Consider the following 144,179-nt stretch of genomic DNA (forward strand, 5'->3'; position numbering starts at 1 on the left):
ACGCTGCTTCAGGAGTGCACTCTGCCCTCTGCTGCAAGACCATGCTCATTCCAGAGGCTGAGAGGTCAATTGTGGGTTCCTCATCTGCTCCCCAGGACAGGATAGATGTGTGTGGGATTCTGTATGTTTATCCTGCTGCTGTACAGACTGGTGTCCTACTTGGCCACAGGAATTCTGTCCAGCTGCCCCCTGGCAGGGTTGATTAGTGAGGCAAGCCTTTGGGCATGGTACGTGCTACATCTGCTAGAGGGCAGTGATGGGCTGGAAGGGGCCAATAGACTATTACTAGAACTTACTAACAGCTTGTAGGAGCTCCTTTCCTCAAAGAGGAGGACGGTGAATCTTATGAAGCTGTTCAGTCTAAACAGTGTCTGGCCTTAGACCTAACCTCAAGATGAGACATGTTTCCCTTCAGGAAGCCTGGGCCTCTAGGCCCTCTGACTAGAACCAACTGAGAATACTCCGTGGGGCCATGCCACCCTCTGCTAAACCTTGCTTTGGGGCTGAGATACCTAAACTCCTCTAAAACAGTGAGATGCTCCATCTCCTGTATCTCTTTTATTAATTAATTTATTTGTTTATTTTTGGCTGCCGTGAGTCTTCATTGCATGGTTTGGGTTCTGGGGCAAACAGGCTCAGTAGTTGCAGCACACAGGCTTAGTTGCCCCATAGCACATGTGATCTTAGTTCCCCGACCAAATATTGAACCTGCATCCCCTGCATTGGAAGACAGATTCTCAACTACTGGGCCACGAGGGAAGTCTCTTCCTGTATCTCTTTACATGTATATTTTATACTTTCCAAAGTGAAAGCCTTTTTTTCTGAGAAAATAAGACAAAAGAAAAATTTTACCTTCACCTTTTTCTTTCTGACAAAAGAAAAAGATGAAGATAAAATTAGAGGTCTAAATCAGAGAGAACTGTTGCTAAAAAACACAGGCTTAAAGCCTTTTTATGAATAGTTTTCACAAAGCTTGCTTTTATTTTGACCATTAGCCTTCCTGACCCTTTGAAGTCTCTGGCAATGGTATTTTATCTTTCATAGGTTTCTGGAACTCTCTCCAGTTAACTAATTCCACCTCTTCCCATCTTATCAGGTTGGAAACCCTATATTGGATGAACTACTCTATTTCACTTCTGATATTTAGTAGGTAAAATTTTTTAATTATATTATGGTTTTCGTGTGTGTTTATTTCCTGCCACAAGTCTTCACTGAGCACTTATGAGTTCCTGTTCCAGTCATCTGGGGATGCATCAGTGAGCAAAACCAGTGAAATCATGGCCTGTACCAATTTCTCCACTGAAGGGTGGGGTGGTAGATAAATGCTTTTTTTATGACCAATAGTTGAACACAGGTCAGTTTTGTAAACTGATTTCCAGTTCTCAAGTTCAAATATGATCCTGAGAAAAAAAGTGAGCCCTTCTGTTAACTATTTTCCTTTTTTTCTTTCTCCTCCTTCAATTTTCCCAGACATCTCTTTGATTTTCCCCCAATACACACACACACACACACACACACACACACACACACACACCTATTTTTTAAAATCTCCTGCCTGAAAACTCATGCAATTAAGTGATTAATTAAGGTTTTGTATTGTGACAATATTTATACATTTCAGTTATCTATTGCTGTCTAATAAACAGCCCCATGATATAGTCACTTAAAATAACAGCCATTTTATTTGCTCAGGATTCTGTGGATCAGGAATTAGGGCTGGACTTAGCTGGTAGTCCTGCTTGTCCGGCTCACTCATGAGGTTATGTTCAGCTGGCCGTTTGGTCGGGGCTGGAGTGGTCAAAGTGTCTTCAGGCTTCTCTCCACTGGTCTCTCTCCAACAGAACAGAGGGTTTCTTACATGGCAGCTGGCTTCCAAGAGGGAAGACCAGCCTTGAAAATTACATATCACTTCTGTCACATTTTATTGGTCAAAAGACATCTCAGAGGCAGCACAGATTCAAAGAGAGAGGAAACATATGCCACTCACTTCTTGTTGGGGAAATAGCAAATTCATGATGCAAAAGAGCATGTGGGAGGGAAGATGTCATTACAGCCATCTTTGGAACATGAAGTACTGTATGGACCTATTTTATGTTAGCTGGTAATCCACCAGAAACAACAGTTATAGTCAGTAGTAATGAATCAAGTATTAGTTTTCTCTCTGTGTGTCTGTCTGCTTTTTACTAACAGTATCTGAGCTATAAAGAATGACTTGAACAATAATCCTGAGTTTCATGAATATCCATCAGTATTTTTATTAATAGCTCCGTTAGTTCCAAGGAAGCAATTCTGGCTAGCTTTGTTAGTCACTAAGTCGTGTCCAACTCTTTTGCAACCCCACGGACTATGGCCCACAAGGCTTCTCTGTCCATGGAATTCTCCAGCCAACAATATTGGAGTGGGTTGCCATTTACTTCTCCAGGGGATCTTCCCAACCCAGGGATCGAACCTACGCCTCCTGCATTGGCAGGCGGATTCTTTACTGCTGAGCCACCAGATGGGAGTTTTCATTGGTTTACCAGTTAGTTTACAGACAATAGGAAGGTTGGAGAACTAGACACAGAACATGGTTAGAACCGAAGGACGGCTAGGTGGAAGACCCCACCCTGATGCTCCAGGTGAGACACTACTGCTGGCGCTGCGCATACCACGCAGTGAACACGGCTGCCACGGGGTCTCCCTGCAACCACGCCTGTGCCAGAGGCTTTCTTATGGCCCCAAGTCCTGAGTAAGAAAAATCAGTTGTCCAGTCTACCTGCTCCCTTATTGACCAGGAGGTGAGGAGAGGGTCCTTTCCCCTTCAAAGGTTGGGGTTTAAAGTCAATAAAGCATCCTGATCTGGCCTTCGCTACCTCTCTGACCTCAATTCCTATTCACTCTGCTGCAGCCTCAATGCAGAACACCAAGTATGCTCCTGCCTCAGGACCTTTGTACATGCCGTTTTCACATCTAAAGTGCTCTTACCTAAGTATCTGCATGACTCTCTCTCACCTTATTCAAATCTTTACACAAACATCACCTTTTCACAAGGCCTTCCAACAGCCGTTCTATCTAGAATTGTGAGACTTTTCCCCATACTTCCTATCCTCTATCACTACTTTTTTTTTAACCTCTTAAAATTATCTAACAAAGCATATGTATATATTCGCTTCCCCCTCGGATGTAAGCTTCACAGAGGCAAGAATTTTAGTCTGTTTTATTCAATATTATGTCCTCGGCATCTAGAATAGAGCCTGGAAAACATTAAGTGTTCAATAAACATGTCTTGCTTAAAAGGAATGTAGAGCCAGTATCTACATAATCCCTTTGAAATTCCTTTAAAACACATTTGTTGTAAGGTTGACAATGATGATTCTTAGAGTTTAATCCTTTTACCAGTATATCTGCCTAGAATATGTTTTTCTCATTTTAATTTGTTAAAATGAAAATTTTTCTTAGGTTGAAAAATTGTTTAATTTATTGTTTCTTTACCTTCAGCCAGGCTTATCCCTCTGCCTAAAAGGAAATTAGATGAGTCGGACAAGGATCATTTATTATAAAACCATACCTTATGCTTTGTTCACTTCTCAGCGCTTCCAAAGTGATATTTGGCTGATTTATTGCACCACTTTTCAGGATATTGCCTCAGGCCTAATACTTTTCAAAGTCGTCTCCTTCATCCCTCATTCAGAAAGACATGAAGTTGGCCTTTTTCCCATTTTCAGAAATGTATTAGTCCTCAGGAGCTGCCTCAAGCAAAGCAGCCCCACTGTGACCTTAACTAATTCATGATGCATCCCAAGAGACAAAAGACCCCGCCCAGAGACTAGAATCCATTGATAGCATCCAAGTGGTCATCAGTGAGTCAAAAATATGTACTGATTGCAAAGCCGTGCTAGCTCTTCCCTTTTCTGTGGTTTAATGTCCAGCCTTCTCATCAGTGGAGAAGTTCATCAAGCTCTGCCTCGTGCACACTTGTGCAAACTGGAAGCAGAAGGGAGAGGATTCAGCTGGCTTTAACAAATGTTTTGTGACATCTCACATTTGTGTCCCTGGCACAGGGCCCAATTTCAATAGCCCTGTATCAGATGATAGCGTATTTCCCTCTTTGTATAATAATTGATGAAGATGCACTCTCATTCATTCATTCACAGAACATGTTCAAATAAATGAAATGTTTCAATAAGTAGAATGGTCTCTATATCCACAAGGAGAAATCAATTTAAACAGATGAGTTTTGGGTGTTAGAAATGTTAATTTTTAAAACTACAGAAAATGACAACCATTACAACGAAACCCATATTCATTCCCATCAGCCAGAATTAGTGACCATTACCATTTTGTCTTTCCTTTTTTTTTTTTGTTTCCAGCCTTTAAAAAAAAAAGGTCATGCAGTGCATGATAGTTAGAATAATATGACAGGGTTTAAAGTAAGTCAGTCCTCTACCCCTCGACCCCTGATCTTCTGTTTCAAAGCAACCTCTACTATAAATTTTTTGTATTTCCTTACAAAGATATTCTATGCACATAGAAGCTTATATGTAAATGTATTCTCCTTTTTTCTTTTTTTCACAAATGGAAGCGCATGATATACAATATTCTGCCTCTTAATTTTTTCAAGCAATACATCTTGGAGACCTTTGAAACAGGAGAGTTGTAAGTCTAACATGAGAAAGTACTTTTTAACTTCCATGATGATAAAATTTTGAAATAAGTCACTAAAACTGATAATATTAGTTTCAACTCTCTCAAACCACTTCCAGCACCTCTCTGGTTGAGGTTCCTGAGAAGCCGACTCTGAAACAGATTAATGTGCAGGAATTTCATTGGGAAGTGCTCTTGGAATCAATACCTATGTAAGAGAACAGAAGAGAGAACAAAGCAGAAATGAGCAGAGAGGAAGTTTGGGTTGCAATGCAGTTTCAGCTACAGCCTCGTGACCGCTTGGGGAGCTGAAGCTGGAATGATCCTTCCAAGTTGTCCTCAGTCAGGAAGGAGTCCAGGCCTTTAAACCTCTACTTCAATCAGTCATGGGATGCAGATGGCGCCTGAAAGGTTGTGACCTTGGGCTACATGGTCCTCCCAGCCAAGACAACTTCCAGGGAAGGCCAACAGCTAAGGGCTAACCTGCCAGAGGCACTCCCAAAATGGGGGGGGGGGGGGGGGGGAATAGGTTCTTCATCCCTGAAGGGGAATCCAGGGAAAGCATCATAGCATCTACTCTGCTTTTTAAAAGTTCTCTTTTTAAATATTCATTTATTTATTTTTGACTGTGCTGGGTCTTCACTGCAGCACACAGGCTTTCTCTACTTGTGTAAACGGGGACTATTGTAGTTGTGGTGTGCCCACTTCTCATTACTGTGGCTTCTCTTGTGAAGAGCACGTGTTCTAGGGCACACGTGCTCAGTAGGCTGTGCACAGCCTGCTGTGGGATCTTCCCAGACTAGGGATTGAACCTGTGTCCCTTGCACTGGCAGGTGGATTCTTAACCACTGGACCACCAAGGAAGTCCAAACCTTCCTATTTTAAGATTACATGTCACAGTATTTAGGCGTGAAATTTCATAATAAATATAATTAACTTTCAAATGGCTCCAGAAAATATACTTGTGGGAATTGGAGAAAGAGATAAAGCAAATTTACAAAAAGCTAACAATTAGTGAATCTAAGCAGAAGATATGTGGGTATTCATAGTATTAATTCTTGCAATTTTCCTGTGGCATTGGTGACACAGTATAAAAGGTTGTATCTGGAACGCAAATGCTAGAACCAGGTGACATAACTTGTTAAAGGTGGATAACTATCTAAGGTCATTATGCTAGACTTTCATGGTGACCCTCTCAGGTCTTCTCCCAACTTTCAGACCTCATTTTGAACAGGAAGGATTTTCCACCAACACAAACATGCCTTTAGTAAGGATAGTGGGGAGATTTGAGAACACACGCTCTCTGCACATCACTGTAAAGAAAGGTACCCCAAATTTAACAAATAAAACAGGAAGTACTGTGTGCCTTTTCAATATTCTCCTAGAGCATTATCTCGAACAAGACTGCCTAACAAGCCTGATGGTCTAGGAAATGTAATTTTGTTTGGTTTGCCATTTACTGTTGATTTGAGCCTAGACTCTGTGAAGTTAAATATTACCATAGAAAATTGGTAATGATTTTTGCCCAGTCAGTATGATAATCTCAAAGATTATGGTTTTACTCTTAGGACATCTACCAGTTTTGTATCTAATTTTGCCATCTTATTCTAGCATTCTTTTTTTCAACAATCCTATATATCAGTTTCCTAGATCCTCTTTGGATCAATTTCACCATCCTCCTGTTTCTTCACTAATAATTAAATAAATCTTTGACATATTGTATATTTCAATAAAAGTCATGTTTTGAAAATTATATTGCTACCTCCTCCAGACTGCTATCTCCTAGTTTCTTTTGGGAAAAAATGTGTTTCTTTTGCTTATCACCATAAATTCTCTTAATAGAATTTATAGATCAGAAGGCTCTTTTACACCAAGCCTTCAACTCTGTCCTGCATGGGACGACTCCAGTGGAGTTTTCTTACCCATCATTCTCCTTGAGACATGTAACTTATTTCTCTCCCTTGAGTATTTTAAAGGATTAAAACTCCATTAGTCCTGCAAAAAAAAAAAAAAAAAAAACAAAACTACAAAGCCAATAAAATCAATTGCACAATTATATTACATGAAAATAAAATACCTAAAAATATAATACAAACAGCGACATTAGAAGAGTGAATTATATGAGCAACAAAGAGTTGCCATGGAGCTGTAGGAACAGGCTAGACTGTGCTGTTCTTTACATCCATCATCCACTCTGCCTGGGCTGAGCTTTGTTCTCATTGCCCAGTGTCACTGCCATGCCAGTTGCTAGTATTAGTCACTCAATTGTGTTCAACTCTTTGCAGCTCCATGGACCGTAGCCCGTCAGGATCCTCTGTCCCTGGAATGCCAGTTGTTAACTATTTGACTACCACTCTCGAATTAATACAACTGTAATAAGGTTATTTTTATTTTTGTTATCATTTAAAATCATGGTTTGTTAGAGTTTAGAGGTCAGTCAGTCAGTTCAGTCGCTCAGTCGTATCTGACTCTTTGCGACCCCATGAATCGTAGCACGCCAGGCCTCCCTGTCCATCACCAACTACCGGAGTCTACTCAAACTCATGCCCATCGAGTCGGTGATGCCATCCAGCCATCTCATCCTCTGTCATCCCCTTCTCCTCCTGCTCCCAATCCCTCCCAGCATCAGGGTCTTTTCCAATGAGTCAGTTCTTGGCATGAGGTGGCAAAGTACTTGAGTTTCAGCTTCAGCATCAGTCCTTCCAATGAATACCCAGGACTAATCTCCTTTAGGATGGACTGGTTGGATCTCCTTGCAGCCCAAGAGACTCTCAAGTCTTCTCCAACACCACAGTTCAAAAACATCAATTTTTTGGCACTCAGCTTTCTTCACAGTCCAACTCTCACATCCATACATGACTACTGAAAAAACCATAGCCTTGACCAGATGGACCTTTGTTGGCAAAGTAATGTCTCTCCTTTTTAAATATGCTATCTAGGTTGGTCATAACTTTCCTTCCAAGGAGTAAGCGTCTTTTAATTTCATGGCTGCAGTCACCATCTGCAGTGATTCTGGAGCCCCCCAAAATAAAGTCTGTCATTGTTTCCACTGTCTCCCCATGTATTTCCCATGAGATGATGGGACCAGAAGCCATGATCTTAGTTTTCTGAATGTTAAGCTTTAAGCCAACTTTTTCATCTCCTCTTTCACTTTCATCAAGAGGTTTTTTAGTTCCTCTTCACTCTGCCATCAGGGTGGTGTCATCTGCATATCTGAGGTTATTGATATTTCTCCTGGCAATCTTGATTCCAGCTTGTGCGTCTTCCAGTCCAGAGTTTCTCATGATGTACTCTGCACATAAGTTAAATAAGCAGGGTGACAATACACAGCCTTGACGTACTCCTTTTCCTATTTGGAACCAGTCTGTTGTTCCATGTCCAGTTCTAACTGTGGCTTCCTGACCTGCATACAGGTTTCTCAAGAGGCAGGTCAGGTGGTCTGGTATCCCCATCTCTTCCAGAATTTTCCACAGTTTATTGTGATCCACACAGTAGAAGGCTTTGGCGTAGTCAATAAAGCAGAAATAGATGTTTTTCTGGAACTCTCTTGCTTTTTCGATGATCTAGCGGATGTTGGCAATTTGATCTCTGGTTCCTCTGCCTTTTCTAAAACCAGCTTGAACATCTGGAAGTTCACAGTTCACGTATTGCTGAAGCTTGGCTTGGAGAATTTTGAGCATTACTTTACTAGTGTGTGAGATGAGTGCAATTGTGCAGTAGTTTGAGCATTCTTTGGGATTGCCTTTCTTAGGGATTGGAATGAAAACTGACCTTTTCCAGTCCTGTGGCCACTGCTGAGTTTTCCAAATTTGCTGGCATATTGAGTGCAGCACTTTCACAGCATCATCTTTCAGGATTTGAAATAGCTCAACTGGAATGCCATCACACCCACTAGCTTTGTTCCTAGTGATGCTTTCTAAGGCCCACTTGACTTCACATTCCAGGATGTCTGGCTCTAGGTGAGTGATCACACCATTGTGATTATCTGGCTCACGAAGATCTTTTTTGTACAGTTCTTCTGTGTATTCTTGCCACTTCTTAATATCTTCTGCTTCTGTTAGGTCCATACCATTTCTGTCCCTTATCGAACCCATCTTTGCCTGAAATGTTCCCTTGGTATCTCTAATTTTCTTGAAGAGATCTCTAGTCTTTGCCAATCTGTTGTTTTCCTCTATTTCTTTGCATTGATCGCTGAGGAAGGCTTTCTTATCTCTCCTTGCTATTCTTTGGAACGCTGCATTCAAATGGGAATATCTTTCCTTTTCTCCTTTGCTTTTCGCTTCTCTTCTTTTCACAGCTATTTGTAAGGCCTCCTCAGACAACCATTTTGCTTTTTTGCATTTCTTTTCCATGGGGATGGTCTTTAGAGGTGTTAGTCCCTTTAAGAAATAAAAATGAACTTACATGAGTGACTATAATAGTCAAATTCATAAAGGTAGAAAGTAAAACAGCTAGGGGATGTTGAGGGGATGGCAAGTTAGTGCTTCATAGGTACAGAGTTTCAGTTTAAGAAGATGAAAAAGCTCTGGAAACAGATGGTGGTGCTGGTTGCAGAACAATGTGTATGTAGTTAATGCTACTAAACTGTACACTGAAAAATGGCTAAAATGGTATATTTTATCTTATGCTATTTTACTACCAAAAAGTCACTACTAAAAATAGTTAATTTAAAAAAAAGAATCAGGGACTTACCTGGTGGTTCAGTGACTAAGACTCTGCATTTCCAATGCAGGGGGCCCAGATTTGATCCCAGGTCAGGGAACTAGATCCCATGGGTTGCAGCTAAGACCCAGTACAGCTAAATAAATAGATACTTTAAAAACAAACAAACAGAAAGTCTTGACTATTTGTATCATTTTTTTAAAAATTTAAAGAAAATAATGAGACTACAAGTAGCGAATAAGTTCATATAGATGTGAAAAGAATAAAAAAAATGATAGGTGTTCAGAAAAAACAATAAAAACAAATAATTAAGGGTATTAATTTCATTGAAGAATCTAAAGAAATATATTGCCTACTGAAAAATTGTTGGTACCCTTATACCATATATAAAAATTGTATCTTCTCCCAGAGAGGAAATAACCTGCAAGAGAACAAGAAGAAATTTAGAAATTTGGGTTGATTACTGGAAACACTCCCTGTCTAAGAGATAAATATTGAATTATGAAATGGTATCCTCAGGGAAATTGTGAAAGTCATCATCCAAAATATTAAAAATTAAATCAGATAAAACATCAGACAGGCCTAATGTAGGAAATGATCCTGTCCTGGTTTTGGGGAGACAGACTGGAAGACTTGTTGGGGCTTTTCTATTATTTATCTGAAAGATTCTGCCAAGCAGCAAAATCCATATGTTTTACTTAGGCATAAGCTCTGAAACTGCTATTCAGAGTTCCTGGAAAAAAAAAACAGTAGGTTAATAGAGACTTGAGACAGGGTTGTTGTTCATTGGCAAAATCATGTCCGACTCTTTGCAACCCCACAGACTACAGCACACCAGACCTCCCTGTCCTCCACTATCTTTCTGGAATTTGCTCAGATTCACATCCATTGAGTCGGTGATGCTATCTAACCATCTCATCTTCTGCTGCCCGCTTCTCCTTTTGCCCTTCAATCTTTCCCAGCATCAGGGTCTTTTCCAATGAGTTGGCTCTTTGCATCAGATGGCCAAAATATTGGAGCTTCAGCTTCAGCATCAATTGGAGTCCTATTTTGAATGTATTAAACTAGGGACTCAGGCATGCCCAGATCCTGCACTGTCAAGCATCCTTCATGCTCAGATGGTTCAACCACAGGAAAACAAAGAGCCAAATTCAAAGCGAAGTTCCCTTTCATTAACATCGGAGCCAGCACTTCATACTCCCACAGAGGGAGGGAGTCTCTGGCTGGACTGGAGAATGTGGCTTCTGCTTAAGGTTTCATTTCTTTCTTCCAAATAGGAGGGAGCCTGCACCTCTGGAGGGTGTATAGAATGGAAGAAAGGAGGCACTGGGTCTGCCCCAGGTGGAGAAAGGCTACCACACAAAAGATGCTGGAGATAGGTTCCGACTTGAACAAATAGTAAACCTGCCTGTTAACAAACCTCCCCAACTAATAATATGGGCTCTAATCTACATATTAACAACTCTTCCCTTGTGGGCAAAGACCTAGGAGTTGTGGGGAGAAGGGAGATGTGTCCTTTCCCCATTTTCTCACACTCAAAAATAAATTATGTATGAGGGCCAATTCTCAGGAATGCAAAATTATTTAATATTGGAAGGACTGATGCTGAAGCTGAGGCTCCAATATTTTGGCCATCTGATGCAAAGAGCCAACTCATTAGAAAAGACCCTGATGCTGGGAAAGATTGAAGGCAAAAGGAGAAGGGGACGACAGAGGATTAGATGATTGGATGGCATCACTGACTCAATGGACATGAGTTTGAGCAAACTCCAAGAGATAATGAAGGACTGGCAAGCCTGGCATGCTGTAGTCCATGGGGTTGTAAAGAGTCAGACACGACTTAGTGCCTGAACAACAACAAATTCACATGTTCACCTCCTGTAGAATTGTGAATGCGAATAGTGTGTTAGTTGCTCAGTCATGTCTGACTCTTTGCAATCCGACGGACTATAGTCTGCCAGGCTCCTCTGTCCATGGGATGCTCCAGGCAAGTATACTGGAGTGGAACGCCAATAGAAGCCTGCAATTAAAAGCCTTTATACTCTGATTCATGTTGAGGTTTGACAGAAAACAACAAAATTCTGTAAAGAAATTATCCTTCAATAAAAAAATGTTTTAAAAAAGAGCTTTTATAGGCTTTGAGGATGGATGTCCAGAAATACTGTGACTTGAAATTTAAAGTCCTATCACAGAAGGAGTTGTTTCTATAGTTAGGAGGACAAATATTTTGGTTGGAAAGGAGATAAGATAAATTTGGATCAAATTAAGGGAGAGTCCTAGTATTATGTGGAGAATGTTATTGTCCTAAACATAACATGAAAAGATTGAAATTTATTAAAGGAAAGAGAAGGAGACTAGAAGGAATGTAAAAGAAAAATATGTTAAAATGTAATGACAGAAAACCTGAGAATTTCTCAGCTAGACCTTCAGCAAGTTATGGGTGAAAACATACTATCCATTGGCTGTCATTCATTCAACAAATATTAATTGAGTATCTATTTTTGTGCCAGGTACTGGCAGGTGTTAAGGATAGGGTGGGATAGACACTGTTCCTTCAAGGTAGGGTTGGCATACATTAACCAAAGAATCATACAAATATCTAATTGTAAACTGTGAGCAGTGCTGTGATATGAAAGACGAGGGCTTAAAAACAGCCTGTAGCAGAGTAAACCAGTTTAGTCTGGGAGTGAGGGAAAGCTTCCCTTACGTGGGGTATTTGCACTGGGTATCTTAGTCTGCATTTTCCCAAACGCAGACCTTAAGATAAGAGTTTGGGCACAAGTGACTTATTTAAGAGTGAATGAAAATTTCATGGACAGGAGCCTGGCAGGCTACAGTCATGGGGTTCACAAAGAGTCGGACATGACTTAGCGACCGAGCACGCACACACAACTTACTTAAGAGTGAATGAGTAGGTTAAGGAAGGAAAACTTTTCCATTATAAAGGAAGGAAGGGCCAGGAACATATGGTGTGACAGGAGGCAAGGGAAATGTGGCAAGGAGAGAGTGATCACCAATGTTAAGAACTGCCAATAAATCAAGATGAGGGTAAAAAATGCCTGTTGAGTTTAGTGACATGGAGGCAATTCTGACAACATGAGCCACTTCAGTGAAGTAAGGAGGCAGAAACAAGAATGAGGTGGGTTCCGTAGTAAGAGAGTAATAAAGAAAGGAAGACAAAATGTTCTCTGACTGGAGACAGTGAGCAGAGGTCAGCCATTTAAGCCATTGTAAGGAGTTCAATTTTATTCTGAGCACAATGGAAAGCTGTTGATGTTTCTAAAAGAAGAGTAAATCTTGTGATTTACATATTTAGAGGATCACTCTAGGTACTCTGTAGGAAATAGACTGGAGAGGGAAGAGTGGAGAGACCACTTAGGAGGCTCTTGAATAAATAACCCAACTGATAAGCTGGTGGCAGCCCCAGGATGGTGATGGTAAGTTGTAGAGAAGTGGATGAATTCAGGATCTATTTTACAAATGGACTTAGCATGTACTTAAGTCACTGGAGGGGTGGTGGTGAAGGAATGGGAAACCCAGCTTTTAAGCTCAGCAAATGGATGAATGATGGTGTCATTTAAAAGATGGGAAACAATGGAGCAGGAATAGATATTGAAGGAAAGTCAGTGTCACATTGCACACATTAATGTGAAATGTTTTCTACACATGAATCTCCAAGTCTGAAGCTCCAAGGACAGATCTGGGCTAGAGACATGGAATCATCAGCATAGAGACAACATTTTAAGTCTCAAAGTAGAAGAAGGTAGGCCAGAGAGAGAATGCATATAGAAAAGAAAAGAGGTCCCAGGTTGAATTTAGGGCTTGGCTAGAGGCTAAGGAGCCAGGAAAGGAAAGTGAAAAAAGAAGACAAAGATAGAACAAAAATAAGGAGATGGTGATTTCCAGAGTCCAAGAGGAGCAAGAAATTAGAAAGAGAGCAGGCAGCATGTAATGCTGCTGAAAGTTTGAGTGAGAAGAAGATGGAAAAGGCATTGCATGTTTTGCAACAGGGAAATCATGAATGTCAGTGGAGAGGTGAACACAGAGACTAATTTGAGGGTGAATTCAAAAGTAATTGAGACTCGAGAAAATAGATATGTTGCACATAAGTATCTCATATAAATGGTTTTGTGTTCAAGGGGACCATAGCAATATGGGTAGTGGAGGGATATATGTCATCAAGAAAGACCTTCTTCTTTCTTTAAATGCGAAATGGTAGAGGCATCCCAGGTGGCACAAGTGGTAAAGAACCTACCTGCCAGTGCAGGAGACGCATGAGACAGGGGTTCAATCCCTGGGTGGGGAAGATCCCCTGGAGTAGGAAATGGCAGCCCACTCCAGTATTCTTGCCTGGAGAATCCTACGGACAGAGGAGCCTGGCGGACTACAGTCCATAAGGTCTGTAAGGTCGAAAAGAGCCCGACAAGACTGAGCAACCAAGCACAAAGCACAGCAAAGTCTGTCTATATGGTGACGGCAGTGATTTGCAGCAAGCGGAGAATTAGATGAAGCAGGAAAAATTGCTGATGCGGAAATAGTGTGGATATCTCCAAGAGAAAAGTCCTAAAAAAATAATGGGATCCCAAAGTAAAGAGTTTATATTTTCATAGATGCATTTTTTTCTCCATTTGCTCACTAATTTCATAATGAAATTTAAGTTGAATTTAATTCAACGGGGAGAAAAGATTTGCAGTGACACCTCCCAGGCACCAGGTGGTGATGTTCAGCTGTGGTCAATTCTCTGTCACCTGAGCACCTGTTTAGGAGCAAGTGGATAAAAACACTTTTGTCCTTCCAAGTTGAACTGAGTTGGCCTCAGGGCAACTGGAATTGTGGGTGACTTTCTGGTTTGGCTCTTTCAGTGGAATTGCAACTCCTAACTTGGGAAGAATAGAGGGTTTATGCATTTGAAGAGGGCATTGTGATACAAAGCACAAAGGGGAGGGATCCTTTCTCCCAATGGGGGTTGGGAGTCAGTAATTTACCTGCCACTAAAAACAGGGAGGAACTGGCTAGAGAGTAAATAATACTGAAAATCAGGGAGGAGCCTAGTGTGTTCATTAACAGGGAAACACTTATCAAGTGGGAGTTTTTGCTGTGTTGCAGGAATTGACGGCAGAAGGCAGCTGTGGGGGTTGACCTCTTGACCTGTAGCCTTCCAGTGACTTACACGTGACGGCTATACTGTCCCCAGGCCAGCTGACCCCCTGCAGCATCTCTGGGGCAGGAAAGTTGGCATCTGTGCTGCTACCACTGGTTTTCTATTACAGGCCTCTGAATTTCTGTCCTTCTCATACTGAAATAATCTCTTAATCACATCCTTCCTTTCTTACATCCTGGCCCCAATCTGACCTCCTGGGAGGGCGTCCATCTGAGCAGCACAATAACTCAGCCAGCTCCACCCTCTTCTTGACTAATATAGACAGTATTTATTTAAATAAGTTTTTGCACCAAAATTTGTGTATCCTACCATGTGTTTCCCCTCTTTTAAGATGGTTAGAACAGAACTTCCAGTAACCCAGTTCTATCCCTGCAAGCTTGTGAGTCTATAGTCTGTCTTGGCAAGGGCTGCTCCTATTCCCCCTGAAGCTTTGATACAATCCCAGATAATCCCAGAGGTAATTTGGTTTCAGTGTTAAGCAACCATGTCTTCCACAGTGTTTACGCATGCTCAGGTCCCCTTTTGAAAAAGCATTTCTGCTCCTGTGGCACCTCCAATGTACCACCCTATTTCTTGCTTTCCTTTTATTGATAAATTTCCCTTTCTTTAGCTGTTTGAATCCTGTCTTCAGTGGGTTGGCTGTAAAGTGATCTCTCCAAGGTGAGCAATGATTCTCACCAGCCTCGTCTTCTTTTGGCATTCTATTCTCCTGGACTTCTCAGCATCATTTGATAGTGCTGACCACCTTTCCTTCTTGGAATGGCTTCTTTCTTTCTTTGTTTTGGTTGCCATGACAGTGGACTAACTTGATTCTTTTCCCTACTCCGATCCTTTCTTCTCTGTTGCTTTAGATATCTCTTCTTCTTGCTTCCACCCTTGGAGAGCAGTTCCCCAAGGGTCAGTCTCATTTGGGAAGTTGAGACACCCATGAAGGCTTGCCTCAATGTAAATGATTTTTCTCTGTGTGATCTTATTCTCTCACAAGATTACTAGGCTTGTTTACCTAATTGTCCTCCAAGTGTTTCCACTGGGATGTACAGCTTTCACCTCAAGTTCAACATTTCTTTAAAAAAAAAAGAAAAGCTTCACATTTCCCTTGGTCCCTGAAATCAGCAACTCCCAATTTTTCTTTTCCAGTTCAGTAACTCCACTGTTTTTTCTGGTCACCCAATGGTAAAAACTTTGAAGCATTTATGATCTTCTGTTTTTAAACCTGTTTTAAACCCACTTCTTCCAAGTACCAACCATGTGATTTAGAACAAATTAGACAACCAGATAATCAGTTTGGCTATCAGTTAACTCACATTAAATAAGGATAATAATAAAAACTCAAGGTTATCATGAGGTACATGTAAAGTGTCCTGCACAGCACTTAGAACATCAAAAATGCACAAAAACTTTGACACATTGAATTCCCTCCATCTCTCACCCCCTATTACTTACCTTACCAGCCAAAGACTTTCTCTTGCATCTAAGTAATAAGCAAGCAAACTTCTGGACTTTAGTCTCTTGTTCTTCCACCATGCATATTTTTCTTGGATTAATCTCATTTGAACATTGCCTTCATGATGTTACTATTGTGAGCCAGTTTTTTAATGGCTCCCCATTCTCTTTCTCAGACTCTAAACTCACTTATCAGCCTCACTGCATGCTCCCTCTTCCCCAGTGTGGCATTTCTTTCTTCTCTCTGGCTGGTGATCATGCCAGACTCACTTCTGCCTCATGATTTCACATACCACACCTCTGGGGAGGCCTGGCGTGCTGCGATTCACGGGGTCGCAAAGAGTCGGACACGACTGAACGACTGAACTACCACTACTACTACTACCTCTGGACAGGCCTAACTCCATCTACTATTTCAGATCTGCTTAGATTCATCTTCAGAACACGTCCCATGACTCTCCTGATGACTTTCTTTCACAGGCTAGGTTATCACAATCTTCAAAGTGGGTCTGCACTTCACAATTTAGTCATTACAGTAATAGAAATTTTATTGCTTCTGATTTTTTAATGTCATTTTAAAACAATTTATTTTATTTTTGACTGTGCTGGGCCTTCCTTGCCGCGCGGACTTTTCTCTAGTTATGGCAAGCACGAGTTACTCTCTAGCTGTGGTGCAGGGGCTTATTGTGCGGGCTCTCAGGGACGCAGGCTTCAGTAGTTGTGGCTCATGGGCTCAGTAGGTGCAGTTCCTGGGCTCTAGAGCACAAGCTCAAAAGTTGCAGCTTCCTTAGTTGCTCTAAGGCATGAGGGATCTTCCCTGATCAGGGATTGAACCTTTGTCTCCTGCACTGGTGGGCGGATTCTTTACCACTGAGCCACCAGAGAAGCCCCTCCCCTTTAATTTTTTAATGAATCACTAAGAAATACTTCTATATGAATATTAATAATAGTCAAAAGGTGGAAATAACCCAAATGTCTTTCATTAATCACTTGAAAGACATTTGGTTGTTTCTATCTTTTGGCTATTATTAATGTAGCAGGACCTTAAAGAAGGCAGAGCACCGAAGAATTGATGCCTTCAAACTATGGCGCTGGAGAAGACTCCTGAGAGTCCCTTGGACAGCAAGGAGATCAAACCAATCTTAAGGGAAATCAAACCTGGATGCTCGTTGAAAGGACTGATACTGAAGCTGAAACTCCAGTATTATGTTCATCTGATGCAAACAGCTGACTCACTGGAAAAGTCCCTGATGCTGGGAAAGATTGAGGACAGAAGGAGAAGAGGTCATCAGAGGATGAGATGGCTGGATGGCATCACTGATGCAATGGACATGAGCTTGGGCAAACTTCTCAGGAAATGGTGGCGAACAGAGAGAACTGGCATGCTGCACAGTCCATGGGGTCACAAAGAGTCGGACACGACTGGGCGACTGAACAAAAACAACAACAATCTTTGTATACAAGTATTTGTGTGGACATATGTTTCCAATTCTCCTGGGAGAACATCTAGGAGCAGAATTGCTAGGTTATATGGGAATTCTATATTTAACATTCTAAGGAACTGCCAAATCATTTTTCAAAACAGCTGACCATTTTGCACTCACACCAGCAATGTGTGAGGGTTATAATTTCTCCACATCTTAGCCAATACTTGTTACTGTCATCTTTTTTACTATATCATTTTAGTGGATGGAAAGTGTTATCACATTGCAGTTTTGATTAGCATTTCCCTGATGCCTAATAACGTTGAGCATGTCATTACATGCTTTTCGCCTATTTGTACATCTTCTTTGAAGAACTGTCTACTCAGATCATTTGCCCATTCTAAACTTAATTACTTGGCTGCGCCAGGTCTTAGTTGTCACCCTCAGGATCTTTGTGGTGTCACATGGGATCTCTCGTTGCATCTTTTGCTGTGGCACACAGGCTCTAGCTGTGGCTCGTGGGCTCAGTAGTAGGAGCATATGGGCTAAGTTGCTCTGCAGCACATGAGACCTTAGTTTCCCAACCAAGGATGAACTCAGGCACCCCCTGCAGTGGAAGCACAGAGTCCTAACCACTGGACCACCAGAGAATTCTCTCTTTTCACATTTTTTTTTCTTTTCACATTTTTTAAGAGATTTAAAAAAAAAAAAAACTTTTTATTTTATATTGGAGTATACCTGATTAGTTTCAGGGGGGCAGAAAAGGGACTCAGTCATAGATATACATATATCCATCCTCCCCGAAACTCCCCTCCCATCTAGACTGCCACAAAACATTGAGCAGAGTTCCCTGTGTTATACAGTAGGTCCTTGCTGGTTTTCTATTTTAAATAAAGCAGTGTGTGCATGTTGATGACGGACTCCCTACCTAACCCTTCCCCGCCTCTTTTCACATTTTTGTTACTGTCCTTTGAAATACTGGCATTTTTGATTTTGATAAAACCCAACTTAGTTTTTCTTTCATTGTTTTTGTTTTGATGTCCTGTTTAAGAAGGCATTATTTAATCTATGGTGAAAAAGGTTTACTCCTACGTTTTCTTCTAAGAATTTTACAGTTTAAATATTATATTTAGGTCTATGATCCGTTTTGAGTTAATTTTTGTAAATGGTATTAAGGTCTTATTTAACTCTTTATGCATATGGATAGCCTTTCTGGTGTTTTAAATATTCCAATATTAGAAACATGTTCCTTAAGAGCTTGTGACGTGTGTTATACATCTCCATCATGTATAACATGACATATCTCTGTCACGGAGATATGTCTCCGTGCCCTGCACTGTGCTAAGCACACAGTTAGCCACCTTGTTTGTATGAGTGTGTGTGTGAACAGTTCATATTTCTGTCAGAGGCAAAACATTTCACAAGATGACATGATGTTCAAAAAACTGTCTTCTAACGATAAACTAGCATGATTTTCTACCAAACAGCTTTCTGTAATCTAGAGCAGTAAATACAAGAGTGTATTTCTTTCCCCTTGAAGTAGAGATTTCAATGCTATCTCAGAGGCTTTCTTTAGGTCTGTGTCAAAACAGCCCCACCCTAAAGCAAGTCTTCCTTGTTGCTCATTTTGCCAGACTTTTCCTTACTCTCCACCTTGAATACCACTTCTATCAAAAAAGTGGCCCCTGCAACCTTCCTTCCCATTCTTAGTTCACACTCCATGCCCCTTGATTTCTACCTCCTTGGTAGCTTTCACAAGGAGCTCCATTTTTGGTAATCCCTGAGACAAACAGAGAATTCTGCTCACCTGGTATTTGATAGGAACAATTCATCACATTTCATCTTGCTGGCCTCAAATGGCATTTTTAAACGCATTTTAAAATACTTCTACACATTCATACTCACACAAACCTTCCCTTATGTTCTCCTATCCCCCAACCTCTCTGTATCTCAAACTCAGTGGTTATATTTGCTACGAACCTTTAAAGACTGTAAAGCACAGTTTAAGTGCGCTCAGAGAAAAAGCTGAAGTCAACCTGAGGACTACCAAGCCAGAGGGCTGCATCTGACGGCAGATCTGTGAGGTATCATTTGGTCTAAACCTAAGCCCAGTGCTCGGTACCTTATTTGGATATTGCTGCTTTCAATGCTTGAGCTGTTCTTCCAAACACTGGAGTTCTCGGCTACTTTTCAGTATGATGTAAGTACCACAAGTATTGCTTTGTCTTAGAGGTTCTAGTAGGGGATTTCAGATAAGATTCCACATCCGAACACACTGGGAAATATTAGGTGGAAGTAAACATTTAAGAAATGTTATTTGAAGGTCTCACTCAATAATCGAGAAAAAAAATCCCCAGTTTCAGAGATTCAAGTCTGACTCCTCTTTAATCTTCAAAGCAAGCAACAGCTTGAAACACTCACAAAGAGGACCTACAGGGACCAGCTGCACCCAACTCAGCCTAACTATTCCTCTAATAGTTCTTGTAGGGGGTTACTGCCTACCCTCTGCTTCCAGTTGGCTCGAACACCAACTGCTGATTATCTGAAGCTAGTAAAGTCGCTTGTAAAGCTATAATTAAGCTGTTTCAAATGTTAAGAAACGGGACTGATATTTGCAATATTAACACCCCGCTCCCAGCTCCCCATCCTAATGTAGGAAACATTCACAGAAGTCAGAAGCAGTCAGAGTAGTAGGCATTGTAGTGGGAGGTTGTTCAGAAAGTAACTCACTGGAGAGTTAGAAAAGGAGAACTAGAATGTGAGCATTGACAGAGTTTTTGAGACACAACAGTTGGCTCAGACAAATTTGTCTGAAGGAAAGGGAATATTCAGAAAGGAGGTGGATATTTTTGGTTCTACAAAGGCATGTTTAAGAAGTCATAGTCATTCAGAGCCTGCTGGAGCACTTGCAAAAGTTGTTGAGGTACAATTCTCAGCCTCATTTCTGGCTCTATTTTAAGTCTCTAATCCTCCACTTCCCACATTTTTTCCTTGTTGTTTTGTGCCCTTTATAATGTATGCTATCTCATAGTTTGCACATCATTATATAATGCCGTAAATCTTTGGAGGATAAGGTGTAGAAATAAGAACATACATTTCAAAGCCAGGATTTCCCCCAAAAATGAAATATCTCCATGGGGCAAGACATAGTGTTTCCTAGCCTTTTGAGTTGATTTGATCCTAGCATGGCTTTCATTTTCTTTGTGCCAAGGTATTTGTAAATTTGTGGGCAAGACAAAGAACTTGAAGTCCCTGCTCTCAAAGAACTCATGTCTTATTTGGGGATATTTGAAAACACAAAACGAAACCCCTGAAGGTCCTGTCCAGGTGTCCAGCAGCTGCTCTATCAGCTGTGTCTATCACTGTGAAGGTAATGGCATGCCCAGAGAAATTGAGAAGCTGGATGTAATTAAAGGTGGTGACAGACAAGTCCTGAATGCAAAGCTTTGGAATTTTTAGAAAATAAAAAATAGAGAGGCAAAAAAACCTCCCTTGATTTTAACACCCAGATAGCTTGTTAACAATTTGGTGTATTTCCTTTCACTCTTTTTTATCTTAATAATTAGAACGAGACACGCTTGATTTTTTTACAGCTGCACGTACAGTTCTGTACAGTTTTTTTTTTACCCTAACAAGTTACTATTTTATTAAAAACATTTTCCTATTATATTTGCAACACCATAATTTACATAAACATCACCTCCTCTCTGGACGTTCATACTGCTTCCAAGTGAACTATTTAGAACCTCCATGAAAAGAAATGATTGGAGACTGAAGCGCCTACAGACTCCGAGGCATCAATTTCTCCATGATGACTAGCTGAAAATACTGTAGTGGTTTTCCCTATTTTTGGTGCCAAACCTCTGGCATCTGACTAAACTTCGCTGCTTTTCTTTTACTTTTTTATGGGTCCCACCCCTTTCTTGAGGCCTCTAACCTCGTTTCCCAATAGTGTTGCTGAACACAGGATTATTTGCCTAGGGTGGGGGTGCGGGTGTCCTCTTTGAAGAGTCTGACAGAGTTCAAGAAGACTTGGAGGCTTTTAAAACTAAGGGTCTTTTATGGGATCTGGGATATCTGCGCCTTCCTGACCTAAATTCGTCGAGCCCTGTATTTGCCAGCGAGGCAGTTTTCCAACAGCCGTTTTTGACTGGAGCCCTCTCGGTTGAGTGCGATAGTAAAAGGGGGAAGTGGAAGTGAAGTGGGAAGCTGGAGGACCGTTCTCCATCACTGGTCAGTCTCAACAGGTAACATTCTTTAGTTCTTCCCGTACCTGCTGGCACCGGTTCAGAGCTTTTAAAATTCCTTCAAGGTGTGGCTGAGGGTGGGGTAGAGGATGTCCAGCAATCTAAATAACTTAGTAGACTGGGATTGTTAAAATGCAAATAAAAATACCCAAATACGTACACAGAGTCGAAAAGGCTGGAGAAAAGAGTTTCCGAATAAACCTCACTGCCTTGCTTCCTCCCCCCTCTAACTACAGCATCGTGGACCTAAATGACTCACTTCTGGTTGGAGTTTCCGAATGGGTTAAGAGCGCAAGTAAACTCTTGAGAGTCCGGTAGGAGTTGCTGATTGTGCCGGACATTGCTTGCAAGGCAATTTTGCGGTTCCCCTCTCTCCGCTTTTTCTCATTCTTTTGTTGGATGTTCGCGAAGTTGGCTTGGGCATTTACTTTAAAAAAAAAAAAGCTTTTACGTCCCCAGCCCCCGGAGTGCGGCACTTCTCACCGCCCCGAGACTTTTGGGCTCGCTCCAGCCGTGGGGAGGGGGCGAGGGCACTTTGTTCACCGAAAACGACCTTGCCCTGGGAATTTCCTGCGGCCATTTCTCACGGACGAGCCCCCTCCTCCGGCTGGAAGCACCGACGCCCACCGCCGCATGCCCTCCCGGAGCCAGAGACGCGAGCGTGGAAGGGAGCGCCCGGCGCCCTCCCGCACCCGGGTGGGAGGCAGCCGCGCTCCCCGGGCTCCCCCTCCTCAGGTCCCGCCGCCGAGAGCCCGGATGTTGGATTCACTCCCTACGCCGGGTCCTTCATTTCCATAAAAGGGCAGCGACTCGGCGGGGCCGAGATTGCTGCCGCCGCGGGCGCCCCCGCCTCCCCCGCAGAGCTCGCCTCCCCGCCGCGCGCCACCCCTCCCCAGCCCGGGAGTTCGCGCGGCCCCGGCCCCGAGAGCGGCGGCGGGGGACGGCGCGGGAGGGGCGAGGCGGCCGGACCCGCGGAGGGCGGCTCGGCGGGGCAGGGAGGAGGGAACTGGTCTGGGACTGAGGGGGCGGGGAGAGAGGGGTGGAGCGCGGAGGGAGAGGCGAGGGGCAGCGACGGCCGGACTCCATTAGTCGCTCGGGCCGGGACGCCGCGTTTCGCCGGCAGAGGAGAGGACCCGACACCACCACCGCTGCCGCTCCAGCCCGGGCCCGGAGCGCAAGAAGCGCGCGGTGAGGGGCCGGGCCCGGCAGGGATTGAGGGGAAGCGCGGGCGGGGAGGAGGACCGTGGAGCCCGCAGACGGCCTCTCCCGGGCCTGGGTGCGGCCGGCCGGCGGGCAGGTGAAGCCCGCCGCGGTCCGCTAGGCGAGGGCCGCTAGGCTGGGGCCGCGCGGGGCGGGCGGTGCCGTGTCCGCCGAGGGCCGCCGCGGGGCGGGTGCCGGGGTGGCCGCGGGAAGGGGCGGGGGCGCCGAGTCCTGCCGGCAGCTGGCCTCGCCGCCGGCTCTCCCGAGTTCGTGCGGAAACCCTCGCCTTCTCCACCTTCTCTCACCCGCGGCTGACTCTGCGAGTTCGGTGGGATTTGCTTTCCTTTGGGGGAGTGACGCTGACGAGAGCCATTTCCTCCGTGCTCGCAGGAAGGAGCCATGGCTCTGGACGGGATAAGGATGCCAGATGGCTGCTATGCGGATGGGACGTGGGAACTGAGCGTTCATGTGACGGACCTGAACCGCGATGTCACCCTAAGAGTGACTGGGGAGGTGCACATTGGAGGGGTGATGCTCAAATTGGTGGAAAAACTCGGTGAGTAGCATCCCGGCCGCGTCAAAGTAAAGACTTCCCAGACTGGGCGCGCGAGTAGGGAGCGGGGGACTTAAGGCGGGAGGAAGGGTGAATTTTGGAAGTCTTGCTTGGCATCCTGTAAATGCCTTTTTTTTTTTTTTTCTTCTTAATGTAAGATCCCTTAATATTTAAACAAATAGGCTTTTCCCCCTTTGCCTCTTTTTTGTATTGTTACTCTTTGAAATTTTAATAATTTGGTTTTTCCAGTCTCCTAACTAGTACTCTTAATTGCGTAGGAAATAGAGAAAACGCCTTAATTCTTAAAGGAAGTGAGAAGAGTGCGCAGGTGAAGGTTGAGAGGGTTATATTACAGGGATTGTGGTTATCAGTTCCTTACCTTCAGTGTACCTGAATATTGGTGACGTTTGATATTGAAGATGATGCAAAATCTATTTAAAATTAAATTCTGTTGGAAAATGTTCGACTTCTGGCGTTAATATGAAAGTTTTGTAGCTGTGCTACTTCGTGATGGAGTATATTAAAATGTTCCAGTCATCCACTCTTAGAAGGGGTGGGGCAGTGTTTGACTGTCTATAATAGTCCGTGCTTTTATTTCGAGCGTTGGATTTTATGTGAATAACAAGCTAATGAAAGAATTTTGTTTTAAAAAGCAGATATTATGGACTGGAGATTGGCAATATTTGCTTAGATACAAATAATATTGATTTAATACTGTTAAGTTGATTGATTTTAAAACTGACTCAGTCTTACTAGCATATCCAACAATGTGAAGTGTAAGAAAATTTGTGATGGATGAAACCATTTTCAGCTGGGAGAATCAACTAAAACGATTTAATAGGTGCTTTTGTTACAAGAGAAATGCTTGGAGGACTGTTCCTGAGTTTTAATGTGTCGTTTGTTTGTAATACAAGTTCTGATAAGTGTGTAGCATTATCTTTTTAGGCTTTGTGTGTGTGTCTTTTTAAAACACAGCATTCCTTCTTCAGGCCACTCTGGAAAAGTAGAAAAATGGTTATTTATCAGGAAATGTATTTTTTACCAAGGATTAGTGTATACCTACTGTATAAACTTACCGAAATTGTGCCCCAATGTAATTGCGGTATAAGACAGCATTCATTTAGGTGGGCCTTTTTTGGTTCAGTGCAGGGAGTTTAATTATTGAAAGACCATAAAGAAGCTCCTTAGAGGGTAGCCTCCTTAGGAATGTGCATTGTTTGGCTCTCTGAGACTTAGCCTGGGAGGGAGCCCCCCTGCTTTGTAGCCCTTTCAAAATGAGATTCTGCTGTGTGTTTACCTACATAACTGTTAGTTATCATTGTTCTTATCTGATTTGACTAAGTCAGTCACTGTGCAAAATATTTCTGAGTCTGTTTTGCCCAATAAGGGATTGTTTAAGGAAGAAAATATCAAATTGTGTTTTCTTTGTCTTCAAAGGGAGTAAGCATTTTCTTCAGAGATTGCTTTATATATGACAAATGGACCTTATTAATACACTGGTTTCAATAAGAGATTATTGTGAAAAAGGAGCTGTTGAAGGTGACTGAGACAACTTGTAGTTCTTGAAAGCCAGGCTTTATCTAATGAATAAATAATGACTGTGTTGCATTGATTGGAGCTGTTTATTATAGAATCACAGGCATAAATAGAAATACAGAGAATAAACTATTTGCAGACAGAACTGATGTTAATTTGCAGTGACTATAATGTTAATCTTTTAATGTTGATATATTTTAAATTTTTTTATGCAGTGAAAAGAAACCCAGTAAGGTAGGAAATGTGTACATGAAAGCCTTACATCTTTCTTGAACTGAACAATATTGATCCTCTTAGATTTTGCTTTTCAAATAGAAATTGTTCTTTAGCATAATTCTGACTTTCCCCTTTGGTAAAAGTAGGGCTTAATGAATTTTTGCTCCTGGTTTTAGGATTAGATACTTTGAATGGCAAGCTAATTTGTTACATATTGGGAAGTAAATAGAGGAGAAATTCTGGAGGGCATTTGGACTTACAAATCAGGCTCCTCAGATTAGAAAAGAACTTTTTAGTTCTTCAGAGTTGCCTAAAACTGGAATGGCCTACCTTCTGAAGCCCTAAGTTGTGTTACTAAAGGTATTGGGCAGACTGGATGGTTACTTGTCAACAGCTGAAGTGGATCAAAGAAGCTTGCAGAGAGTCTAGATGAAAAGAGGTGGAGGTCATGGCACAGATCAGATGGTACAGGGTCTCATGTCTGAGGGGCTTGTAGAGCAGGGATGGAGAATTAGCAGAACCAGGCTGCTCTGCACTCAACAGTTGTGGTACCGCAGAGTAGCCTTCACCTATGTCTTCAAACTCCACATGCCTGTTTGATACCCTTCTTATTTCCATCATAGTGTGTATGAATGAATACCAGAGCATTAGGTTTTAAGGCTGTTTTCCATATAATTAGGGATAGCAGTTATTTCTCTGGGATTGGTAGATTTTATGATGACTCCTTCCTTCAACATTGTGTTAAAATTTTGTGTGTATGTACACGTATGAAATTTTCTGCGAAGAGTCTTCTTAGCTTTCATTAGGTTTTTGAAGAGATCTATGATCAAAGATTTGGCCCTTGAAGGTCAGCCTTATTTTGAAGCTACAGTGTTCATCCCAGACTCAGGCACTTTACTGAAGCAAGCTGAAAAAGTAAATAATGCTTCCAGCAACATCTTTATATTTAGAATTTTATAAAGAACGTGTGTGCTTCAGGTAAGATCATTCAACCATGATTCTTAGATTTATGACTTTAATTCAAAGATATACACGATCCCTTTTAAATTTTAGTACACAAGATATTTGTTATTCTGTGCAGATCTTTTAAAAGAAAATAGAGTATACACTATGAAAAAGTGGGCTTTAGGGAATTATATCCTGATGTCATAGAAGCTTCTTGCATCTGTGACTTTAGGTTGATACTAGACAAGTAATCTCCGTATCAATCTTCCCAATGTTTATACCCCATTCTGAAAATGAAAAGTTATTACACTTGATTTTTTTAATAGATTGAAAGCTTTAAAAAGAATTTTTAAAACTTACTGTAATTTTTGTTGAAAATAATTTTCAAAGCTAATAGTTTTTTTTTTTTTTTTTAAGAAAAGAGTTATAAAATATCAAGGTTAAGGATTATAAAAATAAGACACCAGATAATAAAATTATAAAAATATTTGTATTTAAAAATACATGTTTCAGGTAAGGAGGAGGCTCGGTTTTATGGGATTACCTGATGTTGCTTTGGCGATCACCAAGAAGTATTAAAACTGTTCTACTCTATAGGATTCAGAGCTTAGTAAGTATTGAGGATTCAAAAATGCCGAAAGATGCTTTGTTTCATTGCATAGCAAAAGGCTTCTGTTTCTGGATGTAGCCTTTGGAAACAAGTCATCCTCACTTTATCATGTATCGTGTTCTTGCTATAATAATGAAATAGAATATATTTATGTTGGAGCTGTGTGTTAGGATTAAGTTAAACTGTGAATGTAGCACACACGATGCCCCACCCCCCAAAGATTTTGGTTCAGATTACCTTAAAAATCCCTTAAAGTGATAGGTAAGTGATCATGAAGTATGGTTTCCATTCATTCATTCCATCTCATAGAAGTATAAAATAGCTAGTTTTTCCTTCAGAAATTCCAAAAATAAATTTTAGCTAGAGCACAGATGAAGAAATTGGCTTGCGTTCGGGGCTTTGTTACACAAAAATACTTTAAATACTAGGATCAGAGCTTGGCAAGATGCACACAGGGAGAAATGCTTGTTACTGGACAGCTCCCTTATATTGCTTAGTGCTTCTTGGGTAGGGCGTGCTTATTTAGTGAAATGGTGTCTATGTTGTTGAAATCCTCAGTTTTTTTCCTCCGAGGGCTTATGATTGGATTCATGGAAGTGAAATGTCTTCATGATGCAGCGTCACTGCATTCATGGTGGACTATATCAAGATAAAAATTTCTGAAAATCTTTTGAAGTGGGGTGGGAGAAGCACTTAATGGTGAAATCATATATATTAGAATGAGTTGAATTTTAGTTAAATATGTACTATCTTAGAGCAAGTTTACTCAGTATTTAGAGTACTCTTAATAATCCATAGGAACTGGACATTGAATTTTATCTGTTTCTCAGCACATCTGAAGCTCTTTAAAAATAAAGGACAGTATGTGAATTTTACTAAAATTCTCATAGCACGTAATAAAGTTCAAGCTATTCCTTGGATACATTATGGGTTGTTTTCTGCTGTGTTTTATACCCCGTTTTTAGAAAGTCAACAAATACTGTTTGATTCCAAGTAGAGTTAACTTATATTTATGGGCTTCCCTGGTGGCTTAGAGGTTAAAGCGTCTGCCTCCAATGCGGGAGACCCGGGTTCGATCCCTGGGTCGGGAAGATACCCTGGAGAAGGAAATGGCAGCCCACTCCAGTATTCTTGCCTGGAGAATCCCATGGACGGAGGAGCCTGGTAGGCTACAATCCATGGGGTTGCAAAGAGTCGGACACGACTGAGCGACTTCACTTCTTACAGAGGCATTAAAAAGAATATATCTTTTTTATTCAATTTGTTAGAAAAGATAGTGTTGGAAATGTCTATTAGCTATTAAAAACAGAAAATTTGAAGTTTTGTCTTTTATCTTCAACTCTCCTTTTTGTAATTTCAAACTTACAAGTTCAAGAATGGTAACTGAATACTATAATCTTCATTTAGATCATCTGTTAGCATTTTTCATTTGATTTCTCTGTGCAGATACACACACACTTTTGGGAACCATTTTAGGAAGTTACACACATCATAACCCTTCATCTCTAAGTACTTAAAACATGTATCACCTAAGAACAAGCACTTTCTCTTTCATAGTACATTACAGTTATCAAGTTCAGGAAATTAAACATTGATTCAATACTGTTGTCTAACATGCATCCAGATTCATATTTGGCAGTTGTTCCAGTATTGGCCTTTGTTTTTTCCACCCAAGATCTCATTCTACATTTAGCTGTCAGTAAATTGCCTTCTTTACTTAGTCTCCTTTATTATACACAATGGCTACCAAGGTTAGAACCATAAGAGATTATGTAATATGTGGCTTATTAATATTACATTGAGATATATGTAAAGTAATAATACCTGTGGAATAATAACTATGGAATAGTTCCTTAGCATTTGTCTTTTCAAGACATTGTTTTACCTTTTTTTCAACAATAAAGCTCTTTATCAGTGTGAATTTCACTTCAGAATGATTGTAGGGTCTTCATACACCTTTATCTTTAAAGTTCAGTTTTCTTCTTAGCTTACTAATGGATAAGGTATAGACAATATTTTTATACATCATTGGGTATAGGTTTCCATAGTGTTAGTTGTCTTTAGACTATAGTAGATGCTAATAGATACACAGAATAATAAGTAATATTCTGGCTCTGCCACGTATTGGCTGTGTGATCTTTGATAACTAATCTTCTGAGTGAGTTTTGACATCTGTAAAATTCCAATTTAAAAAAACTTTCTCGTAGGTCTCGGTGAGAAAAGAGATAATACATGTGAAAATGCATTATGTGGACTATTTGTGCTGTACAGATAAGAGTGGCTGTTTTCTCAGTGGCTTTGAGAGTCCCTGAATATCCTGAAGTGGAGGCAGGGGTCAGGGAGGAACTCGTTTTAAAAGGAGTTCAGATGTAATCTAGACTGTTGAAAAGGTTCCAGCTTTAATCGTGGAGAATTACACCCCTCAGAAGGAGCCTAGTTTGGGACTGCTTTGTGCTCCCAACTCCCAACAGCAAGGAAAATAGCTATCATTCCACCCTTTTGCTCACTTCCAAGCATACGTGCCTCTGTAATGTAGCAAAGAGCTGTTTAACTACTGTTTTCATGAGGTTTCTGCAATGGAGTGGACCAGTAAGTGGACAATGGTATTCCAGAGATTAGAAAAATTTATAACCATGAAGGCCTCAGTAGTATGTTTTTTATTCAGTTGTAACAAAGGAATGATATACCATTGTGTCTTGGCATGTGAAAACATTGAGCCCATTTAGAAACTCATGGAAATGGTTTAAGAAAAAAGCTAATAAGTGCAATATTTTTATTTAGATAATTATCTTACTGAAATAATTTAAAAATTATGCTGATGCCATAGTACATTACAAAATGATATATATGCCCAGTGTGAGGTAAACAGATACTCTAAAAGAATATTGTAAGATAACTTTTTAATTGAGATATAATATTCTGCACTCATGTTTGTGGTTATGAAGTCATATTTACTATAATTCTTTTGTAACAGATTTTTGCATAATTACTGCATTTTTTGCTTGTTAATTTTTCTTAAAATCAGGCTTACTGAGGTATAATTTACATGCAGTAAAATTCATACTTTTTAGTATACTGTGCTGAGTTTTAGCAAATGCATGCAGTCATAAAACAACCACAATCAAGACATAGAACTTTTCCAACACTCCAAAAACTTATCTTTGTGTTTTTTTATAATGAGCTCACCCCTTCAACTCCAGCTCCTGAAAAACCAGTGGATGTCTTTTCCAGAATGTCATATAAATGGAACCATGTAGCTATGAGGGTGGTTTCTTTCACTCAGGTGGCTCGGCTATAAAGAATCCCCCTGCAATGCAGGAGACATGGGTTTGATCCCTGGGTTGGGAAGATCTCCTGGAGAAGAAAATGGCAATTCACTCCAGTATTCTTGCCTGGTAAATCATGGATTGAGGAGGCTGGCCGGCTACATACAGTCCATGAGGTCGCAAAAGAATTGGACACAACTTAGCGAGTAGTACACTTTGTTTAAAAATAGTTATTAGCGTAATACATTTTAGATTCTTGTGTATCAGTAGTTGTTTTGATTGTTCGGTTGTAGTTCATTGCATGATTGTGTACCACAGTTTATCTGTCTACCAGTTGTTTCCAGAGTTTTCAGACTACCGCTGTTGTTTCTCGTTTGCAGAGATTTTATGAGAGTTAACAATTGTTCTGAGTCCTCCAGTAGCATTTGGTATTGTCAGGTGTTTTTTGTTTTATTTTTGTTTAATTTTATTCAGTCTAATAAAGTATGTAGTGATATCTTACTATGATTTTAAGTCACACTTCCCTAATGGCTATGATGGGAAGCTTTTTACAGGCTTATATGCCATCTGTATATCTTAGTAAACTGTCTTCATATCGTTTGCTTATTTTTTTAATTGTTTTATTTGTTTTCTTGAGTTTTAAGATTTCTTAATATATTCCAGATACAAGTACTTTATCAGATAGGTGTTTTGTAGTATTTTCTCCCAGTCTGTGGCTTGTCTTTTTATTTTCTTAATAGTATCTTTCAAAGAGCAAAATTTTTAAATTTTGAGGAAGTGCAATTTTATCAAGTTTTTTCTTTTCTGGATTGAACTTTTAAAAAATTGTCCTCCACAAGGGAATTGGCTTAGTCGAAGTTTGAAAGATTTTGCCATATAAGTTTTTTAGCTTCTGTTTATTTTTATATGTTGAAAGGAGGAATATATGAAGTATAGTAGTGATAATGTATCAGAAAGGAAATAATTGCATCATATCAGTTTGAAATAATGTAATTACAACTTTTATTTGGTAAAATCTGAGCTATAAAATAATAAGCCAGTGGAAACTGATTTATCATCAATCCATTAGAAAACCTAGATATTTTAGAACTTTAGTCATAAAAATAGATCTGCAATACAGGCATCATTGAATAATTAAAATTTTAGGGTTTAATGTTATAAAAAGAATTAAGTCTAAATTATAATCCTGACCATGCTACTTAATAGCTTTGTGATTTTTTAAAAAATTTTTAAGTCAGTTTTCATGTTAAGGGTCTGTTTTCTTATCTGTACCATATAGATAAAGACAGAATAAGCCTTCATTTATGTTTGTTCCCTTACCTTTGTAGTGTTACTGGAAGTCTTTGAAAATTGTTTTTCAAATATAATATCCTCTAAACAGTATCGTTGTATATAAAGGGTCATTATTTGAATCCTTCATTCTTGGTATTTGTCTACCTTCCTTCATTGAGAATATTACACTGTTTATTCATAGTGACTCAGAGTTACGTGTAAAATGTTGAAATTTTTATTTTCTGATATTTTTTCTCAGTTTCAATAATTCTGCTTCTAAGTGAATTAGTGTTCTTAAGAGAAGAAAAGCAATAAATGGTTGAAATGTGAAGTTTACATTTAGATTTCCCTTCCTTTTATGATTCAGTCTGCAGACTCGGTTATTTATTATTTAGTAATAAGGACCATCCAGTTTCAGTGGGTAGCCCTTAATCAGAATTCAAGGTAACAGAGCCGGTAACCTTCAGCCCAAAGGAGGTGACGTTTGCTTTGGAATCTGTAGTGAATCTTTTCTCAGCTATTTCCCTATCTTATTTTTATATTATCCTGTAAATAAAAGCTACATGAGGTATCTTAAAGATCAGTTTTAAAGCATCAGTGTAATGATGGTTTTGATATCTTTTCTTAATGGAGCCTTCAAGGTTATGAATAAAACACCAGTGACGTGCTAGCATTATTGATTGCAGGTGACGATGTCTGTTGGATAAGTGCCTCCCAGTTTATTGTTCCTTAATGTAGTTCCTGAATTTCATAACCTTTGAAATTAAAAATAACTTGAAAAATGTGGACAGTTGCTGTATCAGTTTAAGCTTTTATGCAAGGTGTTGATGCAGTCTGTTGCTGGGATAGAATGCCCTTGTTGTGGAGCATAGACTGTGGGAGGACCTCCTGTCATACTCCTGATTTTGCAGCCCTGTGCTGTGTGACCTAACCTGTCTGTGCCTCTGGTTGCTCATCTGTGAAATGGGAATAGTAACAATGTCTTTATCCTAGGATTATTATAAGGACTCAGTTAATATATGTGAAGTGTTTTAGAATAGCATCTGTAAATGGAGTTATGTTGATGATGAAGTGTAGCTATGTAAAATGTTCCCTTTTACTGAACTCGAGAAATAATATTTTATAAAAGATTGGGAATGTGTCATTTATAAAGGTAAGCCAAAAAGTACTGATTTATTCTCTACCATATTAGCAATGTATTTTAACTTTATTGTGCTTAGCTTTATCACTATGGGGTTTCCCTGGTGGCTAAGACGGTAAAGGATCTGCCTGTAATGCGGGAGATCTGTGTTCCATCCCTGGGTCAGGAGGATCCCCTGGAGAAGGGTGTACTGACTGCCCACTTCAGTATTCTTGCCTGGGTATGACAAAGATGGTTTAGAAGCAGTAGATTTTATACTCCAATATATACAAAATTATGGATAAACCATGCTTAAATGGAGGATATTCCAATAAATTTAATATTCTGGTTTAAGCAAATGCCTTTTTTAAAAGGTAAACTTTGTCAGTGTTTAAGAGCTTAAGTCCAAGACATGGCCACTTAGAGTTATTTGTGACCTTGGCATATTGTTTTAACCTCTCCTGATTATTAATCTCACTTAACCTTTGTTTACTTCCCTGCTTCTTAGAGCTAATGTAAGAACTAACTATGATGTAAAAAGTATTGGGATGACCAAAAAGTTTGTTCAGGTCTTTTTCATGAGATGGTATGGAAAAACCTGAATGAACCTTTTGGCCGCCCCCAATATTAACAGAATCTCTGGTAATGAGTAGAATGCCTATATTAAGAGCTCAAAAAACATGTTATCCTCAGTTATCCTTCAAATATTATGTAAACCTAAAACAACTATTTGAATTGTGGATTGAAGTAGCCTGGTTTATTTTCATTGTATTTGTGTAGTACTTAGCCAGAACCCCTCCTTAATTTCTTGCTCTTGTAAGTTTTGTTTAATGGTTCTGAACTTTGGTTCCCTGAGCCAAACTGCCTGGGTGGGAATACTGGCTTCACTCCCTATAAGCTTGGTGACCCTGGGTCAAGTTATTTAGCTTTGCGATGGCTTAGTCTCCTATAAAACGAGGGTAATAGTATACTTACCTCATAGAGTTGTGAGGATTAAATGAGTACATATGTGTAAAGTACACAGTGGTATGTAGTGAGTACTGTTAGAGGGGTGGTGGTTGTTCAGTTGCTCAGTCTTGTCCAACTCTTTGTGACCCCATGGACTGCAGCATGCCAGGCTTCTCTGTCCTTCAGAGTGACTGTGGTTATTTTATTGCGGATCCTAATGGACAGCTACGATATCTCACTACTAAATATTTTCCCTGATGAGTTTGGGGAATAAATGCCTTAAAAGAACTTAAACTAGGAAAGAGGGACTTTAGAGCAAGAGGAGACAGTCACATGTAAGTATTCCTACCCAAAGATAAGTCTGTACATTCATTTTTTGTTTCAGTAGGTTAGAGAGGCTTATAACATGTGGCATTTGTGAGGATCAAAGAGGTGGTGAACTTGACCCATCAGTTGTAGCAGCAAGCAAACATTTATGGAGGGCCAAGCATTATATTAGGTAATGGGACGTAGTCCCCACATAAAATCTGAACGACTTTCTATTAACAGTGAAAAACGGAAGATTGCTTTGAATTGACAGCCTCGATGTGAGGCACCAAATACGTGGTTCAGGAAAATGGTGGAGATTTAGAAGCATGAGCAAATACTTACTGTCTTTATTTGAAGAGAGCCTGGGTGAAAAGTTCGGAAGAAAGGTATTCTGGACTGAAAGTTGTGAGGTTTATGATGTATTAGAGACTAAGAGAAGTAGAAAATATGATTATAGAGAGGAAAGATATCATTAAGTGGGGAAATGATAATCTCTTTTCTTCTGTTATTCCTTCATTCACCTACTTGCTTTAAATGAGAACCTACTAGACTAGGTGCCAGATACCATACTACAAATAGCAGAGACGAGAAGTGTACAAAATTAGTTTAATCCTTAGAGTCATTCAACCTGCAATCTTAGGGGCAAGACAGTCTTTAAATAAGTACTTGCTATTATGTGATGAGTGTTATGATAATTGAAATAGTTATCAGAGAGTGTATATACTGGGGAACCCAACCTAGTATATGGGGAAAGGTTTCTGGAGGAAATTATATTTAAATCGAGGGCTGATGGTAGAGTAGGAAAGAGTCAGATGAGTGAGTGGCACAGGATCTTAGGAAGGGGGTGTAGGATAAAAGAACAGCAGGTTGGGAGAACATGAGAAGTCCAGCGTGAGAGCATGGGAATGAGGGAGGGCAGCCATTTGAGGAACTGAGAGTCTGTGTTGATGGAAGAATGGTCCTGGGGAATCAGTGGCTTTACAGGCTTAAGAAATAAGCTTAAAGTTCATTGTAAACCAAATTTAAAAGATTTAGTGTTGTGTTAAGAGCTGTGAGATACCAATAACAGATTTTAAACTGGAAAGAGACATCAGATCTTTACGAATTTGAAGTACATCTTGTTCATATATGTCAGTAACATATGATATATGCAGTAGTAAGCCTCTTGGATTCCAAGAAATATTTTTTTCCATAGCTTGTGCTCCAGTCCTGTATTAGAATTTGTTTCCATACTTCATTTTTGAAATATAGAATAGCTAGTGCCTTTGACTAACTTCAAAAAACAAATCCAGTTTTAATACTCCATGAGTCAAACACTAACTGATAAAGTCAGCCTTGATGTTACTCTTAGAATTTGTCAGATGTTGACATTGCATGGACTCTGAGTCCAGTCTTCTAGGAACTAAGCCAAATTGAACCAAATTTGTAGTAAGCCTTTAGGATTGGATAGAAAGTTACCCACCCTCTGGAAATGAATAATTGACATGCCTTCTATTTGTGTTCACTCCGTAATTGCATGCATGATTTATGTCATCTGGTAAAACTTCTTAACTACCTGAATTAGTGTATTTTGTAATAGCAAATACTAATGCTATTTGAAATAGTATTCAGTTGATGCTGAAATTGATAAACATTATTTTGTGTTTGTGAGTAACTTCAGAAAGCGATTTGTAAACTTACTTGATTGTGTTTTGCTTTGATGGGTGAATTCCTGAATTTTCAATCAAGTTAGCTATGTCAGAGAAATGTCAATTAGTCACTTTGTATCAGAAGTTTAGTTTCTAAGTGTTTTTAATCACTGGTTGATGCATCTGTTTTAGTCACTTATTGAAATCTTAATGTAAAACAATAATTTTCTTATGCTAAAATTGAATGGAGTACTTTAATTGAAATATTTTGGCAGTGTGAATGATATGTAAACTTTGAAATGGTTTACTGCTTCTGCTAACAGATAACAAACATTTTATTAAGAATGGGACATATCAGGATTTTAGGACATATCAGAAACCATCAGTATTTTGCACAGTTTCAACATACACGTTTTAGTTATGGTTTAGTTAACACCAGTTATCTAACAACATGGTTCATGTTTTAGTTACCACCATACTTTTGTTTAATTGCATAAAATACCAACTTTGCTTCTGACTCTTCAGTCTGCAATTCACTATGTCAATAACAGATGAATACATTTAAGAATTTTCATGTTACTTGCATATTACAAATATTTATTGGTTTAATTCCATGTACAAGGCCCTGGGCTTTGCCTTTGAGGTACAAGACAAATAAGACCAAAGACCCTTAATTGAGTGGAGGAAGAGAGTTACATAAAATCAGTTACAATTGATTGGGATACATTATTCAGAATGCTAAGATGTACCTAACTGCTTTGGCAAGAGGGTTAGTGAAGACATAGAGATGGTAATATTTGGTTTTTATGTAGGCTTTTGTCAGCCTGATGAGAAGGAAAGAGAAAGGTATACAACCAAGGAGGCAGAAAACATCAGGTTGTTTCACAAACTAAGCCAGAACGTGAGTTGTAGAACCTGGGGACAACTAAGCATCGAGGTGCACAGAAGGTTAGGATTTATATAACCTACTGAGAGGTTATAAAACACTTCAGCAACAGAGGGACTTGGAAAGTTAAGTAGACAAGTAAAATGATCAAATTTGCATTTTAAAAAGTAACTCAGATAATTTTGTAAAAAAAGATATTATAGTTCAGACAAGAGATGTTGAGGACTTGAACTAAAGCAATGTAATAAAAGAAAAGAAAGGGACACCTTTAACAGCCATTTGAGAGGTAAATTCTATAGTATTTGGATAGAAAGAAAAATAGGGAGAAGTTGTAAGTTCAGCCTTAGAGAAATATATTCAACTTTTTTTGTGTGAGGGGAGGCTCCAAAATCACTGCAGATGGTGATTCCAGCCATGAAATTAAAATCACTGCAGCTTCTTGGAAGAGAAGTTATGACCAACCTAGACAGCATATTAAAAAGCAGAGACATTACTTTGCCAACAGAAGTCTGTATAGTCAATGCTATGGTTTTTCCAGTAGTCATGTATGGATGTGAGAGTTGAACTATAAAGAAAGCTGAGCGCCAAAAAATTGATGCTTTTGAACTGTGGTGTTGGAGAAGATTCTTGAGAGTCCCTCGGACTGCAAGGAGATCACACCAGTCCATTCTAAAGGAAATCAGTCCTGAATATTCATTGGAAAGACTGATGCTGAAGCTGAAACTCCAATATTTTGGCCACCTGATGCAAAGAACTGGCTCCTTAGAAAAGACCCTGATGCTGGGAAATAGTGAAGGCAGGAGGATAAGGGGACGACAGAGGATGAGATGGTTGGATGGTACCACCGACTCAACAGACATGAGTTTGAGTCAACTCCAGGAGTTGGTGATGGACAGGGAAGCCTGGCGTGCTACAGTCCATGGGGTCACAGAGTCGGACATGACTAAGCAACTGAACTGAACTTAAAGATTTTAAAGGTTAGGTTAATATGATTACTATTTGTATCATCTTGGAGGGGCTTCCCAGGTGGCACTAGTAGGAAAGAACCCACTTGCCAGTGTAGGAGACATAAGAGACACGGGTTTGATCCCTGGGTCAGGACGATCCCCTGGAGAAGGAAATGGCAGCCACTCCAGTATTCTTGTCTGGAGAAGCCCATGGACAGAGGAGCCTGTCGGGCTACAGTCCACGGGGTTGCAAAGAGTTCGACATGACTGAGTGGCTTAGCAAACACACATAATCTTGGTATGAAGGGAAAGTGTTAGTTGCTTAGTTGTGTCCAACTCTTTGCGAACCCATGGACTGTAGCCAGCCAGGCTCCTCTGTCTGTGGAATTTCCCAGGTAAGAACGCTGGAGCGGGTTGCCATTTCCTCTTCCGTGATCTTGGTAGTCTTCGCTTAATTTGTTGAATGGATGAGGTGAGTGGGCAACAGTTACTAAGTTTTGGAATATTTACATGTGTCATTGCCAGTGTTTGCTGTTTTCATTTTATTGATTACTAAAAGTGTATGTCAGCTGAGTTAGCTCTGGGACATTTTTAAAAAGCAGTTTTTTTCTGCTTTTCATAGCTGTGGAAAATCAGGAATATACTTATTTCTAGTGTATTAATAATCCTATTATAGTTGCTTGAATTAAGTCATAGATAGTGTTCTAGTGGTGTAGTATAGAATGCACTGCTGAGAATCTCTTGGATTATTCTTCTAGAGGAAAGGATAATTCTGGAAGGAGGGTTGCTCTTCTAGAATAAGATTTAAAATAATTGAGGAACTTACTTTTGATCTCTCTAGAACAGTCTTAAGAAAGAGAAGAAGGATTTAGAAGTTGTTTCAGTTATTCTTATGTGATACAGAATATTCATTTTATAATATCAGTTCAGTTCAGTTCAATTGCTCAGTCGTGTCCAACTCTTTGCAACCCCATGAACCACAGCATGCCAGGTGTCCCTGTCCATCACCAACTCCCGGAGTCTACCCAAACCCATCCATTGTGTCAATTATGCCATCCAACCATCTCATCCTCTGTCGTCCCTTTCTCCTCCTGCCCTCAATCTTCCCCAGCATCAGGGTCTTTTCAAATGAGTCAGCTCTCTGCATCAGGTGGCCAAAGTATTGGAGTTTCAGCTTCAACATCAGTCCCTTCAGTGAACACCCAGGACTGATCTCCTTTAGGATGGACTGGTTGGATCTCCTTGCAGTCCAAGGGACTCTCAAGAGTCTTCTCCGACACCACAGTTCAAAAGCATCAATTCTTCAGTGCTTAGCTTTCTTTATAGTCCAACTCAGATCCATACATGACCACTGGAAAAACCATAGCCTTGACTAGACGGACGTTTGTTGGCAAAGTAATGTATCTGCTTTTTAGTATGCTGTCTAGGTTAGTCATAACTTGCCCTCCAACGAGCAAGCGTCTTTTAATTTCATGGCTGCAATCACCATCCGCAGTGATTTGGAGCCCAGAAAAATAAAGTCAGCCACTGTTTCCACTGTTTCCCCATCTGTTTGTTATGAAGTGATGGGACCGGATGCCATGATCTTAGTTTTCTGAATGTTGAGCTTTAAGCCAACTTTCTCACTCTCTTCTTTCACTTTCATCAAGAGGCTCTTTAGTTCTTCTTCACTTTCTGCCATAATAATTTTATTTAATCTCTAATATAAAATAAGAAGTGGTTAGTTAAATTATTTTTCTGGATTGCCTCTTTGCTGTTGATAATCTATGTTCTTCACTTGTTTTAAACTCAGTTTAATTTTGTTTAGTAGTATATGTATTCTTCAAATAATTAAATAGCTGCCAGCCATAACCTTTTTGAATTTTATTGTCTATAGCTATCATTATTAAATCAGTTGAACATGTGCATAATATAGATATTCCTTCACATTTGGTGTTTGAAAGTGAACTGATGAGTGACTTTGCAGTGTTGGCTGGTTCTAGGTACGACCTCCTGAAACCAGTCTTACTTGAATCACAATTTCCATGGTCCAGTTCTTATTATCTGGTGAAATGCCATATATATATATACATATATATATATATATACACACACACACACATCTTAGGATATATCTTGAATTGATTAGCTCCTTGGTGCCTGTGAGGACTGGAGTCCATTATATACAAATTGACATTTCCAGTGTATGGATAGTATTGGAACAGAGAAATGGAGTAGTTTGAGTGACTATTTCCCCATAGTTCTTTGAGACTCTAATGAAAGAGCCGTCTCTGATGACAAGGTTTCTCTGCCTGGAGTTTGTTTCCCTTGGGCAGAGCTGAGTGAACATAAATTTAGTCTGTGAACCCATTTCTTCATGCCGACTCCTCAGTTGAGATTTCAGTTAGGTGCCTGTTAGAACTGGAATCTGATCTCTCTGCCCCTGAGGATCTGTAGAGCCTCAAGCAAGAACCTAACCCCACTGAACCTGGTTTCCTTATCTATAGGAAGAATTTAGATTGGGTTGATTCCTAAGGACCTTTTCAGTTCCCAGTTTATGTGGGTCTTTGTAAGCCCCCCTGTGATACTGGCAGGGAAAGACACAAACTAATAAGCAAGTTGTGGAAAGATCCATGATGTCAGACTTACGGAAAGTTTGTTGAAACTCCCACCAGAATTTTACTCAGCTCTTTGCCTTCAAGATAGCTTGAAGTCTACCCCACAATAGTCCTGCTGCCAGTGCAGGCCACTTAGCTCTGAGTTAGGAATGGCAGGTACCATGTTAAGGAAGGGCAGGAACAAAATACAGCCTCCATATTTCACTTCTCACCACTCTCCAGTCCCTCTGGCAAGACCTGGGGTATTTCCACTTCATCTAATAATCCCTTTACCTCCCTATAAGTGTGAGTGTGTGTGAAGTTGCTCAGTCGTGTCCAACTCTTTGCGACCCCATGGACTGTAGCCCACCAGGCTCCTCTGTCCATGGGATTCTCCAGGTAAGAATACTGGAGTGGGTTGCCATTTCCTGCTCCAGGGGATCTTCCCAACCCAGGGATTGAACCCAGGTCTCCCGCATTGCGGGCGGACGCTTATCCTCTGAGCCACCAGGGAAGCTCAGTCCCTAACCTCCCGATACTCCCTCTCAGTTATCCTGCTTTCCTGGTGGCTCATTCAGGAAAGAATCTGCCCGCAATGCAGGAGACCTGGGTTCAATTCTTGGGTCAGGAAGATCCTCTGGAGAAGGGATAAAATTTACGATTCCTCTGTCCTTTGATTGTCTCATCTCTTGAAACAGGAATTGTGATAGCATTTACCACTTAGCATTTTTGTGAGGATTAAATGAGAGTATGTTAAGTGCTACTGGTACATGCTAAATAAATGTTCAGAAACAAATCTTGGTGCTGTTGGTATCATCCATTTGATTTTCAAGCCAGGAACTTTCTAGCATTCCTCTTCACCTTCCAGCTGTCCTCTCTCATCTATAATCAATATCAGTGAGACCTGTGAATGTAATTTAGACATATCTCTCACATTTGGCTCCTTTTTGGCTTCTGCCTTAGATAAGGTCCTACTCCCAGAATATTGCAGTAAATTTCTTGTGCCAGCTTCTTTTTCTGATTCACTCTCTGTAATCCCATCATAATTACCTTCATAAAACCATCTGATTTAGAGCCACTATTGTCTATAGAACAGTTACTCTTGGTACATGTTAGAACTCCCACATTAAGACCCAGGTAAAACATCCCCTTTTCTTCAGAGCCTAGTCAGTCTTCCACATTTAAAGTTGTTTGCTCCTGTTGCATTTTTCTCTTTTATCTTTGTAGCTTATTGTATTTGTCTGTGTCCCTCACTTGAACAGCAAGAACCTCTAGGATGGGAATTCTGAGATAAGTGTAACTTAAGTGTATATTCCCATGGCCTAGCTTAGTGTCTGGCAGGTAGGTCCTTAGAAAATGTTTATCGATTCATTTATTGATTGTGTTTCCAAAGAGCAACAGTTTGTCTAGTTTGCCTATTTCCTGTTCTGGAAATCTGAGTGATTAAAAAGACAAGAACTTGAGAATAGTTTTATGTTTCAGGAATTGGTAAGGAAAGCGGAAGGTAAAGCTCTTCTGTTGTGAGGAACTTTTTTTTAGAAGAGGAAAGAAACCTTGGCCTAAGGCAACAAATCGTAGCTGGGAAAGAGGAAGGAGGCCAGTTAATTCCTACAGTATATTAAGGATGAGGAGAGGGAGTAGCCAAGTGTCCTGCTTTTAGGAGGAAAAGCTTCTCTCCCTCACCACTTAACACCTCCATTGTTTTTAACCTTCTCTTCCCTCCAGCCCACACTGCAGGTGGCCCTTAGCAGTTTTCTGTACATCTCTAGTTGAACATCAACCATATATTCTGCAAAAAACCTTATGATATCAGTTTAGTGGAATATTTCTCGTAGTATACTTTGGACTATTTTAGATTTGGGTAATAGTCTGATTTGGAATCTATTTATAGTGTTTCTTTGTGGCAAATCTAAATTCTAAGACTCAAAAGAATTTTTTGAACATAATCATTTCATACTGTAAGGATTGTCTTGAGCAAAAGATGATGTAAGAAAGAAGAGGACGTTGATAGGATTTGATTCCCCATGTCTAGGGGAATCTGTGCCACACTTAGTGTAGATATGTTTTAATTCTGAATTTGAAGAAGAAAAAATGAATTTTTAAACATAAAACTAAATAAATCTTGCATATTATTTTTCATGTTGGTTTAAGAGGAACTTCCTTGTTATTTTCTTTTTTAGTTTCCCAAACTTTAAACTTTTTATTTTGTATTAGGGTATAGTCAGTGAACAATGTTGTGGTAGTTTCAGTGAACAGCAAAGGGACTCAGGCATAGATATACATGTATCCATTCTCTCCCAAACCTGCCTCGCATCTAGGCTGGCACATAACACTGAGCATGTGCTGTACAATAGGTTCTTGTTGATTATACCTTTTAAATATAGCGGTGTGTACGTGACGATCCCCCACAAGTCCCTAATTATACCTTCCCCCTGCAACCATAAGTTCATTTTCTAAGTCTGTGAGTCTCTTTCTGTTTTGTAAGTAAGTTCATTTGATCATTTCTTTTTAGTTTCCACATGTAAAGGATGTCATATGATATTTCCCCTTCTCTTTCTGACTGACTTCACTCTCTAGGTCTCTCCATGTTGTGGCAAATGGCATTATTTCATTCTTTTTAATGGCTGAGTAATATTCCATTGTATGTATGTACCACATTTTCTTTATCCATTCCTCTGTCGATGGACATTTAGGCTGCTTCCGTGTCTTGGCTATTGTGAACAGTCCTGCAGTGAACATTGGGGTTTTTCTCTGGATATATGCCCAGGAGTGGGATTGCAGGGTCATGTGTAGCTCTATTTTTCGTTGTTGTTTTTTTTTTTTTAAGGAACTTCCATACTGTTCTCCATGGTGATTGTACCAATTTATATTCCCACCAACAGTGTAGAAGGACTCCCTTCTCTACAGATCCTCTCGAGCATTTGTTGTTTGTGGGTTTTTTGATGATAGCTATTCTGACCTGTGTGAGGTGATATCTCAATGTAGTTTTGATTTGCATTTTTCTAATAACGAGTGATGTTGAACATCTTTTCATGTGCCTATTGGCCATCTGTGTGTCCTCTTTGGAGGAATGTCATTCAGGTCTTCTGCCCATTTTTTGAGTGGGTTGTTTGTTTTGATGCTATTAAGTGTCATGAGCTGTTTCTCAATTTTGGAGACTAATCCCCTATTGGTCACATCGTCTGCAAATATTTTCTCCCAATCTGTAGGTTGTCTTTTCATTTTGTTTATTGTTTCCTTTGCTGTACAAAAGCTTTTGAGTTTAGGTCTCATTTGTTTATTTTTGCTTTTATTTTCATTATTTTGGGAGATGAATCGAAAAAGATGTTGCTGTGATTTATGTTAGAGAGTTTTCTGCCTATGTTTTTCTCTGAGAGTTTTATAGTATCCAGTCTCACATTTAGGTCTTTAATCCATTTTGAGCTTATTTTTGTGTCTGGAGTTAAGGAATGGTCTAATGTCATTTTTTTTTTTTTTTGCATGTGGCTGTCCAGTTTTCCCAGCACCATTTGATGAAGAGCCTGTCTTTCCAATATTGTGTAGTTTTGCCTTTGTCATAGATTAATTGACCATAGGTGAATGGGCTTATTTCTGGGTCCTCTGTACTGTTCCATTGATCTGTATTTCTGTTGTTGGCCAGTACCATACTGTTTTGATGACTGTAGCTTTATGGTATAGTCTGAAGTCAGGGAGCCAGATTCCTCCTGCTCTGGTTTTCTTTTTCAAGATTGCTTTGGCTATTTGGGGTCTTTTGTGTCTCCATACAAATTTTGAGATTTTTTTTTTTCTAGTTCTGTGAAAAATGCCATTGGTACTTTGATAGGGATTGCATTGACTCTGTAGATTGCCTTGGTAGTATAGTCATTTTGACTATTGATTCTTCCAGTCCACGAACATGGTGTATCTTTCCATCTGTTTGTGTCTTCTTCAGTTTCTTTCATCAGCATCTTATAGTTTTCAGAGTACAGGTCTTGTGTCTTCTTAGGTAGGTTTATTCTGGGATTAATGTTTTCTTTTTTTTTTTTTCCCAGAGCATTACCCTATATTTGATGTTCAGGGTGCATGTACAGGGTTCATGTCTAGGTATTCCTTAACCTAGACAGACAGATACAAGTCGCCATTCTCCTCTAATTTTTGAAATAACTTTAAACTGCATAATCCAAAAATATGGAACTCTTCACGAATTTGCATGTCATCCTTGTGCAGGGGCCATGCTAATCTTCTCTGTATCGTTCCAATTTTAGTATGTGTGTTGCTGAAGTGAGCACGATTAATGTTTTCTTGATGTAATGAAGGATCTTTGAAATTTTCAATATGAGGGTTCATTTATCAAACGTGTGCCAGTCACCTGTGCAATGTGCTAGAAATATAATGGTGATCAAAATAGGCATTGTCCTTGTCTTCTCAGTGTTTAGTAGGAAATTAAGATACCTCCCCATCCCAGGAACAACAAACGAAATGAATGCACATTTTGATAAGTGATATTACAGTATACTGAATTAGAGAATAAAGGAGGGACATAGGACACTGGAAGTCTTAGAGTGGTTAAGAAAAACTTCTCTGAGACTATGGAATTTCAAATTTAGAAGACAAGAGAAAACTAGACATTCAGAGAGTGTAGTGACACTTGCAAAGCCACCAAGGCAAAAAAAGCTTACTTACTAGACAGTTCTTGGAATAAAAAGAAGGTAGGTGTGACTTAGCAGCAGCAGGTGTGGCCTAGGCAGAAGAAGAGTAGCACAAGATAAATATGTGGGCAGTTTTATGGGCTGTACTGTGTGGAAGTTTATAGACTAAAAGTCATTTGGATTTCATTCTCAGTGCAGTTGCAAGCTGTTAAAAGATTTTCAGCAGGGGTATTGACATGAAAGTGTTAAATAGATCACTTTGGCTGTCGTGTAGAAAGTGCTGGATGAAATCAAGGAGACTAGACAGGAGGCTCTTGGCAGTAGTTGGTATAAGAGATAATAATGATGACCTGAAATAGGATGGTGCCACTGGAGACCAAAGTGGAGATTTTAGGAAGTGGAACTGAGGGGCTTGATGAATGTGCAGACTAGGGAAAGAGAATTCACTACTTTTAGCTTTCTAGCATGAGCAGCTTGGGTTGATTCTTAGGGCTACTTAATGACAGTAGAACTAGGAGAAAATTGGATTACGTTTTGCATATATTTGACCTTCCTGAGTAGTTTAGATGATAAAGAATCTGCCTACATTGCGGGAGACCTAGGTTCGATCCCTGGGTTGGGACGTGGCAACCCACTCCAATATCCTTGCCTGGAGAATTCCATGGACAAAGGAGCCTGGTGGGCTACAGTCCATGGAGTCGCAAAGAGCTGAACATGACTGAGTAGCCAACACATTTTGCATATATTAAGTTTGACATTCTTCTGAGACATATCCTGGTGGAGATGTGGGGTAGTCAGTAGGATGTATAAACTGATGCTCTAAGTAGAAGGGTAGTTTGTTAGTTAGTGAAGTCGCTCAGTCGTGTCCAACTCTTTGCAACCCCATGAACTGTAGCCTACCAGGCTTCTCAGTCCATGGAATTTTCCAGGCAAGAGTACTGGAGTGGGTTGCCATTTCCTTTTCCAATAGCAGAAGGGTAGGCTGGAGATAAAAACTAGGAAGGTAAGTGCATAGAGGCCATGTAAACTCTCAAGAATGGATGAGATACCTAGGAGCCAGAGTGAGAAGTGCATGGTTTCTAGAAGGTGGGAATGGCAACAGAGCATAGGTAGCTGGATTGGTTTCAGATAATTAGGAGGAGAGACATTTTCATCATAACTCAACGGCAGTAGACCCATACTGGTACAGATGCAAGGAGCTTTGTACATTTGGTTGGCTCTTAGGTGAAATAGTTTCAATCTGATGGCTTCTCTATTTGCTGAAGTAGAATCCATGGTTGTGTACTGAGGAGAAGGAGGGTACACAGGCATGTGAGCAGGGTTGGCAGGTTTGAGATACAGAAGAAACATGGTAGGATTTCCCAGCGCTATCTTGGATCCTGTTGGCCTTAAATTTGTAATGTTTCAGTCTGCCTGGGTTGAAATGAATGAGCTATTACATTAAGATACACAGCTTTACACACACACACACACACAATTTGTATAGTTAAGTATTTTTAAGGTGCAGTTAGCTCTACGTTTGCCTTGGTGAATGATTCTCAATTGGTTTATCATCATCTTTCTCAGGATTTTCATCAAAGTGTAAAGCTGTTTTTGCTACTTCTGAATAGATTAAATATATTCTTGTGATATCTGTAGTGGAGCCAGTTGTGGGACATGACGTATAGATATTAGCTTCAAAATAAGATACACAGTGTAACAGAGCCAAAACTAAAGAAAGATTTTCTAGTAAGTAGGAAAATGTTGCCTTGCATATTTAAGAGAGCTCAGTCAAGCCTCTAACAAGTTTTGAAATGACACTGTGACACAAAGACTCTCTCTCTCGAGGGGCAAATTAAAGAATAATTGGAAATGTGTTTAAGTTTTACAGGATTATCACTATTTAAGTAATGTTGAAATACCTTTTGTTCTCAAAAAAAGACTGAAAGTACTTCTTGGACTTGCCATCCCTTTTCTGTTCACCTACCATCCATGATTCTGCTCCCCAGTATAACAAAATGATCAGGAAAAATTGTCTATATTCCTTATTTCTACTTCCTCATTGCCCAGTCATTGTAATTCAGACTTTCATCCTGTCCACTCCCATGCTGACTTCTTGCATGGCCTCTGAATTTCACTCATGCACACCCCTGCCCCTGCATTCTTCAAAATTATTTGATGACTTTGAAATAAAAAATCACTCCCCTGCTTAAAATCAAGTTTTAGACCCACACCCAAAGTGGTCTGGGCTGAGTCCAAGCATTGCTCTATTTGAAAAGTTGCTCAGATCATTCTAATGCCAAACAGGCTGAAAAACTCTGCTCTAGTGGCTTCTCTCATACTCAGAAAGAGTAAAAGCTGAACAGCCTTATGGTTTACAGGGCTTCTGCCAAGCTCTCTGGTGTTTCACCTTTTCATTTCGAGTCATATTGGCTTTCTTCAAAGATGTGGGAACTTTGTTCTTCTCATCACTGTATTTCTAGCACTAGAATAGTGCTTTCTGGTAAATGTTCAGTAGATATTTGTGTAATTAATGAATGTTTTACAGATGCTGTTTGTTTCTTCTGTAGTAGTGATTATCTTGTGATTAGTGCTGATTAGGTTGCTGGCATTTTGAGTCTTCAAGAATGCTACCACAATTATACTATTGGAACAAACATCACAGGCTAATCATTCCATCTTATTTATCAGTGGCTGCTTTGGGTCTTGGCTGCGGCATGCAGGGTCTTCATTGCATCACACAGATTTCTCTCTAGTTGCAGCCTGCGTCCCTTGCACTGGTACCAGATTCTTAACCACTGGACTATAGTCCCTTCAACTATTCCATCTTCTAACACTGACTCCTTTTTTACTGTCAGAATGCCCGCTTTTCTCTTTTTGTTTGCTGGTGTGTGCTGTATTGACACTTCAGATCTTTCCTGGTGTCCTGTTTCTGTTTTTATTTGGGGTAATTTTTTTTTCCTATATTGATACTTACCCACTGTTTTCTGTGGGTAAAAAAGACTGATCTTACCCGTGTTTCCAGTCAGTAAGAGAATCTTTCTCTTTCTGTGGGTAAACAGACTGTGACTGTTCATGGTGTTTCTAGTACATAATCTTTAGATTACATGTCCTTCTCCCCTATGTTTATTCTTAATAGATGCAGGGGGGCTGTTCCTTTGGTGTAAAAAACCAAGGTGGAATTGATGGGGAGGGTTAGATTCTAAAGAGGAAGATCATAGGAAGTACTTGTTTCTGAGGTCAGCATTTGAAGCCTAATTGATGCAAGGTTGAGATTTTCCTGAATCTGGGCCTATAAAGTCTTTCTGTAGAAATCCATGTAGTAAATATTTAGGGTTTGGTGAGTTAAGTGCTTGAGTGCAGGGTGGTCAGCCCCATGCATGGCAGCTGGGGAAATGCTGGGAATTTAATGGCCCTAAGAGCAACCCTCAGCCAACTGGATAGATCCCCCAGCTTTCTCTTGCCTTAGGAGGAGGATTCTAAGTCATGTTTTATGTGATTCCTCAGAGGGGCTCTTGGAGGACTGAACTCCAGTTATCCACAGAAGTTAATGAGTTCTTAATAGACTTTTCTCCCGTGTCTCACTTTTCCTAATCCCCTCAGGTATGCTTCCTGGGATCTCCGCCTTCCCCCATCCCACCTCAATAAGCTACTTGCCCCAGAGTTCTTATTTCAGGGTTGTCTTTTGAGTTAAGACAAAGGAAATCCAAATGACTTAAGTCAGTATTAACAAAACTATTATTATTAGCAGCATACAGCTTTTTCCTCTCTCTCCCTGCACTGGAAATATATGTTGTGGCTGCCTTAATGATTGACATTGGTAGCAGAAGTGAATGGGTTGAAGAAGGAAGTATTAGATACCAATCTAATTCCTTCAATTCAGCTCAGCCTTACTCTGCAGTGGTTACTGTCATTCTTTACAAATGATCCTTTTCTGCCTTCTGCTCTTTGTTCCTAAAGAAAACAGTAAACCATCTGCAACATGTGAGACATTTACCTCATAGTATACAAAAAGGTCCCAGCCTTGGTTATCTGCTTGTGAGCCATATTGGATTTACTGTTTTCTAAAAGTTGATAAATTCTGTGCTGGAAAGTAATTTAAGAGGCCGGGTACTATATATTGAATACACTGTGTCACAAGTAAGTAGTTGTAAAATATGTATTTCTGTAACCAAACTTCAAATAACTTAATTGACAGGGCTTTCCCAAAACAAACACTGAAATTTCAAAATGCAGTAAAATCACAAGTAACAGTTTTCCCATTAAAATACTTACTCTTTAAAATATTTTTTTTTTTACTGTCTGGGGGAATTGAAGGTCTTTTTCCCTCTTGTGACCTGTTTCTTCCGTAATGAGGAGAATTATATCAGTTACCTTTCACCATTATAGAAGGTGTTTCTGGCTCATAGTGTGGTAATTTGATGTTTTACTCTCTGAGGCTTTCAGGGGACAAGTTGTGCTAAAAAAAGTTTCAGGTTTAGTATATACTTTTAAACTTATCTCCTTAAAATAGACCGGTTCTTTTTAAAACTGTATTAAAATGAACTTTATATCAGAAGCATGATGATAGTTTTCATTTTTATTTTTTTCCTCTGGAAAGCTTCGTTTTTCTATGTTGTTGTTGGTTTAATATCCTGTTCCCCCTTTTTGGTTCTTAGTTCATCATATAATTGATCCCCACTTTCTTTACTTGTATTGCTACTTTAATAACCAGCTGAAATTGGATTTTATTTGTAAATTTATTGCTGTGATCTGCTGTAATCCGGGGGTAGCCAAATCTTGTGTAAGTTACACTTTTCTTTATTTCAGTTCAGTTCAGTCGCTCAGTCATGTCCAACTCTTTGCGACCCCATGGATTGCAGCACGCCAGGCCTCCCTGTCCATCACCAAGTCCCGGAGTTTACTCAGACTCATGTCCATTGAGTCAGTGACACCATCCAACCATCTCATCCTCTGTTGTCCCCTTCTCCTGCCTTCAGTTTTTCCCAGCTTCAGTCTTTTCAGATGAGTCAGCTCTTCACCTCAGGTGACCAAAGTATTGGAGTTTCAGCTTCAACATCAGTCCTTCCAATGAATATTCAGGACTGATCTCCTTTAGGATGGACTTATTGGATCTCCTTGCTGTCCAAGGGACTCTCAAGAGTCTTCTCCAACACCACAGTTCAAAAGCATCAATTCTTCAGCACTTAGCTCTCTTTATAGTCCAACTCTTTCTTTATTTAGTTTCTTTTAATTTAATTGTATATGAGTGTTAAATAGTTTAACAGGTATTAATGTTTTTTCTTGTGCCAAAATATATTGGGGGGGAAAATGTTACTTTTCTTGGAATATATTTGGGTGTGTGGTTGGGATGTAGTTTTTTTGTTTTCTCTCAAGTTAAGTGTTACTCGTGGATGTTTTCTTTTCCAGGCTCTTCTTTACCTAGGATAGTGGTTTTGTTCATTTTCGTCCCATCTTACTTTTCACCACCTCTCAGCCTCCACATGCTTCTGCAGCCTCATACACCTCAGCTTTCTCACCAGCTTTATCATCAGAATATTGTCCATTGCTCAAAGCTGGGCTAAGAATCCACCAACTCCATCTCATTATTTATTCATCCTTTTGACTCCAATCCCCAGCGTCCTCGTTGTTCTCTGAATGCTTACAGAGAGTACTTACTCTGTCGTGTGTGTGTCTGCTTTAACCGTTATTAGTTACCGTGAGTATTATGCCTCTGCTGTCTTCTATATTAGCTTTCAAGGGCAGAGTGTTTTCTCAGCTGTTTGCTATTTCTTTTAGTATTTCTTCAGTGTTACATATCACATAACGGGCACTTAGTATTTAACTAATTGTTCATATTAAATACCTAGTTACTTAGTTTTCTGCTTGTAATTTCTCTCAAGGCAGTCCTGCAGATTTTTAAGTGTTTTTTTTTTTTTTAATAGATGTAAAAAAAGATTGGTCTGACCATGCTCTGTGGTGGGAAAAGAAGAGAACTTGGCTTCTCAAGACGCATTGGACCTTGGATAAGTATGGCATTCAGGCAGATGCTAAGCTTCAGTTCACCCCCCAGCACAAGCTGCTCCGCCTGCAACTTCCCAACATGAAGTATGTGAAGGTGAAAGTGAATTTCTCTGATAGAGTCTTCAAAGCTGTTTCTGACATCTGTAAGACATTTAGTAAGTACTGTATCAATTCTTCATGAAATTATGAGTTGTGTGATATGTATATGACTGACATTGAGTTTATCTCAAGGAGTAGGGATTGGGGTGAGCAATCTGTGCTTGTGTGTATGTGAAATTATTACTTTATTCTTTAACGTTTTTATATTTAAGATAAATACTGAGTTAAACTAGAACAGGAGTCTAGTAGAGCTCTTTCCTTTCTAGAAGTATATCATATTATTATTGAATATCTCCTTCTGATGACCTTATTTTTATGGAAAGGAGAAGGGAACAGGCTTTATTTTCAGAGGAATGTAGCTTCTGTAGTGTTCCCTTCAGTGCAAATCAGTATTTGCACTGATTCAGGCAGATTGTGTCACTTCTTTCACTGAAGGGCTGACACAGTTCCTAAGGAAATGACCACGCATGTTGGCATCCTTAACCAGTCTACAGTTTGACCACTCTTGTAGCAGTTCTGTTTATGTTTTCTGAAATGAGATGTGGATTACGTTTGGTTGACCCAGTTCTATCATATGCCAGGAAGTATTTAACCATCAGAGAAAATCTGAATCATTCTCATCATTAATACATAATTCTGTCATACCATAGATTTGGGGGAAATACAGGATATTACTGTTTTGGTCTAATAACTCAGATTACAAGTTTTTTTTATGTTTAATGGAATTTCTAAGAAGAAAAATAAAAATACAGAAAAATACTAAGACTTACGTAGCATTTACCTAAATGTCATCTAGAATTAATAGTTGATGTTTTGTCATTTTGCTAAACTTTTAAAGTCAAATAATATAGGTAAGTTTTGATTCGTATTCTTGTCTAATTTCCCTTTACAAAGCAGCTACTGTCATAAGGTTAGTGTGTATCTTTCCAGTACTTTTGAAAATACATAAATACACATACATGCACATACACATATTCATATCTGTGAGTGTATATACTCAAAAAATATGTTACTGTAGTTGTTGTACAGTATCTTACTTTATTTTGTACATGTGTGGTGGAATCTCTCTTTTGTGTTTGTGTAGAAGTAGAAGGTAGAATTGTTTTAAGTGTATACATAATTCATTTTGGGTACTGTCAAATTGCTCTCCCAAGTGGTTATACCAGTTTACATTCCAGCTCGCAGTGTGTGAAAACCCATTGCCCGAAGCCATCACTAACAGTTGAATGTTGTCAGTTTTTAGTGTTTGTTTCTCTGAGTGAAAAAAATACAGTATTACATTTTAGTTTATAAAGATAACTATATTTTTATGTCTTAGCTGGCCATTTCAGTTTCTTTTTTGAATTGCTTGTTTCTATCACTTATCAATTATTTTTAATTAATAAACTTTTTTAGAATAGTTTTAGGTTCACAGCAAGATGGAGCAGAAGGTATAGCGTTCCTATTTACTCTCATTTCCGCACATACAACCTCCCCACTGTCAACACTCCACACCAGCGTGGGACATTTGTTATAATGGTAAACCTTCATTAACACATCATTATGACCCAGACTCCATGGTTTACATTAGGGTTTACTCTTGATATTGTATAGTCCACAGTTTGGACAAATGTATAACCGTTATTATAATACCATACAGAATAGTTTTACTGTCCTGAAATCGGTGCTCTGCCTTTTCATCCCTCCACTACCAACCCATGGCAACTGTTCGTTTCTTTACTGTCTCTGTAATTCTGCTTTTTACAGAATGTCATACAGTTGGAATCATACAATATGTAGCTTTTTCTGGTTATCTTTTGCTTAGTATACAGATTTAAGTTTCCTTCATGTCCTTTGATGGCTTGATAACTCATTTTTTTAAAGTGCTGAATAACATCCCATTGTCTGGATGTGCCAGTTTATTTTCCACACCTACTGACAGATATCTTAGTTATTTCCAAGTTTTGCAATTATAATAAAGGTGCTATAAACATTTATGTGCAGGTTTTTTTGTGAACATGTGTCTTTTACTCCCTTGGGTAGATTCTGAGGAGAATGATTGTTGGATCATATGGTAGGAAGATACTTAGTTTTGTGGAAAGCTGCTAAACTGTCTTCCAAAGTAGCCATGTCATGTTGTGTTCACCTTCAGTAGTGAGTGAGAGTTTTCATTGCTCTAAATCCTCACCAGCATTTGGTGGTGTCAGTGTTCTCGATTGTGGACATTCTGATAGATGTGTAGTGGCTTAGCAGTCTTATAATTTTGCATTTTAATGATAACATAAAATGTCGGACATATTTTTACATGTTTTGGTGAGGTGTCTGTTTAAAAGTCTGTGACCTATTTTTTAGTCAAGCTTTTTGTTTTTTTTACTGTTAAATTTTAATAGTTCTTTGTATGCTTTGGGTAACAATCCTTTGTCAGATATGACTTGCAAATATTTTATCCTGGTCAGTGGCTTATCTTTTCTTTTTTTTGGCAGTTTCTTTCACAGAGCAGAAATTTTTGATTTTTATAAAGTCTAGTTTATCAGTTATTTCTTTTCATGGTATGGTGTGTAATTATTTTTTATAAATACATTTTTGAATTTGATTTGCTAATAGTTTATTAAATGTTTTTGCATTTATGTTCACTAGAGATATTGTTCTATAGTTTTCTTGCAGTGTCTTTGTTTGATTTTAGTATTAAAAGTAATGCTAGCCTCATAGAATGAATTAGGAAATATTTCCTCTGCTTCTGTCTTCTGAAAGAGATTATAGAGCATTATTATAATTTCTTCCTCAAAGATCAAGGAGGAAAGCTCCTTGACATGGGTTTTGGCAATGATTTTTTGGATATAGCATCTAAAGCACAGGCAAAAATAAACAGATGGGATTACATCAAACAACAAAATTTCTATGCAGCAAAAGAAATGATCGGCAAAATGAAATATAATCTATGGAATGGGAAAAATATCTGCAATCCATGTATTTTATAAGGAGTTAATATCCAAAATATATAAAGAGCTCAATCAAAATCCCCCAAATAACCCAATTTAAAAAATGGGCAAAAGACCTGAATAGACATTTTCCAAAGGAGTTTTACAAATAGGCAATGAGGTAAGTGACATGAACATGTGCACATCACCACTGATCATTAGGGAAATACAAATTAAAACCACAGTGAGATATAGCTTACATTTGTTATAATTCAGTTCAGTTTAGTCACTCAGTCATGTCCGACTCTGCGACCCCATGGACTACAGCATACCAGGCTTCCCTGTCCATCACCAACTCCTGGAGCTTGCTCAGACTCATGTCCATCAAGTCAGTGATGTTAGTCTTGGTAGAATGCCTATCATCAAAAAGACAAGTGATAAAATGCTGGCAAGGATGTAGAGAAAAGAGAACCCTTGTGCACTCTTGGTGGGACTGTAAATTGGTGTAGCCACTATGGAAAACAGTGTGGAGGTTCCTCAAAAGACTAAAAGTAGACTACCATATGACCCAACAATTCCACTTCGGGGAATATATCCAAAGGAAATTAAAACACCATGTCAAAGAGGTAACTGCACCCCCATCTTCATAGCAGCATTATTTATAATAGCCAAGACACGTAAACAACTTAAGGGGAGGAATTGGATTAAGGTGGTCAAAAGGTGTAAGGTAAGTACTTGGGGATGTGGTATATGCATGTTGACTAGAGTTAACACTACTGTATGGTTTATTTGGAAGTTGTTAAGAGAGTAGATCGTAAGAGTTCTTAACACAAGGAAAATACTGTGGTGACGAGTATATGTAAGTTCACAGTATGTGTAAGTCAAGTCATTATGCCATACACCTTAAACTTCCACCGTGTTGTCTGACATACCTGAGGTATGTCAGGCACACCTCAGTATAACTAGAAAAAATGTTTGGTGGAATTTAAGTGAACCTGTCTGGCCCTAGTGCTTTCTGCTTTGGAAGGTTATTATTGATTCAATTTCTTTAATAGGTATAGGCTTACTCAGATTGTCTGTTTCTTTTCTTGTGTGACTTTTGGCAGACTACTTTCTTAGTTTTTTATTTGGTAAAAATTATCTTGGTTTTCTTTTGTTATATTAGAAAATGCTCCTGTGTAGTGATTAAATGAGGTTCTTTGTTATATTTTCCTTTCCTTTTTGAAAGAAACACTTCTGGCAAAAGCATGCCAAGTTCTTTTATATAAGGTGAGTTCTGACATGCAGGCTTTACAAGTGAAGAGCCTTATTAAGAGTAAGAAGAGCCTTATTAAGAGTTCATTTTTGTCATTTTTTTAGATTCCACATATAAGTGACATATGAATATTTCTCCTTGTCTGACTTCACTTCATATTCCGATGTGTCCTGGCATAGTTTTAAGTTTATTCTGTTTTTATTGTAATTCTTAGATTTATGGATTTATAGTTATCAAATTTGTGTAAGTTTCAACCATTAGTTCTTCAGCTAATTTTTGGTGTCCCTTCCCACACTTGCTGTCATTTGCTGGACTTGTTTCATATATGCTAGAGCAATTGTTATTCTTCCGTAAGTTGCTGATATTCTCTTCCCTTTTTTGGTCTTTATTCTCTGTTTCATCTTGGATAGTGTTCACTGCTATCTTCAAATTCCTTGATCTTTTGTTAATCCCATCCATTGTTCATTTCAGATGTATTTTTCATCACTAGAAGTTTGGTTTTGGCCTTTTAAAAATACATAAATTTTAATTTTTTTCTTCATTATTTTTATGCCTTTCCTTTCTTAAACATGTGGAGTGTGCTTATAACAGCCGTTTTCATATCTTTGATTACTGATTCTATAATTGTAGTTATTTCTGCATCTGTTACACTGCCCCCCCCCCCCACCCCTTTACTCCTGATAATGGGTTGTATTTTCCTGCCTCTTTTTTGTCTGGTAATTTCTGTTTGAATGTTAAGAGTCTGTTAATTTTACACTGTTGGCTGGATTTCTTTGTGTATTCCTTTAAGTAATGTTGGGGTTTTGTTTTTTTTCTGCCAGATTTTTCAGTCACATTACTTGGAATCAGTTGGATTCTTTTGATACTTGCTTTTAAACGTTATTCAGGGCAAGTCCATTAGTCTGGAGCTAATTTTCTTCTGGGGATTCTTCTCAATGTCCAGTGTATTAGGAAGACTTTCCCTCACAGGTGTACAGATCTGTATTCACCCAGATCCCAGAGAATAACTGCAGATCTCCAGAACTCTCTTATCTCTGGTACTCTGGCCCACAAATTCTAGTCATCTTGGCCTCCCTAGGTTCCATCTCAGATGTCTCAACTCAGCAAGACCTGACTCTGTTTGCCCCCTCCCCACCCTGAACTACTTTTAGACAGTAAGCTGATATACTCAAAGAGCTCATTGGTTTTTTCTCTCCTCTCCTGTGCTCCTTGTTGTCTAATATCTGAAAAACTTTCTTTCCTCTTCCTTTATTGTTTAAATAAAGCAGGAGGGTAAATCACATTCTTGTTACTCTGTCTTGTTGTCAGTTGCTAAGTTGTGTCTGACTCTTTGCAACCCCATGGACTGCAGCACACCACACACCAGGCTTCCCTGTCCTCCAGTGTCCCCTGGAGTTTGCTCAGATTCATGTCCATTGAGTTGATGATGCCATCCAACCATCTCATCCTCTCAGTTGCCCCCTTCTCCTCCTACCTTCAGTCTTACCCAGCATCAGGGTCTTTTCTAATGAGTCAGCTGTTTGCATCAGATGGCTGAAGTAGTGGAGCTTCACCTTCAGCATCAGTCCTTCCAGTGAATATTCAGGGTTGATTTCCTTTAGGATTGACTGGTTTGATCTCCTTGTTAGCTTCTAGAGGCCTCCTGAATTCCTTGACTTGTGACCATCCTCCTATTTCAAAGTCAGCAACAGCAAGTCCACCTCTTCTTACTTCTCAAGTCTATATGACCTCTCCTGTCTTCTCTCTCCTCTGCTTCCCTCTGCCTTTCTTTTCTGTTAGGCAGGCTTCTTGTGATTGCTTTGGACCCACTGAAAGAATTCAGGATAATCTCCCTAAAATCTGTTGATCAGTAACCTTAATTCCATTTACAAAGTCTTTTCACAGCAATTGCTAGATTAGTGTATGATTGTATAACCAGGAGCAAGAATTTTAAGGAGCTATCTCTAGAATTCTGCCTGCTACAGATTCCTTTCTGTCTGTCAGTCACTGATTGTCCATGCATACAGATATCTGATAGGAAGCTCTAGTTGAATGGGGTTTAGCTTGTTTAGTTTGTCCCTCTAAGGGGTATTTAGACATTGAGCAAGCCTTTTCAAATGTCAGTATCTAAATGATCTTTTCTCTAGGGCTTTTCAGATTTCCCTCTAAGGAATCCTAAAGGGTGTGTATCTAAGGGGTAGGTGTAATTCAGTATGGGACAGGATTCATTTTTCTTGTCTCTTTTTTGAACACATGATCATGCTTGATGTTTAGCATAGTGAGTCCATGTGTTTCCCATTGGTGTCTCCTGCAGACACCTTGATTTTCTGTTTGTCCACTTTACTAAGTATTTGCTTCTCTCCCATCTGGCTTTTGTCTCAGCATTTTTCTGATGTTGCTTATCTGATGTTTTTCTCCTGTTTTGTCCTTTTAGGTTCATGTTTAATTTCTTTACATTTTGCTGTGATATTTTGAAAAGACTGAGAGTAAATGCAAAAACTCAACCTACATGTTTAATTGAAAACTCTTAAGAAAATTCTGTTTTTAAACAAAATCTGTTTTATTATTTTACCTGAGTACCCTTTTCCACTCCTTCATTTCCCATTTCCTCAGCCCCATAATTTTTGAGATACATGTGCTCTATGTATATTACATAATTATATAGGTAATTTATGTTACCTCTCTTCCACTAGACTTGTACTCTACTTGATAACATTGATTTTGAACATTGGATTTTATTGCTGTATAGTTTATCATTTTGTTGTAAATAGATCCTGGATCACTGCTTTGTGTAGTGACTCATAAATGCTACTATCTCTTTATATAATTTAGCATAAAGGAAAGACAGCTTTGTATTTTGGTATGCCCATTTTAAAGTTTTTACATCTCATTGTCCTGTAAGTGTATTTTATTTTAAATAAACGTTATTTAATTATTTATGTTCTTCACCAAGCCCACTCTTACCCATGTGATTTAGATTCCTAAATTCACTAGTTTAATTTCTTCCTGATGTAAGACACAGAGTAAATACATAAGTCCTAAGTTCCTGTATCAGCAAAATAGTATCGCATATGGATTTACTTTTTTTGGTTATTGCTGTAATGAAATGAAAACCACTTACAGACTTCATGTGTAGCCAACAGCTACCTTGCTGCATATAGAACTGCCTATCATTAGAGAAATAAGATGATGTTCTCCTCTTCCTACCCTTTCCCTTAGCTGCAAGTTCTCAAGAAAAAGTTGGAATCAAAATTACCTATAGAGATTTAAAATTGAGATATAATTGACACATAAATATAAACATCAGGTGTACAACATAATGATTCCGTATTTATATATATTGTGACATGATCACCACAGTAAGTTTAGTTAACATCCATCACTAGAACTTTTATAAAACAAGCTGTTGGAGCCCCTGAGTCACTAAGAGTATTATCTGGGGGTGTGACCTAAACATATGTTTTTAATATAGTTACTTTTACATCACAAGCAGTTCTCACGGGCACATATAGTTAGGAGCTGCTTCATCTGCCTATGAGCAAAAAGCTAGTTAACAGTTAACAGTACTCATTTTTCTAAAAATGTTCATAGCTGGTTTGTGAGCTGACAGGAAATGGCCCATGAACAAAAATCTCAAAGGATGAATCATGTAGTGCAGTGATTCTCAAGAAGAAAGGACGTACCAGAAATATAGGAGGCGTTTTCCAATTATACATGCTTGCTTTCCTCACTCCCACCAAACTTAGTAATGGTAAACTGTGGTAGAAGCAGGTCATATCTCTCAGGCGTGATTAGTTTTATGTCCTATGTACTTTTTAGATTTTTCACCCTGCACCAGTTTATGATTTGCTTTGGAGAAATGAATGGGTGGAGAGAGAGATTACCACCACCACCCTGCCCCCACTTAATGCTGACGTAGAGGAGACAAGTGATTATTCAGAAGCTTGGAATTTTCTAATGTCTTTATTTACTCCCAGCATGGCAGTGGTGGCATTTAGAGCTGAGGGTACACTGAGAATTGAAAGTACAATCTATAAATCATTAGATCTCTTAGCATGCTAAATCTTGTTTCTTTTAAAAGTAGTCTAGGAAATGATGATTCAGTTCTGTTAATTAGATAAATATGGCTCAAAAGACATACTTGAAATATCTTCTGAATTTCTGAATCTGCATAAACACAACTTAGCACTACTGATTCAGATCCCCAGAATTACTTTCAAGGATAAATGGGTTACCTTTGTTATGGAATTGTGTCCTTGGGCTCTTTAATCAATAGAAATTGAAAAGAGGTGAGGAATTCAGGCCCGGCTTTATTGGGACTCATGCTGTCCCAGGGCAAAAACAAGTAACAGGTCCCCTCGCTCATTCTCTGAGGGAGGGTGGACTGGTTCCTTAAGTCGGGATGTGGTGGGAGCAGATCTGTGGGTTGGGCTGGAGGGGTGGTTAGATGATCTGCCCACCCCTTGGTGCTGTGCACAGGGATCATGCTCGGTACCCTACTTCAGCACCTGCAAAATGAAAGTTGGTTTGAGGCCTTTTTGTATCTTATTGTTCATAATTGCCCTGATTGCACATGCATGCAGTTGTTTTTAGTTCCTTATAATTTATTTGTTGCTTGAGGAGACATTTGTCCAGGTGCAAGCACTCTGGTAAAGGGTCCCAGGTCCCAGCCTTATCTCAACTTGTATGTACAAGACTGAAGAAAATATTTTATTTTTAATTTTGTGACTTTAGCTAAAGAAGTCACTGTACTACTTTTAACTTTAAAAAGACCTGCCTGGAAGCTTAAGTGACAGAATTTAAGGAACAAACATTTATTTTTAATGTCATCTCTGCTGCTTACTACCTAAGATGTTCACCTACTCTTTGGTAAAGTATTTGTTCAGGACAGTTTTACTGCTAATTCCATGTTCATGTTTCAGAAAAGTATTCACCCGAAGTAGCATGTAAGTACAAAACAAAAACCTAATGTATACCAGTGTTCCTAATAGTAAACTTCAAATAACCAACAGAGAAACAAACAAACAAAATTCCATTTAGTTATTGAAAGATTTGGATTTCTTTTTTAAACATGGTTCAAGGTATAAATAAGTGAAAAAGAAAGTTCAGTGTGGTTTGCAGTGGTATCTACCATGTTAACTTTTATATGCAAATTAACTGATCTGAAGAAAGTGAAAGTCACTCAGCTGTGTCCGACTTTTTGCAACCCCATGGACTCTACAGTCCGTGGAATTCTCCAGGCCAGAATGCTGGAGTGGGTGGCTGTTCCCTTCTCCAGGGAATCTTCCCAACCCAGGGATAGGACCCAGGTCTACCTCATTGCAGGCGGATTCTTTACCAGCTGAGCTGCCAGGGAAGCACTGATTTGAAGAAATCTAGTAGGAAAAATGAGCAAAGGAAGGAATAATATATATAGCCAAAAACCCATGAGGAAGTGTAGTTCATCACTAATAATCAAAGAAATGTAAATTAAAACAAGGAGATAAACATACTGTTTTAAAAATAAAGCTTTAAAAAAATAATACATGTACCCATGTTGCTACATTTTGGCCTTAAAATTTGTTTAACCTTTGATCCAGTAATTCTATTCCAGTGAATTTCTAAAGAAATAAAACATGGAAAAGTAGGTATATATAGATGTTTGTAGAACCATTATTTATAATGGGCACAGTAATGGAAGAATGGGCAGTTTTATACATCTGTTAAAATGATCACTGATTCACATAGTCATATTCCGTTTGTCACAAACAGGTTTTAAATGTTTTAATACTGTCGTGTAATTTCCAAATGTATACCATGATTGTATATTTTTTTTTAATTAGAAAAAAACATTAACACGTAATACTTAAGAAGTATTTATTGTGTGTCAGGCCCTGTGCAGTCATTGAATTTTCATAAACACCTCCTGTGGTGGTAGTTTCATTTCACATATGAGGAAACTTGGATGCTAGTAGGCTAATTAGTAGCTTTCCCAAGTCATGCAGCTAATAGTGCAGCTGAGATGTGAATCCAGGTAGTTTGGCTGTGTGCTTCTGCCTCAAATTGTGCGTCATCACCTCTGCAGCAGTGTGGCCCATCCTAGTTCTAATTTCCTCCAGATAAAAAGCTTCCTAATACTGGGTTGAGTCTAGTGGAGACTGTGGGTTTCTCAAAGTACAGATTACCCGCTGTCAAACTCTGACCCATTGACTTAGCAGTCTCCAGCATTACAAGTTAGGCAGGGACTTGGATTTCATGGTCTGTTCTCCTCATACTGACAGATGGTGTAGATGCCACCAAACTGCAAGAACACAACTGCACTTCTCCTTTCTGCTGCTTTTTTCCCTTGGCTTTCCCTCTCTTTACATTCTATTTTTTAATTAACTTTATTTTTATATAATTGATGTATAATAAACTGTACTCATTTAAAGTGTACAGTTGAATGAGTTTGACAAATGTTTCCGTCTCTGAAACTATTAATACCACAATCAGGATATAGAACATTTCCATTAACTATCAAACTCTAGCTTAACAGTCACTGATCTGCTCTGTCACTGTAGATTTGCTGTCATTTTCTGGAATGTTGTGAATGAAATCATGCAGTATATACCCTTTACTAATTGGCTTCTTCTATTTAGATAATAATTTTGAGATGCATTCATGTTATTGAATATATCAATAGTTTTGTGGGTTTTTGTTTTTTTTACTGATGACTTGTATTGCATTCTAAGAGTAGTGTTCCACTGATAGGAAAATATAACATGTTCTTCCACCTGTGTTATTTCTAGTTTTGAGTTCTGTGAGTAAAGCTGTTATAAATATGCTTTTCCTTTTCTTAAATAAGAGTGGAGTGTCTAACTTTATAAAGAACATGTTTAACTTTATAAAAAACTGCCAAGCTGTTTTCAAAATTTTTTTATTTTGCATTCCCAGCAACAGAGTATGAGAGTTTCGCTTTCTCTCCATCCTTTTAGCAACACTGGGTATTATCAGTCTTATTCATGTTGACCCCTCTGATGGGTGTATTTGTGTCTTGTGGTTTTAATTTGCACTTCGTGACCATTAATGTTGAGCATCTTTGCGTATGCCCCTTGGCTATTCTTATGTATTCTGTGGTGAAATGCTTATCCAAATCTTTAGCCCACTGATCTGCTTATTATTAAATTGTATGGGTTCCTTATATATTTTGGATACAAGTCTTTTGTCATATATACATACTATATTATGTGAATATTTTGTCCCAGTATACAGCTTGACTTTTTGTTATCGCAACAGTTTTTTTTCTTGTAGTAAAGGGCAGTTTTTTGTGTGTGTGTGTTTTTTAGGAGTGTGGTTATCCTATCTAAGAAATATTTGTCTACTTAAATTTTCTTTAGGTCTATGATGTGCTCAGTTGCTCAGTCGTGTCCAACTCTCTGCAACCCCATGGACTGTAGCCCACCAGGCTCCTCTGTCTGTGGGATTTTTTAGGCAAGAATGCTGGAGTGGGTTGCCATTTACTCCTCCAGGGGATCTTCTGAATCCAGGAATCAGACCCTTGTCTCCTACACTGGCAGGCAGATTGTTTACCACTGTGCCACCTGGGAAGCCCAGGCCTATGATACATGAAATTAATTTTTGCATATTACATTAGATGAGGGCTAATGTTCTTTTGCAGGAGGAGAAGGGGGCGACAGAGGATGAGATGGCTGGATGGCATCATCGACTCAATGGGCATGAGTTTGAGTAAACTCCGGGAGTTGGTGATGGACAGGGAGGCCTGGCGTGCTGCGATTCATGGGGTCACAAAGAGTCGGACACGACTGAGTGACTGAACTGAACTGAACTGAATGTTCTTTTTGAAAAATACATGAATCTCTCATTTAGCACTGTTTATTGAAGAGATTAAAAAAAAGCAAGAGAGTTCCAGAAAAACATCTACTTCTGATTTATTGACTACACCAAAGCTTTTGACTGTGGGTCACAACAACTGTGGAAAATTCTTAAATCTATGGGATTGCCAGACCACCTTATCTGTCTTCTGAGAAATCTTTATACAGGTCAAGAAGCAGCAGTTAGAACTGGGCATGGAACAACAGACTGGTTACAACAGGGAAAGGAGTACGTCAAGGCTGTGTACTGTCACCCTGCTTATTTAACTTCTGTGCAGAGTGTATCATGAGAAATGCCAGGCTGGATGAAGCACAAGCTGGAATCAAGATTGCTGGGAGAAATATCAATAGCCTCAGAACGCAGGTGATACCACCCTTATGGCAGAAAGCGAAGAACTGAAGAAACTGATGAAAATGAAAGAGAAGAGTGAAAACGTTGGCTTAAAACCCAACATTCAGAAAACTAGGATCGTGGCATCTGGTCCCATCACTTCATGGCAAATAGATGGGGAAACAGTGACAGACTTTATTTCAGGGGGCTCCAAAATCACTGCAGATGGTGACTGCAGCCGTGAAATTAAAAGATGCTTGCACCTTGGAAGAAAAGCTATGACCAACCTAGACAGCATATTAAAAAGCAGAGAGATTACTTTGCCAACAGAAGTCCATCTAGTCAAAGCTATGGTTTTTCCAGTAGTCATGTATGGATGTGAGTTGGACTATAAAAAAAAGCTGAGCACCGAAGAATTGATGTTTTTGAACTGTGGTGTTGGAGAAGAGTCTTTTGAGAGTCCCTTGGACTGCAAGGAGATCAAACCAGTCCATCCTAAAGGAAATCAGTGCTGAATAATCATTGGAAGGACTGATGCAGAAGACACTTAAGTCATGTCCAACTCTTTTGCAACCCCACGAACTGTAGTCTGCGAGGCTGTACAGTGGCCACCTGATGCAAAGAATGGACTCATTGGAAAAGATCCTGACGTTGGGAAAGATTGAAGGCAGGAGGAGAACAGGGATGACAGAGGATGAGATGGTTGGATGGCATCACCAACTCATGGACATGAGTTTGAGCAAGCCTTGGGAGTTGGTGATGGACAGAGAAGCCTGGCATGCTGCAGTCCATGGGTCGCAAAGAGTAGGACATTATTGAGCGACTGAACTGAACTAAATTAAGAGATTTCCCTTTTCCTTTGAATTGCCATAGCACCTTTGTCCAAAATAATTGGCTGTGTCTGGATTTGTTTCTGGGTCCTCTCTTCTAATCCATTCGTTTATATGTCTTATCATTTATCCAGTAATTGCATAGTTTTAATTGCTGTGGATTTATGATGTCTTAAAATCAGGTAGTTTAAGTCTTCCAACTTTATTCTTTTTCAAAATTGCTTTCACTATTATAAAATTTATAAGGAAATGAGAACAATTCTACAATCAAATTGTTCAGAAGAGTAAGCTGGAATTTGGATTAGAATTTCATCGAATCTTTAGCTCAATATGGGAGGAACTGACTTCTTAACTTGGACTTCCCTGGTGGCTCAGTGGTAAAGAATCTGCCTGCCAATGCAGGAGAGGCAGGTTTGATCCCTGGGTCTGGAAGATCCTTTGGGGAAAAAATGGCAACCTACTCCAGTATTCTTGCCTGGGAAACCCCATGGACAGAGAAGCCTTGCAGACTACAGTCCATGGGGTCGCAAAAGAGTTGGACATGACTTACTGTCTAAATAACATCACCAACTTCTTAGTCATTCCTGCTGTTTATGGACATGGTGTATATATGTAATGTAATATATAAACTTATTTGGGTCATTTTTAATTCTTTTTGTGTAGCCATATTGCTTCTTATATATTTTTTGGTTTTTTTAAGACCCACTTGGTGATTTTCTTTTTTTTTTTTGATGGGCGACTTTATACTCCCAGCTATCATTAACTGTACAATTAGAGACATGGAATTGTAGAACAGCAGACATTAGAAAATATTCATTATTTTGCCCATTTTTCATTATGTGTACACATCAGGTTCTTTGCATGAAAATGAATAAACTCAGAAATCTGTAGACATTTGGTATCAAGGTAGAAAAGTTTGAGTTGATTAAAATTTTGAGATTTGGTAATGGTGTGAAAATATTTTCTTTACATGTATTTTATATATCTAGTATAACTTATATACAGAATGAAGCAACCATATAATATAAACCTTAATTCCATAGAGTTTTGGTTTAAAATATATATAAATAAGAGCTCTTATTATTTTCTTTCTGTACCATAGTATTATCTTTCTACTTTTAAGTAACTACATTTATTGGATAGTTATGAATTAAGTGTGCTTTGGTATATTGTTTTTTATTTTTTTATTTTTTATTTTTTTTTGTGTAATAAAGTTTTATTAAAGTATAAAGGAGATAGAGAAAGCTTCTGACATAGGCATCAGAAGGGGGCAAAAGAGTACCCCCTTACTACTGTTAGCAATGGAGTTATATACTCTCCAATGAATCCAAAGAATGTCTGGAGGTTGTAAAGACCTCACCAGACCTACTCCCATAATTTATGTTTTAAGATAACAGAATTAGCCAGAGGGTTTAATCCAAAGACTGTCCTCAGGCAGGATACATTATTGTTATATAATCCTAAGGAATGTAGAGGAAAGAAAGTAAAAATGTTTGTCTTTTCTTCCTCCTTGAATATCCCAGACCTCTCTCTCCTTGGGGACCCGTAGACTTCTTATCAACCTGCCTAGGAAATGACTCTCTCATTCCCCCCTTTTCTTTTAGGAGAATTATGTTGCCTAGGGAAAAGGGGCGTCGTTCTCTTTCCATAACTGCTTCTGAGCTGACAAGGGGCGTTGTCCCTAAATTGGTGAGGCAACGTATTCTCCTAATCCTCATAGTGAGGATGTCTGATCCAGCGGCTCCAAGTAATAGTTGGAGGAGGCTGTGGCACTCATAGGAGCTTGGACAACTATTTGTAAATTAAAAGCTTTTAGACGGTTAGAAAACCCCATTATACAGTTACAGATGTAAGGCAAAATAGTCATTAAACCAAGTTAAAATCAAAATGAAAAGTCACATTATGTCCATAGTTACATCAGTCCATCTTAAGGTTGTTAGATGTCATTAGTTTAAGAAGAGGCATCACATGCGATTGTTGAAGGTATTTGCAGACTTGGAGAAAGTCTTTTCCTTGAACTGGAGATGTCCACCACAGGAAGCCTTCCGCTGATGAAGAGGGGAGTGCTCCGCAGACCCAGCAGTTAGACCAATTGTGGAATGCAGCATAGGAGTGAGCCCAGGACAGGAAGGCATTGTCTTGAGGATCAAACGGCAGACTCAGGATTTCTGGAGTCAGCAGAAGTAGGCTCACATAGATTATCAGGCCCATCTTGTCCTGAAGGATCCCGGACGAGCCCCCAAGATGAAAGTTTGTTACTGAACGATGAGACGCGGGATTCTTGGCCTCCGGAGGAGATGAATTCAATCCGGGGCCAGAGACGAGGCTGGATCGCTCAGAGCTTTTGTGTAATAAAGTTTTATTAATGTATAAAAGAGATAGAGAAAGCTTCTGACATAGGCATCAGAAGGGGGCAAAAGAGTACCCCGGTATATTGTTTTTTAAAGTGTCATATTCTAGTGTTTTGCATGGCATTAGTATCTGGCAAAATACAAACATGCACAGAAGGAAATTCAACTTCTTTTTTTGAAATGGATTCATAGATTTACCAAGTGTAATGTGTTTAAACTTTCATTATCCTAGTAAAATAATGTTTTTTTCTTAATTGTAACAGACATCAGACACCCTGAAGAGCTTTCTCTATTGAAAAAACCCAGAGATCCAACAAAGAAAAAAAAGAAAAAGCTAGATGACCAATCTGAAGATGAGGCACTTGAACTAGAGGGGCCTCTTATCACTCCTGGATCAGGTGAGTCTTTGACTTAAGCATGGGTTCAGTGTGAGAACCATGAGAGCTGTATGCCTCTGTGTGTGTGTATGTATTTGAAATATAGTTGATTTACAATATTGTGTTAGTTTCAGGTATTGCAGCACAATGATTCATTTATACACACATGTGTAGAAAAAAAAAATATATATATATATGTTCTTTTTCAGGTTCTTTTCCCCTATAGGTTATTAAAAAAATATTGAGTACAATTCCCTGTGCTGTACAGTAGGTCTTCCTGTCTGTTTTTTATATCAATATAAATGGACTAAATAGTCTGGAGAGTGGTCAGGTTAAAGAACACTCTCCTTCTGCATGTTTTTCCTCAATCATCACCAGAGTCTGTCACGTGTGATCATCATGTCCGGTGTTAGTAGTTGAATCACTAATAAGAAAAGCTGGTTCTGTGCTCAGGAAAAGTCAAAAGGAGACAGTACCTTAACTTATCTCAGTTCTTGGCATTGTGGAAATTGGAGGGTTTTTTTAGCATTTAGTTCCATTTTGGGACTATTTTGTGGAAGCCACCTCTATTTAGTTAAGACATTATTACTTTTATCAGGTTACTTAAAACGTCTGTGCTTTGCATACGCTAGTCTCTTAGTGCCTCTGTTTTCTCTTGAAGAAGCTTTCTCATATTTCCTTCCATTACTTCCCCAACCTGAACCTTACTGAACCCCTACTTCCCCAACCTTATGGCTTCCCCTGCTGTCATAAGTCACCAGGCTTTCTGTGTTTGGTATTATATTATGTGTTCTCCCCTAACAACTGTAAGGTCCTGCATGAAGAGACTGTTTCTTACCTTTTTGTTACTAGGACCTAACTCAGCATATAGCATACAGTAGGAACATGGGCAGTGTCTGTTGAGAAGTTAGATGACTAATCAGTTAGATTACATGGTTCTTTGGTTCCTGAAAATTAGTTTCCCATGTTTCCATTGGCTGCACATTTATAAATCCATTTCTTAGGATAGATCTCAGAAGCAAATAAATACACTAATTTTACTAATTCAGTTCATTCCTGTTTTTTAAAATTCTGGGGTGATAATGATGGTAATGAAAGTAAACAGGGAATAAATGCAGACTTATGTATGCCCAGAACTATTTCACACACTTTACCCATGGAAACTCATTTAATTCTCACTACAACCCATCAAAGTGGATTATGTTATTATTCACATATAAAGATGAAAATATGGCACAGTAAGTTCAGTCGCTCAATCATGTCCGACTCTTTGCTAACAGTAAGGTTAAGAGCCATAAAAAAGGCTAAGCACCAAAGAATTGATGCTTTCCAATTGTGGTGCTGGGGAAAACTCTTGAGAGTCCCTTGGACTGCAAGGAGAGCAAACCAGTTGATCCTAAAGGAAATCAACCCTGAATGTTCATTAGAAGGACTAATGCTGAACCTCCAATACTTTGGCCTCGTGATGTGAAGAACCGACTCACTGGAAAAGACCCTGATTCTGGGAAAGACTGAGGGCAGGAGAAGAGGGAGGCCGAGGATGAGATGGATAGATAGCATCATCAACTCAGTGGACATGAATTTGAGCAAACTCTGGGAGATAGTGAAGGACAGGGAAACCTGGTGTGCTACAGTCTATGGGGTCTCAAAGAGTCAGACAGAGCAACTGAACAACAAAATTAGGAACATCTAAGGTCACGTACCTTGTGACCTTTATATCTCTACTCATGTACTGATTACATCTGGGAGCTACCAAGAAATAAGATAGTCTTTACTCTTAAGTAATTTATAGGCCAGTGGGAAACTATAGTTACTGTATTTAAGGAGGTAATACATAAACGTTAAATGAATATTATAGAAATAATGTAATAAGAATTTAGAAGACAAAACAATTCCAAGTAGGGTGTATTCAGTTTTCAGGTTGGGGAATTAAGTTTGTGAATTGGCTAGGATTCCAGTGGCTAGGATTTTGATTGGAAGAATAGGTGATCCACGTAGAAAGAATGATATTAACAAAGAACATCCTGGCAAAAGAAAAGTACAAGATGTGTAAATAAACCATTTGAGCCAGTTCATAGGGGAGAGACCTCTAAGGAACTTCTGGATCACACTAGAGGGTATTTAATGTCAGGCTGAGGAATATAGGCTAGTGCATTATAGAGTCACTGGTTTCTGAATATGGTACAAAATGAACAAATCATTACTTAGAAAGAATATCAAATTTAATTCCAGTAAAAGGTGGAGGAGGGAATGAGGGGAAAGAATAGTGGTAGAGCCTACAGATTAAGGAGGTCAAAGAGAGTAAAGAGTGTGTCTGTCATTAGAATACGATTAAAATCTGACTTAGACTTGGTGGTTTATATAGATGAAGCCATGTGACAGTAGACAGAATCTCTGCTTTCAGTTTTTTGTTTCTTTTTTTTTAGTTTAAATGAAAACTCACTTAATTCTTAAGATGAAGAACTACATAGAAAGGTATATTTATGGGATGATTTTAGAGTGGTTGAAATCAGGCAGGATTGGTCTTAGAGCTGCAAGGAAGAGCTTTTATATAGTGCTTTAAGAAAAGACAGAAGACAAAAGATAATGAATTAAGACGAGGGAAAGCTACAAATATTTTAGAGTAAGTAACTGTGGGTTTCTTTTCTTTCTTGTTTTAAATTGAGGTGTTACATATAGTAAAATGAACAGATTTTAAATTATGGATGAATATTTGCCAATGCATACAACTTGTCACCACCCAGAACTAGGTATAGCATGTAACATGATGCCAAGACCCCAGAAGGCCTCTTGCATGCCTTTTCCTGTGCCTCTCACCACAGAATAGTGTTGGGCTGGTTCTTGAACCTCGTGTGAATGGAGTCAGACACTGTGTGTGCTCTCTTGTGTCTGTGAAGTGACTGTTTTCAGTTGAAGGAGCTTTTTTTTAACAGGCTTTAGTTGTCTACATCCAAGCAGTTTAAAAACATTTGAGGAGTTGATGTGAGATGCTAAGAAAGTACATAAAGATAGTGATATGTAGAGGACTGATTATCTATCAAGAAGTCCCATACACACATGAGAAGTAATAAGAGATTAATTTTTAAAAGAAATACTAAATATCAAGTTTGCCTGCTTTTATCATTTGTCAGTCATATTAGTCAATGTTTGGACCATATGCTGGCAGATTTGATCAGTTGCATTTTATGTTCATGTAAATAGCAAGAGGTCTATACATCTCAGCTTGTGACGTCTTCTGGGGATCAGACACTGCTCAGTGCTACACAGAGGTTCCTGTACCGCAGGGGGTGGTCAGGAATACGTGTAATTTTCATTCTACTGAGGCAGAAACAGGCTGAGTTTCCTTTAGTGCCTGTGTGCTTCCTGAATTATGAGCATCTGTGTGAGCATGGTTAACAATTATGTATTTATGTGTTTGTGTATCTTCATTTCATCCTTATAGAACATCTGTGAATTTGGTGGCATTATCTGCACCTTACTTACAAGGAAAGACCATTACAAGGGTTAAGTAATTTGCCCAAGGTCACAAAGCTAATCAGGGACACAGCTAGGATTCAGATCCAGATTGGTCTGGGTCTAGCACTCATGTGTCGAACCATTATGTAACATCATCTCTCCAGTTTTTAATATTTAAAGGTGAATACTTTGTGAATTCTAATAGGAATATTTGATAAAATATTGGTGTGTAAATTTTACTTCAACAAAGCTTTTTTTATTTAATATTTCAAAAGGTAAAGGATCATGAGTGAATCAGTGATTCTCAGACTTTAGTCAGATTCTTACCCAGAAATATGATAAAATTCTGAGTGTTTACATACCTTGTTTGCAGGCTATGCTCAGGTGACACTCTCTAGTGCTTTGCCACTTGCTGGCTGTAACTAGGTAAATATCTAATCTCCAAGTACCTGTGAGGAGGGACCACTGGAAGTAGCCTGATCCCATGTCTGGGGGAAACTATTTTTCCATGTAAGAATTAACTTTACTGTTTAGTGCTGATTTACAGATTACTAAATCAAGATTTACTATGGAAGTAGAAAATTACTTCATTAGGAACTTTTCTAGGAAATCTTAAAGGCAGCTCAACAAAGGAAAAGTCTGGGTCCTAAGGTATTCGAGGAAGTCAGGAAAATCACCATGCAGGATGCCATTGTTCCTAACTAGAATTTGCCAATTTAAACATCAAAGCATTTTTAAAAAACTATTCTTTAATTATAAAAGTAATGAGTTTTTAATATTTATAGTAGGTGGCCCATACTGTAGTGCTTGTTAAAGTCTTTGTTTCTCATCCTTATAGTTTTTAAGTTATCATTCTGTGGTGTTCAGCAAACTCATCTATTTTGTTGCTGAGTACATATGCTACCTCATCTTACCCTTTATTAGTTTTCTGCTTCAACTATGGCTTAAATTGGGCAATCAGGAATACAGGCTGGTTGAGATTGTCCCTGAACTGCGACTTAAAAGGAATTTAAAATGCACATACCCTCTGACCTAGCAGTGCTGCTAGAATTGGGAAATAAGTACAAAAATGTTTATTGGAATGCACTGTCTGCAGTAGCAATGGCGACGTCAGTAATAAAACTGTAAAATGAATAAATGCACACCGATTGGGAATGGCATAAATAAGTTATGGTACCTGGGAGGCAGTGTGTTTAGCTGCAGTCGAGTCGGACTGCTGATTTATAGCTTGGCTCTGCAACTTAATAGTTCTTGACATTGGACACATGTATGAACTTCTCTGTGCCTCAGCTTGCTCCTCTCAGATGACGACAATAAGGCTGTTGAGAACACCTGCATGAGCTATTTATTACTGCAGGCTGCCTAACAGCAAATGGGAAAATGAAGTGAAAGTATGGAATGTAGATTATACAAAGTATAGGTAAATAAGAAGGAAGAGAATCGATTGAATGGCTGATTCTATTAGGTGTTGTGTAACGTAGGGGAATATATTTTGTTTTAGAAACTTCATAAATAAGTTTCATTTCAAAAAAAAGTTTCATTTCCACACCTTATTTACATGTATGGTCTCTATAGCAGAATTATCCTTTGCCCAATTGAGCTGGATTATTGTCCTCAGCCCTTTTATAAACAACTCTTTCACAAAATGCCCTTGTATTTTAAGGTTCTTTGCTTTACAGCTAAATATTCCAGTATTCTTCCTCAAAGGCTAAAAGGGAACATTGCAGCCTCCTTTGTTTCTTCATATTCTACAAATTGTTTTAGTATTCATTGGTAGAACACATTTAGAGGTATCAAATCAGATAACCCTGCAGTTAGTAAAAGTTTTTGTTTTTTTTTTTTTACTTTATGTTCTCTTCCTAGACTCTGTCTTAACAACTTTAAACATCTCTAGCCTTACCATCACTTTTTCATGGATAGTTGTTTCTATCATTCTGTGTTTGTGGGTGGTGTATAGTTAGAGATGACAGGAAAGAATTCCTAAGCATATTCCTAAATTAGGTAAGGAAAACAGCTATTTCATTAACAGCATCCATTTAACAATGTGACACCCATTTACACATTTTCTTTTTAAAAATTATTACTACAGGATAAAATATATTAACAGAGTTGGAACTTTGAAGGGGATGTGCTTTTGCTTAATGTCATTCTGAATTTTTTTTAAAAGTCTTAATCAAATCTCAATTTTTGCAGTTTAGATGACAGAGAATAGATCATCAGTGGACTAATTCAACAAATTTTTTTTTTAATGTAGTCTTTTTTTTTTTTTTTTAAGTGTTTAAAAAAATGTATGCCTAGCCCTTTAACACTGAGGAAGCTGAAGATTAAAAAGATAATATCTCTGTAACTTCAGGGAATTAAACATAAAATGCCCCTTTGTTAGCCTCTTTCTAGGGCAAAATTTATATATCCTTTTGCTTTAATATTTTATTTGTAACTGTTGGAGCCAGTTCAACTATTAATTGAGAAAACAACAACATAAAATTATTATCTTAATTTATGTGAATGTATTCAGTTACATTGAGTTGTCTTAAAACAGGGTATGGTGATTTCAGAGGGTGATAAATGTACATGTTTGTCACTAAACACATGCCAAGAGCACAACCTCATTGTTTTGAGTTGAACAAAAGCTCATTTTAGGTTATAGCTTCTAAGGTTCTTTACTTACTCACTTAAAATATTTATTTCAGTTTATGATTCGCAGTTAGGAAAATCTGTTTTCCTTTTCCCATTTTCTTTTCATTTTCATTCTTTGTTTCTGTCTTCTATTGTTGCCTTTCCTTTACCTTCTGAACTCCTTTCTTTCCTTTTCTATAGGCACCGATGTTCTTTACATTGGCCCTCTGAAAGGTGAGCCTTGGCACAGTCGAAACACAAAAGTGTTGGTCTGTCTGCTTCAGCAATATCCTTAACTTACTCTAACTCTCTTGAACTGTTTTCCCTAGAATTTCTACCAGCTTAATTATATTTTTGACCTTATTGTTACATGTTCTTAATGCTATTCAAGTGAAGTTAATTTCACATGTTTCTAAGACAGGTAAAATAATGTACTAAAGCCTTCCCTTCCAGAACGAAGTTTGTGTCTCACAGTGTGTTTTACATCATTATAGCATGTGTTACTGAAAAGTGAGATAACTGTACTTCATACTTACTACCTGTTTTTCACATTGTTTATTAGGAAGTATATATTCAAGCCCAGGACTTTATAGTAAAACAATGACCCCTACTTATGATGCTCATGATGGAAGCCCCTTGTCGCCAACTTCTGCTTGGTTTGGTGACAGTGCTTTGTCAGAAGGCAACCCTGGTATACTTGCTGTCAGTCAGCCGATAACATCACCAGAAATCTTGGCAAAAATGTTCAAACCTCAAGCCCTTCTTGACAAAGCAAAAATCAACCAAGGGTAAGTTTTTGTTTTATTTTTGTCGTTTTTTTGCTATTACAAATTATAAGGTTTTTTTAATTGAAGCATAGTTGCTTTACAATATCGCGTTTCAGTTGTACAGTGCCGCAGTTCAGTTTCATATATATGTGTGTGTCTGTCTGTCTGTATGTATAATTGAATACAGTTATACGATAGGTCCTTGTTGGTTGTCTTATTTTATAAATAGTAGTGTGTATATGTTAATCCTAGCCTCCTAATTTATCCCTCCCAACCAAGGGTAAGTTTTAAAATATAGATACAATTTAAGAATTTCTTTGTCTACATAGAGGTAGAATTAATTCTGTCTTGCTCTGTTCCACTGTGTTAATTTGTCCAGGTGGCTTGATTCCTCAAGATCTCTCATGGAACAAGATGTGAAGGAAAATGAGGCCTTGCTGCTCCGATTCAAGTATTACAGCTTTTTTGATTTGAATCCAAAGGTATCGAGGGTTTAGAGGGATCTCTTTTTGTTTCTCTTTGTTTCTTGGAAGTTGGTGGGGTAAGGAATTGCTTGGATATGGATAGCAAGTCTTGAATATAATATTAGAAACTCAAAACTTTGGACACTATTGCTGGTATTTTAAAGAAGTCTATTGTTTTAGTAGGTTGGAAGCATAACTAAACCGTTTTCTTTTTGTTAAGATGATTGAATTTTTGGTTGATTTGTATTTTTTAACTTTCTTTTATATTGAAATATAGTTGGTTAACAATGTTGTGGTAGTTTCAAGTATATAAGGAAGTCATTCAGTTATACATGTATCTATTCTTTTTCAAATTCTTTTCCCATTTAGGTTGTTAGGTAATACTGAGCAGAGTTCTTTGTGCTGTATAGTAGGTCCTTCTTGGTTATAACTTCTAAATACAGCAGTGTGTACATGTCAACCCTGAACTCCCTAACCATTCTTTCTGCCACTCCTCCCCGCTGGTAACCATAAGTATGTTCTGTAAGGCTGTCTGTTTCTGTTTTGTAAGGTCTTTGTATCATTTCCTTTTAGAATCTGCTTATAAGGGATATCATACCATACTTTTCTTTCTCTGTCTGACTTATTTCACTCAGTAAGACAATCTTGGTTTCCTCCATGTTGCTGCAGATAGCATTATTTCGTTCTTTTTTTAAAAAAGATTTATATATTTTATTTTAGCTTTGGCTGCGCTGGGTCTGTGTTGCTGTGTGTGGGCTCTCCCTAGTTGTGGCACGCAGAGGCTAGTCTCTAGTTGTGGCGCACAGGCTTCTCTCGTTGCAGAGCACAGGCTCTAGAGCGCGTGAACACAGTAGTTGTGGCGCACAGGCTTTGTTGCTCTGCAGTATGTGGGATCTTCTGGACCAGGGATTGAACTGGTGTCCCCAGCATTACAAGGCATATTCTTAACCACTGGATCACTGGGGAAACCCTGTTTTGTTCTTTTTAATGACTTCGTAATATTCCCTTGTATTTATGTGCCACATCCTCTTTATCTATTCCTCTCTTGATGGATATTAGGTTGCTTCCATGTCTTGGCTATTGTAAGCAGCGCTGCAGTGAATATAGGGTTGTGTGTATCCTTTTGGACCATGTTTTTCTCTGGATATATAGTGGGATTGCAGCATCATATGGTAGCTCTATCTTTAGTTTTTTAAGGAAACTCCATACTGTGTTCCATGGTTTCTATTTACTACAGAGTTGGTAAAGTTAGTTTATGTTTTTTAATATCTCTCTTCAACTCTACTTAGGTAGAAGAAAAGTTTTCTGAAAGATTACCTATTCAATTACTTTCAAATTTCTAATTACATATCCCAGATGCTGCTTCAAAAAAATTCTTTTTAAGTCTACATTTCTCTCAGTTTCATAGCCAAACATTATAATATGTTTTTGCTGTCAAGTGGTTTTCATCATCTCTGCTACTGAAATACTGTGCTGTTCTGATAAGATGTAAATTTGCCATGAAATCTGGAGTGTTTCCCCCAGAAAACACATGACACAGAGATTTGGATCTTTTGCTTTCGTATCATCCTTGTGGGTGGGAAGACTTCTCTTGTCTGCCTCTGATACTTTTCATGTCTAGATTGTAGCCTAGATTTTAATGTATGTATTTATCATCTTAAATTATGTGCTTAAATAATACTTTGTACAACACTAAAATGTATATAGAATTACAGAAAATCATTTTAATTCTTTTTTAGGCTATATCATACCTAATTTTGGTAAAGCCAAAGGTTTCTGGGAACACAGTTACATTTGCATGGGGTAGGAAGCGGCTATGCATTTTGTTACTATTCTAAGCTATATAACTACTGGTTTTTATTAATATAACTGGGTAATTCAGTAACACTTAAGTAACACATTTCCACAAATGTGTGTGTGCCCTTTATTTTGAATTTTTAAAATAATTACTGTTTCCAAGGACCTGCTACTTTGTCTGGGTATGCATTTCCACAGTAAGCAAGATGTTCCCTGAAATAATTAATTTACTCTGTGATTATGACATGTTAGTGTAAGTTGCAAAACAATACTAAAAAGCAGTCAGTTCTGTCTTACTTTAATGTCTTCAAGTTAAATTCCTTTTGTTAAGGGCTAGTAAACCTAATGGTTATTACCCTGGAAAATAACGTACAGAATCTACTTCTAATACTAAATATGTAAAAATCTTTTGGCATATTTTAATGCCATTTTTAATGAAAAAATTAAAGATGGTATATATAGATATGTATAACCCTAAGGGTAGCTTTTTTCCTTATTGCTAATGTTAAAGGTAACATATTACAAAATTGTGTCTCTTTTTGCTGCAGTATGATGCAATCAGAATCAATCAGCTTTATGAGCAGGCCAAATGGGCTATTCTTTTGGAAGAAATTGAATGCACCGAAGAAGAAATGATGATGTTTGCAGCCTTGCAGGTAGTGAAGAGTATTGGTAAATTGGACTTTAAAGGGGAATGGGTAGGGGATTATTTACATGGTAAAGTGGCATAGTAATTCCAGTAGTATTTTGATATAATGTTTTTTTTGGTTTTGTTTTTTTTTTTTTAATTTTTTGATATAATGTTTTATTTTTTGCTATGTAGAAAGTGAATGGACACTTAGAAGGCAAAATATGTGAATTTAATTTTTTTGTCTTATGTATGAGTTTAGTGGTATACTTAAGTAGTTACTTTTCTATATCCTCTGACCCCCAGATCTATATTAGCTTAAAACTATCCAGTTTTCCCCTGGAAATAAAATCCACATTAAAAATCAGATTTCTGAAATGAAGCCTTGCATAACTTCATAAATATCTGGGAATGGTAATATTTGTAAAATGGGCTACGGCAGAAATTAATACCTTTTAAGATGATAAAATTTTAATAGACTAGTAAAACTAAACATAAATAAGTCCTAGAATGACGTTTCCTTAATAAGCAAGTAACTAACATTAAGCTAGTATTTTTCCAAATGTGGATCTTGCATATTTCAGAATTATAGTAGGGCTTACTAAGAAATTAATGTCCACTGATCTCCCCTCTGGTAAAGTAATATTAGGATGGCACCCACAGTTTCATTTTTAGAGACACTGAGGTCTGACTGACCACTAGATTAATCTTTCTAGATGAATCATTTCAGATATCTAAGTGTTCTCAGATTATGGTGGAATTCCATTTTCACGTAAAGTTCTGATTAAGTTGATGTTCTTTGAGTACAATAAGCAAAAAGAACATTTAGTTTTGAATGTCTTTTACTTTAACAGTGATTTAATTCTTCATTAGAACACAAATAAAAATGTTCTCCATCTTCCAAATGCTTTTATGTACCCAGAAAAGTATCTCAGTTAAGACTCACAACATTGTTTTTTTGAGAGGAAGAACAGCTCATTTCTTCTTCGTTTACATTCTAAAAGAGGGAAATCAAAATGAACTCCAGATGGTAAATGAATGAAATAGTTTAATTATTTATTTTCTAGAGACTTGCTTAATCAGATAAGACTCTTTTATGTTTCTGGATCATTCAGGCTACCTGAAGAATTTCTTGAATTAAACTCTGGAACAGTTTTTGGAAAATATCTCACTTGGTTACAGCATTCTGTCTACATTTTTCCCACTTAGAGTAAGGGCTAGTGAAAATTTTGCTGATGACAAAGTAAATAAGAAAACTTGTAAAATGTATATGGAGAAAACCACAGCTTTTCTTACATACTATTTCTTATCTTTTTTATTATAAAAATAACGCATTTTTTAAAAAAGGCAACAGTTATATGCAGTGCCCAGCACATAGTAGGTGTTCAAAAAATAGTTATTGAATGAGTGTACACATAGTCGTATTGTCACAGAAATGGGACTAGTCTGCGGCTTTCCCCAACTCCCACCCCATCCAGTAAACATTAGATATTCCATTTCGATTTAGTAGAAAAACACCTCAGAATGCTGGATTTTAATTCATGGAGACTGAATGCCCCAAAGCATAGCTTTCCCTGGACCATTTTAGAATCTAGATTCAGTGAGAGAAATTTGGACTACAAATACCCTGAGTTGCTAGAAGCCTTCCCAGAAACTGACCCAAAGCCTCTTGGAAGCCATCCAGCCCAAGAAGGGGAAAACTCAGAAAATATGGCAAGGAGATGCCTAGTATTTTTTATTTTAGACATAGGCTGCACCCTGAACTATTCTTTTATTAGAACTTCTGGTTCCTTGTGTAAAATAAATCTACAATAGTAAAAGGAAACAAAGTACTTCAAAGTAAGAAGCTGTGGATTTTGAAAAGTTAGAAAAGTGAGTAACACTGTTTTTTAAGCATTTAGGTCCAATCATGTATTGTAACATTTAACAGATGCCCCACCCATGCACATTTGAAAGCAAAGCTGGATTTTATGACCAGTCCCATTCACAGCCAGGATTTCTCCAGTATAACTCATAAGGACCTTCTGCATCAGATTCATCTAAGGCACTTAGCAGCCTGGGGCCCAGGCTAGACTCCAGATTTGCTGAGTCAAAATCTCTGAGGGTGAACCTAAGCATCTCTATGTTTAACCAGCTCTCCATATGCTTCTTACTATACTCTGATATTTGAGACCACTGCCTGAGAGCCTCAACCTACCTCCTTCTCCATGGTTTGTGAATATGAAAGTTTTCTACCATTATAAGGATCTCATTTCAACACAACTGAAGATATAGCCAGAGAGTAGTAGTTGTTAGTCGCTAGGTTTGTGACCCCATGGACTGTAGCCTAACTGTAATCCATAGACTATAGCCCAGCTGTAGTCGTCTGTCCATGGGATTTCTCAGGCAAGAATACAGGAGTGGGTTGCCATTTCCTTCTCCAGGGGATGTTCCCGACTCAGGGGTTGAACCTGTCTCTTGCATTGGCAGGCAGGTTCTTTACTACTGAGCCACGAGGGAAGCCATAGCTAGAGACTAGTCATTATTAATTCACTAAATCTTAAAAGAGAGGAAGCTATTGGCCTCTATTAGTTAATTAGATAATTGGCCTCAGCATTAGTTTACTGATTGTTCCCATGAACAGATTGTATTTGGTGAATGAATCCTTAAGAAATAAGGATTGCTACTTATTTAGTGCTCTGAAAGATAACTGATTAAGTGATTTAAAAGTTTTGCTTAACTTTGTATAAAACCTCTTAAGTTTAGCATGAGAATCTCATCATTAAAATTTGTTCTAAACCATTTATCTAAGTGTGTTTAAATCATGACTAGTTCTACACCCAAAGGTTTTTATATATATATATAGGAGGACTTATCACTACTCATTATGTATATACATATATGTATATGTGAGTATTCATATGTGTCAGGGGTGGTGTATGTATTCACATATAAACATGTTTATTCTTAGGTGTAAATGACAATGTAAATTAGGTTTTTAGCATTGAATTGAAGATGGGGGTGGGGCAGTGAAACTTTAGTTTTCAACATAATAGCAATAACTAACTTCCCACTGCAGGGTAATAGTACCCAGCAGTAGTAAGTAGTAATAGTAGTAAGTAAGATAAGGTAACCAGTGTTAATGCATTTATTCAGAAGACCTTATGCATTTTCTGTTCATTCATCCAGTACCTGTCGCTTCTAGCTTTCGTGCTAAATGTGGAATACTGCAGGGGAGGTGGGACACTTAAAAGTCACTGCTTAAAAAAAAAAAAAAAAAAAAAAGTCACTGCTTGTGTAGAGTTCAGTGGAAGAGGTGTTAACTTTTAAATCCTAGGGATTCCTCAACTGAATTAATTTGTGTTTGTCAAAAAAATCCTCCTTTTTTGAGTAAAGATTTATTAGCAGGTTTAGGACACTGATTTCAGGTGCCATGCCCATCATTTTTCTATCCTTCTAATTCTTGGGAGACTTTTAGCCTTTCGGATTAGGTGACAAAAGGCATTCAATATAGATACAGATAATAATCTCACTTTAAAATTCATAGTTAGAAAAATCATTTAAATAAAATGTCACTTCTGGTTTTAGTATCATATCAATAAGCTGTCGATCATGACATCAGAGAATCATCTGAACAACAGCGACAAAGAAGTTGATGAAGTTGATGCTGCCCTTTCAGACCTGGAGATTACTTTGGAAGGGGGAAAAACATCAACAATTTTGGTAGGGTGACTCTTTTACCTATTAATTTAGTCTGATGCTTATACCATTTTATGGAATTAGGTTTTCATGAAGTGTTTTGAGATATATAGAGAAATATTAAATGCTTTAGAGAATACAGACATAGATTTTCCAGAAATTTTCAGGGAAGTTTTTTACATTAATACTGTTTAGTCTCTAGTGCTTCCGACACAGTAGAGAGAGATCTTCTGCCAGTACAGTCTGCATATTCTCTTACAAGTAGTGGGAGAACATTTCTGCAGAGGAAAAGTTAACTTCAAGCCATGGTAAAATCTGTTTATTGATCTCCAAATTTGAAGTATTACAAAAAGAAGAGGAAATAGATCTCAGTAAAATTTTTAAATGCTTAGATATTAGCTATTACAGAAGAAACACTATTCTCAGGACTGTTATGATTCAGAAAATTTCTGTATGCAGCTATAAACAGTTTTAGCCATATTAGAATCAACACTGCATTCTTGTGGGTTGTCTAAATTGCTGTATTGATCAAATTTTTAATAGCTTTTTATGCCATTTGAAAATGCCTTTGTACTATATGACCATGTATATAGTACCTTTAAAATCTTTATAATCTGTAATTTATGTAATTTTCCTTGTTTATTGAACAAGCTGGTTCTTAATATCAGATGCTAAACAGAGTTTCAAAATTTTTTAAAGTGAGAAAAAAATGTTTTCATTCTTCTCCTAGGGTGACATCACTTCCATCCCTGAACTTGCTGACTATATTAAAGTTTTCAAGTAAGTACAAAAGAGGAGGAATTCCAAATATTAATAAATAAATGTCAGTTTTATAGTCACGTTCACATTCTTGAAATTTATGTGACTGGCAAATGCATCTCTAAAAGCATTTGCCAGTTATATGAACACTAAATTATAATGTGGAAAAATTTCACCTTTACAAAATTAAAATTCCTGCTTATTAAGTTGTTTTATCTGATAAACATTTTACTTAAGGCGGGGAGGAGATTGTGTTACTTAGATGGATTGTATCATGCAAATTCTAAAACATACGGTTCATATAAAGCATCCTGTCTAGGTGAAAGCAGTACATAGTGAACTGCTATTTTCAGTGGTTATTTCCTTGTTCAGAGCCCCAGAATTTATTGGATTCTACTCATTTGTTCATGGGATATTTTACAACACGATTCCAGAGTATCTTATCTAGATTTTTAAATGGTTGGTCTAGTCATACTCCACAGAATCAAGAGAACTAGGCATTAAGGCAGAAAGAGGAAAGGAGGTGATGTGGAATATAAGCTCTGAAATCATTTATTGTAGCTGAACATAAAACAGCTCCACATAGTAACGTTTCTAAGGTACTGACCTGATTTCAGATGCTGCTCCCTACCTCCACTTTGTTTTCCTTTTACCCGCCTTTTTCATCTACCTACACTTTTCCTTATCCTCTCCTCCCCATGCTTCATGTTTGGCATTGGAGTGGCAAGTGAAAGCCACCACTGCAGTACATCCCTAGAGATAATCACTTTGCGCACTTTAGACTTGCCAGACAAACTTGCCTGTTTAGGGAGGCTCTGGAGGCAGCCCTGCAGACACCACGAACCTGCAGGTACTTCCAGGACCCAGGAACCTTCCAGTTACTGACATTTCCTTCACTTTTACTTTCCTGTCCTTTCCATGTGACCTGCTAGTGATGGGGACAGCTACAACTGACAGAAATACTGGAATGTTATCTTAGAGTCTTTCTCTGCCCACTCACTGTAATATCTCCTGAGCAGGTTGAGAAGAAGGGGAAATTCCAGTAACAATAACACTGAATAGAACACACTAGATGAAAGGGAACTGAACTCGGCATATATAAAACTTGGCCTCAGACTTTTAATATTGTGAGATTTTGCTGCTAAAACATAGCATTGATAAAGTTGTTTCAAAAGTTTTTTTTTTCTCCCTTCTAATTCTGTTCGACACATAGGCCAAAAAAGCTGACTCTAAAAGGTTATAAGCAGTATTGGTGTACCTTTAAAGATACATCTATTTCTTGTTATAAGAGCAAAGAAGAATCCAGTGGCACACCAGCTCATCAGATGAACCTAAGAGGTAAGGAAAGCCTTGGAATGACTGTATTGATGGTAGAATATCTATTAGCTAATATTCACTAAACTTCATTTTGCTGGGGGATAAAGCTTTTAGCAGTTCCTTTTGCTCCTTTAGGTACTTTTTTTAAGTTCAGTATTCAGTTTCCCGTGAATATTTTGTTCTAATCTCTGTGCAGGCGTCGCTTGAAGGGTATGCTTCCACTTTTATCCCAAATACATCTGTGGCATCCCTTTTCTGTTCTTCAGCATGAGGACATGTGGGTTTTCTCATTCTGCGGGAGCTGCCCGCATATCTGCTTCAGATTATGCCTCATTCTCATCTCTGCTGTAGTCCTCGCCCAGTTTTCGGGGCTGTCTCTATCAGCCTCCTACTCCTTTTCCTCACCTTAACAGGTAACCAGCTGGTTCAGCTCAAGTCCCCAGTCTCTTGGCTTTCTGACTCACCAGTGGGTTAGCCACCGCAGGGTTTTACTGAGTTCTTCCCCTTTCCCAGCACCTCTCGCCTGCACAATTTTGTTGTCTTCGACACTGCTCTCATCCTGGCTCCCGGGGCAGCCCCAGGAGCCCTCTGAGGCTCCCTCCTAGCTGACGGCCTAAATCTCGTTGGTTTCCTCTTACCTCTGTAGATCCGCAGCTGTCTCAGAACAGGGGCTAGTATTTGAGCACGCGTTGCTGCGCCTGTTCCCACGGTCCAGTGACCTAGACTGAGTCCGGCCGAGGGCTCAGAGGTGCTGGCTTCGGTCTTTTTTCCCCCATTCAGGTCTGTGGAGGTACAGCTTCATTGGGTTCTAGTGACTTCCGTTTGTTCTTCACACTGCTTCTTCACCTCTTTGAAAAACCTGTTGGATGCATTGGTTCACGGGGGAGGAGCATTTCCTCTCCTGGCTGGCCTGGTTCTTCTGCAGCTGGAGGACGTCCTGCTGCCCCTTGCTCTGATTTCTCTCTACACAGCCTTCAGCTGCACTTGCAGATTGCCCATGAGCCTCTCACTTGCAGTGATGTTACTTAAAGCTGCCAGCTCACTTCTGGTTTAGACACCACTTCCTCTGGGCAGCCGTGCCCCTGAGAACTGCTCTCCGGCACGCTCACACAGCACTCACCACGCCCTTGGTCCCTAGCATGTGTGCTGGAGGATGCAGGACACACTGGCTTCTCACTCTTCACACTCCTTCTACTGGCCTTCCCTTATAGCAGAGGCTGGAAGACGAAAGGACATTTTCCAGATTCATTTCCAGTGAGACTGAGATTCCAATCAGATGCATTCTTGCATTCCAGTCAGATGAATTCCCAACTGAGTTAAGGGGTTGTAGAGGCAATTAGGAAAGGATTTAAGTGTTTCCGGGCTCTGGAGTTATATCTGTAGATCTGTAATCTTTATTTTTTTTGGTACATTGTGTATTAGAATACTTTTAGTATATTTCAGCAAAATGTCCAAATCTCTACCCTGTCTCTATTCTGCCTAGTAGTCATCTGTGAACTATTGCTTTATAATTACATGTGTGTGTGCTAAGTTGTGTCCAATTCTTTGCAACCTTATGGAGTGTAGCCCGCCAGGCTCCTCTGTTGATGGGCTTCTCCAGGCACAAATACTGGAGTGGGTTGCCCTGCCCTCCTCCAGGGGATCTTCCCTACCCAGGGATCAAACCCACGTCTCTTTGATCTCCTATATTGGCAGGCAGGTTCTTTACCATTAGTGCCACCTGTGAAGCCCATTTATAGTTATATACATTTTATTAAGGGGCTTCCCTCATAGCTCAGTTGGTAAATCATCCACCTGCAATGCAGGAGACCCGGGTTCGGTTCCTGGGTGGGGAAGATCCCCTAGAGAAGGAAATGGCAACCCGCTCCAGTATTCTTGCTTGGGGAATCCCATGGACAGAGGAGCCTGCCAGGCTACAGTCCACGGGATCTCAAGAGTCAGACACAACTTAGCAACTAAACCACCACCACAACCACCGCATTTTAATAAATAGAAAAACCTCTGCTCTGGGGTAGAAGATTGCTATGTCCACGTGTTGAAATTCTGTAATTTTCCTAAAACTTCTAGTTAGACTCACTGCCTTTCTTCCTAGGTCATGAGTTTTTAACTTTTGGATCTTTACCATTATTTGTTACTCTCAGAATACATTGCAGCTGTCCTCTTGCTTCCCTTCCAAGCTGCCCAGGATCCACTCCGATTATCCACTCTCAATTTAGAGGTTTAATCTGTCTTCTGGACCCCATCTTCTCTGTCCCTGTTACGTCCTTAGTCTTCTCTCTATGTGACTGAGAAGTTAAGTCCTGGATGGAGAACAGTTTACAGGGTGTCCTAATCCCACTTCTCCCACGTCTTTCCAAAGGAGTACTTTTCTAGCACATCACACTGGTGAGGGTAACACTAGCCTAAGAATCAAATGGCCTAGGTTCTGCTCTGCCACAAAACAAGCCCTGTGATTTTGGAAAAATAACTATCACGACCTTAGTATCTTCCTCTGAGTAATGAGAGTGCTGGACTGGATGCTCTCTAAGGCCCCTAAGATATCTCAAACGCACAGTTCCAAAAAATGCAGGTCAGCAGATGCTGACTGGTCACCCATGCCGCACACTGTGCCAGGTACCAGAGTGATGAGCGAGAACAGATTACAGTCACATCCCTAAGATGTCAGAGAATGCCAGGAAATAAACAGCTACAATTTGGGCAATAGTAGGACTTTAAAAAGTAAGCAGTAGGTCAAAGGAACAAAGAGGTAAGGATGCTGTATCAATCTTCAGTGATTTTGGAGAGAATTAGGGGAAGCTTAATAGGAAATAACATTGGAGTTAAGATCCCAAAAAGAAAATTGCGATCCATGAAAGGAAGGAGGAGAGTTGGTAAAAGAGACTGATGTGCAAAATTGTGTGGGGAAAAGCATCAGCAGTCACGTGGTGGGTGGATGAGGGGGCATGCTTCTGGAGTGTGGAGTTGAAGCTGAGAGGATGCATCCTTCCCTAATAGCTGCTGAATCCATTCCTTTTAACAAGAAAGGTGACAGCAGGAGTTAAACTTGTTAAGGAGATTGTTTTCTAAACTGGCAGCAATGAAGTGACACTGAAGGATTATGAATACGATAAGATTCATCATCCTTACATTGGCTGCAATGTAGAAGAGTAATTATAGAATAGTGATACTGATCCAGGTTACACTTATCAGCATGGGTGAGAAAAGGACACAACTTTGTTAGATTCTCAGGACGTTCAGTCAACAGACTGGATGATTGACCTGGGAGAGGCTGGGGGAGTGACTTGATCCTGGCTTGTACAGTTGGGTGGATAGGGTAATTCTGAGATTGAGAATATATAAGAGCAGAGTTTGGGGAGGAAGATGAGCTAAATTTAATTGGGTTATTTTAAATTTGAGGTGCCGGTGGTGTATCTGTTTGGAGCATGGGTAAGATCCATGCTGCAGATACTGATGGGGTAGCAGTGAGTATTAATAGTAGATGCAGCCTTTGTAGTAGTTGTTTATAATATGAAAAGGCTGAGAGCAGAACCCTGCAGGACACCCTTGTTTAAGGGACAGGGCAGATTAGAGGGGGTGGAACTTGCAAGGGAAATAAACAACAAAAAAAATATCTAGGAAGACCATAGAAATCAGGTATGATAGAAGTTAAAGGACAGAATAGTCAATAGTATCAAATGCTACAGAAAAGTTAGATTAAGCTTCCATAAGATTTAGCCACATGGAGGTGGTTCATGGCCTCTATTAAGAACAGATTCATCAGATTTCAGTGGGCTTTTATGCATGGGAACCAAAGTACAGTCACTGAGATGGGAAACAAAGATAGCTTTTTGATGAACCTTTGTGACAGGCAAGGCGGAAAAAGGGCAGTAATAGAAGAGAGAGGCCTAAAATGGAGAGGTGTTTTATGGTTTAAGATGGGAGACTCAAGGAAATTAAATGCTGATGGAACTGTCATGTAGAGAGGAAGGGAGGTGGGAGGACAGGATCTCTGTGATGGAACAAGGTACCTGACAGATGGTAGAAAACTCTGCCTGCTCGGATAGGAGAGATACCTTTTCCTCTCTGTGGACGTGAGGGTGGTCAGGTTTATCTGCTTTGGCGGCAGGAAGTTGGGGGACCTCATTTCTGGTGGCTTTCATGTTCTTGGAAAAATAACAGGTGAGGTTGTTCTCTAAGAGTACCATAGGAGGCCTGAGAAGATGTGAAATAAGCATCGTTGAGGATGTTAACGCAGAATGGTTGCAAGTGTTACGGGGCAGATTGATGTTGGGAATCTACATGTTTCTAGTGCAACTTACCTGCTCAGTTTTGTGATCCCCCCACCCCTGCCCATCTTGAGAGTGCTCAGCAGCCAGAGCATAGGCAAGTAAGAGGTAGGTGGTTGGGTTGAGCCAGGATTAAGGTTTTGCGAAGTGTGTATAATGGAAAGACAGTGAGTCTGGTGAGTTGGAGGTGACAACTAGTGAAGCAGGGTCCAGGCTGGACTGCAGAGAAAAGGTGGAAACATGGAGCCAATGGGGAGAGAGTTGTGGGGTCACAGGATTGGGTCTCCCAAAGATTTTGAGGGGATTTAGGATTGAAGATTGTGCTCAGAATGAGCTGTTTGCCCATTTCAGAGGATTAGTAATTGGGTTGCAGTAAGGTCCAGCATGTTACGTGGAAGTAAGTAGCCAAGGAGGTGTGGAGTGAATATTGTCTGAAATGTGGCTTCTGAGTGCCTCTGCCTGCACTGGTGCCTGAGTTACCACCCTCTTTGTCTCTCTCCATGTAGTTTTCTTGATATTTTACTTTAAAAAGAGGTCTAATTATTATGGAGTTGCATACTTGAAATATATTTGAATGATTAATGAAATTTGTGGAAAAGATTGTATATCTTCAGACTTCTCTTTGTTTTAACTTTGCAGGTTAAACACATTGCTGCACAACTTGCTGAGTGTTTGTAATGATTGTATAGGAGTTACACGTGGTAGCTATGTGAAGTAAATACTCTAAAAAGAAAGCAAAGAGGGAGGGAACGTTCATCAAATTCGAGACTGAAGTTAATTCTGGAGAGGAGAGGATCTCTCCTTTATCTAAAATGTTTTGTTTCCTTTATTTGCTACTTAAAACATTTATTTGATGAGGTAAAAAATGATAGTTTAAACATTTGTTCAGATACATAGAAGTTTACTCTCTTGTTGCTTGTACTTTATTTGTCAGGAGAAGTTGCTCCAGTTCAGGGACAAAGGCAACAGCAGGCTCTGCTAACAGTTTACATTCTTCCCCACAGAGTCTGCACTATGGTCTTAACACGCATTGAGGGCAACATGAACTAAGTACTAACAATTGGAATACTCTTTGGGGAGCTTTGATATAATCTTTATCTTACTGATCCTGTGAGATCACTGGGAGATAGAGCTTAAGGTCAGGGAATTTGGGCATAAGTAAATATGATATACTTACTAAGTGGTCAAGAAAGGTCTGGAACCCAAATCTGTCTGCTTACAGAGCTCTTCTTCACTATTTTATACTGGTTACTAGTTTAGGCTGACCATTGCCCCATTATCTATCTGGGTATACATTCAGTAAATCTGTTTTCTCTCCTATAAAGCCATAAACTAATGGTTAACAGAGTTGATTACAGGGATTTTTTTACAGTCTGTAAATGTACGTATTCCTGAAAACTTGCCAGTAAAGTGAAATTCTGCATGCCCTTATTTTCATGCTGACTTCCCATGTATGTAAGTTTATGTTACCTTCTGTGTCAGATGGACTCCCAGAATTTTGTGCAAGTCAGGAGAGCCTGTGCCTTAGTCTTCCTCGCACGCAGCCATAGGAGGGCAGAGCAGCGAGTGAGGAGCAGTGGGGCCCTGAGGGGCCCTCATATCGGACCCCAGCTCAAACTGGCTGGTTCCCCACGCATGTGCCTTTCTTAAAACGCATCATAAAGTCATTTATTCTGATGAGAACACACTTTAGAATTTTATTATGGTAAGATATTTTAAAATCCCTGTACATTTAGAAACTTAGCAAAATAAAAAAACCCTAATAAGATTCAAAGAACTGAATGATATTAAAATAATAATGTGTGAAACTTGTGGGAATGGAGTGCAAGTTTTCTCTGTATGATATCCTTTTAATAGAACTCTTTCCTTCTCTTCTCAATCAAGTTTTGTGAATTGTGAGGGCCACAAACTGTGCAGTTACATCTCTTGTATATATTAGGTCTGAGTTGAGTCTTTGCTCCACCCCCAACAAAATTACTGAACATAAAGAATTGCCTGATTTGTAGATTCCATTACAGGAAAATCAGCATGTTAAGATGCCATAAAATGGGAACTGCCTGTATTGGCTTGGGATTTCTTAAGTGTAAATTTAACCATTTTAATAATTTTTTTTTTTTTTAACTACAGGGTGTGAAGTTACCCCAGATGTGAATATTTCAGGCCAAAAATTTAACATTAAACTCCTCATTCCGGTTGCAGAGGGCATGAATGAAATCTGGCTTCGTTGTGACAATGTAAGTTTTCTGATTAAAAATAAACCTCAATTTGGGGGATGTCCCTGGTGGGTCCAGTGGTTAAGACTCTGCACTCCCAGTGCAGGGGTCATGGGTTCAATCACTGGTCAGGGAACTAAGATTTCACATGCACAGTGCAGCCAAAAAAAAAAACGTAAACCTCGGTTTTCTTTGCTTCCTTAGTGAGTTGACCATTCATTTTTTTTTTTTTTTTTTTGACCATTCATTCTTATATTTTATACTCAAAGGACCTATCATGTGGTAGATTCCAAACCTCAGTATTTCTTTTCACAGGAAAAACAGTATGCACACTGGATGGCAGCCTGCAGATTGGCCTCCAAAGGCAAGACCATGGCAGATAGTTCTTACAACTTAGAAGTTCAAAATATTCTTTCCTTTCTGAAGATGCAGCATTTAAATCCAGATCCTCAGTTAATACCAGAACAGATCACAACTGATATAAACCCTGAATGTCTGGTGTCCCCTCGCTATCTAAAAAAGTACAAGAACAAGCAGGTAAACAGTTTTTTACATATACTTTAGTTTCTCCTCTTAAACACAACTTTTTTAGTCTTAATTGGTAGTCTTAATTTTTTATCAGGTGGTTAAGTTATAAGGAAAAAATAGCTTGCAGTCAGTTTAAATTGGTCATTTAAGAAAAGTCTTATTATTTTAATAGGATGGATAATGAGGTAGAATAGTTGGGAGCATATTTATTCTAAACCACCTGAGGAAATTACTCTGCTAACTGGATATTCTTTTCAGGGAATTGAATATGGTCTTACTTACTGCTTTGTGTTCCACAGTTCATGCCATTTTATTTCTTAAATAAAGTAAATGTGATCCAGAGCACAGCCAGCATTTCCCAGCCAAATCTCTGATGACTCTTCTTGCTGTCGAAATGGACCTTTCCAGCTTTGGAAATAAACTTTACGTGGTTTATAGTCCACATTTAACATTGTATTTTCTTAACATTAACAGTCAAAACCTAAGCTAGATTTGTATAATATGACAGCGTTTGGTAAATTTTCGTTGAAATTCACTGCTTTTGTTCCCTCTGTTTAGAATTCCTTTTCTGGAAATGAGTACCGTAAAAGGATTGCTATTTAGAAAAATGGTTCTTCGGTCCAACACAAAAGGTTCTTTGCCAGGGGAGTTTCACTTGGGATAGCCCCCAGTATTCTCAATACCCAGCATCATGCCATAAAAGGGAAAAGGCTCCAATTTAGGAAGGGGGTGAAGAAGAACTTTGAAATAAATACTTCATTTTTAATCTAGTTTCATTTTTATCTTTGTTTAAGGAGTGATTTTAAAATGTTATGGGAAAGGCCCAATGACATACCCAGAACACTTGTTAATTCTTAACTTTAAGTACAGTGTTTATCGTATGGGTCTGAAATCCCTTAGCTGGAAATGTTCAAAAGTTTTAATCACCAAGTATTTGTCTTTTAAGTTGCAGAAGTTGTGTAAGCTACATAGAAATTGTTTATCCCATAGTCATATGATGTGGGAGTAGTGAGGAATGGAGGAAATGCCCTCGGAGCTGTGTGGAATGTACATTGTAAGTTAACAAGGGAAAGTGAATCGAGTACTGATTTCACTTTTTAATTCTTAGGTTAATTCATTTTAAAGTTACTTATAAAGAGACTTGTTTCTAAAAGTGATGCCTTCAAAATCAGTGACTAGTTTCAAATCTTAACAGTTTTACCATTTCACTATCAGGTAAAAGATCTTAAACTATAATTGTGAAGATTGCCAAATGTTACTTTAGCTGTCAGACAGGTACTGAATTGTTTTCCCAGAAGCCTTTATAATGATAGATTTTAAATAAATAAATAAAACGATAGATTTAGCTGTAAAAAGGTAAATTTTCTGTTGGTGAGTTCTTGACTACAAGTCAACTGAAGATTGTCTTGAGGACAAAGAACGTGTGGCTGTCTTTAACTGGCAGGATGGTAGTATGTATGTGGTCTGAGGTTAAGGAGCTTTCTAGCCTTGTCTTCCACACGGTCATCTTATCAAATGCACATTCATTTTGAATTTTCCTTTCCCTAACCAGGAGGTTGAGTCAAATATTGCCCTGACACCTAGTAAGTGCGGATAAGCAGGAGTTCGGTTGCTCTTGCACGGCATGTGCTGTGCTGGTTGTTGGACTTGGTGGCTCAGTAATTGGGTTTGTTAAACTGTATAATCCAGTGGCACTCAGGAGGCAGATAGGTCTGAGCTGTGCAGGCCATGGGGTCAGTCAGCCCTGCCAGGGCATAAAGTCTTCAGTCGCATACAGCCTTTGTTACAATCTATTTTAATTCCCCAAGATTATCTATTAGACTTGCTATGGATATTTTTCACATAACTATGACTCCCAAACTAGATTTTTACATTTTAGAGGGAAGAATTGTTCTTCGTTTTATCCATATTAATCCAAATTGAAATGAACTTGATGTATTTGTAGCCACCACTCCTAGTGTAGTGTATGGCATATTTTTATTTTCCCTTCCAGGAAAAAGGATGCAAAAAAAAGATGGTAATTGAGGGGTTTGCTTTTCTTCTGTAAATAAAGAAACAGTATGGTCACTGCACTTATTTAATGCCTTCAACTTTTTTCTGAAAAGCTGTGCATGGATCATATTATTTGACTCAATATAAGACGAGATTAAAGGCTTTTGAATATTAATTTTTTATCTTGCTACTAAAATAATTAGCTTTACCCTAATCAGTAAGAACTGGTACATGAAGGGGAAAAGGTTATTTGCATTTTAAATTTTCTCCCTACAAATTTCTACCCTTAATTTTAGTAACACTTAACAATCTAAAATAATGTGGAGTGTTTCTCAGTATTCTAAATGGAAAGTAATCACTGCTTTCTCATTTTCATTTTCATGCTTGCATTTACTTTGCTTGGTTTCCACCTAGAGTAATTTTTTTGCATGGTTTTTGGCTGGAATTTTGGTTTGCAGGTTACCGCAACTTTTTCTTTGCTTCATTGCCATTTTTTCTGATTGCCTTTTTTTCTTTCTGCTTCTTTTTTCTTTTCCTCGCATTGCCATCTACAGCCAGGCTATATAAGAGATTTGGTAAGTTCTCCATATTTAAAAAAAGAAAGAATTAAAAATATTTATAGCCCTAGCTACAATCTCCCCTCATGAATTAATTTCCCTCTACTCTTTGAGCAAATAGGCATCCCAAAGTGAGTAAATTTTAAACCTAACCTTTCTAATTACTCCTTTAGAAAAATTTTAAAATCATTGCAGTGATTTCTAGTGCTAGAAACCTTTATGGCAGGCACTCATTCTGCTCAGGTATCTTGATACTGAACTTAAAACCCATCTTGTATATGAGGATTAGAACTTGTGCTATCATATGTGTGTGTACTTGAATAAGTCTCAACAATTATATATACCTACTAGTACTTATTGTTTCTTGACATATGGAACTAAAATTAAGAAAAGCTATATATTGAAGTTTAGTTTTGAAAGTCATTATTTTACTAAAATTCCCAAATGTAGCTTCAGTTATTTTCTAATTTCATCTTTCGCAATACATAATTTGGGGACATGGGGTACATAATTCAAAGTTTTAATCCTTTTTTGTCTTGATTCTACCATGAAAGAATAATATCTAATAGTAAATATGATGTTTACTCATGTCTAGATAACAGCAAGAATCTTGGAGGCCCATCAGAATGTAGCTCAGATGAGTTTAATTGAAGCCAAGATGAGGTTTATTCAAGCTTGGCAATCATTACCAGAATTCGGCATCACACACTTTATTGCAAGGTCAGTGGTTCTACTAAGCACCAATGTGTAAACCTTAGTCTGTGCCTTCTTACTTAATCGACTTCATGTAATTAGAAGTTAAACATTTAAAGCTACCTACTGAGACCCATTAACCTATTACACAATAAAATTTAAAGAATGTTGGAATGTATTTTCTGTGCTTATAATTTTTTCATCAGAAATTTAAAGTGATTTCATTTCTCTTTTTACTCAGGCAAGAATAGCACTTTAAGAGTTAAAAAGTACATATCTTCAAGAAAAACAGACCGACATGTCCCCCTACCACCCCTGTTTTAAAACATGTATTTATGTTTTTAATTCTGTAGGTTCCAAGGGGGCAAAAAAGAAGAACTTATTGGAATTGCATACAACAGACTGATTAGGATGGACGCCAGCACAGGAGATGCAATTAAAACCTGGCGTTTCAGTAACATGAAACAGTGGAATGTAAACTGGGAAATAAAAATGGTAAGCTGTAACCATGCTGCTTGAACACACACACATAGTCGATATGCTAAAAATGAATTAATTAAGAAGAAAAGGCCCTATAAATGTTTAAGGTTCTTTGTGCCATTTCCTCTTAAAGTATAAAACATGCTTGGTTGTTCATTTCCTACTTAAACTTGCCTGTTTTATAAGTGCCCAGATACTTCTAAGAGCATAATATGTTACACTGTTGCCTAATCTTTAAGATTGTCTTTCTCTAATGAATAAATCCTTTCCACTCACAAATAGCAGCTACTCTTTAGTGAATGCCTACTTTATGCCAAGCATGATACTAGATGTTTACATTTGTACCCTATTTCTAAACGTTACCCCAGCCCTGCAAGGTAAATGGATTATCCCCACTATACAAATGAAGGCCATTGTTGTCCATGACCGCACACTGAGAATTAGGATTCAGACTGGGATACTTGGGGCTTTAAAGCTTGGCACACCATGCTACCCCTAGCCTTGGAGTACATGACTCTCACTTAAACAGAATATTTCCCTAGTAAGTCCTTTGTTTTAGGGTCATTGGATTTATTGTACTGATTTCAATTACTTCATAGAATCTTGTATTTCTGAAATATTCAAACATGAAACCTAAAGGTTAAATAGCTAAACACAGGAAATAGGTTTTCTCCCAGGACTTGAAGGAGCCACTCATTAATTGAATCACCAGAGATCTTTTGGGAACTTAATGACCTAAGCCCCTTGCATTCAGCCTTCCTTTTCAGAACAAGAAAACTAAAAAAGAGGAGGGGAGGGGCCAATAAACTTCTACTTATGCTTTTGGACTTGAAGGCATTATTAGTTTAGGATTGAAAAAAAATAATTTGAGGACCGGCGAGTGTTTTGTGCTCAGGGCAGACCTTAAGTGTAGTGGCCTCACTTGGACCCAGCCATCTGGACTTCCGCAGGGACTGACGGTTCTCTGTCTCTGTTCCAGGTCACTGTAGAGTTTGCAGATGAAGTACGGTTGTCCTTCATTTGCACTGAAGTAGATTGCAAAGTGGTTCATGAATTCATTGGTGGCTACATATTTCTCTCAACACGTGCAAAAGACCAAAATGAGAGTTTAGATGAAGAGATGTTCTACAAACTTACCAGTGGTTGGGTGTGAACAGAAATGCTGTGTAATGAAACTCCATGGCCATAACAGTTATTTAACTTTAAAAGCTGTTGTTTGTTATATGCTGCTTAATAAAGTAAGCTTGAAATTCATTATTTTATCATGAAAACTTTTTTGCCTTACCAGACCAGTTAATATGTGCACTAACAAGCACGACTATTAATCTGCTCTCATGATACAATGTATGGACTTGAATATGGCATATGTTCCTTAGAGCCAGGAATTGAAACTGAAGTAGTGGGTAAGTTAGGAACAAAACATCACTGATTCAAGTTAGCCAAACTGTAAGAAATTCAAGCCATCTACTTTAAAGCTATCCAGGGCTTAAACTATATGAAGTCTATTTATCATGTTAAATGCATGTGTTTTAATGTATGTTTAATTTGACCTCATAATTTTTCAAATATCCTACTTTGGTTAGCCATCTGTCATCCGTCCCCCCCACCCCACCCCCAAAATAAATCAGGCCTACAAAAGGTGCCTGGTATTTAATAATGTTATTGTTTGATCTTGAAGGAAAATGCTATTAGTCATTATGCCTGGTTTGTTTTTGTCCTTGAATAAGCATGTATGTATATTGTCTTGTGTTTTTATTTTTACACCATATTGTATTACAACACTTTTAGTATTCACCAGCATATTCACTGTCTGCCTAAAATATGCAACTTTTGCATTACAATATGAAGTAAAGGTCTATGAAGTATGCATTTTGTGTAACTAATGTACAAACACAAATTTTATAAAATTGTACAGTTTTTTAAAAATCTACTCACAACTAGCAAATGGCTTAGATGTAGCATCTTTGCATTAATTAAATGCTCTTTAAAATATAATTAATGTGCAGTTTTAATATCTGCTAAATTAAGGATGACTTCATTATAGTCATGATTTGCCACAATGTCCTTAACTCTAATGCCTGGACTGGCCGTGTTCTAGTCTGTTGCGCTGTTACAACCTGCATTGGTGCTAGTCAGAAAATTCCTAGCTCACATAGCCCAAAAGGGTGCCAGGGAGGGGTAGATTACCAATATTGTTCAATAATCCATGGTTTAAAGACTGTATAAATGCATTTTATTTTAAATAAAAGCAAAATCTTTTATTTAATGTTTCTTTTGTACTTCTTGTTTTTACTGTTCACGTGACATGAACTGTGTAGACGTAAACTTTCGCTTTTGTAAGTGCTGCACCTGCAGCTTGTGAGAGCAGCGTGCTTAGTGTTCTGCAGTGTCAGCAGACAGGCGCACTTAATCTCTAAGAGGGAGTCTTCCACTTCAGTTGGAACCCCTCATTTTTCCTACTACTTAAGGATGAACTATAAAATATTTATGTTAGAAATGTAGCTATAAATAGAAATATGACAGATGAACCGACACTGCTGGCTTGAGCAGAACTGATTTTAAACAGAAAAATGACTCCGTTTAAGAAAACACATTTTTTTTAATGAATTTACTCTGTATTGTTACTGCTATCACATCATCACTCAGACTCAAAACTTCAGTTCTGGACTTTCTCCTTTACCCCTTGCAATTAATAAGGCCAAGCCCTGGTGATATTTCGCTCATGCAGCCCAGTGTCTTTCTTCTGTCCCTGCTCTCACCGTCCCCTGAATTCAGATCTTTGGCCTATGTCACATTCCCATGGCTTTTCTTTGTACTCTAAGGCAGGTCTTAACAAGGCCTTGCTCAAAAATTTAAGAGCTCCTTCCCATTTAAAAAAAAAAAAATTAATAATATGTTCCCATTCCTCATCTTAAGTACAGGTCATCAACTTATACAGTCACTTGCTAAAAGCCCCAAAATATATTTAGTCTGTGGCACACACTGGTGTCCTTGCTGGTCCCACGGCCTCCCCACAAGGGAGAATAGCCTCTGTGCTGATTGTTCGGCCTCTGGTGGCCCTTCTGCCCTCCCAGGGATTTTGAGATCAGTTTAGCCCCAACACAGCACTGGGCTGTATTTCAGCTCCAGTAACTCCTGGTTGCTCACAGCATAAAAGCTAATGGTCCCCAGTCAAACGCTTAGAGATCTCTTGTGGCCTGTTCCCCAGCTCAAACTGGGCCACTCCAAACACACGGCACTCCCATCTCCATTCATTCCCCAAACCTAGTCGCCACCTGTTCACATCTGAGCTTTCCAGCATTTTAGAAATTTTAGAAAGAGGTCGAATGTTCTTTCATCCATGAATACTTCCAAGTTTCCTTGTAGCCAAACATTGTCTCTTATTCCTCTGAACTGCCACTGAATTTGGTCCTTTTTGGAACTTAAGAGCAGTCATCCTTATTAGGATTGAGTATATCCTATTGCCCCTAATAAATTACTTAAATTATTACTTCTTTGAGGACTGGATCTGAGTGTCATGGTTTCTACCTAGGATCCATTAACATATATTTGTTTATTGATTATAGTGATGGTTATTTTGGAAGTCAAGAGGTTGTTACAACTTGGAACTTTTCAGCATCAGCATAGTTTAATATGGAGGAAACACTTTTTGGATACTGTCTGCACTAAGAGGCATGCTAAGTGTTTCCACATACATTTTCTCTTCTGTAAGTGTCAGTTACTGGGTCGTGTCCGACTCATTGCAACCCCATGGACTGTAGCCTTCCAGGCTCATCTGTCCGTGGAATTCTCCAAGCAAGAATACTGGAGTGGGTTGCGATGACTCCGCCAGGGGATCTTCCTGACCCAGGGATAGAACCTAGGTCTCTTAGATTGCAAGCGGATTCTTCACCACCTGAGCCATCAGGAATGCCCTGTCTTTTTTAAAGATTCATGCAACTCTACCTCCTCATTTTATAGATCAAGCTCAGTGAGGCCGAGTAACCTGTTTGAAGTCACATGGCTATAACTGACAAATGCCAAGGCAGAGCTAGAAGTGGAACCCTGATTTCCATCTCCCTATCCAGTGGTACTTAATCCTGGGGAGCCCTATTGATGGTGGTCTCTACAGAGATGACACCAGTCAACGAAAAGAACACTGACAGAGCCTCCAGAAACAGCTTCTGGTTTCTGCTCAATAACTCATTTTCAGGTAGACACAAAGGCACAGGGGACAAGAGACTAAGCTCTCTTGCAACTCGTTCTCTTACGACAGCAGTTTAAAGACCAGCTGGAAGCCCCTGATGCAGTTGGTCACTAATCTTCGCTTGGTACAAATTATTTTTTAATGCAACCTCGAACTTCAAAAGTCAAGGACTTAGAGACATGGACTTATTTTTCCCCAGGCATTACTGAGGGATAATTGACAAAACTGTAAGATATTTACAGTGTACACTGTGGTGATTTGATCTACATCTAGAAGAATGTAGATCACACACTCCACACACCACCACCTGGCTAATTAACACACTCGCCCCCTCAGAGACATGAACTTTGTGGAAGGAAAGCCACTTGGCAGTTCTTGGCCAGCATAGAGATAGTGCTCATTTCATTTTGTATTCCATAGTTCTGTTCTTTTTTATGAAAAAAGTCATATTGAGGTGCTTTTAATCATTTATTAGTTAGTGATGTAGTGGGATCAGACCAATCTGGGTTCCTGGCCTTTAATTTATCTGGGAGATAACTGCACAGAGTTAAAATGTTTCAAGTACACAACAGTTTACCTGTATTAAATGTAGTAGTTTCCCAGTAAAATACTGTTTTTTTTTTAACTCAAAACTTCTTTGATACTCTGGAATGCATCCTTATCTTAGACTTTTCTTAATTGTTTCTGCCCCTATAATTGTTTGACAAGGGCTGCTGCTGTGTTTGACCATCAGTCAAAGCATAGTAACATCCTCACTGCTCTGATAATTCAGAAAATAAGAACAGGACTTTCTGAGATCCATCCCTTTGTGACATAGTATCATCACTGATAGTTCTTGAATGCCCTCTCCTCCACCCATGACCTTGCACAGCTGCCGCCTATTGTCTATGCTCCGCTTTATTCTAAAAATGCAGATGCTGGTTCCAAATAATCCCGCCACCCCATCTCCCAAAATGTTTTTGTGGCTACTGTAGCTGTTCCCTCTTTTAGTGGCTATAAAGTTGCAACGGAAAGGCAGGGATGAACTGACTCGCTATGTGGGGAATGTAGGCCTAATAGACATATACAATAATAAGTGGATTCAATTCTTACTCTGCTGATAAAGTTCGTGTCATCTCCACACAGAACTGCCCAGGAAGAAGTTGTTTACTGAAAACTCTGTGTTCTTCAGCAAATTAACTGTGTCATTATCTGTTTGAACTGCTTTGGCCTGGCAGGTCAAGAATGGGGGAGGGAGGAGGCAGAGAGAGTGACAGGAAATGGGAAATTGTCTATCTGGGTAAGAGGAATGAATCTCTCCCAGTGGATGGCAGAGCCAACCAGAACAGGAAACAGAGGAGCAAAAAAGCCTTATCTGGTGACCTGATTTCCCATTGTGCTGATTCCTCTCTTGCTGTCTCTGCTTTATTTAATAAACAGTACTAAGTTTCCCAGGCCGAATGTATACATTAAAATTCTCTATTTATTCTCATAATAAACAGTTATCAGCACGCGCGCACACACACACACACACACACACACACACACTCACCTAGTTGAGTTTTTCTTTTGATGTCTGTGCCTGGGCCTGCATATTACTAAAAATTACAAGCACTTAAAATAATTTGAGACCATTATTTCATGAGATCTAATTATAATCTCATGTGGCTTCACTGGTCAAGCATTATCTCTTACTATTCAGGGAAATGGTCCAAGTTCAATGTTAATTAAATTTGTGATAAAAACACGACAACCAACCAGACAGGTTGAACATACCTGTATTAGTGTGGTTTTCAGATATTGGACAATTTTTTTAAAAAAACACTTTTTTGAGCATAAATTCTCATCTCAAATCCAAATTTCATGAACTTAATTTTTATGATCAAGTAAAATTCAAGTAAACACATTAACTATCAGGTTTACTGATTGGAACATCTAAACCTTGTTTCTATTTTCCTTGCCTAATTGTAAATTCAGTTAGCACTTAGAAGGAATATTTAGAAAACAGCATATTTTCTATTCCAGGAGCACAAAGGGCCAAGAATAGCCAAGACACTCCTAGAGAACAACAGGTATGGCCTTTCAGACAACAAGAAGTCCTATAACTATAGTCCTAGGTAACACTAGACAGAAAGTGTCACGTTGGCACAGAGATCCCAAAAAGCCCCAGAAGCAAACATGCCCACATAGGGAAACAATTTCCAAGAGCCAGTCTTGCAGATCAGCGTGAAACAGGACTTCCCACCAAGCGTTGCTGGTGTTTATCTTTAGGGAAGGAATTTGGACCACTGACCTCATCTGTGGATGTCATAGTCCAGGTCAATTCCAAATGCATTAAATATTTAAATAGGGAATGGGAAAGCATATAACTGTTAAAAGATAACATAAGAGGTCATTCAGTGAGGAAAGATTTTGTGTATTAAGACACAAAAAGTACAAACCAGTTACATTAAGATGAAAACTAAGATACTATGAAGTGTAAAAAGGCACACTGGACCAGATATTTTCAACACATAGTTGACAGGATTACCATCTGGAATATAAATACACATGCTCACTGATGAAGCCAAAAGAAAAATGGATAGGTGATGACCATCCATTCTCTGGTGGCTCAGTGGTAGAGAATCTACCTGCCAATGCAAGAGACACAGATTCCATCCCAGATCCAGGAAGATCCCACATGCCACGGAGCAGCTAAGCCCGTGCTCCACAACTGTTGAGCCTGTGCTCCAGAGCCTGGGAGCTGCAACTACTGAAGCTCATGAGCCCTAAAGCCCGTGCTCCCCAACACGAGAAGCCATTGCAATGAGAAGCCCAAGCTCCACAGCTAGATAGTAGCCCCCGCTCACTGCAACTAGAGAAAAGCCCATGCAGCAACAAATAGCCAACATAGCCAAAAATAAATAAATAAAATTATTTTTAATAACTGGACAGAACACTGGAATGGGTACTTCACAAAAGAGGAAAGCTGAACAGCCAGTCAATCTATGGAAAAAAAAAAAAATCTGTTCAACTCTACTAGTATTCTACAAAATGGAGGACAAAGCAAAGTTAAATTAGTTGTATTTAAATACAATTAAAATACAGCTTCACACGTACCACACTGGCAAAATTTTCAAAGTCTGACAATATCAAGCATTGGCCAGGATGTGAAATAATCAGAATACTTGTTGGTGGGAGTATAAACTGGAACAGAGCCCTGCACAAACACTTTGAGGTCACCTGGTAAAATGGAAGATGTATCCTCTAGGCCAACAATTCTCCTAAGTATGTACAGAACCTGGAGAAATTCGCATGTGCAAACCAGGAGACACAGATGCAAGTACACATGGCAGAGCTACTTACAATAGCAAAACAAGAGAAGTCAGATGTCCATCACAGGAGAATGGGTAAGATATAATACAGTCATAAAATGGAACCAAAATAGTGAACAAATTCCAATACACAAAAGAACAGAGGTTAATCTCAACCTAATGAATCAAAAATCTAGCTTGTAGAACACATAGTATGATTCAAATTTTAAAATGTGCAAGATGTTTTAACATGAAAAATGGAAGCAAGTGAGTCTTGCTCTTGACAGCTGACACTCTGTCCTTCTGATAGACTTTCCCGGGTGGAACTAGATCAGCATATGGTGACCCCTCCTGCCAAGTGAACCACTAATTGGTTGACTCCTGGGCTGCCCTGGTTTATGAATGGAGCTAATGAGCCCAAGGTCAGGGGTTCAGTCCCCATGTGGCCCAGTTGGCTTTGCTCTGTTTCATGCTCACAGGAGGCACCATTATTCCGTAAAATGCAGGCTGAGTCACATGAGTGAGACCAATGAACAGACCAAGAACAGTTCAGGCAGTTCAAGCAGAAAATCAACATTAACCTCAAGGCTCTGGTCAATATATAAATACCAGCATTGTTACTCATAAACATTTTTGAAGATGTCAACCCAAAACCCTATTAAACTAGCCAGGTCCTAGGAGAGGAATCAGGTAACTTACTTGACACTTGCCCTTGATGCCTACTTCAGTATGAAGTTGTGTCCTTGAGATCCAGCTTTCTACAGGTGCTGACTTTGTAAGACAGCAATTCTGAAGGAAATGTTGATTCTCAAGAAATTAGGCTCTTATGATTGGAAAGTGCTTTATAAATATATGATCAGGAAGACAACAAGATAGGAATGAAGATAAAAGCCACTGCTTACATAAACAGGGCTTGAAAATACCTGGGATCTATTTTGATTTGTTGTTTTTAAAATGTTCCTATTCATACAGAAAGTACCAGATTAAGGAATGATGATAGGTAAATAAAACTGATGGAGGCTTTTTAAAAATAATGGCTCAAAAAAAATTTTTTTTAATAAAAAAATAAAAATAATGGCTCAGTAAGACTAGTTCAGTGCTGCTTCAGTGAGAATAGAAGAAGACACATAGAATCGTGGACTAAACAAGATACATATCAAGTGTTCTTTCAAGGGTATATTTGGAAAAGCCATCATTTGTACCAGGGCGTGATGACACCAGTTGATCTGTACCAAAGACGGGGAAAAGCAAGCTTCAAAAGTAGCTTTGACGGGGAAGAAACTTACTTAACAAGAACAAAGAACAGACAGCAAATACTGAAGACTATTAGAAAGTCATCTTTGTCACTCAGGTTCGACTTTTATTTCTAAATGTTATACTCAAGAAATCATACAAAGTTTGTATAATCAGCCTATATGTCCTTACAGAAGGTTTGGAAATGCCTCAGTTTCAAAAGCAGCCCGAATGTCTTGCCCTAAATAGGTTATGCTACTTTCTGATTGGGTTTCAGTCTCATTTCAGTGCTCCAAGTACTTGCCATCTGGCAGTAGTTTAGAAACTTCCTTTTGCTTTCTCATAAATTTTGTTGAAAGCAACCACATAATGAAGAGTAAATGCCTTCTACTTATCCTTAGCAGGAAGCCGGAACTGAGTTCTTTGCAACGCCCTATCCAGGCCTGGCTGTACTGTGTAGACGGAGGCCTACACTGTAAGCCTGACTGCTTTCACATGCCCAGAATTCCTCCTATCAGGATCTTTAAAGAGGGGACTGGACAGATGTTTTCTTTCATCTTCACTGTTTAAGACAAGGCTGTGGAATGCAGAAATTTCAAAAGGTTCTTTGTTTGTTTGTATGTATGTTTAGGCAAACAAAATGAATTTTAACTGTTTCTTCTAGTCCCAAGAACTGCTTGAGATCAAATTACGTTGATTTTTAAGCAAAAATGACTTCTAGCCTACGAGATGTGATTATAAACCTTGCCCTTGATTTATATTCCGAGAAACTGCACTAAGAAGTTGTATTCCATAAAAGCCTGGGTCACAGTATTTTGCAACCTGTTAGGCAACTATTTTAAAGGCGGTATGTGTGTGTAGTAACTGATTGGTACATGATTAATTGAATTCTGTCTCTAAGTAAGAGGTCACAAAATACTTCAGGCCAGTCAGCTCATTTTGTTCCAGGAATCTATAACTTCAGATGAGTTCCTCAGTGAGGCAGGTAAAGCCACATGGTTGACTAGTCTTTTGAAAAAGGCAGTGCTCGCTTCGGCAGCACATATACTAAAATTGGAATGAAAAAGGCAGAAATTTTCTTGGTCATCTGAAAACCAAAGTAGACTCCTAAAACTTAAGCTGGAGAAGTAGAAGGCAAAGAGCTGTTAACTTAAAAAAAAAAAAAAATCAGGAAGTACTATATTAAGTGACATAGGGTCCAGAGATGAAGAGACTGTAATAATCGTGGAAGATAGCACAGGAGTTTTGGTACATGTCACATGACTGTTTACAACTAACTGCCAAGCCAGCGATGGGGGGATAAGCGCTCATGAGGCAGAGAAGGCCACGGGCCAGAGCAGCCCAGTAGCAATGCCCGGCCACGGGGACAGTGGTGGGGCCTTGAAGGATCTGGAGACAGCCTCGGGGGTGCAGGGGTGGGGGAGAGGGGGCAGCCCTGGAAGCAGGAGGCTTGGAAGCAAAGTTCCAGGTTACTGAGAAAATCCCAATCCTGACATGAGGAAATGGTAGGTGCTGCATAAATATGTGTGAAAACCTAAAAGAGGGATTTTTTTTTTTTTAAATGATTAAAATACTCAGAGAAATCAGTGGAGTAATGTGGTGTTTGAGTTATTCAAATGAAGCTAAATTTAGCCTCCTGTTTCAGAAGTACCAGATGGGGAAACCAGAATGTGAGGGAAACAAGCCCTTCAAAATCATCCTGAAGAAACACAGAAAATAATACACACATGTAAAGCATCAACTATAACCTTACTTAGTATAAATACCCGTATTTTCAAAAAGCAGTGGAGGGACAAAGATGAGAAGGCAACAAGAACGGCAAAAGAGGTCTTATTAAAACACAGCATAAAGGAGGATAGCACCCTGAAGCCTCCAAAACAAGATGGCCTGGAGAAGACCCCTGGGAAGGCCAACATCCATCAAAAAAGATGGTCCTCCCATTTCAGGCTGAGAAGGGGGATGGCGGAAACAGACCAGAGCGTGTGAGTGTCCTCAGGGATCCGGGGCAGGAGGGAATCACAGGCCGGCGCCTACAGTGGGGCGTGGGAACCTCCCTGCTTCACGCACGTGAGGGTGTGGGAACTCTGACCCTGAGCAGATGGGCCAAAATCTGTTTTTCTACAACAAAATAAATTGTGGTGCTAAGAGAAACTTCTGTGAAGTGATCTGAAAAGACTGTCACCACAAATAAATCTTCAAAGACAGTTCTTTCTGGAAAATTCCATCTAGGTCTTTTAAAGAAAAATGACACCAAACCACAACAGTATGTAAAACAAGAAAAAGAGACTAAGGGAGCCCTGCTCTTCCGAGGGGGTGGGCGCCCATGAGTCTCAGAGACACTTTCCCTGACAATCCTCTGTGTCCCCCCAGGACCCTCCTTATTCACTAAGTGAGTCCCAGCCTTAGAAATGAGAGGTGCCTGGTTGTGCCTCCCCAGTGTCTGATGGACCAGGAAAAACAAGGTGCTTGAAACATTTCCCCTGAATGAATGAGGCTAGGAATTCCAAACAAAAGGGAAAGATTTCCTTTAACAACGTGAAGGCTGGGAGGTAGCAGTTGCTAACGAAAGATACTCAGAAGGAAGTGTACTCCAGGCCTGAGGGTGAATATGGTTATATACTTTTTTTTTATTAGCCAGCTGGGAATGATTTATTTTACTATTTTTAGGTTCAAAAATCTTAGCCTTCGCTTCCCTACCACTAGCTGTTTTGAAGTTACAAAATAGAGCCAATTGGAATATTGGCCCAGCGAAATATCCCAGAGACAGGTGCTCTCAAAAGAAAAAAAAAAATTGAAATTAAAAAAGTAAACATTTCACATTGTATGCATACATCAAAATATCAAGCTTAAATTATACACAATTTTTTTCTGTCAGTTATGCCTAAATAAGGATAGACAAAAAAGAAATAAAGTAAAAATAAATAGTCTTATTAAAAAAAAAAAGCAAACAAGAAAAAAAGATTTGGGGGTTGTTTACATTATCATTTCATGCTAGGAATTTGAAGTCAATCTGATGGAGATAATGTTAAGGAAGGTATTAACTTCCAAGTTCACTACAAGGACAGGAGCCCTTCTCTAATTTCTTTTCAGCCAAACCTTCCCTAGAGGGATCTCATCACGTCAGTTCCCCAAATATCAGAGATAGTCACACAAGAATTAAACAGAAAAGTGTTTTTTCAAAGACAAATACAAATACATTTTTAATGTGATCTCTGCCCATTTTCTCTCCACTAATCATAACTAACATTTGTTGAGCAAGAACTTGGCCAAGCAGTTTACACATACTTCATCTCATTTAAACCTCACAAAACCCTATGATGGATCGAAACTATGGGGAAATTAAGGAGTTTTTTCAAAGCCACAGAGCTAATAAGTGGTTCCAAAGCTTGTAATCTTCAACCACCATTCTCCCCCATTAATATGGATAATTGGACGTTGCCTAGAAAAGTGCAGCAACCAGAGCAGCCCATGATCCATCCATCAATTCACTTTTTAAATTTTCTGCTCAATCCTGTCTGACCCTTTGTGACCCTATGGACTGCAGCCCACAAGGCTCCTCTGTCCATGGGATTATCCCTGCAAGAATACTGGAGTGAGTTGCCATTTTCTTCTCCAGGGGACCTTTCTGACCCAGGGATGGAATTTGCATCTCCTGCATTTGCAGGTGGATTCTTTACCACTGAGCCACCTGGGAAGCCCTTTAAGTTTTATACACTTTAAAAACTTTTTACTATGGAAAAACACAAACATATATAAAGAAAACAGTATAATGAATCCCCATGTATCCATCACATGAATTTAACAATTACCAATATCCTATCATTCTTGCATCTCCTTTACCGCTTCCTACTCCTCACTCGATTATTATGTTCTTGCAGGTTGTTGAGGTAAAAAGCATACATACACTGACATGCATGAATCTCAGCTATACAGCCTGACAAATGGATGCACACCTGTAATCCACATTCCTCACACAATTCAGAACATTTTGTCTCCCTGGAAAGGGCCTCCGTGTCTTCCCAGTCCTCAGAGGCAACCACTGTTTTGTTTTTGTTTTTCTAAACTTAGTTTTTCCTCTTCTAGAATTTCTATAAAAGGAATCACACAGCATGTCCTCTTGTGTCTGGCTTTTTGAGATTTATCCAAAGTTGTTGGATACATCACAAGTTCATTGTTTGTATGAACACACCACAATTTGTCTATTCCATTCTCCTATTGAGGCACATGTGGGATGTTTCCATTCTCAAGCTATTGTGAATAAAACTACTGTGAACATTGTTATACAAGCCTTTTTGCGAACATGTGTTTCATTTCTCTCCAGGAGTGGAATTTCCAAGTTAAAGGGTAGGTGTATGTTTGATTTTTATCTGAAACTACTAGGCTTTTTTCCAAAGTGGACATACTCCCTTATATTTCCCCTAGCAATTGATGGGTGCTGCTTACAGACTCATCAACATTTGATGTTGTCAGTCTTTTAAATTTTAGCCATTCTAATGGGTGTGTAGTCTCAATTCATTGTGGTTTTAATTTGCATTTCTCTGATGACTACTGATGTTGAGCATCCTTCCATGTGTTTGCTGACCATTCATCTATCTTCCTTTGTGAAGTGTGGGTTTAGGATATCTGTCCATCTTTTTAATAGTGGGTTGTCTCGGGGGCTTTCGAAAAGTGGCTCAGTGGTAAAGAACCCACCTGTCAATGCAGGAGACACATGTTCAATCCCTGGTCTGGGAAGATACCACATGCCATAGAGCAACTAAGCCCATGTGCCACAACTATTGAGCCTGTGCTCTGGTGCCTGGGAGCCACAGCTGCTGAGCTGCAATTACCGAAGCCCACGTCCCCAAGAGTCCATGCTCAGCAGCAAGAAAAGTCATCACAATGAGAAACCCCAGGAGCCCCTGCTCACTGCAACTAGAGAAAAAGTCCATGCAGCAACAAAGACCCAGCACAACCAAAAATAAGTGAATAAATAAATAAATAAAAAGTGGGTTGTCTTTTGCTTCACAATAGGAAGGATTGAAAGGTCTCATAGACGCCACCCTGATGGGCACATGCCTGCTGGGCAGGGCGGAGATGGACACCCCTGCTCTTTGTGTGTGTGTGTGTGTGTGTGTGTGTCCCAGGAGGCTGACCACGCACTGGTCCTGCTGCTTCCTGCCTCTGCCTTCCCCCCAACTCCCTGCATTCCTCTGTGTCTCCCTTCTACTCTTTGGTGTTTGGGTGGTCCTGCTCCAGGCTTCCTTTTCAAGGGAGAGCTGAGAGAAGGATCAGAATGAGTGAGTCTGAGATATCAGCAGTGTCTGCAATAATTCACAATTCAATAAACGCTGATGAGGTTAAAAGAAAAACTGGATCATCTTTATTACTAAATTGTGGAGTTCCTTACATCTTTGGGATACAAATCCTTTACTAGATACACATTTGCCACTGCCTACTTCTAGGCCATAGATGCTTATTTATTTTCTTTATTCTATTTCTAATAAACAGATATTTCATTTTGAAGAAATCTAATTCATAATTTTTTTCTTTTATGGTTATTGTTTTCTGAGTCATATCAGAATAGTTGCCTCCCCCCACCTCATGAATGTTTACTGTTCTCTTTCTAAAGCTATTTAGTTTTAGCTTTTATATTTATGTCGAGGATCCATCTTAAATTAAGCCTGTATATGCTGTGAGGTACTGGTTGAGATTCACTTTTCTTTACACGAGGTTATCCAGTTATTCTGCACCCTTGGTTGAAAACACTATTGTTCCCCCATTGAATTATTTTAACTCTTTGAAAAAAGTCAACTGACCACATCAGTGAGGATCTATTTCTGGACTTTCTGTCTGTCTTTACTCTGTACTTTCCTTTTTATTTCCTTGCTTTATTCTTCTTAAACATTATTCTGGCAAGTCTAGGTCCTTTGCATTTCTGTGTAGATTTTATAATTATCTTGTCAATTTTGACATTAAAAAGCCTGCTGAGATTATACTGAATCTCTACAATTATTTTGGAGAGAACTGACATTTTAACAATATTGAGTCTTCCAATCAATAATATTATATCTCTTCCCATTTATTGGAATTTTTTTTTTTTTTGGCAAGACTGAGTCGCTATTTAGTTAACAGAAACAAAGCTATTTTCTTTAAAGCAGTTTGAATCTCCAATCCTTTGGCCACCTGATGAGAAAAGCTGACTCTCTCTAAAAGACCCTGATGCTGGGAAAAATTGAGGGGAAGAGGAGAAGGGGCTGATAGAGGATGAGATGGTTGAATGGTATCACTGGCTCAATGGACATGAGTTTGAGCAAACTCTGGGAGATAGTGAAGGACTGGGAAGCCTGGCATGCTGCAGTCCATGGGGTTGCCAAGAGTTGGATACCTAGCGCCCGAACAACAACAATTGAGGCATGACTGATATATTAAAAAACCCTGCAAATATTTAATGTTGCAATTTGATGAGTTCTGGACATATGTATACACCCATGATCCACACTGGAATCTTTAAAAGGAAAAAAAAAATGTTATCAGAAAAATCTTATTCCAATGTTAAAAGTGCTTTATATATATATATAGCCACTATGGAAAACAGTGTGGAGATTTCTTAAAAAACTGGAAATAGAACTGCCATATGACCCAGCAATCCCACTTCTGGGCATACACACTGAGGAAACCAGATCTGAAAGAGACACGTGCACCCCAATGTTCATCGCAGCACTGTTTATAATAGCCAGGACATGGAAGCAACCTAGATGCCCATCAGCAGATGAATGGATAAGGAAGCTGTGGTACATATACACCATGGAATATTACTCAGCCGTTAAAAAGAATTCATTTGAATCAGTTCTAATGAGATGGATGAAACTGGAGCCCCTTATACAGAGTGAAGTAAGCCAGAAAGATAAAGAACATTACAGCATACTAACACATATATATGGAATTTAGAAAGATGGTAACGATAACCTTATATGCAAAACAGAAAGAGAGACACAGAAATATAGAACAGACTTTTGAACTCTGTGGGAGAATGTGAGGGTGGGATATTTCAAAAGAACAGCATGTATGCTATCTATGGTGAAACAGATCACCAGCCCAGGTGGGATGCATGAGACAAGTGCTCGGGCCTGGTGCACTGGGAAGACCCAGAGGAATCGGGTGGAGAGGGAGGTGGGAGGGGGGATCGGGATGGGGAATACATGTAACTCCATGGCTGATTCATGTCAATGTATGACAAAACCCACTGAAATGTTGTGAAGTATTAGCCTCCAACTAATAAAAAAAAAAAAAAAAAAAAGGCAAAAGGTTAAAAAAAAAAAAAAAGTGCTTTATATTCTATTCTACCCTATACAAAAGCTTTCTAATTATTGTACTACTTTAGTCAGAGATTACCTTAAATAATAGTAATAATTTCAAATAGAGAAAAAATGAGTTCCCTAAAATGTAAATAAAGGAAATATATAAGAGCTAATAAAAGAAAAAAAAAGAGCTAATCAAACAAAATGTGTATTACTGAAACAAGTATATCTTTGTTTGGGGTGTGTGTGTGTGTGTGTGTGTGTGTGTGTGTGTGTGTGTGTGTGTGTTTGCAGTTGATAAAGGGATGGGCACATAGTCTACCTGAAAGTAGGGGAAATTAATCACACAATTTGAGGACCTGAAGTGTTAGACAAGGCTTCCCTGGTGGCTCAGTTGGTAAAGAATCTGCCTGCAATGCAGGAAACCCGGATTTGATCCCTGGGTCGGGAAGATCCCCTGGAGAAGGGGATGACAATGCACTCCAGTATTCTTGCCTGGAGAATTTCATGGACAGAGGACTCTGACGGGCTACAGTCTTTGGAGTCACAAAGATTCGGACACAACAAAGCGATTAACACACACACACAAAGTGCTGGACAACGTAAGTGGGGGGAAAAAGATGCTGACAAAAAGATAATGGAAAGTGGAAGCCCTAGCTGATGGCACAAGATAGCCTCTTTTGTTAACTTCTTAACAGTCAAGTGTGATTTGTTAAAGAGAAAGCCTCCATGGGGCTGGAGTGCTTTGTGATACCCTGCACTCCAGTGGTGCAAGTCAGCTCTCTTGTAACAGTACGAAGACTGAGAAGTGAGAGAGAAGCAGTCCTTCAGCTCAGTTCAGTTCAGTCACTCAGTCACGTCCGACTCTGTGACTCCACGAACTGCAGCATGCCAGGCTTCCCTGTCCGTCAATAACTCCCAGAGCTTGCTGAAACTCATGTCCATCAAGTCGGTGATGCCATTCAACCATCTCATTCTCTGTCATCCCCTTCTCTTCCTGCCTTCAATCTTTCCCAGCATCAGGGTCTTTTCCAATGAGTCAGTTCTTCGCATTAGGTGGCCAAAGGACTGGAGTTTCAGCTTCAGCATCACTCCTTCCAGTGAATATTCAGGACTGATTTCCTATAGGATTGACTAGCTTGATCTCCTTGCAGTCCAAGGGACTCTCTAAGTAGTTCTTAACTCCCTGCTAAGGGTATGACATCGGCAGCACTTTCTATGGGACTAAGACCCAGCAAAGGTCAAGTTTTATATGGCCAAATTAATTAGACTAATTAGGCATTAATGCAATTTTGAACGTGATCTAGATACATCTTTCCCTTTGTGAATAAAAGGTGCTTTTAAGATAACCAAGTCAAACTGTAAAACTACTTTTCTCTACTGTATAGTAAGGAAGATGTTGGCTAGAAACAGGAGTTTGCAGAATAAAATGTCAATATTTAATAATTTAAACCATTCTAATTCTCAAAGCGTATGAATGAAACTATTAAAATACCCAGTTCTCACCAGAGGTACACCAGCATCAACAATGTAGTCTACATTTTTAATATCTATTATGTAAATACGTGCAATCATTTCAAATTACAATTATTACAAAATCAGGACAAATCCCCAAGAAAGCTGTGCACTTGTGTATATGAATTGGAGGTGGACGTGAGGGTCACAGAAACATTAACTGTCCCAGAGCCCCCATTTCTCTATTAGATGTTCTTCAACACTGCACTCTTTTCATTTGTCCCTTAAAAGAAGGATTAGATAGACAACACCAAAAGAAATGTCTCCAGGTCTGCAGGAAAATGTGCTACTGCTTTAAAATAACCACAAATGGGCCGGGCCTTGGCTCTGCACATCCCAGGGTTACTCACGCTTACTTCCACAGCCCCTCCCTGGCATAGCTGTGGAGTAGGCAAAATTTATCTTTAGATTCTCCTACTTCCCTGTCTGGGCCACGGCCCTCTCTCTGGGTCCATCCACGATGCTTGATACCTCATGCTGCCCAGGGTGACACCACACCCAGGCCCGCCTGCCTTAAAATGCAGCTTTGTCCTTAAAATAGTATTTCTCCCTCTCCTTCTACTTTGCCCCAACCCTCAAATCAAGTTAAAAAAATTCTCATCTTCTCAGTAATCAACTGGGAAGGAAGCAATGTTGTAAATGAATTCACACTAGCATGTGAGTAACGAATATTTTTTATACCTCCCATATGCACTGGCATTGTAAAAGTTTGTTAAGCTAAAGGAATGTGTTCCTTAGAAGGAAAGCTCAGTCTGTAGAACATCCAACAGAGAAAATTTGGAGCAATCTGGTTTTCCCCAAGCCGTCCAAGTACCATTAGACTGGCAGAGTTTTGTCAGACTTAATAGAGGTAGTTACTACCCCCATTGACTCTCAGGCAAAGGGCTAGTGAAAAACTGGCAGATGGATAGATTTTTAAAACTTATGAAAAAGTGAAATGCAAATTTAAAAGAACTGACTGACTGGAAGAACTGACTCACTGGAAAAGACCCTGATGCTGGGAAAGATTGCAGGCAGGAGGAGAAGGGGATGACAAAGGATGAGATGGTTGGATGTTATCGCTGACTCGATGGACATGACTCCAGGAGCTGGTGATGGACAGGGAAGCCTGGCGTGCTGCAGTTCATGGGGTCGCAAAGAGTTGGACAAAACTGAGTGACTGAACTAAACTGGCTGAAATCTAAAAGATGAGATGCATTCCAACAGTTTCCCCTTCTCAGTGTAAAATAAAACTGAATAATCCACAAGGGTGCCAAGACCATTCAATGGGAAAAGGACAGTCTTTAACAAATGGTGCTTGGAAACGAATAATCACATGCAACAGAATGAAACTGGACCCCTACCTTACACTGTACATAAAAATTAACTCAAGATAGGTCCTAAATATGAGAGCTAAACACTATAAAACTCTTGGAAGAGAGCATAGGACAGAAAAGCTTCATGACACTGGATTTGGGCAATGAATTCTTAGGTATGACATCAAAGCACAGACCACAAATTGTTGGGGGAGTGTGTAATTTCCTTGGTTCTGTCTCGCCACAACAAAAATTTGAAGTGACACAGTGGTGTTATAGCTCAGTTTTATTAGGAAAAGCAAAGGATAGTACACGCTTCATAGTACACCCTCAAGGAGTGAGGGCAGGCCGACCCAAAAGACAAGAGAAGAGAGGCCTCAATCCTTCTAGGCTTCCTCCTTTTATACATTTGTCTCCTCCCCGCTGAGCCTGCCCTATGTAAATTCGGCTAGCCAGGAGGGCTGTTTTCCCTAGGTCCTCACTCTGGTCCTCGGACCTTCCTTTGTTCTATTTTCGCAGGCTTTTCCCTTCTTTGTCTTTTAGCCACTGCCATTTTGGACTCCTTTTTCCTATTCTAACTACCTAACAAAATGAAAAGTAAACTGGACCTTATCAGAATCCAAGACTTTTCTGTATCATAGGACACAATTAACACAGTGAAAAGGCAATCTACAGAATGGCAAAAATGTTTACAGATCACATATTTGATAAGAGATTAGTATCCAGGATATATGTATAAAGAAATCCTACAACTCAACAACAAAAAGACAAATGACTCAATTTAAAAACGAGCAAAGGACATTTCTCCAAAGAAGATACACAAATGGCCACTGTCACATAAAAAGATGTTTAACCTCATTAATTAGAAGGGAAATCAAAATGCAAATCAAAACCACAATGAGATACCACTTCATACCCATTAGGAATGCTATATACAGGAAAACAGAAGACAAGTGTTGGCGAGGATATGGAGAATTTAGAATTCTTGCATTGCTGGTGGGAATATAAACATGGCATAGCCACTATGGAGAACAGTATGACAGTTTCTCAAAAGTGAAAAGTAAAAGCACAGGTCACTGGCCCTAGATAGCCAAGGTACACATCAAAGGAATGATTTCAGTGAGCATAAACTCTTGCATCTTCCACACATAGAAAAGTGCTAAATTCATTAACTTGAGATATTTGGTTTTGTTACCAAGCTCACTCTGTTCACCGAATGATAGGCCAATGAATCTGAGAGATGAGGTATTGAGGCAGATGGATAGATTTTTAAAACCTATGAAAAAGTGAAATGCAAATTTAAAAGAACTGACTGACTGGAAGAACTGACTCACTGGAAAAGACCCTGATGCTGGGAAAGATTAAAGGCAGGAGGAGAAGGGGATGACAAGGATGAGATGGTTGGATGTTATCGCTGACTCGAGGGACATGACTTTGAGCAAGCTCCAGGAGCTGGTGATGGACAGGGAAGATGGCAGGCTAGCACCTCAAAATAGCCATCTTATTGGGTTCTGGATGCCAGCTTCTTTTATAGATCAGAGAGAAAGAAGCAATGAGAAACTAAAGTCAAAAGGCAGAATAGAGAGGGAGATGCAGTGGGGAAGTAAAGTGAAAGGGTCTTCAGTCTTGTAAAACATCTCCAAGGGAATGTCCAGCCTTCAAAGTTAAGTTCAGTTCAGTCACTGAGTCGTGTCTGACTCTTTTTGACTCCATGAACCGCAGCACGCCAGGCCTCCCTGTCCATCACCAACTGCCGGAGTCTACCCAAACCCATGTCCATTGAGTTGATGATGCCATCCAACCATCTCATCCTCTATCATCCCCTTTTCCTCCTGCCCTCAATCTTTGCTAGCATCGGGGTCTTTTCAAATGAGTCAGCTCTTCTCATCAGGTGACCAAAGTATTGGAGTTTCAGCTTCAACATCAGTCCTTCCAATGAACACCCAGGACTGATCTCCTTTAGGATGGACTGGGTGTGTTAATCTCTTCTATTCAGAGGTGGGCAGGGACAAACTATCTCTCCCTGAGCTGAACAAAGGCACTTTTGTTTACAGTCAAGCAGAGGGGCAGGGTCCTCCAGGCAAGCCATTGAATATGATTATAATAATAAAAGCAAGTCAAAGAAACAGTTTCCAACATGGAGTCAGAATTGGCTTCCTCCCTGCACCAGTTCTCTTTATTTGACAGTAATCTTTTAAAGTCTGACTATCTGGTCTTTGTTGCAAAAACTCCTCCATGTCCTCTATATCTATATCCTATATCTTACCTCTTCAGGGCAGTCCCTCAGAGCTATCTGAGAGGCTGTGTCCCTGGCTTAAGTCCTCAGTTTTGATCACCAAATAAAACATTACTCTCAACTGTAAAAAAATAAAAATAAAAAATAGAATTACCAAATGATCTGGTATACACACAAGACTTGAAAGCAGGGACTCAAACAGATAATTGTATACCCATGTCCATAGCAGTATTACTCACAATAGCCAAAAGGTAGAAGTAACCCAAATGTCTGTGACAGAAAAATCAATAAACAAAATGTGATATATACATGCAATGGAATATTATTCAGTCTTAAAAAGGAAGGGAATTCTGATACATACTACAACTTGGATGAAAAGAAACAACATAAAAAAAATAAAAATAAAAAAATAGAAAAGAGACAATATGTTAAGTGAAATAAGAAAAAAGCTAGTCACGAAAGGACAAATACTGCATGATTCCACTTACATGAGATAGAAGCACTCACAGAGGACAGAGACACATAGACCCAGAAAGTAGAATGATGTTTGCCAAGGACAAAGGGGAGGCAGAGGATGGGAAATTAGTGTTTAATGGATACAGAGTTTCAGTTTGGGATAATGGAAAACTTTGGGAAATGGATAGTGATGAATTTGAATATATGTTAATGCTACTGAATTTTACACTCAAAAAGAGTTGAAATAATAAATTTATTCAGCGTATTCTATGTATATTTTACCTCAGTTTAAAAAAATGGAATAAGCTTTACTTGACAAGCTCTTTTATAATCTAAAATTGTGTTTCCAATATTTTAAATAAAAATGATCACTTTTAAATAAAAAAAATCACTTTTAAATAAAAGTGATCTGGTATTATTTCACCAGGATCGAGCAGGCCATCAATTAAGTCCAATGTAAAAATATTATGTCCAATGTAAAAAACATGACCTGAATTAGAAAGAAGGAAGAAAAGGAGGGAATGAAGGAAACAAAGGCAGGGAAGAAGGAAAGGACAGCTTCGGTAATCGTTAGTGTTTGCCAACACTCTAATCTTATCCCTACTTCCTGATCCCCTAGAAGTCAGGCACATGTCTGGCTTGTAAGATGTGACAGATGATGATCACTTCTAGATCACTTCTGGTGGCCAGCCTTAAGAGGTGAGGTGTGATTCCCCATGCGGTTTTCCTCAGCTGCGGCCGGCAGCTCTGTTCCAGACGGCAAGTGTGCATCCCTGACTGAGAACTCCGGCTCATGCCAACCCACTAAGGACATTTTGTGTGAGTGAGAAACAAATCTTTACAGTTTTAAATGATAAAAAAGCAGGGGTTGTGTGTTACTATAACAACATAGCCTGTGGGCTTCCTCAGTGGCTCAGAGAGTAAAGAATCTGCCTGCAATGCAGGAGGCACTGGTTCCATCCCTGGGTGTTGAAAATCCCCAGGAGAAGGGAATGGCAACCCACTTCAGTATTCTTGCCTGGAGAATTCCATGGACAGAGGAACCTGGCAGGCTGCAGTCCAGGGGGTCACAAAGAATTGGACATGACTGAGCGATTAACACAATGTAGCCTGACCTGAATGACAAAAAAAAAGAGGGTGTCTTCTGCAGCGGGATGATAGCTGCTTTATCTTCTTTCTTCTCTTTTTTGTATTTTCTAATTTTTCAATTAATTTTTAAAATCAATTTTGTTCTCTCCTATGAACGGGTATATTTTTTATAATAAGGAAATAATCTTAAAAAAAATTTTTTTTAAGTTCATCTGATTCTTCCATTTTGACTCTGGAACATAAAATCAAAAACTCCTAAGTCTCCCTGGATCCAGTTTAACAACAAATTGCTTGGCTGGACTGGGTGAAGATGGTGCATAGTGGGCAGAGGCCTGGAAGCTGTCAGGCCCCTGAGAACCATCGGCCCACCCTCTGATCCTGCTGGCCCAGAAGGGAAGTCCCGGGCTTTGCAGAGCAATCCAGTGTCTATTACCTGCCAAGCACAAGTCTGAGAAGGGCCTTTTCCCTCTCAGAGTAATGGTACCAGAGCCCCTGTGCCCTTCACTGCGGTGGAGAAAACAATTTACCGCACAAGACAAAGCTGCTCTCCCCCAGCCTCAACCTCAACCCTCATCCGTGCTGGGATCAAGCTCCTCATTCCCCAACTTTGACGTTTGTGTCCTTGACCTGCCTTCAGCAAGAATCCTGTCAAGTCGGTTTGGTAAGTCTCCCCACCTTTGAAGTCTCTCTCCTCTCAGTAATTTTCCATCCAGCTCCCTCTGCTCTTTGGCTGTAATCCCCAGTTGTCTATTGTAGTTGGAGTTGAACTTCGGCTCTCTTCCCAACGGCGACGTTCCAACTTACAACAGCCCTGGAAAAGCTTTCCTTACTGTTTAGACAAGTGTTAGAGTCATTCTTTCTTTAACAGAACAGCAGGAATTTGGGAACTTAAAAATATTTTAGCATTTTAAAGGCAATAATCCCATGGTGGGTGGGGGGAGGGTTCAAAGCTACTGGCAAAACAGCCAATCATTTACCGAATCATCTAACTGTGTTCTGGTAATTAAAACCCAACAGTGGCTGAGCCCGTAGCTTCATAACCTTCTAACATCAAGAAAATTTAATGCTCACATCCGAGGTCTCCCGGGAGAATGGAAAAGAAATTATTTGTGGTGATTTAAAAAGCAGTGCCCAGGGCTTAAAATACTGTTGCAGGCACTCAAATCCCTAGACCCATTTACTATGTCCACCAATCCACCTCTACCCACCCCCAGCACCTACCCTTGCTGCTCCTGTTGTGAACCGGAAATCAGTTACCCCCTTCCCCTCCCACTCTGTTGAATCCTCAGGCCCAGCCCTTGGCTCCTCAGGGCCATGGCACCAGGCAGAGTTGGCAGCCTCGTCTGGGAAACTGGGTGCTGATGCTGGAGGCAACACAAGCCTGCTGCTCAGTAGAGAAAACGCCCAAGACTTCGGCGAGTGTCTGTCTGCGTGACTCACTGGAGGAGCTGTCTCTCTGGGAGGAAGTGGGGAGCCGCCTCTCAGAATTCCATTTAGGTACATTAAGGGGTGGAATACCACTTGAAGAAGCTGGAGGCCAGAACTTATCCCAGGGCACACGACTGCTTGTGACTGAGCCAAATGGGTACAGACCATCCAAGAGGAAACAATTTATTCTCTTTACATGATGAGAAAGGTGTTCTGGGGTAGTGTGGGTGGCTCTCACAAACAGAAAATAACTACCATTTGCTTGCATCATACCTAACCTTTTGGGTAGTACATAAGGCAAAATGTCTTAGAGATGCGTCTGGAAACCTCTGATTCATCACAGATGCTTTACCCTTAGTATGGGCAGTTCTTTCTTAGCCCCAAGGCCATTCTGGTTTCCAGAGCAAGGGGTGTTGGCTAAATTCCATAACTGAGCCATTTGTCTTAATGAACTTGATTACTAACTTCCTGACCTTGGTTATAGGGCCCAAAATTAGTTGGTCTCTGAATGAGAATGGTATTTAGTTTTTTTTAAATGGCCATCATTTTATTCATTAAGTTTTATAAGCAAAACAAACAAACAAAAAGTTTTCTTTTTCACTAAATTAATATCTATGGTGGGGGCAGATTTCTGGCTGATTATTAGCTGTTAATCACCTAAACAACCCTCCCCAGTCTGCCTCATCACCCATCAAATTTTAATTTAATGTTTTTCCTGTTTAAAAAAAAATAGTTACTTCCATTGGTCACAAGAATATATTTTAAAATAAATTCTCTATTTTAAAAAAAATCTAAAAATTCAGAAATTTATTTGTGCTTCCATTCTATTTGCCAATGACATTTTTCTAAAGTATGACAAGAACCATCTCTATACTCATGTGCAGCAAGAACCATGCCAAGAGAGCGAGTCAGCCAAAGTGAGGAAATTACATGACTTCCATTTTCGGACAAGAAGGTACCATGACAGCGATTTTAACTACATGACATTGCATAAAAATGTATTTCAAAGCCAAGAGCTCTCTCTCAGTTATCTACATTACATCATGTGATTCTTTGTTCCCAATTAACTGTTTAATGTTGTCTGTCTTTATATATCTAATGGGTTTTTCCCCATCAAATAATATTTTCAGATGAATAGTAATTTAATCAAATGTTCCCCTCTGTTTAAAAAAAAAAAAGAAAGAAAGAAGCCGGAGCTTGTTATGGGCTAAATCTAGCTTAATTGTATTAGTTTTTTTTTAAATAAAATATATTAAATAAAGCTGAAGAGAACATATTTTGGAAAAGCCTATTCCCAGTGACTTCAGTGTTTTCTCATTAATTTTTTTTTTAACTCAGGCCCTTAGTTTTCTCTTAGGAATTAATTAACTGAAAACCAGATCTGGTTCTAATTCCCAAACCCAGCTCTAATTGAGAATAAGCTTTTAGTCATAGGACTTCAGACACAAAGTCTGTCTTACCCACTGACTATGCCCCGGGCAGAGAAAACCTTGATTAGGAAAGTGTAACAGGGAGAGCAATGAGACATAAAGTGATTCAAGCAGGCATCCCTAGGGTGTGTGTTTCATATTCAGAATTCTGTGTGATCCTAATGATGTTCTAGGAGGAAAACTGCATTTTAAATTCATTTATCTCTGACCATGAGTTTTGCTAAAACTAGCATTAGCTAAGCAATCAATTTCCATGGAAGTTTTGCATTAAAATGGATGGTTCCTATGTCATACATGACAAAGAAATGCTGTGGAAATGTTCCAGATTAGAGAGACATGATAACTTGACCCTACAGTAAAGAAAAAAATGCTTTAAGCTTTTGCACAACAAAGGAAACCGTAAAGAAAAAGAAAAGACAGTCCATAGAATGGGAGAAAATATTTACAAACAATGGAACTGGCAAGGGATTAGTCTCCAAAATATACAAAGAGCTCATACAACTCAATATCAAAAAAACAAACAACCCAATCAAAAAATGGGCAGAAGACCTAAATAGACATTTCTCCAAAGAAGACATATAGAGAACCAATAAGCACAGGAAAAAATGCTCAATGTCGCTAATTTGGAGAAATGCAAATCAAAACTACAATAAGATATCACCTCACACTGGTCAGAATGGCCATCATCAAAAAGTCTACAAATAATAAATGCTGCATGTGTAAAGAAAAGGGAACCCTCCTACACTGTTGGTGGAAATGAAAACTGGTGCAGCCACTATGGAAAAGAATATAGAGTTTCCTTTAAAAAGTAGTTACTATATGATCCAGTCATCCCACTTCTGGGCATATATCTAGACAAAACTTTAATTCAAAAAGATACATGCACCCTAGTGTTCTTTGCAGTACTATTTACTACTGCCAAGACAATGAAGCAACGTAAGTGTCCATCAATAGATGAATGGATAAAGAAGATGTGATATGTATATATACAATGGAGTGTTACTCAGCTATAAAAAATGGATTAAATAATGCCATTCACAGCAACATGGATGGACCTAGAGATTATCATATTAAGTAAAATAAGTCAGACAAATTATATGATAAATTGTGAGTCGAAACATAGTTTTATGCCTAGCATCATTGTAGTTGCCTCAGTGAAATATTTTGAGAAATGCTCTTCATTCATGTTATAGATTCATGAAGAAGCTAAATAGCATTAATCCTTTATGCTGACAACTGGGAGTTTAAACCTCCTGTGACTCATACTTGACAACTACATACACCAACATGATTTATTAGTATTATATCAATATTTTTAGTTCTATTGTATTTCAACTAAAAATATCAATATATTTTATATCAACATGAAGTCAAGACAGAAAATCAATGCAAACACAAAATAATCCATCCTTTGAGAAAGAAAGTGAATGAAAAATCTATGTGCTTTGCTTGATGCTATTTTATATATTATGTCCTGAAGTAGTTTATTCACCACATCCAACTGAGTGATTAACAAATGTTTCAGAGAAGAAAGGATCATTTCTCTTTAACAATGAGTAGTTCAACTCCTTTCAAAGAAAATACTGGACATTAATAACTATAAAAGACAAAGTTTATTATTAATATTTATATTACTTATTTATTAGCTTGACACACTTACTAGATCTGTTACCACATTTATTTATAATCTCCACATAACTCTCCAGAAATTTGGAAATAACAGTCTATTTGTGAGCAGGATGTGTCATAAGCAGCTTCTATGATAAAACAAAAGGGTATCTATCAGACTGTCTTCTACAAGGAATAGTAGCTGTAATTCTTATGGTAGTAAACATTGAAAGTGTTAGGTTATTTTTCTAAGTGAGAGTTACAGTGATACAACTAATTGCTAATATCACAACTGGCCATGTATTTATGGACTTAATAGGAGAGGCAATCCTGGCCAAATAAGTAGTAGCCTTCATGAAATTAGTTATTGTCATTCTAGCCATTTTTCTTCAATTTGCAGTGTTATTTGCTGTTTTATTCAAGATTACATATTCTTCCTGTCAATAAGTCTCTGTTTACATAACACAGAGTGACCCACTAAACCGACGTGTATCATGTAGCAAATCCCAGTCCCGATGTCTTATAGGAGCCTCTTAAGCCATTGTCATCAGTTAGTCTAATTGTGTGAGACCGTGTCAAGAAGCAACAGTTAGAACTGGACATGGAACAACAGACTTGTTCCAAATCAAGAAAGGAGTTCATTAAGGCTGTATATTGTCACCCTGCTTATTTAACTTACATGCAGAGTACATCATGCGAAATGCCAGGCTGGATGAAGCACAAGCTGGAATCAAGATTGCTGGGAGAAATATCAATAACCTTAGATATGCAGATGAAACCACCCTTACGGCAGAAAGTAAAGAACTAAAGAGCCTCTTGATGAAAGTGAAAGAGGAGAGTGAAAAAGTTGGCTTAAAACTCAACATTTAGAAAACAAAAATGATGGCATCTTGTCCCATCACTTCATGGCAAATAGATGGGGAAACAATGGAAACAGTGAGAGACTTCATTTTGGGGGGCTCCAAAATCACTGTAGATGTCGACTGCAGCCATAAAATTAAAAGACACTTGGTCCTTGGAAGAAAAGCTATGACCAACCTAGACAGCATATTAAAAAGCAGAGACATTACTTTGCCAACAAAGGTCCATCTAGTCAAGCTATGGTTTTTCCAGTAGTTATGTAAGGATGTGAGAGTTGGACCATAAAAAAGCTGAGCACCGAAAAATTGATGCTTTTGAACTGCAGTATTGGAGAAGACTCTTGAGAGTCCCTTGGACTGCAAGGAGATCCAACCAGTCCATCCTAAAGGAAATTAGTCCTGCATATTCATTGGAAGGACTGATGCTGAAGCAGAAACTCTAATACTTTGGTCACTTGATGCGAAGAACTGACTCATTGGAAAAGACCCTGATGCTGGGAAAGATTGAAGGTAGGAGGAGAAGGGGATGACAGAGGATGAGATGGTTGGATGGCATCACTGACTCGATGGACATGAGTTTGAGTAAACCCCAGGAGCTGGTGATGGGCAGGGAGGCCTGGTGTGCTGCAGTCCTTGGGGTCACAAAGAGTTGGACATGACTGAGTGACTGAAATGAACTGTGAGACCATGTAGACTCAATGATTTTATTATGCTTGTGTTTATGATAGAAGATCTGAGAAGATACTTTTGAAGCCTATTTCATACCAGTTGTTCTCATTTTTATTGACTTTTTAAAGGTTTAACCACCTTTAACCACAAGTGTTGTTTCTGCACTTGTACTAGGCAGTTGCTGAGTACCAACATGCCCTTTCTCCCTAAGTGCAGTAGAAGTAATTACCGCTTCCCAACATCTCTGTCTTCTGTCCTTGGGAGTATGTATTGTTTGAGCTCACCACAGAATGGTAGATGGAAATTATCAGAATATCCTTCAAACCCATTTTATTGCAGTCTCTTCAGAAGGTTACACTCCTGAAAGCCTCAGGATATTACAAAGTGGCTTTTACAACGTCAGATAGAGGACCAAGGTCAACACTCATGATAGCCACAGGCTTCTATGGTCTGTACATGATCGCCAGCTTTGCTTTCAAAGTCATCAGCTTATTACACCAACTAAAATTTCACTGTATTTCTTATCATCATTTTATCTTTGATGGTTTTTAGATGTATTATGGGTTTTCCTATACATCTCCACTTATTGATGAGGGTCTTATTTTAGTAGTAGTTATTAAAATTGACTTCTAGTCAGTTTTGGTTTGCATTTCTCTAATATTTAGAGATGCTGACATCTTTTCACATGATTTTTAAAAAGGGTGTGAGTGAAACGTGTCTCTTGAAATTGGCTTCTTGAATTTCTTCAGTGTATTGGATTTTCTATCAATGACCATGCCTAGGACATTTCTTGGGGGCAGGTGAAATTTACTTACACGCCCGAAATCCTAGTGAATATTAAATGTCCATCAGCACACCTTTTCAGGGTTTCCCTGGTGGTTCAGATGGCAAAAAATATGCCTGCAATGTCAGAGACCTGGGTTCGATCCCCAGGTCAGGAAGATCCCCTGGAGAATGGAATGGATGCCCACTCCAGTATTCTTGCCTGAGAAATCCCATGGACACAGGAGCCTGGCAGGCTACAGTCCACGGGGTCACAAAGAATCAGGCGCGACTGAGCCACAAACACACCTTAAAAGTTGCTATTGCAGAAAATGGCCACAAGGCAGCAGATTTCTTCATGCCCCACTTCTTATATTCTTTATAATCTCATTTTTATTGTTGTTGTTCAGCCGCTAAATTGTGTCCAATTCTTTGCAACCCCATGGAATGCAGCACACCAGGCTTCCCTGTCCATCACTAAATCCCAGAGTTTGCACAAACTCATGTCCATTGAGTTGGTGATGTTATCCAACCATCTCGCTGCCTTCTCTTCCTGCTCTTAATCATTCCCAGCATCAGGGTCTTTTCCAATGAGTCAGCTCTTCTCATCTGATGCCAAAATATTGGAGCTCCAGCATCAGTCCTTCCAGTGAATATTCAGGGTTGATTTCCTTTAGGATTGACTGGTTTGATCTCTTTGCCATCCAGTTCAGTTCAGTTCAGTTGCTCAGTCGTGTCCGATTCATTGCGACCCCATGAACTGTAGTATGCCAGGCTTCCCTGTCCATCACCAACTCGCGGCGCTTGTTCAAATGCATGTCCATTAAGTCGGTGATGCCATCCACCCATCTCATCCTCTGTCGTCCCCTTCTCCTCCTGCCTTCAATCTTTCCCAGCGTCGGGGTCTTTTCCAATGAGTCAGTTCTTCGCATCAGGTGGCCAAAGTATTGGAGTTTCAGCTTCAGCATCAGTCCTTCCAAAGAATATTGTTTTCAAGTTGTTGTTATTGGAAATGACCACAAGGCGGCAGCATTTCCTCCTGCCCAACTCTGATTGCTTATGCAACCAGAGCCTGAGGGAAAGCCTTGCTGTGGGAGTGTCAGTTTTAGCGAACTGTGTAAGAAGAATTGTGTCTCTTGATTTCTTCCCCCTTAACCTTTATTTCCTGGACACGTGCTAATTCCTGCAACTCCACTCTACAGAGGGTGATGTCATCCATAGGTGGGGTGACCTCAAGGAAGGAGGCTGGTGTTGGGATCCCCACCACCAGGAGTCTTGGAGCCCAGGGGACTTTTTGAAGCTCTTCCATCCCAGAAGTTCCAACATCCTTTGCGGGCAGTAGGCTTGGGTTGGCTGCAGGAGGACACCCGCCTCCACTCCAGGTCCTTTGGTAAAGGGCTCGTCGTCTGGAGCATCTTCCTAGCCCCCTCAGATCCAAGACACTCCAACCTTGGGACCCAAGTCTGCTCAGGTTCCAGGGATGTGACACCAGCCCAGGTCACCATGTCTGAGGGGCCTAGAGTCAGCATTTCCATTTCTTTTCTTTTTTTGTATCATTTGAACTGGGGGATATAAGTGATTTACAATGTTGTGGATTTTTTCCCCCAATAGACAGCAGCTTTATTCACTTATTAGAAAAAGAAATGGCAACCCACTCCAGTATTCTTACCTGGAGAATTCCATGGACAGAGGAGCCTGGTAGGCTGCAGTCCATGGGGTTGAAAAGAGTCGAACACCACTGAACAACTTTCACTTATTCACTTATGTATAGACATCTATATGTTGCTTTTGGGTGCTTTTCCCATATAGGTTATTGCAGAGTGCTGAATAGGGTTCTGCATGCTATACAGTGGGTCCTTCTGGATTATTTTTTATAATTAGGAGTGTGTATATGAACCAGCTAATGTCTCCCCACCCCCTTTCCTTCTTGGTAACCAGAAGTTTCTTTTCTATGTCTGTGAGGCTGTTTCTCTTAGGAAAAGATGTTCATTTTTATCCATTTTTAGATTCCATCTAGGAATGATATCACATAATCCTGGTCTTTTCCTGTCTTTCTACTTCACTTAGCATGATCACGTTTATTTTCTTCTTTGTGATTGCAAATGGCATTATTTCATCCTTCCTGATGGTTGAGTAATATTGTATTGTATCTACGTGCCCCATTTCTTTATCCCTTCATCTGTCCTTTCTCACTTAGGTTGCTTCTGTGCCTTGGTTACTATCCCCAGTGCTGCCGTGATTGCAGGGGTGCAGGTGTCCTTTAAAACTTTGGTGTCCTCAGGGGACTTCCTGGTGGTCTAGTGGCTAAGACCCTGCACTCCCAGTGCAGGGGCTGGGGTTCGATCCCTGGTCAGGGTACTAGATCCCGTATGCCACAACTGAAAGTTCCCACATGCCACAACAAAGATCAAAGATTCTGTGTCGCCCCCCCCACCCCCCCACAAGCAGCCAAATAATAAATAGTTAAAAAAAAACAAACCTTTGGTGTCCTCAGGATCCAGGACCAGGCATAGTATTGCTAGGTCCAATGAACCTATACGTTTAGTTCTTTAAAGAACCTTTATACTATTTTCCCTAGTGGATGTTCTGATTTACATTTTCAACAACAGTGTGGGAGAGTTCCCCTCTCTCCACACCCACTATAGGATTTATTGTTGGAGATTTTTTTTGAGATGCCGGTTCTTGATCTCAACGAGGCAGCAGGGAGCAATCACATGGAGTGAGATCTTAACTCCCTTCCCAGCAATTGAACCTGGAAAGCCTGGATGAGAACCAGGAATCCTAGCCACTAAATCAGCAAGGGCTAGAAGCTAGAAGCTATTTTTCCCTGGATCTTTGCCCTCAGTGAAAAATGCATTTGTCACCGAGGCAGAAACTATAAATGCAGGTATAAAGTTTATCATTAGAGATATAGCACAACATAAAGTGGGAGAGCACAAAGAGAAACTGTTTGCTTAGTTAAGACAGAAGCAAGGCAGAGATGCACACCCAGAGAAAGGGCGTGGGCATCCTCCCCAATGAGGAGTGCAGTAAAGAGGCGGTCAAGTCACTTACACAGAGCAGTTCTTCCAGGTCTTTGTCTTTCTTCAGGCCAATTATCTGATTTCTTTTGCCACAGCTGACCTACCCTAAGACCTTCCCCTGGCTGTGCATGCACCCCTCAGCCAAGACGGATTGCAAAGGCTTCCGGGAGGAGCCAAGACTCACTGTGGCCTGGCATCATTCCTCGACTTTTGACCCACAAAGAGCCTTTCTGCGCATGTGTAGTGTCTCCCTTGTCCGAAAAGAGGGGGTAGGGAGAGCCCTTAATCCTTTCTTCACACAGGGTTTTTGCCCCCTCTTTGTCCTTGCCTTGATTACTGCCATGACTATTACCTTAACATGTTTACAAAAGACAAACACTGGCTATTTACCCTGTTTCTGTTGTTATTTCCACTTTGGAGGGCAAAGAGGAGGCTGATTTTAAAGGCCTTAACTAGAGCCCACCTATCTCTTGTCTCAGGAAATGTTAACAGTTGTGAGTGTTCAGCCTGCAGCCCACTTCTTCATGCCGCGTGTAATGCAAACAAGAGGCCCGTTCTAAACGTCTAACCTAGAGGCCATCTACCTCCTAATTCATTCTGACTGATGTGAGATGATATAATTTTGGACTTGATCTGCCTTTCTCTTATAATTAGTGATGCTGAGCATCTTTTCATGTGTTTTATGGCCCTGTGTCTGCCTTATTCAGAGAAATGTCCATTGAGATCTTTGGTTCAGTGTTTTTAATTGAGTTATGTATGTGTGTGTTTTTTATATTGAGCTGCACGAGCTATTTCTACATTTTGGAGTGAAATCTATTTCGTTTGCAAATAATTTTTCCTATTTTGAAGGTTGTCTTTTTCTTTCAATTCGGATTTCCTTTGCTGTGCAAATGCTGTTAAGGTTAGTTAGGTTCCATTTGTTTATTTTTATTTTTCATTACTTTAAGTGGTAGATGAAAAACAACTTGCAGAGATTTATGTCAAACCATTTTCTGCATATATTTTCCTCAAGAGTCGTGTACCTGTCCTTTCGTTCACATTTTTAAACTGTTTGGAGTTTATTTTTGTGTATGGTGTTAGGGAGTATTCTAATTTCATTGTCCTTTTCATTGTTTAAGGAAGCTCCACACTGTCCTCCAGACTAGCTATTCTCAATTTAAATTGCCAGCATCAGTGTGGGAGGGTTCCCTTTTCTCCACACACTTTCCAGCACTTACATTTCTTTCTTTTTCTTTTTTCTTTATATAAATGGTAGTATTTTATTTTTATGCATTGAGCAAATTTTTTTTTTCATTTATTTTTATTAGTTGGAGGCTAATTACTTTACAATATTGTAGTGGGTTTTGTCATACATTGACATGAATCAGCCATGGAGTTACATGTATTCCCCATCCCGATCCCCCCTCCCACCTCCCTCTCCACCCGATCCCTCTGGGTCTTCCCAGTGCACCAGGCCCGAGCACTTGTCTCATGCATTCAACCTGGGCTGGTGATCTGTTTCACTATAGATAATATACATGTTTCGATGCTGTTCTCTCGAAACATCCCACCCTCGCCTTCTCCCACAGAGTCCAAAAGTCTGTTTTGTACATCTGTGTTTCTTTTTCTGTTTTGCATATAGGGTTATCATTACCATCTTTCTAAATTCCATATATATGTGTTAGTATGCTGTAATGTTCTTTATCTTTCTGGCTTACTTCACTCTGTATAATGGGCTCCAGTTTCATCCATCTCATTAGAACTGATTCAAATGAATTCTTTTTAATGGCTGAGTAATATTCCATGGTGTATATGTACCACAGCTTCCTTATCCATTCATCTGCTGATGGGCATCTAGGTTGCTTCCATGTCCTGGCTATTATAAACAGTGCTGCGATGAACATTGGGGTGCACGTGTCTCTTTCAGATCTGGTTTCCTCAGTGTGTATGCCCAGAAGTGGGATTGCTGGGTCATATGGCAGTTCTATTTCCAGTTTTTTAAGAAATCTCCACACTGTTTTCCATAGCGGCTGTACTAGTTTGCATTCCCACCAACAGTGTAAGAGGGTTCCCTTTTCTCCACACCCTCTCCAGCATTTATTGCTTGTAGACTTTTGGATAGCAGCCATCCTGACTGGCATGTAATGGTACCTCATTGTGGTTTTGATTTGCATTTCTCTGATAACGAGTGATGTTGAGCATCTTTTCATGTGTTTGTTAGCCATCTGTATGTCTTCTTTGGAGAAATGTCTGTTTAGTTCTTTGGCCCATTTTTTGATTGGGTCATTTATTTTTCTGGAATTGAGCTGCAGGAGTTGCTTGTATATTTTTGAGATTAATCCTTTGTCTGTTGCTTCATTTGCTATTATTTTCTCCCAATCTGAGGGCTGTCTTTTCACCTTGCTTATAGTTTCCTTTGTTGTGCAAAAGCTTTTAAGTTTCATTAGGTCCCATTTGTTTAGTTTTGCTTTTATTTCCAATATTCTGGGAGGTGGGTCATAGAGGATCCTGCTGAGATTTATGTCGGAGAGTGTTTTGCCTATGTTCTCCTCTAGGAGTTTTATAGTTTCTGTTCTTACATTTAGATCTTTAATCCATTTTGAGTTTATTTTTGTGTATGGTGTTAGAAAGTGTTCTAGTTTCATTCTTTTACAAGTGGTTGACCAGTTTTCCCAGCACCACTTGTTAAAGAGGTTGTCTTTTTTCCATTGTATATCCTTGCCTCCTTTGTCAAAGATAAGGTGTCCATAGGTTCGTGGATTTATCTCTGGGCTTTCTATTCTGTTCCATTGATCTATATTTCTGTCTTTGCAGCACTTACATTTCTTGAGTTTTGACCAATGGCCATTCTGAAGAGTGTCTGGTGATACGTTGGTGTAGTTTAGATTTGCAATTCTCTATATTTAATGATACTGACATTTTTTCATGTGATTTTTTTGAACGGGTGTGAGTGAAACATGCTTATTGAACATCTCCATGTTTTGAATCCTTTTTTGATGACCATGCCAAGGACATTTCTTGAAGGCAGGTGTTTTTTACTGATAGCCCCACAGGCCTTGTGAATGTTAAATGCCCATCAGCGCAGCTTTTAAGTTGCTCTCTTACAGAAAATGGCCACAAGGCAACAGCTTTATTCACGCCCTACATTTTTTGTTGCGTTTTTTCATTTTTATTATATATTGTGGCAGCATGGATTTACAGTGTTGTCTTTGTTTAGGTATCCAGGTATCCTTTGTTATCCAGGTATCCTATGTTTAAGGTATCCAGGAACTTGATTCAGATATATGTAGACGTGTATCTATGTGTATCTTTTCTTGCTCTGGGTTCTTTTTCCCATATAGGTTATTATTATAGGTGTGTTGAGTAGGATTCCCTGTGCAACTCAATATGTCTTTTCTGATTATCTATTGGATATATGTTAGTGTTTATGTGATAATGCAAGAGTCCTAATTTATCACTCTTCCTAACTTTTTTTTAATAAGCATAAGTTGGTTTTTGATGTTTGTGAAGTTATTTCTGTTTTGTTCATCTGTATAGATTGATAAATTCCACCTGTAAGTGATATCTTATGATATTTTTTCTCTCTCTCTCTGATTTAACTTCATTGTTATGATGTCTTGTATGATGATGTATGATGTATGTCTTATATGATGATGTCTTGGTCCATCTATTCTGCCAATGGCATTATTTCACTTTGGTTTATGACTGAGGAGTATTCCAGTGTCTTGGATCCCACTTTGTTTTCCTTTTTCAGTCTCTGTACATGCTGGTTGATTGTCTTGGCTCTAGTAAATAGTGCTACTCTGAAAATAGGGGTGCACAAGTCATTTCACATTCTTATTTTCTTTGGTTTTGAGCCCAGGAGTGGGTTTGTGGGGTCATATTGTACCTATGTGTTGAAGTTTTAAGGAACCTCTATGCTATTTTCCATAGTGGCTGCACCCATTTACACCCCACCAAGAGTGTAGGAAGATTCCCTTTTGTATCCGACCTCTGCAGCAGTTATTCTCTGTGGATCTTTCTGATGATGGCCATTCTAACCATGGTGAGGTGATTCCTCAGTGTTGTTTTGTTTTGCATTGACTTGATAATTAGTCTTGTTGAGTATGTTTCCATGTGCTTTTTGATCTTATACAGTGTGAGTACAGTTTATCTGTTGAAACAGGCTTCTTGAACATTGGCCCTGTTTTGAAATCTATTTGTGATGGTTCACCCCTTGAGATTACTTGTGGTCAGGTGTTTTTTCCAGCCGGGCAGGCCTTGTGAAGAGTCAGAGGTCATCAGCACCGGTTTTAAAGTTGTTGTTATGGAAAATGGCCACAAGGTGGCAGCATTTCTTCCTGCCCAACTCTGGTTACTTAGACAACCAGAGCCTGTGAGAAAGCCCTTCTCCTGGATTGTCACTCAGGGTAGAACGTTCCAGAAGACACACCTAAGGTTTCTTGTGTTTCATGACATCTTCCCCCTTAGTTTTTATAACCTGGACATATCCCAATTCTTGCAACATCACTCTGCCGACGATGATGTCATCCGTAGGTGGGGCGACCTGTAGTGAAGGAGGCTGGAGGTGGGAACTTCACCACCAGCGACTTGGCACCCAGGGGACCCCCTCAGACCCAGGACACAGCAGCCTTGGGACCCGAGCCCACTCAGGCTCCAGCAGAGTCACATCAGCCCTGGTCACCATGCCTGAGGGGAAGAGAGTCCGCATTTCTTCTCCACTTTTTTAAGATACGAGTTTTCCTTAATTTGTTTGTTGTTAATTGAAGGATAATTACAATATTGTGTTGGTTTCTGCCATACATCAACACGGATCAGTCATAGGCATATACATATGCCCTGTCCCTCCTGAGCCTCGCTCCCACCTCCCACCCCATCCCACCCCTCGAGGTTGTCACAGAGCCCTGGTGTGAGTTCCCTGAGTCATAGAGCAAATTCCCACTGGCGATCTATTTTACACATATTAGTGTATATGGTTCCATGCTACTCTCTCCATTAGTCCCACCCTCCTCTTCCTGTTCCCCAGGTCCATACGTCTGTCCTCTCTGTCTACGTCTCCATTGCTGCCCAGCAAATAGGCTCATCAGTACCATCTTTCTAGATTCCATATACATGCATTAATATAGATATTTATTTTTCTGTTTCTGACGTACACCGCTCTGCATAATAGGCTCTAGTTTCATCCACATCATTAGCACTGACTCAAATGCGTTCCTTTTTTGTGGCTGAGTAAAATTCCATCGTATGTATGTACCACAGCTTCTGTATCCATTCATCTGTCCGTGGGCATCTAGGTTCCTTCCTTGTCCTAGTTATTGTAGGTAGTGCTGCAGTGAACATTGGGATACATGTGTCTTTTTTAATTTTGGTTTTCTCAGGGTATATGCCCAGTAGTGGGATCATTGGGTCATATGGTAGTTTTATTCCTAGTTTTTTAAGGAATCTCTATGCTGTCTTCCATAGTGGCAGTCTCAATTTAAATTCCCACCAATAGTGCAAGAGGGTTCCCTTTTCTCCATACCCTCTCCAGCATTTACTGTCTGTAGATTTTTTGATGATGGCCATTATGACTGTTAAGAGGTGATATCTCACTATAGTTTTCACTTGCATTTCTCTAATGATGAGAGGGTTACTGCAACCATGAAATTAAAAGATGCTTGTTCCTTGAAAGAAAAGCTATGACCAACCTAGACTCTATACATGGACATCACCAGATGGTCAATACCAAAATCAGATTGATTATAGTCTTTGCAGCCAAAATTGGAGAAGCTCTATACGGTCAGCAAAAACAAGACCAGGAGCTGACTGTGGCTCTGATCACAAACTCCTTATTGCCAAATTCAGACTTAAATTGAAGAAAGTAGGGAAAACCACTAGACCATTCAGGTACGACCTAAATCAGATCCCTTATGATTATACAGTAGAAGTGACAAATAGATTTAAGGGACTAGATCTGATAGACAGAGAGTCTGATGAACTGTGGATGGAAGTTCGTGGCATTGTACAGGGATTGAGACAGGGAACAAGACCATCCCCCCAAAAAAGAAATGCAAAAAAGGCAAAACAGCTGTCTGACAAGGCCTTACAAATAGCTGAGAAAAGAAGAGAAGCAAAAAGCAAAGGAGAAAAGGAAGGACATACCCATCTGAATGCAGAGTTCCAGAGAAAAGCAAGGAGATATAAGAAAGCCTTCCTCAGTGATCACTGCAAAGAAATAGAGGAAAACAACAGAATGCGAAAGACTAGAGATCTCTTCAAGAAAATTAAGAGGTATCAAAGGAATGTTTCATGCAAAGATGGGCACAATAAAGGACAGAAATGGTATGGACCTGACAGAAGCAGAAGATATTAAGAAGAGGTGGCAAGAATACACAGAAGAACTGTACAAAAAAGATCTTCATGACCCAGATAATCATGATGGTGTGATCACTCACCTAGAGCCAGACATCAAGGAATGCGAAGTCAAGTGGGCCTTAGGAAGCATCACTATGAACAAAGCTAGTGGAGGTGATGGAATTCCAGATGAGCTATTTCAAATCTTAAAAGATGATGCTGTGAAAGTGTTGCATTCAATATGCCAGCAAATTTGGAAAACTCAGCAGTGGCCACAGGACTGGAAAAGGTCAGCTTTCATTCCAATCCCAAGGAAAGTCAATGCCAAAGAATGATCAAACTACCACACAATTGCACTGATCTCACACTTCAGTAAAGTAATGCTCAAAATTCTCCAAGCCAGGTTTCAGATGTTCAAGCTGGTTTTAGAAAAGGCAGAGGCACCAGAGATCAAATTGCCAACATCTGCTGGATCATCAAAAAAGCAAGAGAGTTCCAAAAAAACATGTATTTCTGCTTTACTGACTATGCCAAAGCCTTTGACTGTGTGGATCACAATAAACTGGAAAATTCTGAAAGAGATGGGAATAGCAGACGACCTGACCTGCCTCTTGAGAAATCTGTATGCAGGTCAGGAAGCAACAGCTAGAACTGGACATGGAACAACAGACTGGTTCCAAATAGGAAAAGGAGTACATCAAGGCTGTATATTGTCACCCTGCTTAACTTATATGCAGAGTACATCATGAGAAATGCTGGGCTGGAGGAAGCACAAGCCGAAATCAAGATTGCCAGGAGAAATATCAATAACCTCAGATATGCAGATAACACCACCCTTATGGTAGAAAGTGAAGAAGAACTAAAGAGCCTCGTGATGAAAGTGAAAGAGGAGAGTCAAAAAGTTGGCTTAAAGCTCAACATTCAGAAAACTAAGATCATGGCATCTGGTCCCATCACTTCATGGCAAATAGATGTGGAAACAGTGGAAACAGCAACCGACTTTATTTTCTTGGGCTCCAAAATCACTGCAGATGGTGACTGCAGCCATGAAATTAAAAGATGCTTTCTCCTTGGAAGGAAAGTTATGACCAACCTAGACAGCATATTAAAAAGCAGAGACATTACTTTGTCAACAAAGGTCCATCTAGTCAAGGCTATGGCTTTTCCAGTAATCATGTATGGATGTAAGAGTTGGACTATAAAGAAAGCTGAGCACCAAAGAAATGATGCTTTTGAACTATGGTGTTGGAGAAGACTTTTCAGAGTCCCTTGGACTGCAAGATCCAACCAGTCCATCCTGGAGGAGATCAGTCCTGAGTGTTCATTGGAAGGACTGATGCTGAAGCTGAAACTCCAATACTTCGGCCACCTGATGCAAAGGACTGACTCACTGGAAAAGACCCTGATGTTGGGAAAGATTGAAGGGAAGAGGAAAAGGGGACGACAGAGGATGAGAGGGTTGGATGGCATCACCGACTCAATGGACATGAGTTTGTGTAAACTCCGGAGTTGGTGATGGACACCATCACCAGGGAGGCCTGGCGTGCTGCAGTCCATGGGATCGCAAAGAGTTGGACACGACTGAGCAACTGAACTGATGCCTTATTTAGAAAAATGTCCACTGAGGTCTTTAGTTCATTTTTTTAATTGAGTTGTTTTTATGATTTTGATATTGAGTTGTTCAAGCTCTTTGTACGTTTTGGAGGTGAAATCTTGATCTCCAAATGAAGACCTTGTATTGAAGAGGAAAATTTAAAACTTACAGCTAGGAATAACTTCATGCTCATTCTGCTTCTGTAAGATATGCTTGCTGAGCCGAGAAAGGAACAAGCTGACATAGCAATCAATTAGAACCATAAATTGTTCTGGTAAGTATGGAATGTTCTGTTTCTGTTTAGAAATTCCCTGCACTAACCCATACAACTCCCACACTCTGTGACTGCCCATAGTAACCAGGTAACTGATCAAACCATGTCAACTGTAATTGTGTGTACTGACCCTGTAAAAGTGAAGCTCACCCTGAGGTTGGGGCCCCAGAACTTCAGAGCGTTAACTCATCTGAGACCACCTGGTTAATAAGCCTGAGTTCTCCAACCCTCTGAGTGTGGTGGTTGGTTTCTCAATGGTCCAGACTTCTGGAGCAGTATCTTCATTTGCAAATAATTTTTCCCATTCTGGGGGTTGTCTTTTTCTTTTGTTTAGGGCTTCCTTTGCTGTGCAAATGCTGTTAAGGTTAATTAGGCCTAATTTTTTTTTTTCATTAGTGTAAATGGTGGATGAAAAACAACTTGCTGCACTTTATGTCAAAGCATGTTCTGCCTCAGGAATTTTATAGTACCTGTCCTTTCAATCACATGTTTAAACTGGAGTTTATTTTTGTGTATGGTGTTAGGGATTATTCTAATTTCATTGTCATTTTCACTATTTAAGGAAGCTTCATCCTGTTCTTGTTAGAGAAATCAAATGAATAGTCCTGTTTAAGCTTCAGAGACAAAGCGGAGCAGGCCTCTGACCTTGCTTCTGGCTGCCTGAACACTGCCCTGAGTGTGTGTGCCTGACTGCCTGTCATGAGTGCGCAGCACCACAGATAAGTTCAGTTCTGTTCAGTTGCTCAGTCAAGTCCAACTCTTTGCGACCCCATGCACTGCAGCACACCAAGCTTCCCTGTCCATCATCAACTCCTGGAGCTTGCTCAAACTCATGTCCATCGAGTTAGTGATGCCATCCAACCATCTCATTCTCTGTCGTCCCCTTCTCCTTCCACCTTCAATCTTTCCCAGCATCAGGGTCTTTTCCAATGAGTCAGTTCTTTGCATCAGGTGGCCAAAGTATGTATTGGACTTTCAACTTCAGCCATCAGTCCTTCCAATGAACATTTAGGACTCATTTCCTTTAGGATTGCCTGGTTTGATCTTGCAGTCCAAGGGGCTCTCAAGGGTCTTCTCCAACACCACAGTTCAAAAGCATCAATTATTCGGTGCTCAGCTTTCTTTATAGTCCAACTCTCACATCCATACATGACTACTGGAAAAACCATAGCTTTGACTAGACGGACCTTTGTTGGCAAAGTAATGTCTCTGCTTTTTAATATGCTGTCTAGGTTGGTCATAGCTTTCCTTCCAAGGAGCAAGCGTCTTTTAAAGTAGATAGAATAGGGGACAAATCTTGAGATTGTTGAGCCCCTGGAAGGGGGCTGGCCGATTAAACCCCAGGCTTAACAACCTTCCAAGTTTCATAAGACAAAACAAACAGCATTAACATGAAACCAAAGCTGCAATTTGCTCACAGATTGATGAAGATATCAGTTTGCACCCTGGAATTAATAGCAGAAACTCTGAACTGCAGTCTTTGAACTCTCATCCAGAGAGTGGACTTATTACCTGGGACTTTTTCCCAACTGGGACTCCAGATGTGCTCTGACTCGGGACTTCCAAGCACTGTTTCAAGTCTGGATGTTGGTCAAAACCCTATTTGGTGATATATCCTCTGCTGTTTTTATTTCTCTTTTCTTTTAATGTTAGTATATTGAAAGTCAGCTAGATAATTCTCTAATAAATATTGGTATTATTTATTTGTATAGAACAAGTGGCTTATTTTGTTAACAAATCCTTTGAACCTAAAACGAAAGTGAAAACTTTCAGCAGAACAATAGCCCTTCCCCTCCCACCTCCCCGTGGACAGGTTGTTTGTATTTTTGATGAAGCTGCACGAGCTGCTTGTGTGTGTTGCAGACCAATTCATTGTGGGTATCTTTGTCTGCCAATATTTTTCCTATTCTGAGGGTCTTTGCCTTTCCTTCAGGGTTTCCTTTGCTGTGCAAATGCTGTTGAGATTAATTAGATCCTGTTTTCTTATTTCTGGTTTATTTTCCATTATTCTAAGAAGTGCATGTAAAAAGTACTTGATGCAGTTGATGGAAAAGTGTGTCCTTCTGAAATATTCCTCTGGAATTTCCTAGGATCTGTGCTTACACTTGGAGCCTGATATTACTTGGAGTTTCTTTTGGTGTATGGTGTTAGCAAGTCTTCCCATTCATCCTGTTTTTCACGGTTTGAGGAACCTCCACGCTGTCGTCCATCACGGCTCCTCTCAAGTTCCACCGTCAGCCTCAATGGAGGTGAATTTCCTTTTGTCCACACCCTCTCCACAACTTACTGTTTGTGGCGGTTTTGACGAAGGCCATCTTAACCGGTGTGAGGCGATACCTCATGGTACTTTGGATTTCCATTTCTCGAACACTTAGTGATGTTGACAGCTTTTCATGGGACTTGTTTAGAATGGAGTGATTGAAACTTACCTGTTGAAATTGGCTTCTTGAAGGTCTGCCCAAGTTGAACTTCCTTTTCGCTGACCAGCCCAAGGACACTTTGTGAGGGGAGGTGTTTCTTATTGGCTGCCCTGCAGACCTTGTGAATATGGAATGCCCATCCGCACACCTTTGCAAGGGGTTTTATGGCAGAAAACCAGAAAGCGACCACATGTCTTCAGGCCTCGTGCTGATTTTTTTTTTCCTGCTGTAATTTCATTGTTTTTGTGTATTGGAGTAGAGTTAATTTGTGTTTTTCTGTTTGTTTCCGGTGTATAAGAACTTGATTCAGTTCCACTTAGACGTTCATCGGTTCTCTTTTGGGTTCTTTTTTCCTATGAGGTGATTACAGTGTGTTCTCTAGCCTTTCCTGTGGTATTCAGTAGGTCCTTTTGGCTTCTCCATTTGATATCTATTAAAGTGTAGAGGTTCATTCCAACCTCTTAATTGCTTCCTCTGCCCTAACATTTTCTTTTTGAGAATCATAAGTTGGTTTTGTAAGTTTATGAGACTGTTTCTCTTGTGTAAATGAGTTCCTTTGCATGCACTTTTAGATTCTGCCAGTCATGGTTATCTTATGTTATTTTTCTCTCTGACTCACTTCCCTTAGTATTCCAGTCTCTGGGTCCATCCGTGCTGTGGCCACTGGCATTATTCTGTGCTGTTTTATGACTTAGCAGGATTCCGGTGGAGAGGTGTACCTCTTAGACTTCACTTTCTGTTTCTAGACAATTGGTTTGGTTCCAATGTCTTGGCTCTTGTAAATTATGCTGCCCTTGAAAACAGGAGTGCGAGTGTCATCTCGAATTCTGATTTTCTCTGAATCTAAGCCCAGGAGTGGGAGAGTAGGATAGCCCGATCAGAAGTGTTGGCTGAAATTTATAGTCACAACCTGGAAGGAGATTTGGAGGGAATGTTTAGGACTCTGAGCCCAGGAGATAGCATTTCAGTAGCTCAGAGAAAACTGCTTCAAGGAGGCAGGGAGGGGAAGTCAGGCTACATGCAAATTTGTAACAAAGGCAGCAGGCACTCTGAAGATCAGGTTTCGAATTAAGGAATTTAGCATTCTGTGTCTGGGAAGATACATGCCTCTGGGCTCCCTGAATTCATAAGCATCTCAGCTATGCTGAGATGAAACAGGTGAATCCTGTTTCCTTCTTCACCTCGCTTCTTGCATTCCCCATCTCCTCAGCAATCACCCCGAGGGGTGGCAATGTCCACAGGATCATAGTTTGAGGAGCCCGTGTTCCCATTTGGAGGCCAGAAATCATTGATATCTGTGACATTTCTTGTTTATTAATATGGAAGAAGTTATTTTCATTTCATAGGAGGTTCTCCTATGCTTAGTTTTTTTTTTTTTTTTTTTTTAAAGAAATCCCTATGCTGCTTTGCATATTTCCTCTACCCATTTACATCCCAACAAAGAGAGAAGAAGGATTCCTTTTTCTCTGAGACCTCTCTGGGACTTAGTTTCAGTAGGTCTTTTTGATACTGGTCTTTCTGAGCAATATGAAATTGCTATGATGATTCCTCATAGTGGGTTTGATTTGTCTCATTTTAGGAGGTAGTCATGTGGAGTATGTTTCCAAGTGCTTTTGGACTTTAGACAGTATGAGTACAATGTACCTCTTGAAATTGGGCCCTTCTTTGAATTCTTTTTTGATGATTTTTCCAGGGACATTACTTGAAGGGCAGGTGCAATTTACATCCTCTCAGGCCTTTTGAATAAAATTAGCCTTCCCTGGTGGCTCAATCAGTAAAGAATCTTCCTGCTATGCAGGAGACCCAGGTTCAATCCCTGGGTTGGGAAGTTCCCCTGGAGAAGGAAATGGCAACCCGCTACAGTATTCTTGCCTGGAAAAATCCCATGGACAGAGGAGCCTGGAAGGCTACAATCCATGGGGTTGCAAAGAGTCAGACAAGACTGAGCAACTGAACTGAACTGAACTGGGCCAGGAAAAACACCAAATACCCAAAGATTTGTGTTTCATTGCTTCTTCCCCTTTACCCTTGATCCACAGGACACGTCCTAACTCCTCTTCTCTGGGTTGGGAAGATACTCTGGGGAAAGAAATGGCAACCTACTCCAGTATTCTTGCCTGGGAAACCCCACTGAGAGAGCAGCCTGTCGGAATACAGTTCATGATGTCACTCGAGTGTATGCTCCTCGGTTCTTTGTCTCATCACAACAAAAATTTGGAGTGACGGACATTAAAGCCCCTTGGTGGGTCACAGCTCTCAGAGAACAGACAGTGTTATAGCTCTCAGGTCTCAAACGGACCGTGTTATAGCTCTTAAATAAATCAGTGTTACAGCTCAGTGTTACAGCTCTATTTATTTAGATAATAGCAGGAAAATCCATCTTCAAGGTGTGTGGGCACTTCGATCCAAAGACGGGAAGAGAAGAGCGCCCCATCATGTGGGGGAGAGAGAGAGAGAGCAAAAAGGAGAGAAGAGGGCTTTGGCTCCTCTTTTTGTATGTTTCTCTGTCCCTGGGCCTGTCTTATGTAAATTGGGCTTAGGCAGGAGCGTTGGGATCAGAGAGACTCGAACATGCCGGAGTATACACATGTACTATGGAGAACGCAAACCTGGTTCGGTAACACATATAACTCAGACAATTAAAAGCCGCAGTATCTGTGAATTCCTAATACCCAGCCTAGTGTGTGTTAAATGCAGATAAAATGCTCCTATTTCTCACTCAACTCAGGGGGAGCTCACTGAAAGGTTTTGCTGCCCACACCAAGGGACAGTTCAGATGCTCACCTTGGTGTGTAAACTAAATAAAGCTCAGATGAATCCATGTTAAATGTTACAGTGTAGAGGCATTAACTTTTATTATTTACTTTATAGTTCCAGTAACTATTTGCTCCAGGAAAAACATAAACAATTCTGAATAATGAACATCGGGTTTCTGATTAGCTATAACTTCAGAAATTCATGGTTTCTCGGATGGCTCCATGTGACTTCTGAAGTGAGTAAATTGTGAGCACAGAAAGAACAATTTCGACCCACATCCTAGTAAACAGGCAAAGCTAGTGAAAAGTATAAAGGAAAAAAACAAAACAGGCCATTGCAGGCCCTGGAAATTGGCTAGTCCTTCTCCCGTCCCCAGCATCATGTTAAAGGGCACAATTCAAGGGTAAGATTAAGGGTTCCATCTCCTGTCTGTCTCCTTGGAAGCAGGAAATAAATCTCTCCTGTGAAAGGTACACTCTGGGAGCTGAGGCCTGAGGGTGGAGGGCTGCAGGCCCAAACATCAAAGATTAATCTAACCAAGTTGATGCAAATGATTTTCAGCACTTGAATTGGATATTTTAAGTATGTCATCTATCTCCCACGTGGTATAATATTGAATGTCTCTGTTTGATCATGGTCAACTTCAACAGGTCTACCCAAATGTGTAGCATTGTCCAGTAAGAAATCTCCAGCATAAAACTTCACAAACCACTTTGGACACATGGAAACAGTGTGGACTCCGGGGACACCTGGAGTCTGAAAAACCAAAAGAGGCAGGAAGGACCCTTGGCTGGAGCCTCTGCAGGGAGCTCAGCACTGGGTCACCCTGACCTCAGACGTCTGGTCTCCAGGACTGAGAGAGGACAGGCTTCTGCTCTGCAGAGCCTCCACATGTGGTCATTTGTTCCCGCTGCCCCGGGAAGCTCATGCAGCTGGCGGCAAGCTCTCTGCCCTGATCTAAAGCCTCTCTCACATTGGAGGCAGCTCCCTGCACCTATGCTGTTTGTACCAACCGTGATGTTCACGTGGAGCCCTGGCTCCCCATCTGGGCACTGGCCTTTTGGAGGGTGAGGGCAGACACCACCACATGACCAGCCTCCAGCTGGCTGCCAAGTCTCTAGTGAGCTTCCCTGAGAGGACAAGGGTGGGGGTGACTGTCAGGGTTCTGCCCTTCATCTCTGGGGGAGGAGACACCCTCGAGGGAGGAGAGGGAGGACAGGCACGATGGCTCAGGGCCCCTCCTCCCAGGGCATCCCCACTGTGCCCTGAGGCCTGTCTCAGCTATGAGCACATCAGCCTGTGTGGAGCCCTGGAACCTCCCAGCTGGTCCCAAGGTTGTCCCTGCAGACCCCACCCTTTCCTTCATGTTTAGTAGGTGGGACACCCTTTCTTGCCACTCCAGGAGTGGTTCTGGAACCGATCTGTGAGTGGATCTGGGGCTTCCAGGCTAAGCCCCTGTGCCCCCCTTCCCTACACGAGCATCCAGAGCAAGCAGCCTGCCCTGCTGCCTGAATGCCCCCCACAACTCAGTATTCTCAGGAAAGGATCAGGGGGTGCTGTAGGAGCATCTGAAAGCTCCTTTAATAGGGGTGTTCTTGTTCACAGCCCTTTAAACTTGTTCACACCTTTAGAAGGATGTAACAAAAGTCAATAAGGTAAAGGGTCTAGAGAGAAGAGAGGAAGCTATAACAACCAGATGGAACCAGCTGGGTCCACAATGGCAATGCATCTGGCTTCCAACAGACCCCAAGTTTTCATTGTATGTTGATTTTAGTGTATTATTGATGTAGGAGATAGATGGGCTCCAGATTAGACATTTATAACTGGCATCCTGTTTGCATTTCATGGGGCTTCAGGCTGGATGTTTAACAACTGTTAGCATTTCTGAGAGAAGAGATAGGTGGGCTTCAGTCTAGGTATTTACAATCAGCCTCCTGTTTGCCCTCTGAATGGAAGTAATGACAGAGAGTAAATAGCCAGTGTTTGTCTCTTATAAACACCTTAAGGTAATAGTCATGGCAAGGACAACGAGGGGGGCAAAAGCCTGTGTGAGTAAAGGATTAAAGGATCTCTGCCCCCCCCACTCTTTTGGGACAAGGGAGACACACTACACATTCACAGAAAGGCTTCTTGTGGGTCAGAACTCAAGAGATAATGCCAGGACATAATGAGTCTTGCTCCTCCCAGAAGCCTTCACTTCGAAATCCATTTTGGCTGAGGGGTGAGTGTGCACCCAGGGAAGGGTCCCAGGGTAGATCAGGTGTGGGAAAAGAAACCAGATAATTGGGCTGAAGGAAAACAAAGACCTGGAAGAACTGCCCTATATAAATGACTTCACCGCCTCTTTACTGCGCTCCCCCTCACTAGCGGGGGACACCCATACCCTTTCTCTGCCTTGCTTCTGTCTCAACAAACCACTTCTCTATGTGCTCTCCCACTTGCTGTTATGCTATGTCTCTAAGAATAAATATTATACCTGCGTTTACAGTTTCTGCCTCCATGGTGAAAGCATTGTTCACTGGGGGCAAAGATCTGGGGAAAAATAGCTTCTCGCCTCTAGCCCTTGCTGGTCTGGGGGCTAGGATTCCTGGTCTCATCCAGGCTTCCCAGGTTCAATTCCTGGGCAGGGAATTAAGGCCTCTTCACATCACTACTTGTTACTAACTCGATCATTTTCTTAAGTGACACACCAACCGTTGGCCAAGACCCAACATGAAGAACCAAAAAAAAGGTAAAAAGGAGATGGCACCCCACTAACTCATAAAAACCCTGCCCTTCCCCTAAATGCACCTGCCTCCCCAGGATTAGCCTCACTCCTCCTCCCTTTGTCTTCACTGTTTAAAATCGAGCCACTCTCTCCAGGTGGGCAAAAAGCTGAGCTGTCAACTTCTCCATTCTTTGGCCTCTGAATAAAGCCTGTGCTGTGTTGGTCTCAGCTTTGGTTTCATAATTACCTACTTGAACCCGAATGGAAAAAGGGAACCTTCCTTGTTGAGGCAGAGTCTCAGCCAAGTTAGGGCCCAAGCAGGGTCCATAGGACTAACTTGGTAACAGTCTGTGAGGGGCCAGTGGTCTCTGCTTGTGGGGTGGGTGGAGGGCGCACCTAGAGCTGCAGCACCGGCTCCTGGGCCTGACTGTGCTCTCGTCCCCACACTCCTGACTCCACCTGAGAGTCTGACTCGGTGACCCTGGCTGCCAGGCGTCCAGTCAGGAGGGGCCCAGAAGCAGCACTTGGAGCCGGATCAGACATGCCTTTTCATGGGCTGTGGACGTCCTGGGAATTATTAGGACTTAGCGTGTAGAAAACAAACAAAGCCGCTAGAAGCTCATGTGTGCTGTGGACTTGAAACCTCTGTGCAGGGCAAGCGCTCCCACTGGACCCCGGGTTGGAAACTTCTGCACAGGGGATGGCCGCAGTAGTGCGTCCCTGCCAAGCCCTCCAGGGGAGGGCTGGACCCACACCCCTTGGGCTCCCCGACCCAGAGCCTGAGGGCTAATGCTGGCAGGGCCTGGGGACAAGAGCCATCACTCCACCAACCACCAAAACCGAGCCCATCCCAGGCCCTGCTACAAGTCTGCTCACATTTGTTCTCCAGATCCTGAAGACAGACCTGCAGGAAACAGGGGCCATGAGTTCCACATTGATGGTATTCTGTGGAATTTCCATGAGACCCCTTTCTGCCCTGTTCTGAGCAAATGACTAGTCCCTGCTATCATCACCCCGCAAGCAGGCTGAGAGGCTGGGGCTCTGAGAAGCCAAGTAACCCACCCAGAAGGACAAATGTGTGGCCATGGAGGCGGGTCTGTGCCCGCTCCCAACCCAGGATGACTGTAATTCACAGCACGTTCACATCCGCCCCCTTCACCCGCTCTGGGGCAGCTCACAGAGCCTCCTCCTAGGGGGACTCATTCACCTTCTTTTACCTGGACTCTTACCTCACAGTCCTGTTGCTGGGATCATCCGGAAGGCTTGTCACTCTGAAGAGGATTCAGTCTCAGGTCACCAGGGCCGCTTTCCTGGATCACACTCACCACTGCCCGTCCTCTGCCAGCTCAGAACAGAAAGGCCTCCTCGGACTCCGAGCCCCATGGCTCTGCCTGGGCGCTCACTCCCCTCCGGCCTGGTCCTTCCCTTTCACGTGCCCTGCAGGGTCGCCAGGCGCGCCCACGGCCGGGGCAGGCTGTCTGCTCTGTCTGCTGTCCTGGGGAGGCCTCCATGGGCAGGTGCAAGAAACAACAGGTACCTGTGTGGCCTCCCACACGCAGCACGGCGGCCAGCTCCTGCCTGCTGACCTCTTCACTCTGGATGGGCGCAGGGTGGGCTCAGGGGCCCCACTGCGTGTCCTGCTTCTCACCTCATCCCAGCGCTGCCCACGGGGGGTCACTAAGCCACTTCACACACCCCTCCCAGGAGCACAGGGTTCTGGTGGGCAGGCTCCTCCAAGGATACGGGGCTCACCTGGGCAGGTACCCCACAGGGCTCAGCACCCAGGAACCATGTACAGGGGCCTAGTTGCAGAGCACGCCCAGTCCTCCCGTTGGTCAAGTCTGACCCTGAGCCCCCTCAGAGCAGGACCTGAACTAAGAAACAGCTGCCCCTGGACAGTGATCCTGGGCTTCATTATGCAGCCTCTCTCCACCAAGTCTTCCAGAGACTTCCACTGCACCCAGGCACTCAGGCGTTGTCTCCACACACCACCCCTCCTCTCCCTGACTCCTAGATTCCTCTCATTAGGAGAAGGTCTTCTTGAAATTACCTCCCACTCATGGGCCAGATAAAATGATTAGAAAACAAGCCAGAGCTCCAGCCGCATGTCCATCCTGACCCTCAGGACCCACAACCCGTTCCTTGCACCCGGAGGGCACACCAAGGCCCCTTTTCTGCAACTGTGAGCCCCTGATGGTGGAGGATTGGCTGATCGGACCCGGCCGGCCAGCCCTTCCCAGGTGTGCCTGGCTTGAGGTCTCTGTAGGTGGGCGGAAGAGCGCCTGCAGCTGTACTCTGCGCCATGCTCTGTCGGGTGTGTGGATCTGGGCGGGGGAGAGGGCCTTGCAGGTTGCTGTTTGTGATCAGGTCTTCTAGACCAGGTAAGGAAGAGGTGTGTCACCTGTACCTGCTGTTGGACGTCTCCCCAGGCGAGTGGCAGGGGTGAGTAAGCAAGAGAAAAGGCAGTGGGAGCCAGGACTGGAGGGATAACTCCGGTAGGGAAATGGAAAGCTTCCAGAAGAGCCCCCTGGGGCAGGAACATCCCGCCTGGCCTGCATGAGCCAACTTGGCAACTGTGCTGTCGCTGGCGTGTCTCCAAGCCCTTTCCTCCAGCCCGTGAGGTCTTTGTTCATATTCAGGTGTTTTACCTGGGAAGGGTGGATGAGGTTCAGGAGTAGCTAGCCTGGGGCTCAGCCAAGGTTTCCTTAGAGATGCCTCTGTGTGGTCCCCCAACTTCCCACTGAGGATGTGCCTTGTCAGGGAGAGAGTGGGGTAAGAGTGGGGAGACGGTGGAAAGGCTGCTGGGTGTGTATAAGTCCCCCACCCCTGACCATTTCAGAATTGATCATTAATGTAGAAAGTATTTTAATTGGGTTTTCACCTGTATAACTGATGGGTTCTTAATTAGCAATGTGAACAGTGATATTAAATGTTCTCAGCCAGGACTGAGATACTACACCACGTATATATGTGTAAGAAACTGAGGAGGCATGTGCAGCCTAGGGATGGGCTTCACACTTGACCCCTTAGCATTCTGGGGTCCAGCCACTGCTTTAGCATTTCTGAGGGCCCAGTGCTGACTCCAAGGGTACTGTAATCTGGCCTCCATCTGCCTTTAGTGAGACCCACACACAGAGCAGGATCTGTGTGGCTGCTCTGTGGCTTCTCTAACAAATGGCCACAAGCTGGGTGGTTTAAAATGGCAGGAGTTCATCCTCCCCTAGTCCTGCAGACCAGATGTCTGGGATCAAGGTGATGCAGACCTCCAGGGTGTCTAGGATGGGGTCCTTCCTGCTTTTTCCAGTTTCTGGGGCTCCAGGGGTCCCTGGGCTTGCGGCCCCTCCCTCCCGTCTCCGCCTTCATCTTCATGCGGCTTGTCCTCTGTGTCTGTGTCTCCCTTCTTTTGTGTCTT

At 40.0% G+C, this 144,179-nt stretch overlaps 1 protein-coding gene and 1 non-coding gene across 3 annotated transcripts; one reads left to right on the plus strand and one right to left on the minus strand.

Annotated features, from left to right (window-relative positions):
* Positions 1–21,354: 21,354 nt before the first annotated feature.
* Positions 21,355–94,627, plus strand: FERMT2 (FERM domain containing kindlin 2). 2 transcript variants are annotated; one of them, XM_061157035.1, is made up of 15 exons: positions 21,355–21,560; positions 23,151–23,316; positions 50,104–50,337; positions 66,038–66,172; positions 72,786–73,011; positions 73,370–73,472; positions 75,800–75,907; positions 79,447–79,581; positions 80,288–80,337; positions 81,530–81,654; positions 88,026–88,132; positions 88,427–88,648; positions 91,784–91,908; positions 92,235–92,376; positions 93,341–94,627. In XM_061157035.1, exons 2-15 carry the CDS (start codon positions 23,160–23,162, stop codon positions 93,512–93,514), a joined length of 2,043 nt encoding a protein of 680 aa, XP_061013018.1. In that variant the 5' UTR covers positions 21,355–21,560; positions 23,151–23,159; the 3' UTR covers positions 93,515–94,627. The 2 variants fall into 2 exon arrangements, with proteins under 2 accessions (XP_061013018.1, XP_061013017.1); XM_061157034.1 differs by lacking the exon at positions 21,355–21,560 and adding an exon at positions 22,595–22,748.
* On the minus strand, positions 43,734–43,840 carry LOC133067477 (U6 spliceosomal RNA). The gene has a single exon (XR_009695269.1). It is a non-coding gene; the product is annotated as a U6 spliceosomal RNA (small nuclear RNA).
* Positions 94,628–144,179: the final 49,552 nt, after the last annotated feature.

The sequence above is a fragment of the Dama dama genome, chromosome 12 (assembly GCF_033118175.1).
Source record: "Dama dama isolate Ldn47 chromosome 12, ASM3311817v1, whole genome shotgun sequence".
Taxonomy (NCBI): Eukaryota; Metazoa; Chordata; class Mammalia; order Artiodactyla; family Cervidae; genus Dama; species Dama dama.

Excerpts from the sequence above, each read along its gene's own strand:
- FERMT2 (XM_061157035.1), top strand. The coding sequence starts at position 23,160 with ATGGCTCTGGACGGGATAAGGATGCCAGATGGCTGCTATGCGGATGGG. Across the intron at positions 75,908-79,446 it reads TGATGTTTGCAGCCTTGCAG|TATCATATCAATAAGCTGTC; the intron begins GTAGTGAAGAGT and ends TTCTGGTTTTAG. Across the intron at positions 92,377-93,340 it reads TAAACTGGGAAATAAAAATG|GTCACTGTAGAGTTTGCAGA; the intron begins GTAAGCTGTAAC and ends TCTCTGTTCCAG.